At 37.4% G+C, this 121,896-nt stretch overlaps 9 protein-coding genes, 1 long non-coding RNA gene and 4 pseudogenes across 21 annotated transcripts in view; 8 read left to right on the forward strand and 6 right to left on the reverse strand.

Annotated features, from left to right (window-relative positions):
* Positions 1 to 3,661, forward strand: part of LOC146469619 (galanin receptor 2a-like) — a 7,962-nt gene extending 4,301 nt beyond the window's left edge. The window contains exons 2-3 of the mRNA XM_085123042.1: positions 778 to 1,018; positions 2,038 to 3,661. Of these exons, the coding sequence (XP_084979168.1) occupies positions 778 to 1,018; positions 2,038 to 2,897 (1,101 nt within the window). The 3' untranslated portion in view covers positions 2,898 to 3,661. The remainder of the gene's footprint in view (positions 1 to 777; positions 1,019 to 2,037) is intronic.
* Positions 3,662 to 13,776: 10,115 nt separating this feature from the next.
* LOC146469620 (allatostatin-A receptor-like) lies at positions 13,777 to 15,902 on the forward strand. The gene is made up of 2 exons (XM_085123041.1): positions 13,777 to 14,122; positions 14,693 to 15,902. Exons 1-2 carry the CDS (start codon positions 13,885 to 13,887, stop codon positions 15,559 to 15,561), a joined length of 1,107 nt encoding a protein of 368 aa, XP_084979167.1. The 5' UTR covers positions 13,777 to 13,884; the 3' UTR covers positions 15,562 to 15,902.
* Positions 15,903 to 16,824: 922 nt separating this feature from the next.
* LOC146469621 (galanin receptor 2a-like) lies at positions 16,825 to 20,023 on the forward strand. Its single transcript, XM_085123079.1, has 2 exons — positions 16,825 to 17,270; positions 18,909 to 20,023. The coding sequence occupies exons 1-2, from the start codon at positions 17,018 to 17,020 to the stop codon at positions 19,787 to 19,789; spliced, it is 1,134 nt and encodes a 377-aa protein (XP_084979205.1). The 5' UTR covers positions 16,825 to 17,017; the 3' UTR covers positions 19,790 to 20,023.
* Positions 20,024 to 30,977: 10,954 nt separating this feature from the next.
* On the forward strand, positions 30,978 to 34,970 carry LOC146469622 (gastrin-releasing peptide receptor-like). 2 transcript variants are annotated; one of them, XM_085123039.1, is made up of 3 exons: positions 30,978 to 31,014; positions 31,680 to 31,944; positions 33,432 to 34,970. In XM_085123039.1, the coding sequence occupies exons 2-3, from the start codon at positions 31,716 to 31,718 to the stop codon at positions 34,280 to 34,282; spliced, it is 1,080 nt and encodes a 359-aa protein (XP_084979165.1). In that variant the 5' UTR covers positions 30,978 to 31,014; positions 31,680 to 31,715; the 3' UTR covers positions 34,283 to 34,970. The 2 variants fall into 2 exon arrangements, with proteins under 2 accessions (XP_084979165.1, XP_084979164.1); XM_085123038.1 differs by lacking the exon at positions 30,978 to 31,014 and having other exon boundaries at positions 31,566 to 31,944.
* Positions 34,971 to 39,024: 4,054 nt separating this feature from the next.
* LOC146469623 (somatostatin receptor type 2-like) lies at positions 39,025 to 46,935 on the forward strand (annotated as a pseudogene). The gene is made up of 3 exons (XR_014867172.1): positions 39,025 to 39,443; positions 40,131 to 40,348; positions 44,290 to 46,935. The product of XR_014867172.1 is annotated as a somatostatin receptor type 2-like (transcript).
* Positions 46,936 to 48,744: 1,809 nt separating this feature from the next.
* LOC146469624 (uncharacterized) lies at positions 48,745 to 56,108 on the reverse strand. Of its 7 annotated transcripts, none has more exons than XM_085123048.1 (8): positions 55,945 to 56,108; positions 55,161 to 55,220; positions 54,404 to 54,523; positions 53,429 to 53,480; positions 52,341 to 52,375; positions 51,275 to 51,355; positions 50,482 to 50,538; positions 48,745 to 49,333 (listed from the first exon to the last, which is right to left on the reverse strand). In XM_085123048.1, the coding sequence occupies exons 1-8, from the start codon at positions 56,018 to 56,020 to the stop codon at positions 49,221 to 49,223; spliced, it is 594 nt and encodes a 197-aa protein (XP_084979174.1). In that variant the 5' UTR covers positions 56,021 to 56,108; the 3' UTR covers positions 48,745 to 49,220. The 7 variants fall into 7 exon arrangements, with proteins under 7 accessions (XP_084979174.1, XP_084979172.1, XP_084979175.1 ...); XM_085123046.1 differs by having other exon boundaries at positions 52,341 to 52,421; positions 53,400 to 53,480; positions 55,945 to 56,107; XM_085123047.1 differs by having other exon boundaries at positions 49,195 to 49,333; positions 52,341 to 52,418; positions 53,400 to 53,480; positions 55,945 to 56,107.
* Positions 56,109 to 63,103: 6,995 nt separating this feature from the next.
* LOC146469625 (allatostatin-A receptor-like) lies at positions 63,104 to 66,327 on the forward strand. The gene is made up of 2 exons (XM_085123084.1): positions 63,104 to 63,353; positions 65,433 to 66,327. Exons 1-2 carry the CDS (start codon positions 63,104 to 63,106, stop codon positions 66,278 to 66,280), a joined length of 1,098 nt encoding a protein of 365 aa, XP_084979210.1. The 3' UTR covers positions 66,281 to 66,327.
* Positions 66,328 to 67,628: 1,301 nt separating this feature from the next.
* Positions 67,629 to 72,185, reverse strand: LOC146469626 (uncharacterized). Its single transcript, XR_014867171.1, has 3 exons — positions 72,045 to 72,185; positions 71,137 to 71,211; positions 67,629 to 67,891 (listed from the first exon to the last, which is right to left on the reverse strand). It is a non-coding gene; the product is annotated as an uncharacterized LOC146469626 (long non-coding RNA).
* Positions 72,186 to 73,671: 1,486 nt separating this feature from the next.
* Positions 73,672 to 98,792, forward strand: LOC146469627 (uncharacterized). 3 transcript variants are annotated; one of them, XM_085123052.1, is made up of 6 exons: positions 73,676 to 73,816; positions 85,765 to 85,824; positions 86,262 to 86,381; positions 95,296 to 95,424; positions 97,460 to 97,591; positions 98,618 to 98,792. In XM_085123052.1, exons 1-5 carry the CDS (start codon positions 73,741 to 73,743, stop codon positions 97,588 to 97,590), a joined length of 516 nt encoding a protein of 171 aa, XP_084979178.1. In that variant the 5' UTR covers positions 73,676 to 73,740; the 3' UTR covers position 97,591; positions 98,618 to 98,792. The 3 variants fall into 3 exon arrangements, with proteins under 3 accessions (XP_084979180.1, XP_084979178.1, XP_084979179.1); XM_085123053.1 differs by lacking the exon at positions 73,676 to 73,816 and adding an exon at positions 84,060 to 84,181; XM_085123054.1 differs by lacking the exon at positions 97,460 to 97,591 and having other exon boundaries at positions 73,672 to 73,816.
* Positions 82,122 to 82,969, reverse strand: LOC146469628 (uncharacterized; annotated as a pseudogene).
* Positions 90,455 to 92,042, reverse strand: LOC146469629 (adenosine receptor A3-like; annotated as a pseudogene).
* A 3,950-nt stretch (positions 98,793 to 102,742) lies between the features above and the next one.
* Positions 102,743 to 108,640, reverse strand: LOC146469630 (allatostatin-A receptor-like). The gene is made up of 2 exons (XM_085123065.1): positions 108,364 to 108,640; positions 102,743 to 104,915 (listed from the first exon to the last, which is right to left on the reverse strand). Exons 1-2 carry the CDS (start codon positions 108,518 to 108,520, stop codon positions 104,071 to 104,073), a joined length of 1,002 nt encoding a protein of 333 aa, XP_084979191.1. The 5' UTR covers positions 108,521 to 108,640; the 3' UTR covers positions 102,743 to 104,070.
* A 3,655-nt stretch (positions 108,641 to 112,295) lies between these two features.
* Positions 112,296 to 116,303, forward strand: LOC146469631 (allatostatin-A receptor-like; annotated as a pseudogene). Its single transcript, XR_014867177.1, has 3 exons — positions 112,296 to 112,524; positions 113,719 to 114,029; positions 115,754 to 116,303. The product of XR_014867177.1 is annotated as an allatostatin-A receptor-like (transcript).
* Positions 116,304 to 117,651: 1,348 nt separating this feature from the next.
* LOC146469632 (allatostatin-A receptor-like) lies at positions 117,652 to 121,686 on the reverse strand. Its single transcript, XM_085123033.1, has 2 exons — positions 121,363 to 121,686; positions 117,652 to 118,715 (listed from the first exon to the last, which is right to left on the reverse strand). Exons 1-2 carry the CDS (start codon positions 121,517 to 121,519, stop codon positions 117,871 to 117,873), a joined length of 1,002 nt encoding a protein of 333 aa, XP_084979159.1. The 5' UTR covers positions 121,520 to 121,686; the 3' UTR covers positions 117,652 to 117,870.
* Positions 121,687 to 121,896: the final 210 nt, after the last annotated feature.

Below are 121,896 nucleotides of genomic sequence, written 5' to 3' on the forward strand. Positions count from 1 at the left end.
CTCATAATACTTAATGGACAGTATTTCCTTTACGTTAATGCGCTAAATATCATCTCTTATTGACTTTAAAATATTAGTGCAGGATAAGATACAATTAGAAAAATACATAGCGGTCACCTCGGGCCAGCAGAAACTTTTCTTTGCTAAATGGCAGAATTTTGTAGATTTTTGTTGATTGTATATATAAGATCGTTTTCTGTAAATTTCCTGTATCTTAATTTTTGTAGAACCTGTAAACTTTGTTGTTTTGTGTGTTGTAAACTTAGCATTGTAATACTTTGTAATATTTTGTTAACAATGCAACATTACTATCAATAGTTTTATGTTAGTATTGTAATATGTATTATTGCAAATATCCTTTGAAAAGAAAAAAAAAAATAAAGATGATTAAAAAAAAAAAAAAAAAAAAGAGCGACCATACAAAAGAACCTCCAAAAAATCGTGATAACTCTTCCATCAACTTCCGTCACCAAGTTAAGATAACAAATGAAATACGAACGGACAAAGTTTAATTTTCTCTTCTTCTTTGCGGTGGTAATAAATTTACCTGTTGATAAACCAAGCATCTGCTTCTTAACAATAGTCTAGTATTATTTTAACAAAAGACTATTGTTCAGAAACAATACTTACGATAGATCTTAACTTAGGATAAAGATAGATCTTGGCTTCGGAGGGCTTGGTAAATCTGCTCTCCGGACAGTACAATTAGAGATCACGACATTTGCTCAAAATTTTGAATGGCATCACACTTATATGCTTGCTATCAATTCCCTATAGATGGCAACCAGCAATACATCTGCAGCTAATTCGACCAATACTTCGGAGATGGGCTCTCACAGCACACCCTCGCCGACTCTAGCCTACTCCTATTTTCTGCGAGTAGCGTTTGGCCTCATTGCGTTCATGGCTTTTACCGAAAATGGTCTCTTATGTCTAGTCATACTTAGGAACCGTCGGATGCTTACTTCCGCGTACAACATGCTGATCTTCAGCCTGGCTGTTACAGACATGCTTACAGGTATTGTATGTCACCCGAGGTTACCTTGAACAACGTGTGCGCTTTAGTACGATTGCATTATTGAATAAGGGGCTACAATGGCACATTGCAACCCTCCTGAACGAAGTTTAGGATTGCTAGTCCTTCGCAGAATTATGTACACATGAAAGTTTGCTTTCAGTGATATGTAATACGGTGATAAGTCTCTTCTATATTTTACATGCACCGGCTGACTGAATGACTGAATGTCGGATAGCCTACAAGTGTTTGGTTTTATCAACAGAGCTGATAAGGTTTAGAGCGTTTAATGGCCCTTCGTCAGACTGAACCAACTCAATGACTGACTGACTGACTGACTGACTGACCGACTGACAGGTGACTGCATGATTGGCCGCTTGACTGCTTGACTGACACACTAAGTGATCATGTATGACTGGCGGGCTGACTAGTTGCCCGACGGACTGATTGATTGATTTACTGACTGGCTGGCTGGCTGACTGACTGACTGACTGACTGACTGACTGATTGACTGACTGACTGACTGACTGCTGACTGACTGACTGACTGACTGACTGACTGACTGACTGACTGAATGAATGAATGAATGAATGAATGAATGAATGAATGAATGAATGAATGGATGGATGGATGGATGGATGGATGGATGGATGGATGGGTGGATGGATGGATGGATGGATGGATGGATGAATGGATGACTGAATGAATGAATGAATGAATGAATGAATGAATGAATGAATGAATGAATGAATGAATGAATGAATGAATGAATGATTGACCGACTAAGTGTCTGACCTACTGACATTCCAAAACACACCCATTACCTGACTCACTCAATGAACTGATTGGTAAATTGAATGACTTATTGATTAATTAATTGATTGATTGATTGATTGATTGATTGATTGATTGATTGTAGGATCGATCGATGGTTGCAAAGAGGCAAAGCTCTCTTTCTCTGTAACTTGCCCAATATTCTCATGACACACTTTATAATTAATTTTCTCTGTCTTTACTTAAAGGAATATTTCTTGTGGTGACTCCTAATTACCTCATCGCCCTGAACTCGTACCAGGCTCCCAGTGGCATTTTTGGCGTGTTTTTCTGCAAGGTCATTGGTTCCCAGTACTTTGTGTTTCTTCTGGGTAAAGTGTCTTGCTTCAAAGTGATGTGTCTTGCGTTGGAGCGTTGGTACGCTGTGGTTAATCCTGTTAAATACCAGGCAAAGTTTAAAGGACGGCGCGTTTACATATACCTTGCAATAACCTGGATCTTCTGTCTGGTGTTCCATTCCTCCATCTTGTTCCAGATGACCCTTGACGAAGACAACCTTCGTTGCATTTGGATATCAGTAGATTATCCTAATGAACTGATAATTACAACTTTCACAATTGTTACATTTTTCATCCCAACGGCAGTGACTTGGATAACCTATTTACATATTTCTATGACATTAAGGAATTCCCCTGGAAATTACAATAAGCGTTTCAGTCGCGTACGACCTAAGCTTCTACGCATGTGCGTCATAGTAGCGTTACTGTTATCAGTGTGTTGGTTTCCAAATCAGTTGTATTACGCTTTGTCAGCTTATGGTGTTGTTAAACTGGAGTCACCATTTCATCACTTTACAATTGTTCTCGCTATGTTTAATTCGTGTACCAATCCAGTGATTTATTGCTGTAACAACAGGGAGTACAGAAAGGGATTCTTAGCTATACTCTGTCCTTTATTCAGTTGTTTTAGCTGGATAAAACGGAAGAAAGTTACCATAACTCGGGAACCCAGAAGAAGTGAGGATTTACCTTCTGAGAAATTTGACGGTGTTGTGGAGTTGAATTTCCGCTCCATTAACTATGGTTATGAAATGGAAAAGATCACATGATTGTGACGTTCTCTATATCGTTAAAACTTTGTGGACGTTCCTGCAGCCACAGAAAAGAGGGCTGGAGAAATCGGGAATTGGACCGAAACTGAAAAAGAACCAACGAGCAATCATAATTTTACCAAAGACCACGAAATTTTCGGACGAGCGAGAACTTGCTGATCCTAACTCAAATCTGTGAAAAAAGCGTAGAAAATTGCAAATAAGCCGCCCAGATGGAGCATTCCTGTCATTGTATATAGTCTGTCATAACTTGAATGGATGTGACCACGGAGTGTGCGACTTCGATACTTAGTTAAAAATAATTTTACAAAATAGGTCACGTGGTCTACTAACTTTTAATCACTTTTTAACAAAATAAACACAACATTCTATTCTATTATTGGAGTAAGACAGAGCATGCAAACGGAGATGTTCAGTTCCTGCTAACACCTGATCCATTTGATTACTTTTTGCCATTTTGCCAGAGGAGCTGAAGAGTGTAAGAGGCTTTCCAACCGAGAAAACAATAAAAACTATTGGTCAACGACTTGGTTTTTTAGCTTACTTGCAAGAACTGAAAATTAGAGGTCTTTTGTGTGGAGCTGACCTATTACGATGGTAACCGCTATGACGTCAGAACTAGTCTTACAATAAAAAAAAAAAGAAATTAAAACGTTCTCCGTTTAAAAATTGAAAAGATATGCGCTTTCGACAACAGTCCTGTTGTCTTCAACGGGTAAATTTGATCTTTTAATTTTTTTAATTTTTTCAGTCTTACAGTATTGCCAAACAACGTTATTGCAAATATGTTCATCGTTTTCTCAAATGATCAAATACGTTTTTTTTTGGTTACCTTTTTCTATTTCCACAAAATATACAACCGTAAAAACCCTACCAGCCTTCTTAAAGAAGAAAAATCTACCCTTTGTTGTCGATTTATTAAACGTACATTATTAAACGTACATTATTAAAATGCAGTCTTACACAACAATTTAGACTGGCGCAAATTAACTATAATTGTGGACTGGTAACAGGGATATTTTACAGACTGGTGTGTTCTGTCGTGAATTGTAATACCGTCGTGAATTGTAATACCTGTCGTGAATTGTAATAACACTTGTCGTGAATTGTAATACCTGTCGTGAATTGTAATAACAGTTGTCGTGAATTGTAATAACGTACCTATCGTGAATTGTAATAACCTGTTGTCGTAATTTGTAATAATCCGAGCTGTCGTGAATTGTAATACCACGTTGTCGTGGTATTACATAATTATATACAATGATGGTAAAATGACAGGCCAAACACGGCTCCTATTGGTCGAGATAGGAAGAATATGACCTTCAAAGCTAATTTGCTCTTACGAATACGCCGTCTTTCAAAGATCTCCCTTTTTTGTACGAAAGTAGGAAGGGTCTTTGTAGATCTCTCTTAGCAGAGGCTGATTTTCTATCAAGTGCCATTTACTCATCTGAATGGTTTTTAAGGTAAAGCACAGAAGGGCGCCAATATTCTGCAACAAACGGCAAAATGTTTTTGCGCGTTTTTTGTTTGTTAAGTAGGGCCGGCATTCTTTCGCTGATATTGACCGTCCGAGAGAATCTTATCTTTAAGGTTATCGGGGTAACCTCTGTAGCGTAATCTCTGTGTGAATAGAGTAACGTTTTCTTCAAATGTTGTTTTTGAAGATTTTGTTCTGAGAAGTCTTCAAGGAACTGTTATTTACAACCGAGTGTCAAGTATGTACGTGACTCTCATACGTTGAGACAAGTTGAACACGCTTGCAGAGCATTTTAAAAAGAATGAGACTTCCTTGTCCAAATGTATTCATTCACCACTCATATTTTTAAAATTACTTTGTTTATATGAAAAAGCGTACTTTTGTCGTATTTTAGAAAAGTCACGCAGCTGAAATACGGCCAGAGGAATAATTTTGCCCAACCAAGGATGCCTGACAAATTATACTGTTCGGGTCAATTAAAACGTTGTCTTGCTTCAATTTCAAAGCGTAAACAAATGTTACCGACGAAAGTAAGCTGGATTTTGTGTTTCAAATTTTTAAAAAATACAAAAGGATCAAAATAAAGGTTGTTTTTCTTGCGTCATTTTTTATATTTTCTTTTGTAATTGTTTGTTCTTAAGACTTATTACAAATCACGACAACGTGGTATAACAATTCACGACAGCTCGGATTATTACAAATTACGACAACAGGTTATTACAATTCACGATAGGTACGTTATTACAATTCACGACAAGTGTTATTACAATTCACGACAGGTATTACAATTCACGACAGAACACTGGTGTCCTTCTTCCTTATCAGTAAAGAAGAGGGATCGTTTTCAATCGGCATCTTTACCATAAGCGGGAGTGAACGACGGGTAAAGAATATACCTTACTTTGGTTATGGTTCAAAGCTACACAAACGCAAACCATTCAACTAAAGGTACGTTTAAAAGTTTATCGACTGTCAAGTTTAAACTACGAATTGGGGGTTTCTCGTAACAGCAAAATCGGTTCAAACATACTAAGTTAAAATGTAAAACCAACATGGCTACTTTCAAGAAATCATTGAAATAATTCCATTGCAAACAAAACTTGGCGTGTTAGAAAATATTCTCGCACGGAACTCAAAAGAAAGGAGCTCGAGGTCAGGCAGAAATTTGCTTTGCGTTGTCCCATTAACACATTGGGAATGTTCTTGACCAAACTTAAAAGTGGCTGAGCTGAACAGTTATAACAGAGCTACACGAACGTCGCCAAAAATAAACATTTACGGCGGTCTCCTTAACTGTATGTACGCCTTTAGCAGACTTCATCGTTTCGTAACTAAACAGTCTGGGAAAATTTCTATGTTTAATTCCCTCTCGTCATAAACCGAACAGCAGTGCACGAAAAACTCTAACGTGCTCTGCCTCAATTCTCAGTATTTAGAGTGGGACTTTTTAACTATAAAAACATGGAGAAATAATACAACATAGCGGCTTATTGGACTTAAATGATACAACTGTTGCCAAAGAGAAGACACTATGGGCTGACAAACAATATTTACGAAATATACCGGTTGAAGCAAATGAAAGAAAACAGGCAAGATACAGGTGTATATTTCATTTGACAGAAATGGAAGAGTGAATATATTAAGTGCCTTTAATATCACCGAGGGGCGACCTGCGGTACAGAGTAACACTATGCTCTACTTTCGCTGATTGAAAGCCACTGAAATATTATTCATTCTACTAAGGACCGGGTGCACTTTAAAACTAATCGGCGGGCAGAATTAAAGTGCAAATTTTGGGTTCTAACACGATCCAAAATGTTTGAATTATATGCTAAGTTATTATTCATGGCAACTATATAAAAAACAACAACAATATTTATTCGTGTAAGATGGTATTTAATGTAATACTTATATGAGACACTGGTTGTACGCAGGTGAAAAGAAGTTTAAAGGAGAATAATTTGCCTAGTGTTCATTGATGCATTGTAAATATTATTTGACATTCTAAACCCAAATTTGAAACTAATGTTGGGAAAGGGCAAACCTTTTATATTAATAACAGAAAACATCATGGATACGGCTCACATATGCTTTTTAGCAAAAAGTTATTGATACTCGACTATTTTGATGAACAGTTTTTTGAGAGTATCTACAACCACAGCAAAAAAAAAAAAAAAAAAGACGTTTAATTTTTATTAAACAACTTGAGTAAATTGACTGCAATTTCAGCTGTAGTTGGCTTTTCTTTTTTAATTAAAAAAGCGCACAGAGTTTAAAAATACAACGCAGACTTGTTTCACCTTTTGAATGTTTTTTTTTTTTATTTAGGGCAATTCCTGACCTAAATTTGGCTTAAATATTGAAATTTAGAAATTTTGCTAAGAAAAACACGCACAAATGCAGATGTGCCTTATTTTTGCCTTAGTTTTTGCCAGTATAAGGAGCAGAAGTTTTCCGATCATCGTCTTTACCATAAACAACCAGCGAGAGAAGGGTAAGGAAATTTAAATTTACTTTGATTCGAGGCTATATAAAAAGGCTAGCCGTTCAACTACCAGGTGTGTTTAAGATATGGTCGACCGTCGTCTTTAACCCTACTTGAACCGGGAGGAACGTTATTGTTTTTCTTTTTGAGTGGGATGGGGGAAAATGGGGGGAGGGGGGGGGGGGGAAAATTCGCGAAACTAGCGATCATGTCACAACCCTACTATCCCCAGTCTCCCGTTTTGCGTGGTATTGTACCCAACCGGAAGTGGAATTTGACACTTTCATACGCCTCAAACACGGCGAAGAAAAATGATAAGGAAGTATTGTTATTATTATCATTTTTTCGATTTTCAAATTTATTCCCGTTTTGATTTGAGGATCTTTTGTCTCTTCTGGAACATTAAATAAGTATATTTAACCACTATGTTGGAAGTATTTTCATTGTCTGCGTAAGTAAAAATCTAGTTTTGTTTCGTTTAAGAGCGACTCTAAGAACCTCAAATTCAATTTTCATTATGGTAAGCGAGTAACACTTTTTTGTATGAAATAAGATCGGAGAAATTTAACTTTCTTAAAATTTTCTGATTCGAAAGTTTCACACCCCGGTGCTGTATTTGAAACCATGTGGCGAGATCGTGAATTTTGAAAGAACTGCAACGGTTTAAGTTCTAGAGAAAACTGATCATTCACAACCTCTTAATTGGCTAGTTACAAGCGACGACCCTTCACCTTTCTCCCATTAAATTCCTCCAATAAATCGGAGGGCACAAAGTTTATCAACTTTGAGAACTTAACATGCGATTTAGCCCAAGTTCAGAGGAATAACTTGCAAAAGTTGCTCGTACCCACAGATTCTTCTATGTATCAGTGGAAAGTTCCATCCATAGTCTGTGGACATCTGTAAAAACATTTGGTGGCAAATCAGTTGAAAGTTGTGACATTCGACTAAGAGGGCCATATTTCCACGGAACTTGCCCTCGACGAATGCTAGCAACAAACCAAGAAATGAAACAATAATCGCTTTCACGTGTCTCCACGAAGCAAGACTATATATTTCTTACCAATTTGATGGTAATTAAAACGCCGAAAGAGTTTCATTAAAGCCGTCATGTAACGAAATAAGTACATCACATCGAACTTGGTAATTCACTGTCCACCATGTTTTTTTGACCGCTGACCACTTCGTTTATTGACTCAAGTGGTTTAAATTAATGAGGGAGCGGGAACACTGAATCTGTGATCAAAGCTGGCAGTTTTTCAACCAACAAGTGTTTTCTGGCCCTCAATTAAAATGATATTTAAAATGGAGGCAAACTGATTTAAACATTTCATCATTAATTCAAGGACGCGAGTTTCTGATCCTGATACATATCACAAAGATTATAGGCATCCTAGTATGATACTGAACGCTGGATTGACAGTCACCTACTTGTTGAAACCAATCCTCTTCTTCAACAACGTTGCTTATGGTTAGCGCAATGCCTTGCTTTCTTTTTAAAACGGATAGCTTTGAAAAGTCCCCCTGTATCTGGTTTCTTTACTGCCACTCTTCTCTTGAAGAGGATAGTGTGCTTCCCTCTGTTTGAGCATTTCTCGTATCGACGGCTGACTTGTTGAAGATCAGCTGCAACACATATTGCTTTAAATAATCATTAAGTCATTCGCGGGAAGCGGGCGTGGCTTGGGAGGCTTAAAAGGCTCTGTTCTCACACAACCATGTGCCTGGCTGTAGAGCGTTGGTTTGCCTTAATGAACCTTGGCAATATCAAGCGAATCGTTCCTCTCGTCATAACTGTAAAAGTACTTAGCTCTTATCTGGCCCACTCTCACAAGCGTTTATGTTGTTTGCGACTACCACACAAAAATCTAACAAAATTCTGCTTCTTACTGCTTCTCTTTTAAATTTTATCACCCAATCTGTGACAAATTTGTCCCTTGGTCTCCAATGGAGCGTGCAGCCTATTGTTTGTACTCGAGGGCGTTGTTTCATGATAAGCTAAATTACAATATATATATTTATTTTACTTTTCATACTCACTTTTGAAATTTTACTATAAAAACTATGCACCTCAGCTTTTGACGGTATTGGTCAATATATCCTTCGCCTTCGGATAAATGGGTAACCATTCACCAATATTTACCTCGCCTTCGGTGAATAAGTATTCCTTATTTGTCTTAATATGCACCTACTTCGTACGCCTCCATTAGCAGTTATTTTCCTTAATTTCGACCGCTCTAGAAATAAAACTGTTTAATTTAACTTGCGAGATTGTTCGGCGTAGCTGTATTCAAGTAAACAGGTCAGTCAAACCGGTAACTGTTTCTTGACACAACTACAATAACTTACGATGAGTCGATGACATTTAAGAAATAATCTCAGACATTCCACGTTCACCAGCTTGATTTGAACGCCGATGGACAAGATTATACCGTGGTAACTCGGAGTTTTAATTGTGGCAATCAACCTCCTCTCTTCTCTCTTCTCACACTGTCGCTTTTCAGTGACCGACAGCGGAATCTACGAAGGTAGTTATGCGACAAAGATGAGCAGGTTAGGTGAGTATGCTTAAATGCAATTGGGCAGTTGTCCAATGAATGTACTTTTGTCTGATCGGAGACCTTTAGCTAATTTACAAATATCGGGAATTGAGCTTCCTCGAATTTATGAGCTGTTGTTGGCGTTCCGAAAATCCTCGCAGGACTCGTGTCATTCTCTTTTGGCGACATTTTTCGCACCTTGAAAACAAAGGGAATTAATTCCTGTCTCTAAATTCCTGCGGTAATTTAGGCCTTAAAACGACGACGTTTCGACTTCAGCTTAATGTCATTATCAAGTCAAAATATGTTTGTAAGATAGACGGACTCCATACGCACCAAACTTTTTGTTTAATATTTTTATTTATTTTTTCTCACGTAACAGCTTTTTTAATCAGCCATTGTTTTTTGTAGTATTTATAGGCTGCAACTTACAAGCATAATTTAAGCGGCCTTCCAGCAGATATTAACCGAAACGAAACGTTGGCTGCCCCATTAATACTGAGGAGATTCTCCCGTATTCCCAAATACATATTTTCTTTAAGTCTTAAATATTATTATGCTATCGATGTTTGATTGTGATGTGCCTTTGTAATCAAGCTTGATTCAGCATCGCAAAACATCAGTTCATTGGGTTGATTCACACTAAAGTTTTGGGGTCGTAATTTATGACAGTTGCAATTAACTCAGTTTTTGGTGCGTCTTTCGCCTGTCAGTCTATGTTTGTTGCCACCCTGTAATTGTCTCTTATTCCTCCCTCCCCCCTTCCCACATAGGCAACACAGGGATTTGATCCCAGCTTTCGTGTGCTATTTTATAATCGTTTTAGCAGAATGTTTACTATGGACTCCTGAGGTGTCCATTCTGGCAACGAAAAGACGTGAAATGGCTGTGACAACGTGTGGATTTAAATAACTTGATTTCGCGTGTTGTCCATGGCTTGTTCTTGGAAATACGGTGCTTGAGTAAGTAAAAATCTTTTCCTCGATCAAAGGAAAATGAGAATTTAAATCGTCAACATGTATTCGAGTAGCATTCAAGGAAATTAACCGGCCGCCCGACCCTCACCAGAAAAAAAAAATAAAGGGGAAAAAAAAGGAAGAAACATCTGCAATTTTATCATAAATAATCAAATACACCGCTTGATATGTAATGAGCCATTTACTTATCTAGTTTGTAACAAACTAAAATGCTTCTTTTGTTAAAGTTCCGTCACTGATTCGTGTATTTTCATTAAATAAACCAAATCAGTTCCGGTAATGGATACCTTTTAAGAAAATCACAACGATGTTGGAATTAAATTTCCAATTTCGGTAGTCACAAAACTGTGTACTTTGGTTTCTTTCGATAAATTAACATAACAAGGTGAGGAATGAGATCCAGCTTCCTATTATTTTAAATCTGTGCAAACAGAAAAGCACAATGTTCTGGGGAAGCGCAATTTGCCCAGCGAAACTGATTGGCACTGTATTGCTTCAATGTTAAAACGATTTTATTGGAAGGGCGGATATTAACAACAAGCACTTGAGAAGATGATGCTACCGGCATTGTTTTTCATTCTTTGTTGTACACAAGAAGTAAGGTTACTTCGGATGAAACAATAGCGAAATCGATTCCCAAAGATCAATTATGGTAAGTTTGACTTCCTTAAATCGGAAGCATAATTTTCTTATAATATTATTGTTTTTCTCCTTGATCACCCGGTTTGTGAAGGACTGAAGTATTTCAAGCTAACAGAGATTGCATCAAATCTGGAAAATGTCTAAAGAAATACATGCAGCGTATTTAAATTACCATTTCGACTTTGTAAACACGCTCTCTTTGGCTTTAAATTTATGAATACTAAATGCACTGTAGCAATTTTCGTGTTTTTTTTTCTTGCGGAAATATGGTCAATGCAGAGCAGCGCTGGCAAAACCCTTGAACTCATGAAAAGTTAATACCGTGGCAACATTCGCCACACTTAACTAATTGCTCGAATACGTTTCCTAAGTTATTGAAGACAGCGAGATTATTTTGATTTCAAAACTGACGAAATAAATAATAGTTGCGCTTCTAAAAGCTGTTTTTGTTTTACTGAAATAATCATATTCGACCTGAATTCTATTTTATAAAAAGAGGTGTCAGCTTAAAAGAAATTATTTTTCTGTTGCAATTTCGGGCTATTTTCCGTGATATATTCGAAATACACGTATTTCTCCCTGTTTCAGTGCCATGCGTTAGTTAGCCAAAATGTACTAAATGGGAAAAAATATAATAACAAAATATTCCGTAGCGATTTGATTTAATGGCAGGCGGCTTTTTTTATTTTATTTTACTCATATGCACCTCCTGCATGTGGAGAACTTTTAACCACATTAAAGGAGCACTGTCAAGGCGATTTTGCTGTATTTTGGTCAAAACTGCTCATATTTAAGTAAGCCAAGCGAACTTCTAGCCAGAGTTCTTAAGGACGGTGCCTACTATTGTTACTGCGCATACGTTCTGCGCATTTCGAGATACTCGGGTTTCCTATGGGTGGTGCCTACTACTACAGGAATATTTTTGCACGGTTTAAAACTATACGGAGAAAGCAGAACTTTGCAAATGCTTTTGGTATCTCATAAGAAAATTGGGGGTAGCCATGCATTTTTCAGAGATAATTAAGCTTCAATTTAGGAAAAAATCCCCTACATTGCTTTATATTTTGGCGGTTTTTAGAGGATATTATTGCTTAGCTTTCTCTGAAAAATGCATGGTTACCCCCAATTTTCTTTTTGGATTCCAATAGCCCTTGCTAAGATCTGCTTTTCCCGCATAGTCATAAACCGGACAAAAATACTTCTGTATTAGTAGGCACCGTCCTTAAAAAAACCTCAAATAGATCCAAAATTTCTCTTTGCAAGATATTTGAAAAGGAGCAGAACAACAAGAAAGAACTTTCGTTCCTTGAAATGGCCACTGTTACGAATTTTATCTAGATTCTCAAAGCTACAACCCAAGTTACACTTACTTTTAGCACCACTCACCCCTTCCCTTCAATTCAATTTGAGCCAACAGTTCAGTCAACGCTTGGGGAAGGGGCAGGGGAATTGCTACATCAAACTTAGCTTAGATTTTCTCTGGCCATGAAGGCTTTAACTGTAGGTTAGTTAATTAATGAAACATGCATAGAAGTGAAAATGTGGAGAAAAAGATCGTACAGTGTAACTTTAAAGTCGTTAAGTAATTAATCCGAAACTTATCATTCAAAGAAAGTGGTTAGATGGAGTTAAAAATGTAGATCCTAGACGGCCAAGGTTTTACTGTAGCAGCTAAAAACGAAGACGCCTTTCCTCAGACTAAAGGATGTCCCATTGACCAGTGCAACAGTCGAAAATACAATGTCAGAGCCACAGTTACTTCCAAAACTCCACGAAAGAAGTAAATTGAGGGCCTAGCGTTTAAATTTCGAAATACTTGTATAATGCACAATTTAATTAACACGGTAATGTTACACGGATTCAGACACCATGCAATATTTGACTAACAGCTACCGTGATACAAGTGCTCCATCGAATTGTTATGCTAAAAATCTTAATTAGATTTATACAAAAGGGCTTCTATAATTTCAATTATTTCTCAGATCTATAGTGAAACGTACTAAAACAAAAACAAAACAACAACAACAACAACAACAAAACAAAACAAAACAAACAGACAAAACAAACAAACAAAAAAAAAAAAAAAAAACGAAAAAGCCTCCAAACGGTAATCCAATCTTCCGGGATATAACTGTAAGTCCACAAAGCCATAATCTCAAGGGTGCAAGGTGAAGAACCGCCTTTCTCCATTTATTGATCAAATTCATGCAATGATGCTCGGTGAGCCGTATGGTGAATCGTAACCGCCAGGGGCCAAATTCACGAAGCACTCCTAAGGTGAAACGTATCCTAAGCATTATCTCGTTTCTTAACAATAGCCTTTTTGCTATTTTAACAATAAACCATTGTTCAGAACCAATACTAACTATATATATTAACTTGGGAGAGCTTCTTGAATCTGGTCCCTGAATTATAGAGTGATTAGAGATCACGATGATTTCCTCAGTGACCAATCCGGTTTGAAATTTTGATTGGCAGAACACTTATGCTTTCTATCACAAAACTATCCTAGAAATCTTTTTCTCTAAAATTGAGATCAAAGCCACCTTAAGGGTAGCTCAACGGATCGTGATTAGTATTGAGAAGGAACGATTCTTCAATGTTCATGATTGGATATGAAAAACAACATCCTGTAATCGTGAAAGTGAATAAAGTTAAATCAGACTGATTTGGCAGTATTGCTTACAATCTTTTTGTCCATTGGCATAAGATGGCATTGAAGATAATGTGTACCACATACCACTTGGTGATCACGTTTAGATACATGCCCCTAAGATGACCAGCATGTTATAGTGCATTAAATGTGATATTGTCTAGACACACTGTCATTCTTACAAACTTTGTTTGGATTTCCCTATAGATGGCAACCAACAATACATCTCCTAATTCGACCAATACTTCGGTGATTGGCTCTAACAACTCACCCCCGCCGACTCTAGCCTACTCCTATCTTCTGCGAGTAGCGTTTGGCCTCATTGCATTCATGGCATTTACCGGAAATGGTCTTCTGTGTATTGTCATACTTAGAAACCCTCGGATGCTTAAGTCTGCGTATAACTGTCTGATCTTCAGCCTGGCTTTTACAGACATGCTTACAGGTATTGTATCTTCACCATAATTAGAGCTCAGCCACGGTTAATTCGGGTCGTGCTTTATTACAGTTACATTAGAGTAAGCAGCTACACTTACCGCGTATTAAAACCCTCCTGAACGATGTTTCAGATTACTAGTAATTTGCATCTCTTCGCAGAATTACGCAAACACCACGGTTTGGTTTTTAGCGAGTTGTTTCTTTGAGTGAGAAAAAACGGGTATACGTCTCTGTTCTATTTTACATGCACTGACTGACTGTTGGATGACAAGTGTTTAGTTTTATCAAAGAGCTGATAAGGTAATAAAATTTGGCAACGGGAAAGAATTCGAGCGCTGACGTCTCGAGAGTTTCATAGCCCTTCGTCAGAGCGAACCAACTGACGGATTGACTGGCTGACTAATGGACTGACTGACTGATTGCCTGCTTCACAGAGAGACTGAGGGATCACGAATAACTCTTTCCCTGTAACTTACCGAATAGGCTCATAACACAATTTTTTTTAACACTATTATTTCACTTTGTAAACCGCATGTAAACCTACTTTATAATTTATTTTCTCTGTCTTTACTTAAAGGAATATTTCTTGGGGTGACACCTAATTACCTCATCGCCCTGAACTCGTACCAGGCTCCCAGTGGCACGTTTGGCGTATTTTTCTGCAAAATTGTTGGTTCCCAGTACTTTGTGTTTCTTCTGGGTAAAGTGTCCTGCCTCAAAGTGATGTACCTTGCGCTGGAGCGTTGGTGCTCTGTGGTTAAACCTGTTAAATACCTGTTAAAGTTTAAAAGACGGCGAGTTTACATGTACATTGTAATAGCGTGGATCTCGTGTCTGGTGTTACATTCCTCAATGTTGTTTGATATGACCCTTGACGAAGACAACCTTCGTTGCATTTGGATATCAGTAGATTCCCCCAAGAAACTGATAATCATATCATACACAATTGTAACATTTTTCATCCCAACGGCAGTGACTTGGATAACGTATTTACATATTTCCATAACACTAAGAACTTCCCCTGCAAATTACAATAAGCGTTTCAGCCGCACACGACTTAGGCTCCTACGCATGTGCGTTATGGTAGCGTTCCTATTATCAGCCTGTTGGTTTCCAAATCAGTTGTATTACGCTTTGTCAACTTATGGTATCGTCAAACTGGAGTCACCATTTCATCACTTTACAATTGTTCTCGCCATGTTTAACTCTTGTACCAATCCAGCGATTTATTGCTACAGCAACAAGGAGTATAGAAAAGGATTTTTAGCTATACTCTGTCCTATATTCAATTGCTGTAGCTGCAGAAAACGGAAGGAGGTCACCATAACTCGTGAGTCCAGATCGGAAGCAAGAAGTGGGGAATTCCATTCTGAGAAATTTGACGGTGGTGTGGTGTTGGATTTTCGTTATATTAACTATGGTTATGAAATGGGAAACATCACATGATTGTTTGATATGTTTTTTTTACAAGGTTATCTAATACAGTGAAGAGGAAAATCTGATTTGCAAAAATCACTAAGATGTTTCCATTTTCTTTTGTTTGAAAGAGACCAAATGCAACGTTTCAATTGACAGTCTTAAGCTCCAGTCTAAAATTGGGTAATAAGAGCACACTAGATAACATACGTAGATGGTTTCATTTTAAACCTCCAAACATATTTTTATAAACTCAGACGAATTAAGTAATGTTCAAAACTGAAATTAAAACTAAAAGCTTAAAGAATCTGATGCACTTCCATCACAGAGAAACATTCTTCGTCCAATAATTTTGCGCTATTTTTCTTTTCATGCACTGCCGACAAGTCATTTACTAGAATTAAGAAACGCAACCATCTGTTACAAACGTATTTTAGTTATTGGATCCGAATTGTAGCTAACAATAATCCTGATATGTTTGTGCTTCCTAATTTTGGGTCTATCTAATTAAAGTTGGTTTAAAAGATGCTATAGCGCTTATGTAAATATGACCGACAGTTCAATGATATTCTTTTGCTGCGTTGAATTTAGCCCTACTAGCCTCGTTCAAGATAGAATTTTCTTTTGATTTTTTTAATTCAACAACAAGGTTAGTAATTTTTAGTAATTTGAATGCAAAGGAAATGAAAGCCATTTTTGCATAGGGTGTATATGTCATTTGGTTCCTTAGACAATATCCCTGAAGTACCAAATATAATCAAAAGATGCTACTCACTGAGTTGTTGGAGTTTCATTAGGCGCTGAAATTTACGGAGGAAGCACGGCAAGTTAATATATCCACCGATAGTAAGAGAATTTAAACTTTCAAAACCATTGTACAGTTTAACTTTGTTGAATAACGCTTTGAATACTGAAAATAAATCGTAATGAAAGCTTCCTAACTTTTGATTTCTGTTGCGTCCAACATACTTGTAAACGTCACATTTTTGTTTTAACCTTGTTTATAACGAAAAACAATCGACTACGCTTTAACTTGTTTTTTGCCGCTGTCATTGAATAAGGCATCTTCATGATACTGCATCCGTCATATTTCATGTTTTGTTGAAACAGGAGGCAGGCAGGAACAACACGAATTGGCTGAAATATTACATTGTTAGCAACTGCTCATCACAAAAATGACCTGGAAAGACTAGCTCACTGAAAGGGCGAGAAAATATTCTCGCAATTCATCCACTAATAACAAGTTATAACCAGAAAATGATGTGTGGACGGGGTAATACCATTGATATCGAATATTTACAATGCAAAATGGAATTTCAAACAAAAAAAGAATAGCTTGTCTTTCAGAACAGGTGGATTGAACCAATCACGATCGAGAAACGGTTCTCCGTTTGCAATAAAACTCAAAGCCACTTTGCGGAGAAAAACAAATTAATCGGAAAGTTTCGTATGATTAAGAGGAGAGCTTTTGCGAAAGACTGCACAAATGATGAACCGTAGCTTTAATTTCTCGTTCTTCCTCAAAGAAGCAAATTCAGACGAATTAAATAACAAGCAAATGAAAGGAATGTCACCCGATGAACACAGCTCACTGATGGCAGCAGTGTGTGCATTCATCGCGTTATTGTCTTTCGTTGGTAACCTTCTGATGTGTGTTGTGATCTTGAGAAGAAGATCAATGCTAGCCAAGCCGTACAATGTTCTGATATTCAACTTAGCTGTGACAGACATGCTAACAGGTAGGTTTGTTGTTTTCCCTTTTCACTGTCAATACGAGGATCAGAGGTAGCCAACACGTTGCTTTGACCGGCCAGCCTCAGATTTAACGGGGACTACACTTTTGTATGATGGAAAAGCGATGCTTTTTGTTCTTTTCTTGGGGGATTTACAATGTGGTTTTGTGACTGAAAAAAAAAATATATCAATAACTTTAAGGGTAGTTTTTGGAAAGTTAGCACATCACTGGCACCTTCCAGTGATGCAGGTAATAAGGTTTCATTAAAAAAAGAAGATCAGACAAATTTGTGTTCAGGAACATCATCTACATAGAAACAGGAAACGTTGAAGTCTTTTCCCTCACATTGATGGATGGCTGCCCCAGTATATCAGTTTCCCTGCGGTATCACTATCAAAATATTGAAACTGTCAAATCTATAATTGTCATCTATGAATGTCCATCGTAAACCACTGCCGGTCTTTTGCCACTTCCTGCGCAAACAAAGAACCCACGATTTGCCCATCTGTATACATAAAAGCGTTCTAAGCTCAAAAGGCTTAACATATATATTTTTTGTGTGTGTTATGTTATATTATGTTATGTTTTGAAAAGGCAGCCAGAATATCGTGGGAATGAAATAAAGAAGAGACTTTCTCGTTTTGATTTACAAAGGGCACCTAACGAAAAAACTTTTTTTTCTTTTTGAGAGGGGGAGGGGAGGGGGGCATTAAGGCCTTTAATCGTCTTGGTGCTGGAGAGCTGGAGGTTCATTTAATTAGTGACCTTTTGTTACTCCAGGGAAATAAGCGCCTTTATGTTCACAACACCAAGACATCCGTTCGCCTAGAGGTGCTAAAATGGGTTACCCACGATCTCAGTTTAAACTTACTTTTCGCGGTGATGATTAAATTGGTTGAAATGTCATAGAACCAAAACAATGAATTAGAACGGATATACGAAATATCATATATTTGAACTGCACCCGATGTTATGTACTGCTCAACCTTCCGTACATAACCGCGATGGTTCTCTTCATATTTAGAACTGAAGCTGTATTGTGATATGAAGAAATTAATGAGAATCATTTATTTTTGAAAGTGACACAGGCATTCTTGGAAAAAGGAAATCCGAGACCTAAGACCTTCCGACTACCAATTCAGATGCACCAATCTGACCAATGGCCACTGAGCTATACAAGACTCGTGGGAGCTAAGGCCATTAAACTAAGTTCATGGGACAAACGTTCTGCATACTGCTAGGATATGAAGGTCAATGTGCGGTATATGGGCAATGGAAAAATGTGATGATATGTACAGCTGTTTCGGCAAAGGTTGTCAAAAAAAAAAGAGTAAAGGCGTACGCGACAATGCCGAAAGGTAGTCTGGGAAATACCCAATAAATATCAATAAAAGCTCAGAATCTATAATGCCCGAGATGGCAGACAATATGGATTCTGAGCTTTTATTGAAATTTATTGTGTATTTTTCAGACTACCCTTTGGCATTGTCGCGTAAGCTTTTACGTTTTTTTTTTTCTGGACAACCTTTGTCGAAACAGCTGTATATATTTTTATAATAACTGAATATGGCTTTCTTTACTCTTGCACTTTACTCTTGTACTTTAACAACTTTTAATTAAAAAAAAAAAAATGTTTTGCCAGGGGTTTTTATAGCAGCTACACCCAACTACGTATTTGGAGGAACGTACTTTGTGGTACCTGACGAATTTGCTGGCGAGTTGTTCTGTCGTCTGATTGGTTCAACATATTTCTTGTTTCTATTTGGAAAAGGTTCCACCTTGACGGTCATGTGCCTCGCTATTGAACGATGGTTTTCAGTTGTCAAACCATTAAAATACAAATATGCATTCAAGAGAAGGAGATTGCTGTTCTATGTAGCAGTTATATGGGCCTTCAGCTGTTTTACACAGATCAATGAACTGTTTATGATGAAACCATCGCATGGAACCTGCGAAAGGAACCCTCTTCCTTACAGCGAAAAAACTGAACAATTACTTACTCTCCTGCACATATTGGCTACTTTCTTTTTCCCCAGCATTGTCACGTGGATAACTTTTGCGCATGTGTTGCTCCATGTACGCAGAGCCATTCATCATCGCAGGCGCTTGAGTAAATACGAACGCTCCAAGCGGAAGTTAATACACATGTGTGCGTTGACTGCGTTCTTGTTGACAGTTTGTTGGTTTCCGGCGGAAGTGTTTTTCATTTTGAAAGAATTCGATGTCGTGTCGCTGCCTTTCGGCTTTTATCAGTTTACAGATGTTTTAGCCATGTCTAATTCCTGCCTTAATCCTTGGGTGTACTATCTATATAACAAAGAATATAGAAGGGCTTTCCTAAGCCTTGTGACGGTGAAGCTGAAAGGACAACACAATCGAACTGCTGCCTTTAACATTGGAATGTCTGCGATAAAATCACCTTCAGTGGTCTTAACACGAACAGTTAACCCTCGGCCTGAATGCAGAATAAGAGAGTTAGAAAAATGTTCTATGGGCGAGTTGAACAGAATTCAGGAGCATTAAAAACTAAGGCCAAAAATCTCAACTTCACCACAACATGATAAACAACTACTCGATAGATAATGTTGGAGGTTTGAACTTCATGATAATGAAATGTAAACTGAAATTGTTACCGCGAAACTTTGATTTTCTTGTTTATGGAATGAAGTTGACTCAGCCAATATACAATGCAATACGAAATGGAAAGGAATCCTTCCCTTTATTAAATACTAGATTAATTTATATTTAAAATGTAGAGTAAATTAGTACAAACCTTGATCAATATAGCATACACTTGGTTTGAGTTATTTTGTGTATGTGTTTCCTGTGTGTTATTTTAAAATAAATAGAAATATATCTTAAAACACCAGGAAGTACCTGCAACATGTATTTTTGTTGAATATCGGATTCTCTCGCCCATATGGTAGGCCCCCCCTTTGCGAAAACGTAGGACTGAGTACAGGAATCTTCTGGCAAACTTCTCTATTAGCTCTGACAGACTGCTTAGGATCTTTTATGCACTCACACTGAAACTACAGAGCTCGTAGCCTTTCTTTACACTGTGTTGTAAGCATGTTTGAAACTCCATCTGAACAAGACCAGATGATTCCCACAAAAGAAGATAAACATTGTGGTTTATCAAAACACCTCAACGGAGAGTGACAGCATAACTGAGGCTACTTGGATCAGATTAAAGGTTAGCCAATAAGAATGACAAAATGGTCAAAAAGTTCTTCCTAACCTTAACCTTCAAGGAGGTCTTGTTAATTATATCTTAGGCTGACATTGAACTTGAATTATAGAAATACCGCCAAAGTTGTTGTAAATGGGCCATTTCCGAGTTGCTGTGAACCTCATTATGAAAGCGAGGCTAAGTGCAAAGTTTTTGTTATGAAAATTAGTTTTCATTCCTATTCAAACAAAACTAATTTTCATATGAAAAGCTTTTGCACTTAGCCTTGCTTTAATAATGAGGTTCACAGCAACTCAGAAATAGCCTATTAAATTAAACTAAAGTTAGCTGAAGATTCACCGCAGTGTTGAATTTCTTTAAATATTTGCCACTGTGTTAAATATAAACTAAGAGTATCAGTAAAAAAAGGTGTGAGTAGACCAGCAAATGAGCAAAAAAAAATAAATAAATAAAATAAATAAAAAAAATCAAAACCAGCAACAAAAGAGTGTAAAATGAAAGTTTTGTTTAAGTGCCTTTCAGCCACTGCACTTTGTAGGCGTCTTGTGAAATAAATATGCTTCGAAGTCTCATAAAACGGAAAAAAAAGAGAGATTAAGAGTTCGTGAGCAATTCTTTGAACAAGCGTCAGGAAATTACGCAAATTTCTCCCGTAATGGTCTAGGGAAAGACGGTTGTTCAGTTTGAGAAGTGTTTATGACCTCAGGAAGATAAAGTGTAGTGTAAAATGTTATTCTTAATTACATAAATACTAGAGCGTGTCTGCAGTATATCGAAAAGGGAGAAGGCGCACCAGTAAGCAAGGAATATCTTTCATGCACAAGATATTTTCAGTGTCATTACAGAAAAAATGCATCCAAATCTTAAAAACTGAAACATCACCATTATGCCCAGATAAAAAGACAAGATTTTGTGAGCAATTTTTTCGGCTTGTGTCTTGTCTGGAAATAAGAATTATTTCTCATGCACATGATATTTTCAGTGTATTTACAAAAATATGCTTCGAAAACTTCTAAAACGGAAACAACCTACCCCTTGGAAAGTCTTTACGACCTGAAAAAGATAATGTACAGTTTTAAAATGTGCTGTCCAATTCCATAAATGCTAGAGCGTTGCCGTAATAGATATTGTGTCTACAGTCGGTGTATCGAAAAAATAAGACACCAGCCGTAAGTATCATGAGTGAGAGAGCGCGCATGTCTTGTCATATATCATACATATAATATTTTTTAGCATAATAAGAAAGCTATACATGCACCGATATAAAGCTAATGAAATGTAAAACCCGTAAAATGACCAGCAATTTTACACAGCCGCTTTTGAAACTGTCTATGTGAAAGATTCGGTAAATTGACCAACTTGTCTAATCGTGTCAGTTTTACACCCTTTACATTAGTCATTTTGATAGCCTTTTCGAAGCTTTACCGACAAATACCCATGTCCGGGAGAATCTAATAAATTCTTGTGGTGACGCTTTTGGAAACTGTACCATAACATTTTCTTTTTTTTAATTTAAAAGGTAATATTAATAACATTTTTTCACCTTTTATGATTCGTTCCATATGTTAAACTTAATGACTTTTTTTAACCCTTTGTCTGCGTCTTTCATACAGAAGCAATGCAAACTTACAAACAACAAAAAATAACTGGAAAGAACACTGCCGGTCATTTTTCGTTTGAAATATTTTTAATCAAAGTAAAATACTAAAAAACCCGGGTTAATGACAATATTTGCTATAAATAGAGTATTCTTCCAATTGGCTCAAGACCTGAAGGCTCATTTGCTAAAAGAACTGAGTAATTCTTGGTTTCATCAATTTAATGATAACATGCACTAGCTTGCATGAACAGGATTCAGAAACAAAGCTGTTAAAGGTAGGTAATAAGAAACAACTAGAGAGATTTCTGTCTCTATTTTACTCTTCAGAGCAGAGTTACTATCACTAAATGCAAGACTTAGGGGGCCAGTTATTTAAACAAAGTTTAACTTAGACCGTGGCTTAAGACAATCAGTAGGTCTCCAGATCTGTTTATAAGTGTTTTATTTTAAGTAGATAAATAATTTTCTAGTCTGGGATGCAAGCATCCTTGCTACCATCAGCCGCAGCCAATGTTTCGATACAGGCTTTTGATTGTTGGCAAAATTGAAAATGGCTCAGAACGTGGATTTGTTAAACACCGTCTAAACCATCTTTTAATAACTGACTCAGGGTGTTTCCATTGATTTTTTCAGAACTTGTCGGCCACACCGGTCAGATTGTAAACAGAATTCGAAGTACCAATCTGAAGGATAAGTTTTATCCTTGTGCTTCGATTTCCTTCGAAATTCTTCAAAATAGCGCGTACCATTTTCGGAGTGAATATTTTTCAAGATTTTGCAGCACGATTCCTTCAAAATGATGGATTTGTTTTACAAACTGGCCGATTTGGCCGTCAAGCTCAGGCCAATGGCTATGGGAAGCACGCCCTTAATAAATCTCATAATTTCAAAAAATTCAATTATTGTCACGCCATACTTTATAGCCGCAGGACAGAAGATTCACCAGCAAAGTTGGAGATGTTTTTATGTGTCTTCAAACATAAAAGTGTTTAAATTATTTCCTTAGCACCGACTAGCTTAAACCCAGATTTTCGTTGCTTATTAGTGGTTAGCATAATGCTTTATGATTATTATCTCTGCATCGCTACAAATTCTTGAGATTTCCAAAAAATGAATAGTTATACGATGTTCTGCGTTCCGATAAAAGTGAACCCTGGTAAAAATCCATTTCCTCCCACTAGCCTTTAAATAATCCCTAAGTTATAGGTCTTACTTGACTCCACAATGTTATCATTTTTTTTTTTCACCACTAAAACACAACTGCCATAATTATGAATTGGATGTTTTATTTTGAAGCAACGCTATGGGTGTTATGAAAATACTGCAGTTGATTAACCATAGACAGATAGATTGTTTGTTGTTGGTCTCATGAAATTTATTTGTAAAGCGAGCCACTTTGTCTACACTGACCTTCGCTGGCCTTTTAGCATATGTTCTTAATATTGTCAATGGTAAAATGAAAAACTGTTAATGCTCCAGACGGCTATGTAGAGATCTTGGCTTAGCATGTTTAGACCACAAACTGGTAAATCGTCTTCCATTCTAAGCAAACGTTTTAACGCAAAATGAGAGTAAACAACGATAATATTTGAGAATTTTTTTATATCGCATTTTTAAACCTATTTGCGAAGTTTTTATTTTGGCCACCATGGTGTATAAATGGCAGATGTATCGGCGGCCATGCGTGTGTAACGTGCGTGTATGTGTGTAATATATTCAGTCTTCCCACGGGGCGCCAATGAGCTCTAGGAGCTCGTTCGCAGGTGTCCGTGCGTTCGAGGTCGAATTCGAATTTGAAAGTGTTTGTTTCTGTGGAGGGAGGAAAACAGAAGAACCCGGAAAAAACCCTTGGAGTAGGAACTAGATCAGAACCAACAACAAAATCAATCCACTTATGGTGTCAACTCCCCTGAGGCCGAAACCGGGAGCTGTTTTCATTGAGCCAAAATCGTCGGTTTAACCAGGTTGAAATGTAAATGGTACGCGCAGATCAGACGGAAATTTTTCGCAACAAACGGACGACTTCTGGTGGTACTTTCGCCATCACGTAAGTGTTTTGAGTAACCAATGAGATTGCAAGATTTGGGCGGAATAGAATAAAGCATTTTTATTTGACGAAGAAAGTTTTCATAAATGGGAAATTTTGGCTAAATGGTAAATTGGCCTGACATTGGTGGGAAGTGAGTGCTGTCATCACTGCCCCCAAAATATTACGAAATACGAGAGTATAATTCTTTCGCATAGTGAGTTATTATCTGTTGTAAAAAGGATTTGTTGACGGATTCTATAGAGCGTTTTCATGGCGGTCTTAATGTATTTGCCTTTTAAAGTAAGCAGAAAAAGAAAAGCAAGGATCGTTTAACTGAAAAGTTTCATTACTTTACTGAAATAATTTTATGTAAAAAATTACGAAATTAACAGTAAAATTTTAAAGTTGAAGTTTGAAGTTGAAAGCAACCTCATAATAGTCATAACTCGAGAAACACGGAAAATATGAAAACGTTAATTTTTGACGAGGAATTATAGCAAAACTCTCAATGACTTAATGGGTGTGAACACTTGGCTATTAACGGGGAAAATAGTTATCTTAAGTAGTCTGTGCGCACTGTTTAGGCTTCAGAGCAATTGTATTTCAGCCTCTGAGTAACGTCTAAATTTTTCGATTGATGAATGTTTGTGGGTAAAAACTCCCGCACAAAAGGCAAGCGTTTTTCACAGCTCTGAAAGCTGCTAATTCAAGAGAGGAAGGAAAAATATTCACTTTATCAATCACTTCACCTGACAGAGATATTTTTGAGCAATTTGAATGGCAATGGATGTTTGTGTGAAAGCTTTTAAAAAGAAAAACAAAGGAAACATGTAGCAACAAAACATTGGGCATGCTAAGAATGATTTTTTAGCGATCGATTTATAAAGATGATATTTTATGATTTTCTTATGATCTTTTTAATTTCCATTCAAATACTGTCAACGCATTGAGCCTTGGTAAATGTTTTCTTAGTACCGTCATAGTTATCATTATTCTGACTATTATTATAATTATTATTATTATAAAGAGCGCACGTAAATCACTCTACTGCATAAATTACTTGAGTGACTATACCTTTCTGTGTTTTTCTTCAAACGCAGTTATCACTAATAAAAATTTTCATTAATACATCGTGTGAAAGCTGTTCAAATAAAACAAGGGGAAACATCGAGTAACAAAACAGTAAACGTGCATTGTAGGAAAAGCTCTTATCCCAAATGACAGCACAAACACAAGCTTAATGTTTTATGAATAACGCTTGAGATCTCACTAATCTATTAAATATCCACACCACTAAAAATTAACATAAAAGGAAATACAAACCTCTTGAAATTTTCAGCTGGGTTTAATGAACATGTAGTTAAAAAATTGTGTGCATGTAGGCCGTATAGCACATTTCACGAGAAACCAAGTAACATGCTGTTTAATACACTGGAAAGGGCAGGCCTCGTTTTTAACACGTTGCCAGAAATCCAAGCTACACACTGATTGCAGTGTTTGACATTTTATTTACAAAAGGTATGCTAGCTGTTAGATATCGCAGATTATATTTTCAGCTTAGTTACCGTAACGAATCATTCCTTTGAAGCATTCAATGGGAACGAGCACCAGTGTTTTAAATGTTCTTTGGACTGTTTGATTTACTTAAAAGACACATCTATAGGTCAAATTTCATGTCGCGTTGAAAACTCCTAAGAATCAGATCTACGCTATGTTAGACTTTTAAACCGGCCATTCAGACTTAAGTGTATGGTTTGTTGTTTGTATGGGTAACAAGAAGCTTTACTGTGATCATTGCCAGTTTTCCTGAGTTTGGATTAAGGTCGACACGAACACAAAGCGACACAACTTTATTCAAGGGAATAACTTCTCTGAGAAAGTCTTTTATTCAAACATATACACTACTCGGAAAGTTAACATGAACACCTAAATGATTTTCTGTGTTCAGTTTCTTCTGCTTGGGCAGCCGCTCACGCATCCATTTCAGAGTTAAAAATAGTCGGATTTAGAATTGTCTTGATAGATGGACACAGTCGACGGATACATTTGGACGACATGCGGTACGTTCACAATCGTGTTTGTCCCGTTGATATACTATATGATGAATTACTCGTCCAAAGTTTTTTCCGTCCGTTGTTCTCAATCTAGCCAGTCAAAAAAAAAAAAAAAACAAAAAAAAAAAAAAAAACAACGGTCTTAAACTGATTTACTAAACAGTAGAAATTTTTTAAAGTTACATAAAAGCCACATAAAAATTAAGCTGCGTTGGGAAAATCCCACCTCAAAGTCATTAAAATGATCTCTATCCAATGGCTTAAACACGTTTTGCACAAGTTCACTTAAGACGGATTTTCCGACTGTCTGGTCTTCTGTTTTAACTCCACCGCTTTTAATGATCGCTATCTATACTGAATTTTAAGAAGCCGCTAAGAATTCGGCATCAAATTCATAATTTAACAACATATGTTTTAAAACATGTCTATGTGTGTATTTGACTTAAAGAATGAAATCAGCATTAAAAAAAGCATAGCTAAATTGTCTTTAGTATACTGGAACAAAACAATCATATAGCCATGCGAAGCATCAGTTAATTTTTTTCCCTTACGTTCCTCGCAAAATGACCGTAGCTTGTTTTGTTTTGTTCTGTTTTTTTTGTTTGTTTGTTTTTCTTCGTTTATTTCTTGTTTCCCAGTATGATTTGTGTTAATTATTTGACTAAGTAATTGGACTCTATAAAATATTTATATTTTTGGTGGATGTGCATGTTTCCATGTAAATAAGCACCAAGAAAATTAAAAAAAATCAACTAAGACGAACTAATCCGTTGTTAAAATACCGTGCGTGGTGTGATCGGCCACTGATAACTTGACCAGAAAACGTATTAAAAGAGCATCGCTTTCCTGAATAAGCACAGCTTTATTTTCCAGTTGTTGTGTTCATGGCCACAGCTTGCTGACAATACGACATCAAAAACTCACTCACTCGTTAAATTAACTCTGCATGTGTCGTAATTTTCCGTTTAATTTTTTCTTCAATTTGCTTTTGGCCCAAACAAGTTAAGATAGCTGGTGGTGTTCTGCTTCCACGGATTTCACTTTTAATTAAAATTATAATTATGTAGCTTATCGTGGTATAAGCGTCTAAGTGGCTGCGATCTTGCATTGGCCTTGCAGTTGTTGCCTCAGGACAAGAAGTTCACCTTATCAACCCAATCCACCCCATTAATTATATATAATTTGCCAGGGGCATGCCAATTTTAACTTTCACTCACGAATGAAAAATGAATGTGTTCTTAATCCCTCCAATACTGATTCAGTCTTAGTGAAGTTCTTAACTTCCCGTCTGTATGTTGCGTCTCTGAATGAAATTCGAAAGTTTTGCTGTTCCAGTGGAAACTGGGCTTTAGAAGTTTCATTCTGTTCCTGCTTGTTTTTACCGTTTGGTAGGTAAATGCGACTTCTGTTTTATTATCATCGTTATTTTGAGCTAACGCAGACTATCATTAAAGGTAGCAAATACATAAATAACCTACTGACTTAATAGGTCTTATCACGATTTTTAACGCCATTTTGACAAGTAGGCAAACACGTCTTGAAAAAACAGTGTTTGTATGGAAATCTGATGTTAAATAATTTTCATAAAACATCGCTTCTGAAAAATTCATGAATTGGAAACGTTTCGCACTAGGAAAAGGATTTTAAGAAAAAAAAATTGGAGGGATGTAGCTGTGCCAGAAAGCGTCCAGTCGTGTTTTAAACTTTCCATACATTTGTCTGTATAGCGAACCAGTCGTGAACTGCTACTAAAAATAGTTCGAAAAATGTATGGAATGTTCAAAACATAACTGGACGCTTTCTGGCACAGCTACATCCCTCCAATTTTTTTTTCTTAAAATCCTTTTCCTAGTGCCAAACGTTTCCAATTCATGAATTTTTTCCGAAGCGATGTTTTATCAGTGAAAATTATTTGACATCGGACTTCCATACAAACACTGTTATTTCAAGACGTGTTTGCCTACTCGTCAAAATGGCGTCGAAAACCGTGATAATTAACAATTAGATTATGAGCGCAAGATTTCTCTCGCGCGATAGCTGACGAGGGCGCAGCCCAAATCAGCTATTACGTAAAGAAATCGAGAGCGAATAATCTAATTGTTTTAGTATAAATCTACCAGTCGTTCAAAACTAAACAAGTAAATTCTCTATATCCTCATCGCAGACACTTCGAAAACGCGACGAAGCGGCCGCCATTCTGTTGAAAACCGCTACTCACTATCTATCACAAAATAGATAGCGAGTGGTGAGCCAATCAGAGAACGGCATTCGTGATAGAACACTAGTAGATTTATACTAAGACCTATTATATATGCCTACAGAGCACGAACGGACATACGGACTAGGGGCATCCAATAATAACATTTAAGCAAAATAATAAAAAGGTTGTCTCCTGTGTTCCCAAATCGTTTTGTGCCCTTTTAAAGACAGATTTGTGTAAGGTAATACAGATTGACCTGTTCAGATGCTTTAATAAGCTGAAAAATTAAGTTGCAGAAATTTTTAGGAAGGGATGGTTTTTTTCCGAATTGACTAGCCGTTGTCATTGTTTTGACGAAAATACCAGCTGAGCTTTTTTTTCGCATTTTAACGACATATTTACCCCTTCGGAGACGAAGGGAATTAGTTTTCCAGTGTTACGAAATTATGAGCTGACATTTTGTCGAAGAAAATGAAACTGCAGATTTTTTTTCGACTAAATTCGAATTTCTAAACTGGTTAAGGCCATCCGAACAGATATCTACCAAAATAAACCCTTGGGTACCCCTAACAGCCAAGACTAGACGTTCAGGTGGCATAAACACCAATACGGAGAAATCAATTAACTCAAAAAAGGCGGTAAACCCATTTTTTCTTGTGCTTGTACCAAGTTCAGTACTCATAATATGAACACAACCTTCCTTAACACTATTGTTAAACGAATCAAGGCGTCCACCTGAAAAGCATGGATGGGGAATTGCTAGCTATTAAACTATTTGGTATACTCTTTCGATAATCCTTCTTGTTGCATGCATCTATCGAACATCGCTGATTTAAAAGTGGCCATGGTTTGCTGTTGGATGGAAATTAGTGAACAAATTAATGGCTTATTTTAAAGTGGCTGTTTCTCTAAGATCCTCATAACTGATATTGCTGAGCTCAAGTGTTGTATGCGAAAATATCGCTTTTCGTTCGGGACCAATTTTTACAAGAAGACATCAGGTGAACCAAAATTGAATAAACATCTTTCCATGGCTGCAAGGAAATTGCTGTATGAAGTGTCTCTTTAGTCTTAGTGTGAACAAAAAATGCAACCAATTTCTTTCCATGACAGCAAGGAAATTGTTTTATGAAGGCTCTCTTTTGATCTTATAGTGTGAACAAATATTGAATGAACATCTTTCCATGATTACAAGGAAATTTTCTGTATGAAGTGTCTCTTCAGCCTTAGTGTGAACAAAAATGGAATCAATTTCATTCCATGACTACAATAAAATTGCTGTATGAAGGCCTACTCAGTTGCCTTAATTGTAATCCGAGTGTACTCTTTTTTGTTATTTTTTCTTTCCTGCTGTGGGAGTGAGTCGTTAAGCCCTGGTCAAACGCATAAACCATAAAAGATGAGACCCAACGGCTTTATGGGCAGTGTTCGTACAATAACTTTATTTGCATAACAAGTGATTTACTTTTCTCATTCTTTATGATAAAAAAATGCAGTGCTGAACTGAAGTTACCATCTGTTGCAAAAGGACAGAATATTATGCAAATGAAATTTGTAAGCTTATACCCATATAGCCGTTGGGTCTCATGGTTTATGTATGGTTAGTGCTTTTTAGATGTCAACATTTTTGCAATCGAGTGTACCATGTGCGCGGTCCAGAGGTAGTCAAAGTGAATGATAGTTGACGATAGTCGATGATAGTGCATTTTAATTGGTGGTCAAAGGAGTGAGCGACTTGCAACTATCAACTATCATGCGCCGTTTGATCAGGGCTTTAAAGTTAATGTTTTCCTTTGTGTAGAAGCTTTAATAATATTTCAACAAAAAAGAACATGCACTTTGCACTTGTCAACCCATTTTACAATATTGCCCATGGAAGTGTCGTCAGAAGTTACCAACGTTTTTTCATTAAAATATTACATTTTTATCCCTAAAACATCGATTTTTGGCCAATCGAGAAGCCTCTCTCAAAACTGACGATGAAAGCACATCGAGCTCAAACGAAAAATATTTTAACTTAATAAGACAAAGTGTACGTCACATAAATGATTTATAGCAAATCGATTCCCTAGAAAATTTGTTATGAGGATCTCAGTGAGGCAAAGGTATAAATTTTCTTTATTTACTTTCGGTAAGTGCCAGTCCTGTAAACACTCAAAATTTACAAATGAAAAATTTCAAATAGCAAGGTTGTTTTCAGCTGGCAGAAGGCACACGAGCCAGCTATATTTCAATTGTAATTAAATAACATTTTCTTGGCACAGAATATCAATACAGGAATATCAATACAGGAATTTTCTAGCCTGATAAAGTTTGTCAAATGTGGAATATTTAATTATCCTTGCATGCATCAAAACAAATATCTGACAATTACACCTGACATGCAAACAAGACTGAACTGAAACATGTGCAAGACAAAGTGTACGTTCACATGCCTTTGAGACCAATCTGACAAATCCATCAGTTTTCTGACAAAATTTGTTTATGAGGATCTCAGGGAGAGAACTACTTAACTTCCACTTTGTTTTCATATTCTAATGGAAGTCGGGCTTCAAAATCATAATCAAGTCATTCAAAAAGGCAAAATATAAGCAGTGTTACTCTCATCGATCTGCTGGCAGAAGGCACGTACCATAGCATTATTTCGAGTGTGGCTTAGAAGTTGAACTTGTGTAGGTATATAGTTTGGCACAAAAATATTGATGCTGTGCCATTCATTTTCTGGCAAGAAAAAGTTTGTCTAATGTCTAGTAATTAATGTACCGCACTCATCAAAGGCGCTTTTATCTGAGCAGGCCACCAGTTGTCACTGTTATTATCTTGAGAGTTAAGACACAAGGCTATAAGGCTAATATATACAAAATTGACATAGTGCCTTTAAAATTGAATGAAAGATCAGAAACTGAAATTTCAAAGTCTGTGAGTCGTGAGATTCAGATGGGGTAATTTAGAAAATTGTAGCATTTACAACAGCCTTTGTCTAAATTGACCTGATTTTAAGTCTAACAAGATGACATCTCGAAATCAGGCCAAAATATTGATGTTTGTAAATGGGCGGCCCAACGAGTAATACGGCAAACAACATACCTATAAGATGAAATAATTGTTTTCCCCATGATCTCGGTTCTCACGCTCGAATTTAAAAAAAAAAAAAAACTCTTTTTAAAATGAAAAGGGTTTAACAACCTTTCGCTTTAATTGGTCTCTTCTCTCTTGAATCGTGACGCCGAAAACGAAGGAGATAAAAGCAAAAGATTTATTGAAATGCAAATGAGTAACAGTAATAAAATTAAGCATAACATCAGATGAATTTTATTGAACTCTATTCCGTTGACAGGTGAAGAGAGTTGTTTTGTTGCTGAAGATCGCCAAGATGAACAACTCCAGCTACAACACAAATTCAACGCTAGACGGGCTACCGAATACTGAAGACTTCAGCTCGGGAAAACCAGTCATCCTGCAAGTACTGTTCTGTGTGATTTCTCTGCTAGCATTTGGTGGAAATGGTGTCTTTGGTGTAGTAATAATTCGTCACCGCCGTCTATTAAGATCGCCGTATCACATTCTCATCTTTAGTTTGGCTGTCACTGATATGTTAACAGGTACGCGGTATATCGATCATAATGCCATAAAATAATGTAACCAGTAAAGAAATGAGAAGTACCGAGCCGAGGTGGCTTCATGATCAAGCTAAGGTGAGCGACAAAATCGTCCTTGCCGATGAGAAACAGCACACGACAAAGAGACGAAACAAAAATATAATAAAATACAAAAATTGTAAATAAGATAAAACATATTCTATGTTTCCAGGAAAGAAAATCAGCAGAACGAGAACTCAGTATGAGGGGCCAATACTGTACAGTAATATGGAGACAAGCTTTTACAAGTTATGCAAACTACCGGCGCGGTTATACAGAAAATTTAAGGAATGTTTAGAAACGAAAACAGATCACGTTATTTTGCTTTCTCTTTTTTTTTCACCCGTAATATATAAGGATTAGTATAGCCTAGCTAGGTACAAAGACCTGCCAGTTTGCCAACAATTATCCGTTGAACCAGATGTCATGAGGAGTGATAGCTATTTGTCGTAGATATAGATTTTCCCCTTACAGGAAAAATACTAAAACTTGGGCAAAGGTGAATTAAAATAGCTTATTCTCTTCTCTTTAGAAACTAACCGAAAGTAACTGGGAGAGACTTGGGCACACGGAAGCGAAAAAAAAAAAATGGCTTTTATACATATTTGCTTCGGAGGAAAACGGCGCTCGGTGTCCGATCAAATGATTTTTATGATTACGTCGCATAAAACTTAAACGTACTGTTTTAATTTTTTGTTTTTGTTGTGTTTGAGTCTCAATGTCTGTCTAATTTCAAGCTCGTACTCACGAATCTTTATCAATACAAACCAAACCATAACGATCCAGTTTGAAATTATAACTCAAGTACATTAAATTAAGTCTGGTTAGGATGATGGCCGGGATGCGCCTTGCACCTTGGCGTAAATCGCAAAAAACTGAACGCGGTTTGTATAATTCAAATTATGTCTAGCCGCTTCTCTTTGTGTTCTAGTCATATTTTTTGTTGAAGCAATACTAACTCAAGTATTTTCAAAAGGAGGGGAAGATTCGCCGATTAAATTCTCTGGGAAAAATTTCCAGCTCTCGTTTGTCATCAAATACATCGGGCGACGTATTTAAAAATCTTTTTCACAGAAAATATTTTCGCGGAATTTTGCGGTCTGTTTAACAATGCGCGCACTGAATAGCAAAATATATAGCCATGCAGAAATAAAAGGCATTAGGATGATTTATACAATAAAGAAATTGAAAAATTGTCAAATACTTGTGAAATTTTCGTGGCTAGTCTGAATGTCTCTGAAGAGTCTCTTAGTCGAGACGAAGAAACGCCGCGCCAGACTAGCCACGCACGTTTCACAAGTATTAGGATGATTGCCTTCTTTATTATTCAAATAGCTAACCCTTAAGGACGAACGATGCTGATCAATTTAATTAATGGATTTATTTATTTATATATTTATTTATTATTATTATTATTATTATTATTTTTTTGTTTTTCGTTTTGTTCTCAGGTATTTTCATCTTTGCAACGCCTGGCTACATCATTGAACTGAGCTCCTTCCCAGCACCACACGGTCTTGGCGGGGAACTGTTCTGTCGATTGATTAGCACTCAGTACTTCGTGTTTGTCTTCGGTAAAGTGTCCGTATTGAAAATCGTAGCCTTGGCGCTCGAAAGATGGTTCTCGATAGTTAGACCCATCACATACAAACTGAATTTCACAAAAAAGCGTATATACCTTTATATCGCTATAATATGGCTTCTTAGCGCCATTACCAACGGGTCAAAGCCACTGAAAGCCCAGCTGAACGAATCGTCCTTGAGGTGTACTTGGAGTAACATTGCATACCCAAAGCAAATCTTCATACCGAGTTACACAACGCTGACATTCTTCCTACCTACAACAATAACCTGGCTTTCGTTTTTTCACGTTGCTAACGTCCTCAAAAACTCACCGGCGGAGCAGAACGCCGGATTTCGCAACACCCGAAAAAAGCTCACGCGAATGTGTGCTGTAGTGGCATTCTTGTTAACAATGTGTTGGCTTCCAAATCAAGTCTTCTACACTCTTTCAGCATTTGATATCACCAAAGCAGAAACGCCATTACATCACTTCACCATAGTTCTCGCCATGTCTAATTCCTGTGTGAATCCCTGGGTTTGCTGCTTAACCAATCGAGATTACAAGATGGCGATGGAGCGACTGCTATGCTCCCTTTGCATAAAAAGACAGTGTCGACAGAAGAACATCTCCTGCAGTACTATCATGAGCGAAATTGAACAAAGTAACGCCGTACCAAATGTAATAAGTTTTCGCTATTTAAATTCTGGTCTGACAGGAGAAAATGAAGATCAACTGTAGTCAGTGTCAACTATCTCGCTCGCAAACTACAACTATCGGAGCAGCTATCTTGCTATATGGACAAATTTCGATAAATTTTGATAAAAAGACAGCGCAATAGTCCACGCAATAAGAATAGAAATGGATTGTCTTGTCATACCCAAGATTAGCAGCAGTATCGTTAACGATCTGCATATAATTATGTAATTTTTGTAAAATGCTTTGGCGTACTTTTAGGAGTATCTTCCGTGGTAAATATAGACCCTGATACTTCAGGAACATCGTAAACGATATGTAAATATGTAAAAAAAAAAAAAATAAATAAAAAACTTGAAAGATGCAAGGTTAATCGAACAGCTAATATTTTCAGTAATAATATTGCCCAATTTTTTGGTTAGACAAAACTTTCCTTCATCAGTGCCTAGAAAAGCTAAGGGAAAATGGAACGAAACGGTTTCATCATATACAACAAGATGAGATAAATGGTGGTACACGTTAAGTTGAAACGACTGGAAACAAACAAACAACATTTTTTGAAGTGATAACGGTCAAACACAGGAAAAAAAGGAAAAACAATTATTGAAAGACCTTTTTTAAGTCTCCCATCCTAAGTCCTAAATCCCGTTTAGTTTTCCTTGATTCCTAAAATATACAGAAACATTTTCACAAAACACTGTACATCTTTAATTAGAATATTAGTTGTGTGCGCAACAATGAGTATATTACTAATCTCGTCAAAATATATAATTTAAGTAATTGTTAAGAGGCTGTCCGCGTAAGAAACGACCACTCGATGTTTGACTCGATTTCTGTTTCTTTTTTCTCTCTCTATTTTCAATGTGTGCGTTTAGGGTGTGCGGTGGGGGAAGGGGAGAGGCTCTGATTTGTAAACATTTTTGGGGGGTTAAGACGAACATTTTCAAGAAAATCCTTGATGTAATCGACATCAACCTAAAAGATGTTAAGAAATCCGAAACACTTATAAACTACGAAGCATTATTGAAGGATAAGCTATACCTTGAATCATGAAACCAAATGACACCAAATGGAATAATGTATGCTCCTCCACCACCTCCGACCCCTCCCCATTTTCTCACACTTTCTCGCTCCCCACCCCCTGGGGCCCCACCCCATTTTCATCAATCACCTGAGAGACGCCGCTGATGGAATGCTCAACATCAATTTGAATTGTTACGAGACAAAACAGGAAAACCAATGACCTTGTCTTGAACAGAGTCGTCAGTGTTTGCCGAGGCTGCCTAAGGCGTCACGAAACGCTTTTTCGAGTAAAGCCTTGCGTGATCATGTCAACATTGAAATCATAAAACCTGTGCGTGCTTCGCCAAATTGTTTCCCAGTCGCCTCTCGCATATCGCGCGAAACATCTTAATCACAACAGCGGAACTGACCGAAACGATTTGACTGGTATAAGAGGTACGAATGCAGTATTTTATTATTTGTAGTCCGAAGTAATTTAACCATGAAAGTTATGTTTTTTGTAACATATATTCAGGAAAAGTGTATTTGAGTAACACGCTTGTGCAAATCACGGGGTTTTGTTTGTCTAACAGCAATGCAATTTTTGGTTATTGCGCGGTCTTAACAAGCTAAATATTTAAAGTGGTTATTTTGATTGACAATTAGCTTCTTCGTTGCTTTCGAGGAGAAAACTTTTCCTTTGGTGCGTTAAATCGTAACCGGGTACTCTATTTCCTTATGCAGGGAGGGGAGAGAGGAGGATACCGTTTAGATCACATTTGTGCTGTAGTACTGGGCTTTGATTATCTTGCCTCTGTTGGACTATATTGTCACAGTGACTACAAAAGGGTGAATATTTGGACCCTTAACGGGCTATAATTTTCAAGCCATGGGCCACACACCTCCACCGAATTATTCCCTGCCCCTCCAACCTCCCCCCCCCCCCCATCCCCTCTTCTTCTCCCCCTTTCCTACAACAGGAGATTTCATCATCGCTGGATACGTCTTCTCACAGACCACCTTGAAGTTGCTCTCTTTATACTTTTTTATACTGTAGCCGGCATCATTTGTAAAATTAACGTGATAAGAGAAGCAGAGACGGATACGACGTAGAATTACGTTTTAGACTGTACCATATTTCGGCTGGCCAAACCGGTCTTCTTCAGGTACAATGAGAATTTGCATTGAGGCGCTAGGCATGTGCTTATATAACATAAATTTGCGCAATGACGCCGAACTACGTAAAACTAACAATGTAAAATTAACGATGCAAACATTAAAATAATGGTCCGATAAGGACTAGGAGATAATGCTTTCGATTTCTTCGCCATTTCACAAAATTTTTGATTGTGCTTTGGTCTTTTCCGTTAAAAAATCACTTGATATGTTCTTATCAATTCTCTGACATCAATTTCGTGTTTGATAAAAGGTCATGAAATGACTTTGCTTATAGATTGCGAAACAGTTTTGAATAATCACCTCGACAATGCTCCTTTATACTAGTATTAGTAATAAAACCTGTGCATTTGAGGGATCTATCTGCCATATAAGCAAACGCACGACGATGATTGAATGCAGTAATTCATTATTTTACGATGTCAACCGTTTGTACAGTTTTTTTTAAATTCCCTGACCGAATATCATACATTTGATGCTGGTTTAAGCAGGTCGCTTTTAAGATATCCATATTTAATTCAGATTAATCTTTCGTCTCCTTTGAAAACGTTTAGGGGTCTTCACGCAATCCCTTCTCTCCCAGACTGTGTGATGATCGCGTGGGTCTGACCGGAAGCAGGAGGTTAAATGTTTTTATTTTTTTTTTATTATTATTATTACATCTTAAGTGTTTTTCGTCATCAACTGTCGCAGAAATCAAGGGGACAATACTGCCTAGGATTTTAGGTTGGGGTTGTACTGTAGAGCTCATTAAATCAGAACAAAATCAGTTATGACTCTAATGCCACACATAAATCGCTTCCCTTTAATTCATCCATTCCTTCTTATTGATTTTTGTATTGGGGGGGGGGGGGGGAGGGGGGGCTTTTGTTTAGTCAAGGGAGGTGGAAAGAGGGAGGGGGGGAGTGTGGGGGAGCATGACATGCGAGTTGATTAACCTGGCATCAGCAGCCGGCACGTGATTAGGATTATTCTTTCCCTTTCGCCTTTCTTCGAAAAGTATTATTTGGGCAATTTTTTTTATGAAAGGAATGCACGCAATCAAATCGCAGTGCGCTTTTTTGTACCATGAACTACTATAATAATTTATAATGCGCAACTGAAACCTGTAAAATATGATTATTATAAATAGTAACCTATACACAAAAATAATAGATGAGTTTTAAACTTAATGTATATAATAGTAAAGTAACGAAAAGTTAAAATTGAAATTGAAATCAGCGCTAAACCTAAACTTGTTAAAATTTACTATATACAATAAGACTTTAAAAGTATCGTGAATTATCCAAGAACAAAAGGCTAGACTTCAAATGGCGCTCAAACTCATGAAGGTTGTCTGACTAGTGGAGGCTAAGCAGAGGAGAGTTCGGGCGTTTGGGGGCAGCGACTGCAAATGCGCGATCACCAAGAGTTTCTTGGTAACCTTTTTTGGCACGTCTAACAAGGACTTTAAAAAAAGAAAAAATGAAAAAAGTTCATTCCCCAGAAACCATAGGACACTAAAGAAAGATTGCGTGCTGGTCACCATTTAGGAACAATATGATAAATTTAAATATGGTTTAAAATTGTAGGAGGTACTAAAAAAAGGAGTTTTTTTTTATTGTATGACAATTATGTTTAAATACATACATGGGTGTTTTTAAGACAAACTATAATTCACCGTACCGAAAAAAAAAAAAACGGCGACACCAGGCAGGAAATCATCTTAATTAACTGATAAGCCTTATGGCACTCACCACCTGATATACGTTACGTAACTATAGTCTCCTGCTCTGTACACAGATTCTAGCAGTACTATGAAAAACACCCACCGGAGTAGCTGCCTGGGCGCTAAATTGGCCATATTACCAATGTTACCATTTTTTTAGCGCGGTTTTGCAAGGTGTCCCAGAAATTTAGATTGTAAATTAGACTAATTTCAGAAAAGATTGTGTAAATCTGGAAGATGGCAAGAAAGTAGTAAAACACAATTTTGATCAAGTCCTTCCATTTTGAAAACTAACCCAAATGTCATTCAGGTCTAAAAGCTATCTTCTCGAGTAACGCGAATGCTAAGCGTATTTACGCTTTAAAGAAAACAAAAAAAAAAACTATATAATAAACAATTGGACACGCACGCATTCTAGGTGCAATTTCCTTTCGTTTTGCAAATATGGACAGGTAATTCAAATTCTCACTATCCTTCCCAGATATCTTCGTCGAGCTGCCGACTCAGAGCAAGACAAACTGATTGCAAGTGTTTCACTTAAATTTCGTGATAGGTTGTTGAGTTTTGGTTGCAATCTATTTTTTCTTTTAAGTTCAGTTTTCTAAGCAGTCAAGTAAGTTAGAGTGATACGAACAAAGAAGCATCATAACTCAAAATCCACATTTGTGCGTGTCGAAACGAGTAGCCGATATAAATTTATTATTTAGAATATCGATTAGACTTCAATTGTTGATATAAATATATTCTTTTAGATTATCGATGATTAAGCGATCATTTATCGGCTATTTGATGATTCTCAACATCATCAGTCTTCAACTCTCAACATCAGGATCTCACTCGCGACCGTCGTCTTCAATTTTCGCCAGGTTGAGTCAATAAACTATACTATACAGCCCTTCACGCCAGACTCCTCAGCCGATCAACAATCAGTAGTTAAAAAAATTGTTGCTTGTGAGTTCAACTCATGTGATACACAGCAGTTTTACCTTGGCCCTTGCACCCTCCGGACTCTGGATCATGCATTCTCCGACAATTACTCAATTTTATGAAAGCTTGATCGTTTGCAGAAACTGAAACAGTTTGTGGTTGGAATCAGGGGGATTTGTGGTTGGAATCAGGCAAGATGATAAGTTGCAAATATGAAATAGAAAGGCCTTATTGGTAGATTATGCAAAGCATTGAATATTAGGCTCCGACCAGCATTTCCGTTTAAGCAAAGAGAGCAAGAAAACGAAAGAAATACGCATTTGTCAAGGTAAAGAAACGCTGTTAAAATTTTGGAATCGAATCTTGGTTAACACATCTCTACTTATTGTTGAGGTTAGTAACAAATTGTTTAAAATTAGAAAAGCTCTAACTGTTTTCATCAATACTGGTTGAAACCCGCAGGATGTGACGGTGGTTCGGATCATTATATATCAAATTAATTTCCATATTTTAAAAGCTTTAATAAGTTCATTATTGATATTGTAAACAATATTCCTTTCCAACATCAATCTAAACGTTAACAGTGTTATATTATCCCTGCACGCTGCGTATCTGTACTTCATTAATTGTTTTTTAAAGCGGTGACATGGCGTAAGAACACCGAACAAGCACGCATTTTTAGTAATTAGGTTTAAAGTGATCGAAGTCCGGCATCAATGATAAGTGAAAGAAAATTATGTTCCCCTGACATGACATGAAAAAAGGATGCATGTATGTAAAAGTAAACTGGGGAATCATTTTATTTACAAGCTTTGAGCTGAGGTTATAATTACAAAGGTACAAAAGGTACGTATTGTGTAACAACGCAAATGTTTCCCCTCTCATCTGAGTTATTGAGTTATTTCAGTGAGACATTAAATTTAGATATTTAATTAGATTCTACGTTCAGGGTATTTAAACGAGATCGTGAAGCATTTCCTGTTGTGGCATTCACTAAAACTTTGTCACTGTTTGAGTGAAAGAGCCGACCAAATTCAGTCATTCAAAATAACGTTTGATTTCCTTTCGTTCTTTATCCAGCTGAAGCAGCAAGATGAACAACACGAATATCACTTCAGAATTTTCTCAGGAAACTGGTGAGCCGCACATGGCCTTTCGAGTAACCATGGGGTTCATAGCGGTGGTGGCGTTCTGCAGCAATGGCCTTCTAGTGGCGGTCTTTCTTCGCAACAGAGCACTTTTACGGACATCATATAATGTCCTCATCTTAAGTCTGGCGATCACCGACATGACAACAGGTTGGTGAATAACACGAGTGTCGTGTTTCGTAATTTCATTTAGACTGTGATCATGGTTCTGTCTTGTGACTTTACGAATTAGTCATTCGATCAGTAATTTCCCGTTGTAATGCTCCATAAGCATCTCTAATTTTTGAGACCACACGCAAGCAATCCAAATAAAACTAATGAAGCAGTACTTCGTTGTGGATTTTTTTTTTCTTTCTTTCTTTCTTTTTTTTTTGTTTTTTTTTTTGTTTTTAATATCAAACTGCGCAGGGTTGTTCAATTTTTTGTAATCCGTAGATGAAATTATCATATAGTTTTTCCAAAGTCTTTCTCAATAATAATTTTCCTTGTTTCGCTTCCTTTTTTTTTTAAATTTTCTTCTGTTATAAATTTGTGCCTTAGGTCTTATCAAACATTCGCTAGATCTTTGAAAATAATTTAAGATTTTTTTAGAACTTAATTTCAGTGTGACTCTTGGGTCACTCTTGGGTCAGCTTAAGGGTTATGAAAGCCATGGAAAAGAATTCAACTTGCCACCTTCTTATTTAAAGAAAAATAAATTATCGCGGATAGTTAAAAATAGTAAAAAAGAAAAAAAAAAACAAAAACAAAAACAAAAAAAATTTGAAGATTTGAGATATTGTGTTTTTAAACCAAGGTCGCATTCTGTTATTCGGACAATCCGAGCTATGTTTCTAATTGCTTTGACTTTATCGTATCTGTATTCGTTCCTTCAATAAACAATTTTTAGGTGAATTAAATAATTTGTGGATCGACCGTTTCAATCAACACCATTTGAGTTCTTCAGAACGCGTTGCTGAGCACAAGAACTCGGCAATTGGCAAACATTTTCTTGAAGCTCACGGGAGCAAACACCTATTGAATCAGGGCCATTTTAACATCTTGAGAAAGTGTCAGAGCAAATTCGATTGTTTGGTATTTGAAATGCTGTACATCAAGAAACTTAAGCCTTGCTTGAACACTCAAACGGACTCTATACGTGCGAAACTTTTTGTTTAACCGGTATCATTCTTCAATGCTACTATTTTAATTAATATCTATTGTCCATTTTTGTATTTATAGCCGCAATCTTGCATTTTTAATTTCACTTGATAATGATGTAATGTACATCGAAACGTCGTGTTTTTTAACCTTTTTATAATGTTTTTACGAAACGTTTTATCGCAATTTTTTATAGTCAAATGTTTTTCTAAGTCTTTGCTTCTTCAGAAATTAAAGGATTTATTTAACCCAAGTTTTCATTACATAAAACCAAAAAAGTCCAGTAGTTTTACCGGTTTTCACGATGCTCCTCAACTAAAATTTTTAGCAAAAACTACTTCTGAATTGATATTACCCGAGTGGTTCTCAGAATAGTTGAGAACGGCAAGCTTATTTGTAAACAACCGTAGCTGTATAGATGTAATCTGTTTTCCGTATGGACAATTAAGTTTTTTGGTCCTTTAATCTTTTTTACGTCGTTTTGAATCGTCTCTACAAACCACCTTAGTTGGTCTTACTTTGGCTCGCAATTTATGTTTTTCGCAACATTGTAAACTTTATTTTGAAATTCAAAACAGTTAATATTAGCTTTTTAATTTATCAAGGTTATATTCTTGATTTTTTCTGAATGTATTGGATTGTTCAATCAACTTAATTTGCTCCTCAATCGATTCTCAATTAAGCTATAATTTTGTTAAGTAACTGGTCCTCCAAGAAATTTTCAAGCTAATTAACTGGATATTCAGTCAATGCAGTGGGAGTTTCAGAATGGTTACAGAATTATGACAAACTAACTTATTTACCGTGAGTGAATCATGCCATGTTTTGAAAAAAGTTTCTGAACTGATATCAGCTCCGGATGTCCTAAAAATGTCATCGACTGAAACAGTTTAAAACAGCAAGTCAATTTGTAAATATTGGTATGAAAGTGGCACATATGAGCTGGGGTTAGTTTTTTGGAGGCTAACTGTGGCGTTTTAATCCTTCAATCTATTTTAATGTTGTTTTAAATTGTTTCTACAGATGACCTTCATCAGTCTTGATGAGTGACTGATATTGGCTTGCCAAAATTATATTATTTTGTTTTGACTGTATTGGGTCATCCAATCAACTCTGTATGTTTCTAATTTATTCTCAGCTTCACTGCAATTTTGAAAAAAGGCTCCTTTCCAAGAAGCTGTTATTCTGGCTCGCTTTATATTTAACTTAGCAAAAACTTCACTATACTCTTTGGGCAAACTAGGTTCTTTGCTATGTGTGAGTCCCATTTCAAATGCCGTGCTCGTGTCGTAATAATCTAGTTCAACTTTAGTACGACAGTAGCGTGACTTTGTTTAATTCATATTCAGTCGAACTTCAGAAAAAAAAAAAAAACTGGCAAGCCGTTGAAGGAATAATTCCGAGATGGCAAAATAAACAAGTTCTGTAATGTTGTTACATCGAATTCGTAATTGAAGAATTGAGTTCAACACGACAATTAAACGGCGTTTGCCGAAGCCAAGTCGTGCTACTGCCGTATAGCACGACTGCTGTCGTTCTATAAGTCGTTGGGCAAGACTTGGTTTTGGTTTCAAACATCGTGCTGAGTACTGCTATATGCTCCATGCGACCAGTACGAAGTAGCACGACGTTTGAATCGGGACCGAATCGTTTTATGTTTTGAAGAAAAAGTTTCAAAATTGATATTAGCCCCGGTTGTTCAAAATTAATACAAACCAGTTTAAAACAGCAAGTGAGCTGGTAAATATTAGTTTAGTAGCACTCTGTGCTGATCACTTTTCCTTGTAATCAGTTAACCTCTTCGGTCCTTATTTTGCGTCGTTTGAAATGTTTCTACCATTTGCCTAGCTTAGTCTTGGATGAATGTTTTACGTAGTAATATTCTTGAGTTTATTTTTGTGTTCAAAACAAATGATATAGGCGCTTCTCAAAGTTATATTATTCTGTTCTTACTGTATTGGACCATTCAATCAGTACTGTTTCCAATGTATTCTCAGTTTAATTGCCATTTTGAAAAGCGACTACTTTTCCATGGAACGTCGGAGCGCAGCGCAAACTTAAGTATATTGACATAATTCCAGCAGAATAGGGTACTATACTAATGACTAAATGAGTGAATCAACGTCACTTTCAAGAGAGTTTTCGTATTTACGTGGGAAGGCAAAATTTACCCACGGCAATATAGAGTGCATTTTTGAACGTACTGATCAGTATTGATTTGAAATGATACCTCTTAATATTGTTAAACTTGCCATTGAATTTGCAATTCACAAGCTGTAAACTTTTAACCTCAGAATAAATAAGAGAACGTTTTTTGACAATGATGCATTTAACATTTTGAAACCTCCCCGGGCGGTTTTAACTTTATTTTATAACTTTTTTATACAGCATTTAATTGAAATCTTAGAGATATATTTTTTTCTAGCGCACGTTATTTATTCGTCACAGCTATTTTGGACCTGTTTATAGCTTGTTTAAGCCATTGTATCGGCTTAATCCCTGACTCGTTGGCTTGCTACATTTTTTAAATTTTTGTCCAATGCATGAATATCTTAAAAATATATATAAAGGGAAAGAACGTAATACCACTTTGAGAGTTGCCGCATGTGCTTAAGAAAATCGTTAATCCGACTGCACTGCGTACAGAAAAAAAAAATACTATGGTTTTCTTGATATAATCCTAGCTTAAACTCTCGTAAGTTTTTTATTCAAAAGTTGAGTGCAAAATGAGGCTTTTTGTTAAGTCGACAGCAATCCTAGAATATTGTTCGACTAAGAACTTATTCTCAGTAGGAAATTGTGTTGACTTACACGAATATCTTAAAAGAACCCTTAGACGATGTGGCAGCTAAAACAGAATGCTATATTTTGGATACTTTACTTCTGTCTTGAATAAATAAATAAATTTTATCGGTGAATATTTTACTTTTGTATTGTATTGCCATCTACAGGTATTAGCCTGATGCTAACACCCGCGTGGATAATTGGCATCAAGAACTTCCCAATCCCGAGTGGCATTGCAGGGGATCTGTTTTGCCGGATAGTGGTGTCATACTATCTCGTGTTCACACTGGGTATTGTTTCCGTTTACACGATAACCTGTCTAGCTCTTGAGAGATGGTTTGCGGTGGCAAAGCCCGCTCAGTACAGAGCTGGATTCAAAAGTTACAGAATCTATCTTCTGGTGACCACGATATGGCTGGTTTCATTTCTATTCAACGCTCCCCACCTATTTGAAATGGAACTGGCATCCAACGGCAACTTCCTTTTTGGTTGTCCTCACAGAGGGAAATACCAGAAAAGCGGTCGCACTGATTGAATTTCTTGGTAAATTCTTCATTCCGCTGATGATTACGTGTCTGTCATTCTTGAGCTTGTGGTTCAAAGTTCGAGATTCCCCAGCCCTTTTTAAAAGCAACAAAGGGAAGAAGGGTGTGCGCCTGTTGCGCATGTGCGCACTGATTGCTACAGTTCTGGCGATTTGCTGGTTCCCAAATCAGATTTACTACCTGCTTTTCAAGTTTGATCTCACGAAGATGGATACACCAGTGCATCAATTCACGGTGGTGTTTTGCATGGGGAATTCCACCTTGAACCCATTCATTTACTGCGCAACAAACTCGACATACAGAAAGCATTTCCTTGCATTATTTTGCAGAGAGAAAAAGGAGTATAGCACCGATGAAATCTCATCGGATGCTAAAAGGGGCAAAAAAACCACATGCAGTTCCTCGGTACCTTTATCTTCACCGAAAATCCCCAAAGTGAAGACTTTGACTCGGAATGAATATGATGAGTGCTATGCACGAAGCGCTGACGAGCTTCAAGTATAAAAGATCATGTTACGCCGTGTATATCATACAAGAGATTCATAAGTAGATATAGGATTGTTCCTGGCACATATTCACGTATGCACATTTATCACTAAATGTTTGAGTCTTCATTACATTCACGCAAGCTAGCCCAAAGAGCGTCTGCTCAGGAGGCTATAACAATCAATTATTAGATAGCTTATGAAGAGTGTACGCGTGCATATTGATGGTTTGCGTGTGACTTCATGGCGGCCATGTTGGTGGACAGGAACAATAGGATTTTTCCCCTCGGGGAGTTAACTGCCATTTTTATACAAACTATGTGAGCAAATGTTCTTTTGTTTTGTCCACCAACATAGCCGGGCGATGCAAACCACCTTAACAGTAGTATTTCCACTGAATAGATGCATGGATAAATACTTAAAACTCCAATTTTTAGTTACATTTCCTTTCAATTTTAACACCTAGCTAAATATTTTGGTAATAATTAGTGAGAATGAGCAAGAACTGAAAAAAAAAAAATGCGTGGCTTAGTTAACTAAACGTGGAAAGCAATTTTAGAACGATAAACATTGCACATATGATATTGTTTCCAAAAAAAAAATCTTGTTGTTTTTAAATGAAAATTTTAAATCAAGTCAACAATTGGAAGACAGATAATAGTTGATAGTTCTTGCAGTGAAAAAACCAGGACTTAAAAACAAAATTCCCTCATCAGCTTTTATCGTTGGGTAGAGATAGTAATCGAGACAGATTAGTAGATAAAGGATGTGATGTACATTGACTTTAACTTTTAAGGGTGCTGATGTCGAAATTTAGAGGGTAAAAGGACAAAGCAGTGTTGTTGGTATGGGCCTATGGACTGGTATTTCCTTCAGTGAGGAGACGTTCCGCGGGCAGCATTTCCTATACCCTTAAAAAACATATACTCTACAGCGAAAACATCACTGAGATGACCCACTGATATTAATGAGCCAAACACAGGCCTATCGGCTGCCAAAGCAAATGGTTCCTTTGTTGTAATCTGTATGATCGACACATCTATATACTAATAATGTTTGTAAGATAGCTGCAAGAGAGTAATTCTATTCAGTATTCAATTCTAAAAGCTACAAGGCTTTTGCAGACACACATCACCAAAAAGAAGTTCTTTGTTACGGCGCCGGGTTACAAGAAACACGGGGCCTTCCACCTTCAAAAGGTTCGGATAAAGCTGCATTTAAATAGAGCTTAATCAAAGAAAAGCCGTTAAAATTAATTTGAATTCAGACAAGATTTTGAGGCAAGGAATTGGCAATTTTAGTTGATAAGCTAGCCTCCAACGCAGTCGTTCCGAGGGGACTCGTATTACCTCTTCCTCCTTTGTGGGGAGGAGGTGACACAATTCCCTTAAAAACGACTGCGCGGGAGGCTACCGCTAAGCCAGATAAAGTGTTTTTAAAATTGATTTTCGAACCAGTTCAGGCTAAAGAAAACGTGTAGAGGATAACGCATTTTTGAATTAAAACTTCTAAATTCCACCGTATGTCATATTTACAGGGGCGCCCAATGAGAAGAACGCTAAAACAAATTGCCTAAAATGCTGTTTCCTGATTCGCGCATAATGTTATAGCCTTTTAGAAAGCCAATTCGTGTGAGCTAACACAGTTTGATCTGTTCGGATTCTTTAGCTGAAAATTTAAACTGGCGAACATTCTAGAAGACGGGTCGCTTGCTGTTTGTAACCGCTGTACGAAATGATTATGAGTTGACTCCAGCAATTAAATGTAAACTTTGTAAATTTGAGTGCGTGTGTTGACCCTGAATTCTTTGCATTTCACGGTATAACTACTAACAGATCAAAATTAACTAAGACTCGTTGAGCATTCTATTTATAGCTTTATTGTCACTTTCGTCATCTACCGCTCACGTGATTTAACAAAACTAAGCTGTTTGATCTATATATAAATCAGACAGTAAGATTATATAATCTGGAATAATCGTGACATCCTAGTAGATGGAAAACCAATTTTCTACAACTCCTGGGTCAATAAAGGAATTATTTGTATCAAAGATTTACTAGCTGAAGACTTAAATTTTCTATCACTAACTGAGCTCAAAGCAAAACTTAACCTTGAAGTTCCCTTCACTACATTTTACGGTATACTGCAAGCCATCCCAAAGATATGGAAAGTAAAACTCCGCAACACAGTCTCTTCAAAGGTACAATCTCTCTCACTTCCGTCTACTAAAATTGCATATTCGATTTTACTTAGCAAATCCTATTTGATTCCAACCGGTGAGAGTAAAATTTTAAATTACGGCTTCACCAAAGAAAACATCCAAAACGTCTATATGCTCCCCTTCCGAATCTTGCATGAACCAAAGCTTATAATCTTTCAATTCAAAATTATTCATAACATCCTACCTACGCAGTCCAGTTTGTTTCGTGCTGGTATAAAGGACAGTGACAGTTGCCCGCTATGCAGCTGCGAAAGTCAATCATTGTTGCACATGCTGTTTACCTGTAACATTTCCTACACGTTTTGGAACCTCTTTACGCGATGGTGGCACAAAACATACCAAGAACACATAAAACTCTCTGAAAGTGTGATTCTGTATGGTTGGCACCAAAAATCAAACAACTGGTCAGCGCTCAATTACGCCCTCGTTATTGCCAAGTACCACATTTTTAGCACTAGTGTTTGCAATGGCATTTTAAACTTTGAAAGCTTTCTTTTACGCCTGAAAAACAAAATCTCTGTTATGCGAACATTAGCAGTAGCAAATAATAAATTAGAACAATTTGTTAAATCCTGGGCCCCTATGTAATTTGTATGCACGTGTTCCTCTGTTCGTGAAGAATGCTGTGTAAAGACTTGTAAATAATTTTGGTTTCAAACTTCACGTGCAGTGTGTATTTATATGTAAATGTGTGTATGTGTTAGTATCTGAAAGTCTGCATGTAACCAGGGTAAGCATTAAACGTTATCTTGTAAAAAAAAAAAAAAAAAAAAAAATCTATTGACAATCCAATCAAGTTATGAATGCTTGAAACAGAAAAAAAAATTCCCTCGCAAATATCAAAACTCCCGCAAAAATGCTAATAAACAAAAAAAAGTTGACTATGAAAAAAAAAAAAAAAAAAGATTATTTCGGGTGGAACGCCACATCCTTTTTCTGCTTCGCCAAAAGCTTCCTCTGGTTCCAAAGGAGATGTCTCTTCGACTCGCGTGAATTAAGGGATGGGACTCGATAGATTTGGGGGGAGTGGTCTATTTTAGAATCAATTCAATTGAAGGTACTGGTTTTGAAGTAATATATCAAACACGAGACACAGTGTTTCATCACATATCAAACGCCAAGAAGAGAGTAGAAAATACGACGCGTAGCCGAGTATTTTTGACGAACTTCGAGGTTTTTGATATTTTGGTGAAACACTGTGGTGAGTGTTTGATATAACTTCTCAAACAAACTGACTTTGAAGGGGAAATTAAGGATGCAAAAACGAAGAGATTTTCATCAGATATCCAAACACGTCACGATGCATGGTTTTCTTTGTCTTTGTATTTTGAATTATTAATGAGTTTAAGAAGTTTGAAAGAGACAATCATCTGCTCAAAATATTTAATTTTTATTGTCAATGAAGTTGCTGTTGTCTCACGTGACATACCACGCCCAATTGTAAAATGTTATTTTGATTTAAATTCAACACAATTTAGGAAAATGATTTGCTAGTCAGGCTACCTTCTATGAGTGACTTTGGTCCAAGGGTCTAAGAAACTAATCGGAGTTTTTAAGATTTATTTACTTTTGTTGAACTATGACGTTTTTAGTTTGGAGAGGGACTCGGGAAAGAGAAAAACACTAAATAGTTACGCAAAATTTAAAGTTTCAAAAAAAAAAAAAAGAATTAAATCAGGGTAATTATCTGCAATGTTAATACTTCAAAACAAAGAATAGCATTTTTGACGTTGATTAACAATTGGAATACAAATATATAAAAGTATAAATTAGGGCGTGGTCAATCACGTGACAACAGCCAATATGTCAAATCATCATCAAAAAAAAAAAGATTGCTTTATTTGTAATCACAAAATTACAAGCAAGGCTAACTGGAACAAAAGCGCCAGACAAAAGGTGTCCAAAAATGGTGATGTTTTGTGAGAACCATTCATTCTGGATTCAAGTGAGTCATCGTCTTCTGAAAATGTTAAGAAATGCATCAGAAGAAGGAACGTATTCTTCATAACTTGTTAATGCTTATGGGCATAGTCATCCTGAGAATCCATTTGGAGGAAGGCAATACCCGTGGAACAATCGTTTCCTCGTTTTTCAATATAAAAATTAAGCGCCCGCCATTTTGTTAAATGAATTGCAGGGAGGCATAAGGAAAACGCGCGGGAACTGTTCAGACAAGCGCCCGCGACAAGGACCGGTGCCCGGTACAATACCTTTTAGAGCCCGTGCCCGGGCACGATGCCGGGTTTTTAGCTCGGCTTCAGAAAAAAAAAAAAAAAAGAAAGCTATATGTTTAGGCTAGCGCCCGGACCCGAAGGCAGGATCCGGGTACAAAGTCTGAACGGGGCCTTAGAACTATTTCTGATACGTTTATATATTTTGTTCCGTGGCCAATCAGAGGGAAAGTCCAATCACAAGGAAAACACTGAAAAACCACGAAAAATTTTTTTTTTACATTTATATAGTTTGTGGTTGTTCCCTCTCTTGTACCAGATTTTTTTTTTCCGAAGACAATAACATTTCAAAAATATTTATAATGTTCATGGTTTTCCGGGTAAAACAGCCATACTTCCATGCAAAGACCTCACAGAAACTAGGCACTGTGGTTAAAGACGTGAGACTCTCAAGCATGCAATTTAGGCCAGTTTATTAATTGGCGTTGACGCTTTGATTTTGTCCCTGTTGTGGTTCACGCTTTTGTTATTGTTATTGTTCTTGTTATTGTTGCTCCCAGTCGTTTTTGTCGCTGCTCTTGTTCTTGTTCAGTCTCCTTTTGTCGTAGATTTGTATAGATAGATGTCAGGAGAATATACACATTGATACTGGGGCTGTGATTAACTTCTGGCATGACACCTTTTGACGCCATGTTTTGCAGACGAGCTAGCTTATTAGTCGCTTTGCTTGCGAAAGTAACATTCCTCTTGACTAACGTTGTTCTCCGACCATTACGATCATAAAATTCTGACGACTACAAAAATTGAACACAGCGCGCACAATGTCGCTTCTTGGAGACTAATGGAGACTAATGTTCAAGTACAGCACTGAAGTATTATAATTAAATTGTGTTATGTAACGTTGTAGTGATTGTGTGATCTCTAGTTTTTGTTTTACCTTCATCTTCCTCATCACCATCATCCCCCACATCCCGAGCAAAGCGTGGTTCTTCCCCTTTTTGAAACACAAAAAGAAAGATGATTTTTATATGTATATGATTCTTGCTGGACGTTTTTTATTTGAGGTCGAAAGCTAGTTTTGAGCGTTGGCTTTAAATTATTTCACTTTGCTGTGAGATTGGTAAAACAATTTCTCCACTTTTCCAAATACTAGAAGTAAAAACCACAGCAAATCGCTACTCGATCGCTTGAGTTTAACCACCATGAAAACCATCGAGTTCTGGTTGGTTCATGATAATTGTTTTGTTTGGGTCGGTCATAAATGTTGTTTCCTGATTTGCACAAAAGCTATCATAGTGGTATTTTTTAAGGAAAATTTGTAGAACATCTATATCTTGATATAATAAAGGCAATAAGACCAAAGATAAAGCATCTTGATATTTAAACAAATTCTTTCCACTAGTAACAAACGATTTGTATAGAGAGAAGTTAGGAGAATATACACATTGATACTGGGGGGTGCTTTACTTCTGACATAACACCTTTTGATGCCTTTTATTGCAAATGAATGAGCTAATTGGCTGCTTTGACTTTGAAAAGGAAAAGTCTCCTCGTGTAACGTTGTTTTTCAGTTACTATGATCATTAAATTTTGACTCCAAAAATTGAACTCAGCGCACACAATGTCGCTTCTTAGAGACTAAATGTCAAGTACAGCACTGAAGTGTAATAATCAAATTGTGTTATATAATTATCGTTGTAGTGATTGTGTGATCTCTAGCTTTTTTGTACCTTCATCTTCCTCTTCTTCGTCATCATCATCATCGTCATCATCCCCTACATCCCGAGCAAAGCGTACACGTGGTTCTTCCCCTTTTTGAAACACACAAAAAGAAAAAGATTAATTTTTTTGTGAGTGTTGCTGTTGCGTTGTTCATACGAGTGTCGGAAGCTAGTTTTGAGCTTTGGCTTTACATTGCTTCACTTTCCAGTGCGATTGGTTAAAAAATCTCGCCACTTTTTCAAATACTAGAAGTCTTTGAACTTTGTTGTTGTTGTTGTTGTTGTTATTGTTGTCGTTTGTTTGTTTTGTTTGTTCCGTTGGCAGCATTTCTTTCGCCGTTCATACTAACACACTACAGCAAAAATATCAGTGAGATCACTCACCGATACAAATGTATAAAAAAGAGGCCCATTGGCTGCAAAAACAAAGAGTTCCTTTGCTGTAACATGCGTGTTTGACACATCTATATATAAAGAAGGTTTATAAACATCTATTTTTTCCCTACTGTCATATTAAAATATAGGCATGTTACAAAAAAGTAATTCTTTCAAGGCGGCCCAATTCTACAAGGCTCTTGCAGACACAGATCCCCCAAAGTGTTTCTCGGTTACAGCGGTTACCAATAACACGCAACCTTCCACCTTCAAAAGATTCGGATGAATTTGCGTTTTAATTAAGAAATGAGACCAAGAATAAAGCATGTTTATATTGAAATAAATTCGCTCCACTAGTAAAAAAAATGATTTGTATAGATAGAAGTCAGGAGTCAGGAGAATACACCCATTGATACCACCACTCCTGTGCTCCACTTCTGACATGACACCTTTTGACGCAATCTTTTGCAAACGAGCGAACTTTTTGGCCCCTTTGCTTGTGAAAAGTAAATTCTTCTTGACTAACGTTGTTCTCCAACCATTATGATCATTAAATTCTGACTACAAAAATTGAACACAGCGCACACAATCTCGCTTCTTAGAGACAAAATGTCAAATACAGCACTGAAATGTAATAATTAAATTGAGTTTGACACAATCATTAACGTAATGATTGTGTGATTTCCAGTTTTTGTTTTACCTTCACTCTCTTCATCTTCCTCTTCTTCGTCATCATCATCATCATCCCCTGCATCCCGAGCAAAGCGTGCAAGTGGTTCTTCTCCTTTTTGAAACACACACACACAAAAAGAAAATAAAGATCTATTTTTTTTGTGTCTTGCTGTTGCGTTTTTCATACGAGTGTCGGAAGCTAGTTTTGAGCGTTGGCTTTACATTGTTTTACTTTCCAGTGCGATTGGTCAAGAAATCTCGCCACTTTTTCAAGTACTAGAAGTCTTTGAACTTTGTTGTTGTCATTTGTTTGTTTGTTTGTTTGTTTTTTTCACTAAAAATTCCGCGGGCAGGATTTCTTTCTCCGTTAATACTAATACTCTACAGCGAAATATCACTGAGACCACCAACTGAACAGATATTAATGTGCAAAACAGGGGCCTATTGGCTGTCAAAACAGAGAGTTCGTTTGCTGTAATATGCGTGTTTGACACATCTATATACTGAGAATGTTTATAAACATCAGTATATTTTCCCCTACTGTCATTTTAAAAGATAGCCATGTTACAAGAAAGTAATTCTAGCAAGTCCCCAATTCTACAAGGCTTTTGCAGACACACATCCCCAAATAGTGGTTCTATGTTATAGTGGCTACTAATAACACGCAACCTCCACCTTTAAAAGATTCGGATAAAGTTGCGTTTTAGTAAAGGAAATAAGACCATAGATGAAGCATCTTGATATCGAAACAAATTCTCTCCACTCGTAACAAAAGATTTGTATAGATAGAAGTCAGGAGAATACACGCATTGATACCACCACTCCTGTGCTCCACTTCTGACATGACACCTTTTGCAAATGAGCAAACTTATTGGCCGCTTTGCTTGTGAAAAGTAAATTCTTGTCGACTAACGTTGTTCTCCAACCATTATGATCATTAGATTCTGGCTAAAAAAATTGAACACAGCGCACAAAATTTCGCTTCTTGGAGACTAAGTGTCACATACAGCACTGTAATGTAATAATTAAATTGAGTTAGACACAATCATTAACGTAATGATTGTGTGATTTCCAGTTTTTGTTTTACCTTCACTCTCTTCATCTTCATCTTCTTCGTCATCATCATCATCCCCTACATCCCGAGCAAAGCGTGTACGCGGTTCTTCTCCTTTTTGAAACACACAAAAAAAGAAAAAGGATTATTTTTTTGTGAGTCTTGCTGGAACGTTTTTCATTTTCATGTGTCGGAAGCTAGTTTTGAACGATGGCTTTACATTGTTTTACTTTCCAGTGTGATTGATTAAAAAATCTCGCCACGTTTTCAAATACTAGAAATCCTTGAAAATGTTGTTGTTGTTGTCGTTCGTTTGTTTGTGTTCTTCACTAAAAGTTCCGCGAGCAGCATTTCGTTCGCTGTTAATACCAATACTCTACAGCGAAAGTATCACTCTTGTCACCCACTGAACAGAGGCCTATTGGCTGTCAAAACAAAGAGTTCGTTTGCTGCGACACGCGTTTTTGACACATCTATATACTAAGAATGTTTATAAACATCAGTATATGTTTCCCTACTGTCATTTTAAGAGATAGCCATGTTACAAGAAAATAATTCTGTCTAGGCGTCCCAATTCTACAAGGCTTTTGCAGACAAAGATCCCCCAAATTAAAGGTAGCTTTTTGTTACAGCGATTACCAATAACACGCAACCTTCTACCTTCAAAAGATTCGGATGAAATTGGGTTTCGGTAAAGGAAATGGGACCATAGATAAGGCATCTTGATATTGAAACAAATTCTCTTCACTAGTCACAAACAAATTTGTATAGAGAGAAACTAGGACATTAAACACATTGATACTGGGGCTTTAGATTACTTCTGACATGACACATTTTGACACCATCTCAGTTCTGCAAATGTGCGATCTTATTGGTCGCTTTGCTTACGAAAATTAAAATTCTTCTTGACTAGGATCGTTCTCCGATTATTATGATCATTAAATTCTGACTCCAAAAACTGAACTGTCGTTTCTTGTAGACTTTAGTTGTGTTACATATCTTTGAAGTAATTGTGTGATTTCTAGTTTTTGTTTTACCTTCACTTTCAGGTTCGTCGTTTTCAATCGAGTCACTCAATGGCTCTTCATTTTCCTCTTCTTCTTCGTCATCATCATCATCATTATCATCATTCCCTACATCCCGAGCAAAGCGTGGTTCTTCCCCATTTTGAAACACAAAAAGAAAGATGATTTTGGTACATATGAGCCTTTCTGGAACGTTTTCGTTTAAGTGTCGAAAGCTAGTTTTCAGCTTTGGCTTCACGTTGTTTTACTTTGCAGCGCGATTGGTTAGAAACCCTCGCCGCTTTTTGAAACATTACAAGTAAAAACCACAACAAATCCTTACTCGACTGCATGCGTTTAACCACCATGAAAACCATCGAGTTCAAGTTAGTTCATGATTATTGTTTTCAGTTTGGGTCGGTCATTCATGGGCTTAGCTAGTACTATACGTTGGTGTAATGATTGTTCCCTACTGTCATTTTAAAAGATAGCCATGTCACGAGAAAGTATTCTGTCAATGCTGCCCAATTCGACAAGGCTTTTTGTTGAAAAAGGGAGAAACTGCTGTTTATAGACGTTTTTAATTAGGTATAACTAGCACTTTTTTAATAATTATCGAGCTATCAAGCCCCTTTATTATTTTGGTTTCCTCCATCTTCGAAGTCCTTCTATTCTTATGCCCATGCCGACTCACAAACTCCCCCCCCCCCCTCTATGCGTTTAAATTCCACCTGCCCTCCCTACCTCATACAAAAAGAACTCCCCTTAAAGCGTTAAACAAATGACCGACCTTCCTCAGGGACGGGTTCATCTTTGATCATTTCCTCCTCTAACATTTCTGACGCCTGTCCTACAGAAATAAATAACATCTTAAAATTAGGAGTTTTAATACCATTTACGACACCTGCCCCAAAATGTGCTGCCTATTACATAGGAAGTAAAGGAATTAAAGACTCCAGCGTTTTATCCCACAGGCGTCGTTGTCAAAGTCAGTAATTGAAACAACCAGCTTTCCTCTTTGTAAAAACACAATTGAGACAAGCCAAGTTCATCATCGGTCGGTTTAGGGATCATAGATGGAATCTCAGGGATCATCCACGAGAAAGAATTAGTACTAAAGGAACAGCGCTTCCTCAGTGCCAACGGCTTCTACGTATATACGTCGTTTTAAAATTTGTTTATATCGTCACTTAGACCTAAAAGTTATCTTTGATTTGTCGGGGAGTTTAGAGGCCTTGTCGTCATCATATTGCGCAATTTTTTAACTCCCTCTGGAGTGTTTTTCAACAACACCTACTACCCGGAACTAGCACAGGAAAAAAATATGTATTTGCTCATCAACGTTGACAAAAATATCCTAAACTCTGATGTATGAAGGGGATCTTGTGTACTAGATCGCATATTTATTTGGCAGTGATATCAAACTGAGATTTCCTTTAAATCGCTTGTGGCAAAGCAGGGGAGCAATTTAACGGCTTTGGTGCGGAAAGGGAGGTATCTTATTGGGTATATGTAAAACGCGGAAATCATTTACTTAGTGGCAAAGTTAAAACGTTCAGTAAATATAAGTTTACCTTCCTTCTCATCGTCGGCTACAACAAAAAGGTTGACGGCCAGAAGAGTAAACGCAAGGAAAGTAAGCAGCTTCATCTTCAAACGAACCAACTCGGGGGAGATATGCAACTCAAAATGAAAAACATCCAGGAAGGGTATTCTGTTAAACCCGGTAAACAACCAATCACAAGACAAATCGTTATTAGCTGAATTGATATCTGAGTGGGGAACGCTGTATACATCGATGCGTGAACCTCCTGGGTTTTGATTGGTCAAAATTTGATGAACTCGATTATACTTGAATTGGTTTGTTTTTACAGGCCCATGACAACACTTTGTTTATAACGAGAAACAAATACAGATGTTTAAGGATGTCCTTATTGCACACAGATAAAGTCAACGTTTTCAAGTACCTTATCCAGTTTTAGACTCCGCATTGAGACAGTGCACCTGCACCTTTCAAAAGCTCTATTTTCACAGGACCCTTATAACAGACAGCTGCATTGATTTTCATAGGGCTGGAGACACTGTTCTGTCGTTCGTTCTTTTGTTCTCTATAATAACCATGTAAGAGGTTGATGCAATTTCATTATATCCCAATATACATTAACGCGTATGTGCAAACAACGCTATTAACTTTTCATTTTTTTATGCAAAAAGGAAAATTAATATTATTTAAATTGTGATTGTTCCACCATATAAAACTGCTAAGAGAGTAAATACAGCTTTTACAGTTGAGGTGTCAATGCTGCCTCGTTTCAACAAGTAATTTTGTCCTTTTATTTCTGTCAAACAGCGTGGTCGGAAGGGTAAATGTTGGTTTAACTTTGGTTGCATTTATTTGTTTCTTTTGCGTGTTTACAACTACCGCAAAAGATCTCAAAGGTATAGTGTGTTATCTACCATAGTGAATGATATTAACGAACAAAAACGTAACGTATCAAGTATGCATTCAATGCTGAAAGGCTTAAGGGAATGAAATGGTTCTGAGTTTAAATGCCAAATGAATGTTTAACCATTCACCTCGTGTTTAATCGAAACTTAGATCATTTTTTTAAAATATAGTCAAGGAAATGAGACAGTGTCTTCTATTATTCAAAATTTTGCAATGAAAGCGCCCACGACAACTAGTTGTCTCTTGAGTGGTTTGGTTTATTTAAAGTGCCAGATTTTCCCATTGTTATGACGAATTGATATCAATGATTCGCTTCTTTGGTTAACAAAAGGTCTTGCTCTACAGCTATCTCAATTAACGTTGTCGGATCAAAGCTTAAGCTATATCTTCAAAGAGGCTGCTACCTCATCCATGCGTCACCCGTGAAAGCAGGATATTATGCTCAAAATTATGCTCGGCTGGAGGTATAATGCTCAAATTATGCGGGACGTAGATGACACTTCCACCCCACCCCCCATAAGACCGTACCTATTATTAAATGAGTCAAGTCCAAGCAACAACCGTGGACGATAATCCTGCTGGTATACGTTGGATCAATTGTTGATCTGATCGGCTTAACAAATAAAAATGATACAAGAAGCAGAGACAGATACAACGTAGAAATGCGGTTTAAAGGTTACTATATTTCGGCTGGCCAAACCAGCCTTCTTCAGGTACAATGGAAATTTACATTGGGACATACGCTTATAAATATAGCTGACAAATATTTGCGCAATAGCGGAACTAAATTGATTGACAGTATAAGATATGAAGCAAAGTGCAAATGAAATAAAAACTAAAAAATAATAAAAGGAAAAAAAAAGCTAGTACATGTCTTCGCGAATATTGAGGCCATGTGGAGAAAGTGTTCTGCCTTTTGAGATTAAAAAGGCTTCCCTGGCCTTACGGAGGGAGTCTCGGTTAGAGTAGACTTTTTCTATGGGGATTAATAGGCCTTATCACGGTTTTCGACGCCATTTTGACGAGTAGGCAAACACGTCTGAAATAACAGTGTTTGTATGGAAATCCGATGTCAAATAATTTTCATAAAACATCGCTTTTGAAAAACTCATGAATTGGAAACTTTTAGCATTAGTAAAAGGATTTTAAGAAAAAAAATTTGGAGCGATGTAGCTGTGCCAGAAAGCGTCCAGTCGTGTCTTGAACTTTCCATACATTTGTCTATATTTTTTCCCGCGAACTATTTTTAGTAGCAGTTCACGGCTGGTTCGCTATACAGACAAATGTATGGAAAATTCAAAACACGACTGGACGCTTTCTAGCACAGCTACATCCTTCCAATGTTTTTCTTAAAATCCTTTTACTAGTGCTAAAAGTTTCCAATTCATGAATTTTTCAGAAGCGATGTTTTATGACTGAGTTATTTGACATCGGATTTCCATACAAACACTGTTATTTCAGACGTGTTTGCCTACTCGTCAAAATGGCGTCGAAAACCGTGATAAGGCCTATTGCATGTCGTTAGCGGTGTGGTTAGGAGCGGTAAGGAAGTGTTCTGGGGCTGTGGTGGGTTTAGATTTATTACTAGGGTTATCTATGGTGCGGCGGTGTTCATTAAAGCGGTCTTTTAAGCGTCGTTTAGTCTCTCCTATGTATTGTAAATTACAGCGGTTACATTGGATCATGTAGACCATGTAGACCATTAAACCTGCCATGATGCAAATCAACGAACACTGTACAAGCTTGAAAGCCTGGCATAAAGAGGTAACCAGGCCTTCGATTAAACCAAAATGCACTGGGTACGAGTCTAAGATGTCAAGTTCCTAAAATATTCAGTCCTGCTTTTATCAACTTTGTACATTCTACCTGGAGTTGCTGGCAAAATATGCATACACTTTTCACAGTTTTCAGAAACAACAGCATTATGCTGCAAAATACATTAGTATTATGCCAACATTATGCCTGATGCTCCAGATATAGTATTATGCTCAAAATTCTGCTGGCATAATCCGACAGACCCTAGTTCCCTGACACATTTGGCGCTCGGATAAAAATGTTTGAAAAATAATAACTCAGTCAATATTGTTTGACCACTAAAATAATTTTGGCCTTTACAGATACTTTAAGATTTTAGCGCTCGGTTGTGGCCCAAAATATTTGAGCGTTTAAAAGTTGTGCGTGTTTATACAGTCCAACAGTCGAAGCGCATGGGAGCAAAGCGGCCCAAATGGCTCCAAAACAAAATGTTCGAAAAATAATTTATTTACGAATATTGGTATCGAAACGATTAAAGAATCTGTGTAAAGCTTGAAACACGTTATATAAAGAACAATTATTGATTGTCACCTGGAACAAAGCATTCTCGTTTACAAATGATTTGTAAACGGCCGCAGTCGAATAATTAATATAAACATGACAATATTTTTTTGCGAGAGCAAATTTGGGAGCTTAAGCAACGACGACGGCGACGACAACGACAACGCCACAAAACAATAAGTTTAATGAGCAAAAACAATGGCTCTGCACGAGCGTTTCACATTTTGGTACATTTCTTCGTTGTCCTCTGCAAAACAACAACGTGAAATGACCAAATTGTAGGATTTTCGGAGAACGTGAGCACACGACGGTGAATATTTCATTTATTTTCTTAACTTGAACGCTACTCCTACCAATTTGGTTCCTGGAGAGTTCGCCGTTTCTGTAGAATTTGAGCGAGTTGAAATAATCACGAAGTAGCACAAATGAAATAAAGTAATATTTTCAGGTGACGTTTCCGTTGCCTTTGCCGTCGTCACCGCTTAAGCTCCCTATTAGCGCGGGCTCGGAGGAAAATGTTTCGAAATTAAAAACTGTGTCAATTCTGTCCTTGTAGTAATAATTCTAGTCTCCAAATAGACGTTAAGAAAAGGAGAACACAGAAAAATATTATTTGGTATTTGGTAAAATTATTTTAGAGCTTTGAAACTTGTGTGTGTTTACAAACACATGAGAGCCGCTGCAGTGCGGTGATAAAACACAGGCACAAAAACGAATTTTCCAAAATAAACTTCTTCTGGAATTTTGGTGGTATCAAAATCGATTAAAGTGTGTATGTAAAGCTATTTTAGAGTTCTGAAAGTTACCGTACTGATCACGAATGGGTGATACAGGGAAATGTGAGGCTTCTTTAATCTACCGGTCACCAAAGCGTAATATAAAAGTTTGCATGGCGTTAAAATTCCCTCGAAAACCCACAAAAAAATACGATAAAGTTTGAAACAGCTTACCCGGTGAATTTTGCTGTATTTTCATGGCTTCTCAGAGTTTCCAAACGTCGCTTTGAGCGGTTTATTTTTCAGCGGCTGGTGCACGTGCAGGGGTCAGTACTGTATTATGTTGACAAGGTTGGAAAACTTGGAACAATAGACCATTTTACAGTTGTTGCTGTGTTACCTGGCTTATGGCTGGAAGGGAGGCTGCCGGTGACCTTGTTTTGATACAAATCTCTTTACTTTTCTTATGCAAATGCAGGCTAGTTTGCATCACAACAACACAATTTACATGATAAAAACAGTGAGGTCTGTATCAATACAAGGTCACCGGCAGCCTCGCTACCATTAAAAGGCCCGGTCACTGAGTAAGCAACTGTAAAATGGCCTATTTGAATGTAATTTGACCCGTCATTTGAGGAGAGCACTTCGAAAACCTCGCTAAAAATTCGACTCTATAGCACATGCTTACCTACCTCACCATATGCTAAGAAGGATGATGTGCGGTCCTTCCTGAGCAACACATTTTCGCAGAAATTCATTTATTGAGAAACCAGCCTTCTTTGCTTGCAAAGTTGAATTCAAATCGGACGCCATTTTTGCAGCGGAATAGCCGTGTCCCTGGAATGACACGACTAACTCACGGCCAAACCTAGGCACTAGTACTAAAATATGCCCGAGTGGGAGAATCCTCGTTTAACCTTTGGCTCGGTACCATCTATACACACTCCCTCCCGGCTAAGTGTAGTTTTGTTCCAGCCAGCCGTGCATAAACGTCTCTTGCAATTGAGACTCTGAAATGACTTTACTTGAACTAATTGGCGATTTTCCAACTCGTAAATTTTGTGCAAGGTGTTCAAACTATCCAGGGTGACTGAATAGCAGGAGCGCCGTTCATGTGAAGGAAGAAAATAAAACTTTTAGCAAAAACGTGACAAAAAAAGTTTTAATGATCAAAACAATGGCACTCAGCACGTGCGCTAGATCGACGATACAACAAAGTAAATTCAGGTTTTGTGGAAAATTCAGTCACCTAGTTTATAGCCCGGACACGCCAAAGAAGATTTGTCAAGAGATGTTTCATGCTGTCACGCCAGGCACTTGCTGGCTGGTACAAAACTGCACTTATCCTGGAAGGGGTGTGTGTAGTTTGTTGAGAGCCGAAGGTTTTTATGAAAAAAAAGTCAATGGGGATGCGGATGACCTGTGGTCATTCCTTGGGTACTTTATAACAGAACGAAGCTTTGTATTTGTCATTAATAAATGTTATTTCCTCATGAAAAAGATGTGCTTCTTTGTAGAATTTACGATCCAGTTATCCACTGTTCTTCTCACTCGGTATCACGTCCCATAATCTAAGAGCAGTTTACTTTACTCAGTGGGAAGCCGTTATCCGGCAGATGAAATGTGTGGGGAAATCTCCATATAGCCTTATGAAACACAAAAAGAAAACAAGAGTATACGCCAAATATTCGGTAGTTGGAGTAAAATTGCTCTGCGTTTAATTAATAAAAGGAAATGGTTGCTGGATCTAAATGCCTTGTTATAATACAGGTCTAATTAGTATTCCCCTAGGCCTTTTTGCGCGGCAATTTAGTTGAATGATTTGCATTTTGCAAGTCACGTTTTCTGAGATGACATTTCTCTCCAGTATGCGTTGACATTTCAACCAGACTCCCTTGGCGTAGTTACAGTCGACCAGTTCAGTTCTACTGCACTCTGCAAGAAGTATTTATTAAGAAGTTTCCTCTAAATGCGTAAGAGCAATGTAAGTGTTCTGTATTTCCGTTCGGTTTTACCGCTTTGTTCACTTTAGTTTGTACATTTTGTAAGTTAAGTTTGTTTGTATGTTTCAGTTTAAAGTTTCTTCGCCTCGTCATCTCAACATTGTTAAGCAACGTTCAGCCGTCCCGGGTAGCATCTAGTGTGACAAATGAAACGAGTCTGAAATAAATTGCGTGTATTACAAGTGTTCGCCTCCGGCGGTTACAGTGGTTATGAAACCAGAAAAATAACTTTGTCAGGTGTTTTTGTTAGCATTTTTGGCCCTGGCACAAACCGCACTAGATCTTGAAATGTGCTATAGCAAGTGAACAATAGAAACGTTCCTGTTAAGATATTGAGCTGTAGTGTGAACGTAAAAACAGAGTATTATGCACAGTCACGGCCCTTTCAACATAAATTGCAGCACGATTGTTATCAACTTTGAAGATGAAAAGCCGGCTTTATAAGCAGTCCCTCAATTAACTATGCTCTACCTGATATATAAAGTTATCCAGTCCAAAAATATAATATCTATTGTTCTCCTGTGGCTCCATCCTGCCTTTACTGAACCTTTGCAGAACAGCTAATTTCGATATATTTTTGACTTACAAATGTGTCGACGCCTTGGCGTGGCATCGTTACCTATTTAGAAGGTGAAATTAGGCGGCAAACCGATGGTTTTATACCTTTGTCGTTCTTTGGTAGCCTGCGAGCAAGCTCCGTAGTTGGGGCTGGCTCAAGCGAGATTTATTGGGAGGACGAGCAGCAAGCAAGGCAGAAGCCTCGAGAGGATGGGGACCAAATTAGAGAGCTTGCTTGCAGGCTATTTCTTTGGTGGTGGTGTGACATCATATGCATGTCAAGACATTTGTCGCTATTTGACTATCGAACATGTATACAATAGTTTCCAGTTCTACGAGACCAAAAAAACAAAGAAACAGCTTGAAAAACTTGCATTATAATTTAAGAACTATAATTTAAGAACAGTTTAAGCATTATTAGCGATTATCAATTTTAATATCCGTAAGTGCAACTAGTAGCATCGATTTTCTGAAGGGAATTTCAAATAGAAGAAGATAGAAAACTATAGAGATACTGAACAGTGGTGCTTCTAGTAGCTTCTAGTCTAAATTGACGTTCAATAATTAACATAAGAGTTAAGGGGCGATGCATGCCCTAGAGCCAGTGCCCGATGGGCGATGAGTCGCAAACAAATAGAAATAAGAAAGCATGTTTCATGTGACATGTTTACCATTAAGAAGAACGCTGCCAATGGTGACAGACCACAGTAACACTCTGAAAACTCAAACAGAACTATATAGATCTTGTTTGAAGCGAATTGAGTCAAAGCAGCTTATTCAAATGTCGACAATCAGCCTGAGTGTCATATTTGGTACAATAGGATCACTTTCCATCGTCAATAATTTCTTGCTGCTGGTGGTCATTTCATGGAACACATCTATGTTGAAAACGCCTTACAACATATTGGTCTTAAGTTTGGCCCTCACTGACTTCATTACAGGTTGGTGCAAGTTTTATTTGTCTTTTTGAAGGTTTTACTTCCATTTCAAAGTAAAAAGTAACATAACAGATTTCGGAAGCAAAAGATACGTTTGAAGACGATTTTGTGCAGATTTAGGCCTAACTGGCTAAGTATTCACTGTAGCAATTGAAGCAGATGTCCTGTAATTTGCTGAAAATTTGTACTCATATCCTGAGAAAATAGTTAGATTTCGCAAAGAACGAAAACCAAGAAAGACTCAATTTTGGCACCAATAATACGAATAAAGTAAACTGCCTAAATTTGGCTTCCTTTCGCGGAAGCTTTCATTCTTTACCAAGCCACGTCCAAGCCAGTCAAAGTCACCAACGGATCGTTATGACGAAAATTCTGTTTGGTTAGCCTTAAACTCCATTCATTAGTAATGGCATTAAACTGTGATAAAAGGTCACATTATGTTCGTGAAACGTTACCTTGTAGCTACTTGAACCATTGCAACCGATAGAACAACCAATGCCCTGGTTTTACAGAACCAAAAATATATTTGGGTACTTCCTCTTTTCTTCATTTTTTTTTTTTTTTTTTACGGTAAACCTCTACCTCGTTTTCGCTCTGTACGAAATGAAAAAAAAAGTAGCAGAGGGTATTACCAAAGATAAACTCCACGGTATCCAAACAACACGAAAAAAGATGCACGCAGTTATCTCTTACAAAACAACAGGTAACAGGTCACAGCAATGCTTCTAGCCCTACAAAGCAATTGAGTAATAGAGGTCTGGTATGTATAATGACGATGAAAATCCAGGTTCTGGAGAGGGAGCAGCTTACTGAAAATTTGTCATTTTGTAACAATGACGCGAAGAAGAGATGTAGAGCTAACCATAACTCAACAACTGTCAATCTACATTTACCTCTGTTACCTTTCCTTTTTTATTATTAATGACTGTTTTGTCAGGTGTTTGTTTTCAGAGCTGTTGAATTTTTATCTGAAACAGATTGGAAATTTAAGATGCTTTTTTCCTTAAGCTTGAAAGGAAGCGTTTGTTAGCAAGTGTCTATTACTTAATTTTTATTTATTTTTTTTGTTACTGTTGAAACGTTGGTTAGCATTTAGGCTAAATATTTTTGTGTTATGGTAGTTCTCAGCAAGTATGACCTAAGTAATTAGGTTTGTTGTTGGTTGTTGTCCTTGCTCCGAGAGCTTTTTGTCCAGGCACTCCTGTTTTCGCCCCCCTCAAAACCCAACATTTCCAAATTCCAATTCCGGATCTGGATTACTGTCAAGCATTTTATCACGAGCCCCAGCTCGGGAGATTACGCAAGCACTCTCCGTGTAATTACTTGTCACAGAACTGTTCTACCTGAAAGCCCCTTCAGGGCTCGCGAATATGTACGCGTACGAGAAAAGGGAAGACACGCAATGAAAATCTAGTATCCAATGCAGCTTATGATCCGCGCAGCTACATTCGTTAACTGAATAAGTCTCATAACGCTTAGTTCGTAAACATTTCAGTTGTATCCAGAACATAACCATTAGAGATTTGAATTTCAATTCAACGCTCGCTTCCACTATTTAGCCCATGGGATCTTTATTTCAGTAAAATGCCCTGAAAATATTTCAACATCAACACTGGACGTTTATTTGCAAATATCTTTTTCGAGTCTCAGTTAAATGACCGTAAATTTAAATCGAGAAAACTTAAAACTTTAAATTACTTATCACACTTCTTCATGTTTTCGTTTTCCTACCAATTATCAAGCTTTAGCAAACAGTATTGCTTTTGATGAGCTCTTTTACCTGGATAGGAAAATACGAATATTTAAAAAATTAAAAAAAATGTTTACAACTTAACACGTCTTGATACAAGGGCTTCTGATCTGCGGAACAAAAGTATAACAGGCGACATGTACCTAGTTTGAAAACTATTGCCAAATATGGTTTACACCCAAATTAATTGGGAGGCAAAATGCACTTGACAAAGCACGAAATCTTGGACTCAACAAACCCTACCGGGGGGGGTGTATCCCCTCCAGCTCGGTAAGGTGAATCCTGCAAACATGGCCTTTAAACCATTGTTAATTTTTCCCTTTTATTCAAAGGAATTATTATTCTTGTTACTCCCGTGTACGTGGTTGGATCTGAGTCAATTCCAGTTCCGCCAGGAGGGTTTGGCCAGCTCTTCTGCCGGGTGATATTCTCTCAGTATCTGGTATTTACTCTCGGCATTGTATCCGTGTACACTGTCGCATGTATGGCAATCGACAGGTGGCTGGCCGTGGCTCGTCCAACCAAGTACAAGACAATACTGACAAAGTCTCGTGTTAACATCTGTGTATTGTGCATCTGGGTAATCTCCGTGCTTTTGAACACACCGCATCTGTTCGAAATGAAAGCAGCGACCGGCCCAGATAACAAACCCCAGTGTATGTGGATTGTCCTCACCGAGGGAACAACCAGGATGGTTGTGGCGATATTTGAATTCTTAGGCAAGTTTTTTCTACCACTTCTTACGGCTTCGCTGACTATGGTAAGCCTCCATAGGCGTGTTAGGACCTCGCCAGCTCTCTTTCAGTCAAACAGAGGTAAGGCCGGACTGCGTTTACTGCGCATGTGCATGCTAACAACTCTGATTCTGGGAGTGTGTTGGTTTCCAAACCAGTTGTATTATTTGTTGTTTAAATACGACATAACTCAACTGGGCACTCCTATGCATCATTTCACTGTCGTGTTGTGTATGTTCAACTCTTGCATCAACCCTATCATATACTGCATCAGCAACAAAACTTACCGAAGGCGCTTTATGCTTCTGCTGTGTCGGTGGTATAGAGTAAGGTACAACGTTAGAGTCTCGGCAATGGAACTGACTGGGAGGTATTCTGTTAGCATGACAAACAACCGAATCAAGAGCGCTCCTGCAGAAACTGTTACGAATACTACAAACTGCTGAAGTTATAAACTGAACCGCTGAACAATTACTGTAATGATTATTGTATCATGATGCCATAAGCTGTACGTATCGCTAGCCTGAGGGGAGAGAGGTGGGGTGGGAAAGTATCCAAGTTTATAAGATTTTTCTTTTTTGGAAATAATACAACCAAAAACAACGCCAAGACTTGTGACTTTTCCTAAAATTTAGGTGTAAAAAGTCGAGTATGACATATGATTGTCACGTGCCTTGATGTTCCCATGGCTACAAGATATGGCGGCCATGTCTTTTGAAATCTGGATTAATTGAGCCGTTAGTTAACGTTAACCGTCCTGCTAAAAGTTGGGCCTGAATATAGTTATGAATACTACAGACTTTGTGTAGATAACTTCAGCTTATTTGATAGAAAATATTTTAAAATTAGCAAGCACAATTTAAAAGGATTGGAATAATTTGGATCTTGTACTTGCCTGTCTAAGAAGTAGAGACTGTAGCTTATAAAAAAATTAATGCGCCCATCATTGACACCTCCCCTCCCCTCCCCTCCCTAACATACCACGGGCATTTGACTGTGTACTGTACCCTGAGAGTGGGGAATTTGAGCGCGGTAGGGGGGGGGGGGGAGGGGGGGGTGAGAAATTTGAACCCGATTTATATTTTGGTCTAGCGGAATTAACGCGTAGGTTTTTCCTGTTTTTTTGGAATTGAGAGTTTTTCAACACGTTTAAGGAAAGGGTTTTGCCTTTGCGAGCGAATGACTCACTCCAAACAGCTTCAAAATAGTTCAGGGGCACCCAAAGACAGTTTTCTCTAAGATCCTTTGAAACGCTATTAAAGGCTATCTGGAGTACCTTTAAAGCTCTGCTGGTTCATTTCAGGCCGCGCTATAATATTTTTATCTGTTCGGTCATTCTAGGGGAACTTAAGTCTTTACGAAATTACTAGGGCATTTTTGTCCATTTCCGAAAACCTTAGGTCTTATTTCCTTTCCGAAAATCTTAGCTGACCTTTTTTCGGTATCCAAAACGACATTTTTATCAATCCGAAAACACTAGGCCTTAGATTTCCCATATCACCAAAGTTCGAGGTGAAAATTCTTTTAAGAATATTGTAGAGGATTAAGGGCCTTTCGAACAGATAATTTACCGAAACGATCCGTTGGGTTCCCCTGATAGTTTTTGAAGGTGTCGTTAATTAATCACCATTTGCAAAGCACGATTATCCATTTTATCAAATAATGTAAAATAAATTAAACATGGAAGTTAAAAGACCTTGGTAAACGAATGGCATGCTAGTAATGCTAAGTGTCAAGAAAGTGATTTGCTGTTGTTTGTAACTTCTTTAGTTAATGAAAACAAACAAAATACAATTTAAGCCAAGGCAACTTCCAAATGTATTTAAAACTATATTAATTACAGTTTTCAAAAATAAATCAGATTATGCAACATTTAGAAAGAACGGAAGACATCTTGAAACTTATTTTATGGATATGCTGCATGTTGGAAAAACCGCTTTAAATCCTGATTTACTGGTTTGGTAGTGATTGTTCCGTTCTTTCAAAGTCTCTCTTGAGTTCTTCCCACTGCTCGGGGGTCATCATGATGTCACCTTCAAATGCATCGACACCATTTCCTTTGGAGGAACGAACATATTGATCATTATCTAAGACGTAATATATCAGACACGAGAAGGTGTGTTTTATCAATAATATCATGGGTGACAAATTACTCCTTAATTTTGGCGCGAAATTTAGCGTTAATTTATAATTTCACATTTGAAATTACAAAATTGCTATGGCAACGTTTCGTATATCTCAGTGCCAAGATGGCGTCCTGGTTTAAAGATGTTATGGATGAAAAAAGTTACAAGACCCTGCAGAAAACCTAAACACGCGAAAGAGCACAATCAACTAGATGAGGGTTTTTGAGAACTGGCGTGATGATAATGGCCTTGAGTAAAACCCTTAGACGGTTCGTCCTGAGCAGTTGGATGAAGTACTCGAGCGGTTTTTTGCCTACGTGTGTAAACAAGACGGAACCGAACACGATTGTGAGCCCAATTTGTCACCCATGATATTAAAAGGTAATCGCCCGTTTTGTCAAAATTCTAATAATTTCCCGAGCCTTTTTTTTTTTTTAACTTGTCACCATTTGATTACATATACATATCCACTGAGCACTGAGAAGTAAGTTGAAAAAACGAGGCCCAGCCTTGTTTTATAAACGGACTTCGAGGTGTCTGGATATCTGATGAAACACACTTTCGAATGTTGGATATGATCAATAATTCTTGGAGAAATTCAAAGCTGAATTTGGCAAATTTTTTGTGGTTATTAGGAACACATATCCAAATCACGGTCACAGTAGTGATTTTCTTTGTTTTCTCTTGATGAATTACTAATGAGTTTGAGAATAGCCATTTCTAATTGGGCTATAACCACCTACACTGCATGTTCCACAATGACACAAAGAAGACTTTTATTTGCAGATGATTGTGCTAATATATGTATCGATCTCTAAGCCTTTGTTGAGCATCCCGTCTGTTGAAACAATTTGTTTCAATGAATTTTTCAGTCAATGACACAGGCATACTCGGAAAAAAAAATCCAAGTTCTCCCTACAAGGTTCGGACCTACGATCTTCCGTCTGCTATTTCGGATGCTCTAAAACTGACTTACAGGAGACTCACGGGAGCTAGGGCCATTAAACTAGGGTCATGTGACAATGCCCTATCTACTGCTACGATCTGAAAATCGGTATGTAGTATACGTGAGCGAAATGTGATGTTTATACTTTAGGCCAAGAGAACAAATGGTAGATGCATGTATTCCAGTTAGTGAAACAGGCATACTCGATTCGTAAACTAAAAGAAAATTCAAGCTCTCCTAACAGGAGTCGAACCTAATATAACATCACATTTCTTTCATACTTTTTCAAGTTGAATCAAATAAACTCTGTCGGCTATTTCGGGTAACACTTTTGAAAGTCCAACACTTCCATTTTCACTTGCGTAGACCAAAGAGCAATAGTCCAAGTTTGTTAAAAGTCACTATTAAAAACTGGATCATTGTTTAGCGTAATGAGGGATTTGATTGACTTAGTGACCATGGTGTATCAGCCGTTATACCATACACTAGAATAGCGACGATTGAATTCTCTTCCGGTTGTTTTTGCAAAGAGAAATCAGCAATAGATCTAGCCAGCAATATTTCTTGATTGCTTTTAAAAAAACAATTATTCCACACACGGTTGTTGGATATGAGATGATAGATAATACCTAACGAGGCACCTAGTGCCTATTTAGCTATCCAACGCGCGCTCGTGGAATGGTTTTTAACTATACTTGTTCACTGAAACTATAAGATAGCGTCTTTGGCAACAGATGGCGAGGATGAAAGTTGTTGCAACTTGAAAAAGTGATAATCAGTCTATATAATTTCCCCAACGCACAAGGAAAGGACTTGAGAAAACTAACCATTTCTTCAAGTCATCCGTTTGTCTCTTAGAAAAATCGATACAAAATGATTATTGTCATTATTTGAACAACTCATCCTTTGTTAAAATCACTTGATATCTTTTTGGTTTGGTATTCCGGCTGGGAGCATTTTGTGAACGACAAAAGGTTGTTCGCATCAGTTTCCCAGTAGTTTTGACGAAGAACAGAAAAAAAAAAACCCTTCACGAAATCGCTTATGGGAGTTGATTCGCTCTGACGATGGGCCACTCGAAACGTCTAAGCACTCGAATCCTCTCTGCAGTGGCCAAATTAACTTAAGTTATCAACCCTTTTTATAAACCAAACATCCCTTTTTAAGTTAAGCTGAATTGTGGTAATGAAAGTGAACATGAACAACCATACATGTGTGCGGAGGAAAACCGTTTTATATAATGAACGACCTTTTTCTCTCGAAATAAACCCGCTTGATTTTGAATAAATTCAAGCATGAACATAGCAATTCGATGTTATGACCCAGCGATACTGACACTCTACGAACTTAGCTATATATCAAGACAACTAAGAGCTGGTCATCTTGCAATTTCATAATATACCAACTGTGGAAGATAAACCTATTAAAGTTTTCAGAAAACATCATATTTGTCAAATGCGAATGCACTGCACCGCTATCGCAAGTTACAGGTTCGAATCCCGTTCAAGCTTCAATATTTTCAGACAGAATTGGCTTTCTATCACGATCAGCAACTTCTTACTTAAGTTGGGTTTATATGTACTGAAGACGGTTCAAATGAAGCTAAAACAATCACCTGCGAAACTGATTTAGGGTTCAACGTTGTTGATCATCGTAAAGGACAAACAAGGATTTATATAGACTCTAATTCCATTATCTCGAGCTTCGTATCTTCGCCTTGGTGCTCCAGTAGGGTAAAGTTCGCGGTCGAGCCCAACTGGCCCGCATAACCTGAGATTATCCCGATTTCTGTAGCATGAAACAGGTATAGGAGTATAAGATACTCCCCTCTGGATGGAATGCTGGTCCATCACTCAGTTGCCCAGCAGTGTGTCGCCGGTTCGTGGAGCAACGTTTCTTGTCTAAGAGGACATCACAGTAATGCCATAGCTTCGAAACACCGACCCTCCGATCTTCGGACCGTTCGATCGAAAATCCGATGCGCTAACCGCTACACTAACGGTGTACTGAAAACCCAAGTCGTTTTTTTTTCCGACGGAGGTTTTTTTTAGTAATTTAATTGCATAAGACAGAAATAAATTCCTTTGTAAAGTGTTCTTTGGCCGTGCTCCTGTTGTTCCTTAACCAGAGTAGTTACAAGGAGCTAAAAAAAGCCCTAAAAATGCATCCTAGCTAGGTAACAGTCACAAGAAACTATTTTTTAATTTTGGAGACTGAAAATCGTGCTTACTCTGGTTGACTTCAATCTCATCAAGCTGCTCATCATCTTCCAGCTTTCCTTCGGTCAGAGGAATTCCTTCATCATCTTTTAAGGAAATAAACAATTTTATCATACACATAGGACCTGAAGGATCAGCTCATATGCTAGTAGAAAAATAACTCAAGTCCATGTAAACGAACGGTATTTCCAGATACGGCACAAAATGTACGGAATTATAGTTAGGAGAAAAAAGTGACTTTTACCAATGCTGTTAAAAATAATTGTCGTTAAAAATATTCCTACAATGAACTTTAAACGGGGCAACATTTTAATAGTACCAAAGAGTACATTATTTCAAACCAAGAAATTGTATGACCCTTATTTTCTGATATCATTGTATAGATGATTTGCCCATTCAAGATAACGGAAACGTAATTTAGAATCAGTATTTTACGGCCTGAATCGCCTTTTGTATTCAACCTTAAGTAAGCTGATTTTTATTCTCCGGCATATTCCTTAGCTTAATGTTAGTTTAAACCATAGAAGAAAAAACACGATCCCCATAGCTAAAATTGCGGTATGTATGGACCTGTTTTAACCAAAGAAGGGAGTTGTCGATATTGATTCGTCATAACAATGGGCAAATCTAACATTTTAAATAAATCAAACCACTCAAGAGACAATTAGTTGTCGTCGACGCTTTCATCGCCAAAATTTGAATAATAGAAGAAACTAATGTTTCATTTCCTTGTCTATATTTTAAGAAATGATCTAGGTTTCGATTAAATACGAATTTAATGGTTAAACATTCATTTGGCATTTAAACTCAGAACTATTTCATTTCCTTGAACAAACAGAAAGCTTTTCAGGCCCGCATGCATAATTGATACGGTTTTTGTTCGTTAATATCATTCACTGTGGTATACAACATACTATACCTTTGAGATCTTCTCCCGTAATCACTACGCAAAAGAAACAAATAAATGGAACCAGAATTATACCAGCATTCATGCTTCTACAACGCCGTTTTACAGATATAAAGGAACAAAATTATTTGTTGAAACGAGGGAGCATTGACACCTCAACTGTAAAAGCTGTATTTACTCTCTTATCAGGTTTATATCGTGGACCAATCAGATTTCTCTTTGTAAAAAACAAGTCAAATAATAATAATGTTCCATTTTTTCATGAAAATGAAAAGTAAATAGCGTTGTTTTCGCACATGCCTTAATGTATATTGAAATTTAATGAAATTGGCTCAAGCTAGACGTTTACTGGCATCATCGAGTTTAAAATTGCACAGATTAAGAAAGAAAAATTATCAAAAAAATCACGCCTATTTTTGAGCATGTGGGTAGAAGACAAGTTAAGACAATTGAATTACAAGAAAATCATATTCTGCAATTTCTCTCAGTGCTTCTTATTATCATGTTAAGGCTCACTTAATTATTTTACGATTTATTCTCTCTCTATCTTGGATTAAGAGTATCTATCGGACCCCCTTTGAAAGACTACATGTGTTTATAGAAAGGAATGGGGAGGGTAAGTGGTCTTACACTCAACTTAAGATTTAACGGCAAGTTGTTCCAATAGCGAATAAAATTTTGAAAGGACCTTTTTCAGTAGGGTAGCTTCAAAGCGATTAACCGATAACCTTCCGTTTAAAAGGTCTGTGTAATGTCAAAATTCTCTTCAAGAGAGAATTGGTCGACTTGGAAAAATTTTGTGCGCTACACCATAATTGATCGGCAGTAATATATTACGCGACTGATGCCCCACCGTAGAATGAAGCCATAAAATCATGCGCCCACTCCATAGTTAGCGCAGCCCTCCCTCTTATATTTTTACTAGCTCCATTAATACAATCGCATTTTGATAACCATTAGTGGGTTTATGGGAGGGGGGGGGGGGGGGTGAGGAGGTATCAAAGTGGTACCGGTTTGCTAGAGAAAGGTTTCTCAATGGGGGCGACATGCACAGTTTTCAACGTCTAACAGGGTTGGTTGAGAGAGCAAAAGAACAAAACAACGGAAAAATGTTCCCAGCCCTCATAAACAATGCAGTTGCTGGTTATAAGGCTCCAGTGAAAACAGAGCTTTTGAAAGGTGCAGGTCTACTGTCTCAATGTAGACTGAGTCTCAAACTGGATGAAGTACTAGAAGATGTTAACTCTTTGTGATCAGCATCAAATTTCTCCTTGTGATATCAATGCTTATTCAACCTCAAAGGTCATGAGAATTAAGGATATGATCACTCAAGGTGAATTTTCTTGATATTTTAATAACTTTTCCCCAGTACTTTATAAGAAAAGTATTGGGGAAAGATAGGAGAATTTGCTTTTTGGTATAAGGGGCCAAAGGGTTAAACATCTGTATTTGTTTCTCGTTATTAACAAAGTCCTGTCGTGGGCTTGGAAAAACAAACCAATTCAAGTATAATCGAGTTCATTAAATAAAAACCAATCAAAACTCAGTACGTTCACGCATCGATGTGTACAGTGTTCCCCACTCAGATGTCAATTCAGCTAATGACGATTTGTCTTGTGATTGGTTGTTTACCGGGTTTAACAGAGTACCCTAGCTGGATGTTTTTCATTTTGAGTTGTATATCTCCCCCAAGTTGGTTCGTTTGAAGATGAAACTTCTTACTTTTCTTGCGTTTACTCTTCTGGCCGTCAACGTTTTTGTTGTAGCTGACAATGAGAAGGAAGGTAAGCATAAACGTTTTAACTTTGCCACGAACACGAAAAAGTAAATTTACGCGTTTCTCAAATACGCAATAACATACCTCCCATTACTAACCAAAGCCGTTAAATTGCTTTGCCGTTTTACTGCAAGTATTTTAAAGGAAATCTCAGTTTGATATCACTGCCAGATAAATATCCGATCTAGCACGCAAGACACCCTTCATACATCAGAGTTTAGGACATTTTTGTCAAAGTTGATGATCAAATACGTAATGGTTTTTTTCTATATTGGCTCCGGGTAGTAGGTGTTGTTGAAAACCAACCCAGAGAGAAAAAAAAGCGCAATGGGATTATGGCAAGGCCTCTAAAAAAATCAAAAATAACATAAAATCTAACTGGCGACTTAAAAAAGATGTAAAACGGCGTAGACACTGTAAACAAGGAGGTGCTGTTCTTTCAGTACTCATCCTTTCTCGTTGTTGATACCGGAGCTTACATTCATGATCCGTAACCTTAACCGACCGATAATGAACCTGGCTTATTTCAATTTTTTTTTCTATTTTTGTTCTTAATTTTGAAATTATTCACTGCAAGTAAAAATATTAAAATAATGTATGTGTATCCATTTGAGGGATACACTGTTTGCGCAATTAACGAAATGTATGAACAGGCTTCATCCAACAGAAGACCTTTTGGGAAAAACCAGCTACAAAAACAGTTGAAGATAATTGCACAGTAATTGAAATTTCAGAGACGGTAGTTATTTGTCCAAGATGGGTTATTCAAATATGTTAGTTTAACTTGTTAGTCTAGAGCTTTTACCTTAAGCAAACGCACTGGCTAGTTTCTAAATTAGACTTCTTTTGGATTCGCTCTGGCGAAGGGCCAGCGCTCGAAACCGCAGCTATTGATTCTCCTTATGGTGGCCGCACTACCTTTTAGTTATCAACTTACCTAATACAACCAAATATTCGTTTCTACTCCCAACCGACGCAGCGCCATATTTTCTTAAGAAACAAACCCCTTTAACTAAAACATCCTTTTTCTCAATTTAAAAGATGTTAATTTTAATTAAGGCTTCAACTTCCCTGCGTTTTCGTTTTCTGAACAATCTTTGTGAATACTTTGTTTTTCTCGTACTGTCTTAAATTTTTCTTACTTTTTGACTGTACCGAATACAAGGTAATAAAGTCATTCGGTGTGCTACCCAATTGTTAAGAGAGGTCTTGATATTGCCCATTTTAGGCCAGGTGAAGTTAAAGTTGCTTGGGGATTTTTTCCGTTAAATTCTCTTGTATCTAAAAGTGACGTAGGTCAGTTAAATGAAGAAAGAAAAATCTCCACATGAATTTATTTCACATAATTTGAAATTAGCCAACAAATCATACAAATACGAAAGGTGCTTGTTTTAATTGCTCACTCAACAATCAACCCTATGGAATAAAACGCTGGAGTCTTTAATTCCTCTATTTCCTATTTGAGTGGTAGCGCGTTTTGGTGCAGGATTCGCAAATGGTATTAAAAATCCTAATTTTGATATGTTGTTTATTTCTGTAGAACAGATGTCAGAAATGTTGGAGGACGAAATGGTCAAAGATGAACCCGTCCCTGAGGAAGGTCGGTGATTTGTTTGACACTTGAAGGAAGTTCGTTTTATTTAAAGTGGGGTTGGCCGGTGGAATTTTTGAAGGGAGGAGAGGGTGAGAATTGCATGGAGATAAGAATAAAGGGACTTCAAAGGTGGCAATCTAAATAACAGTAGGCATTTGGTAGCAAAATTGTTATTAAAAAAAATATATAGAGCCACGCGCAGCCCTTCCCTAAAAAACAATAATCATGAACCAATCAGAACTCGATGGTTTTCATGGTGGTTAAACACAAGCGTCGGAGTAATGATTTGCTGTGGTTTTTACTTCTAGTATTTGAAAAAGTAACGATATTTTTTAAACCAATCGCACTGCAAAGTAAAAAAATGTAAAGCCAACGCTCAAAACTAGCTTTGGAAACTAAAATGGAAAACGGTTCAGAAATATTTCTTATAAAAAATTATCCTTTTTTTGTGTTTCAAAAAGGGGAAGAACCCTTTGCACGGTTTGTTCGGGATGCAGGAGATGATGGCGATGATGGCGAAGATGAGGACAATGAAGAGCCATTGAGAGACTCAATTGAAAATGACGAACCTGAACCTGAAGGTAAAACAAAAACCAGAAATCTGAAAATCATTACAACGTTACAAAACACAATTTAATTATTACACTTCAGTGCTGTTCTTGACCATTAGTCTCCATGAAGCGACATTGTGTACACGGTGTTCAATATTTGTAGTCAGAATTTAATGATCATAATAAATGGGTCTAATTGGAGAACAACGTTAGTCAAGAAAAGTTTTACTTTTTAAAAACAAAGCCGCAAATAATTTCGCTCATTTGCAAAAGATGGCGTCAAAAGGTTTATTGTTAGAAGTGTTGGTATCAATGTGTAAATTATCCTTCTAATTCTCTTACTAGTAGAAAGAATTTGTTTGAACATCAACATACTTTATCTTTGGTTATTATTTCCTTTATTACCAAGGCATAGCTGCTTGATCAAATGTTGATGCCGCACAGCTAAATTATGTTTTTTCCTATTGAGGCTTGAAGGTCCTTTGACGTCTCAAATTAAATATGGTGTATCAGACAACTGTAAACCGAATCCCATGATTCCAGTTTTCACAGAACGTGCCTCGCATTGACCCCAAGTTATCATTTTGAAACACCGATATCAAAGCTAGTGCTTCCTTAAATTTACGACAAAAGGAGACTGAACATGAACGAGAACGACACCGAGAACATTATCATCAACAACAACAACAATAACAACAGCAAATAAAAAAACTGAGCGTAAAACACAACAGAGACAAAATTGATCCAAGCGTCAACACCATTTCTCAAACCTCAACTTCACACTTTAGAGTCTCCCGTCTCTAACCACGGTGTTCCGTTTCTGTGAGGTCTTTGTATGGAAGCATGGCTGATTTACTAATGAACGCTAGAAATATTTTTGTTCGGAAGAAAAAACAATCTGATACAAGAGGGAACAACTGCAAACTGTATAAAAGTATTTTTTTTTTTGTTCTTTTTTTTGGCGGTTTGACTTTCCTTCTGATTGGTCACGGAACAATAAGAAATAGTTCTTAAGCCCCGCTCAGACTAGGTGCCCTGGTCTAGTTCTCTGGCACGGGCACTAGTCTAACCATAACGCTTTTTTGGTGCCCGAGCAAAAGCGTTAAATCAATGGAGAGAAATCGGACACCGGTCCACGGCACTGCTCTGAACGGGATTTTGTCAGTTCCCGCGCGTTTTCCCTGTGCCTTCCTTAAATAAATAAAAATGGCAAAAGCTAAATTTCCTGTTCATTTTGAAGAACGCTAAAAAAAATTGCTCCTTGGACATTGTAGTCCTGTAAATGGATTTTCAGGATGACTTCGACCAAATCACCAACAATAATTAGTTCCTTTCCCTCATATATATTTTAACATTTTCAGAGAACGATGAAGATGCAGCTCCTTTGGAACCAGAGGAAGCTTTTGACGAAGCAGAAAAGGATGAGGCTTTCCACCCGGAATAATCTTATTGTCTGATTTATTAATCAAACAGCTTATTTTTGTTAAATCAAGTGAACGGACGATGACGAAAGCGATAATAAAGCTTTAATGCTCAGCGGGTTGAAGTTAATTTTGATTTGTAGATATACTGTGAAATGCAAAGATTTCAGGGTCAAAACACGCACTCAAATCCAGGGGATTATTACAGCGGTTACCAACAACACGCGACCATCCTTCTTGAAAAGAGGCGGATGAAGTTGAGTTTCACTGCGCTTGGTAATTTGCAAAATCGGTAATACTTGGATAATTTGATGTCATGTTAGTAACCGCTGTAACAAGACTCTTGTTACAGCAGTCACCAAAAACACCAGACCTTCCACCTTCAAAAGATTCGGATCAAGTTGCGTTTTGATGTAGCTCAATCAAAGAAAAGATGTTGAAATTAATTTGAATTCTACAAGATTTTAAGGCAAGAAATTGGCAATTTTAGAACCAGTTTAGAATTGGGTACTTGATACAGCTACTTTCTTGTAAAATGGATATCTTCTAAAATGGTTGTGGGGAAAAACATATGTTTGCAAAAAGTTAGTATATGTAGATGTGTCAAACACGCATATAACAACAAAGCGAACCCCTTTTTTTTACAGCCAATGGGCCTCTGTTTGGTATCTTAATAACAATGGGTAGCCTTTCCAAGGGAAAATATCGGTTCATAGGCCTAGATCCATAACACTGCTTTGTTCTTTTACCCCTAAATCTTTCGACATCGGCACCCTTAAAAGTTAAAGTCAATGCACATCACATCCTTTATCTACTAATCTGTCCCGATTACTATCTCTACCCAACGATAAAAGCTGATCACGGAATTTTCCTTTAAGTCTTATTTCTGACTCAACTATTTTCTTTCTCCAAAGTGTTGGATTGATTTGAGATTTTTAATTAAAAGCAACAAGCTTTTTTTTAGAAACAGCTTCATATGTACATTATTTATCGTTCAAAATTTGCCCTCCACGTTTGGTTAACTAAAATAGAAAATATTAACGGCAGACTGATCCCAACGGCGGAGGTGACAAGCTTGAGAGAGCAAACAACAAAAGCTAGAATAACTGAAATATATTTGTTTTTTAAAAAAACAAATTTTTTTGCCCGATATTTCGGTTTGCAATACAAACCTTCCTCGGGGGCTGAACGAAAAAGAAAAGTGAGAAACATAAAAGGATCGTTACAAAGAAGATTTAAAATATAAAATGCGTGACAATGATTGGTTGTTTAGGACTAAGTGTGAGACATGTCATTGGCGTGTTTCGTCACGTCTATTTATACCAAGAGGGTGCAATGTTTTAGCTTTGTTGATTAAATGAGCTTCACGAGCCTTTGTAACTGAGTCACGTTTGCTGCGTATAAGTTCAAGCGGGATAAGTTGGACGTCGTTGATTGAGTGGCCAGGTTGGTTGAAATGTAGCGAGACAGGAGTGGGGTTGAGTAGTTGATGGTGATTCAGGATAGATCTGCGATGCTCCCCGAAACGTTCATTAAGTTTGCGCTTTGTCTCCCCAATGTATTGGGAGTGGCACTTCTTACATTGAATTAAATAGATTAGGTTTTTGGAATTACAAGATATGTAGTCAGAAATTTTGCGTGATTCGTTAGTGTTGAAAAAAGCGTAGTTCGTTTGACCTTCTTGGAGAAATGAGCAAGTTAGGCATCGTGGGTGGTTGCATTTATGAATTCCAGCGGGTTGTTGGTTGGAGGGCTTGTTTTGAGGTAGCTCGGAATGGACCAGGAGATCACGTAGACTTGCGTTACGTTTGTAGGCGATAACTGGTGGATGAGGGAAAACTTGTTTGCAGTTGGCGGAGGACTGGAGGATGTTGATATGTTTTTTCACAATAGATGAGATTTTGGGAAGTGCAGGATTGAAGGATATGGCGAAGGGTGTTCTGTCTGTTTTTGTGGCTTTCTGTTCTTGTGGCTGTAGTGTTGCGTGACGTGGGATGGCTCGTACGCGATTTGCATCTTTTTGTAGGGAATAGCGGCTATAACCACGTTGGACCAGGTGCTTGATGAGTTCTTCGCTTCGTTTATCAAAGAAAGCGTCAGTAGAGCATATGCGACGGATTCGCAGGAAAAGGCTGAATGGAATAGTTTGTTTAGTGTGGTTCGGGTGGCATGAAGTTTTGAGGAGGTATTGATGCTTGTCTGTGGGTTTTGTGTGGAGATCTGTTTGGATGTGGTTGTTGCTGAGGTGGACTTGGACATCTAGGAAAGGGAGTGTCTGATGAGAGGAATTTGAGTATTCATGGGTAAATTTGATACTCGCGTGAATAGAGTTTAAGTATCTGATGAAATCTTTAAGGTGTTCCTCTCCTTCTGTCCATATCATAAAGACATCATCGATGAACCTCCACTAACCCCGCTTGAACTTATACGCAGCAAACGTGACTCAGTTAGAAAGGCTCGTGAAGCTCATTTAATCAACAAAGCTAAAACATTGCACCCTCTTGGTATAAATAGACGTGACGAAACACGCCAATGACATGTCTCACACTTAGTCCTAAACAACCAATCATTGTCACGCATTTTATATTTTAAATCTTCTTTGTAACGATCCTTTTATGTTTCTCACTTTTCTTTTTCGTTCAGCCCCCGAGGAAGGTTTGTATTGCAAACCGAAATATCGGGCAAAAAAATTTGTTTTTTTAAAAAACAAATATATTTCAGTTATTCTAGCTTTTGTTGTTTGCTCTCTCAAGCTTGTCACCTCCGCCGTTGGGATCAGTCTGCCGTTAATATTTTCTATTTGAGATAATTTGCTGATCCAGGTCTACAAGTGATCCGGCACCACTCATTGGTTTGTCGCTGTGGAATTGCAGATTTTATTGTATTCATTGGTTAACTAAAGCACGACTGAAATAACTTTTTTTTTAGTTCTTATTGATTCTCGCTAACTATAACAAAAATAATCGGCTTAGTGTTCCAATCAAAGACGAATTGTAAAAAAATCGGAGTTTTTAATTAACTTTTTCTCCATGCATCGATTCTATGGAAGTGCCACTTTATATATACGCGCGTACGCTCTTCATAAGCTAAGTAATAATTGATGGAAAGAAGAAAAAAAGAAGAAGAAATTTTACTTTATTACATCATCTCGTCAAAAGAAGTTATTTGGAAATCACTTCTACCCAACATAACTGAAATCACTGTTAAAAAAGACGTAGAAAATAGTTTCAAGAAGTTCAATTAAATTTAATACATTAAAGTTTCAATAGCTACACTCTTTTATGCACATTTTTATTATAATCGACACTCTGTCATTTTCACAAGGTCCATTACCGCCCGCAAATAGCAGGTGCTAGTCGAGGCGGGCGGAGATCAGGGGGACAGTAGTCAGTGATAAATTACGTAAATAAATAACATTTTAAATTTGGCTGCGAAACTAAAACTAAAAAAAATAGGATTTTCAGTATACTTTATAAATTAAACTGTGTCCCTCCGAGAGTTCGCTATTTTTTTAAGTTGTATGGGCGATTCATCATAATCGTCTTCGGCCTCTAATAACGAAAATGACATGACATTGATATGTTTTTTGAAAACTCTCTTGGGGAGTTGACGAAGTACATCGCAAAGGGAATTCCCAAGCTTAGCACCGAACCTAGTAAAACAACCTTGGTTTTGATTCAGTCTCGATGGGTTAATATAAAAATTATCGGAAGAAGAGAACCTGGTCTTATGATTATGCTTTTCATTAGCTCTAATGAAAAGATTACTAATGTTACGTGGGAACAGTTAAACATGGAACGTCGAACATTATTGAGGAAACTGTTTCAACGTATAACATATTTAAAGGGAGGATTTTTGAGGAGGTAAATAAAGGCACCGCTTGCGCTCTGGGTTCAGAGAAATACATCAACCGAAGGACACGTTTTAGTAGCACGAGGATTTTTGGTAGATGGGATTTGGAAGCTTTGTCCCAAGCAGCCAAACCATAGGACAGATAGGGTAGTATCAAAGAGCGGTAGATACTTAATAGAGTGGTAAAAGGGACGAGGTGCCTACGACGGAAAATAACTTCAATAATTCTACTTATTTGTAGTGCTACATTGTCAAATGTGGTATTTTCAGCTCAAATGACTGTCCAGTAAGACACCTAGATATTTTACATGATTCTTACACTCAAGGAAAGTAAGAAAGTGACTACTATTATCAAACATGTGAATATTGACCGAATGGTCCATCTTACGTTGGTAAAGACGAAAGGTAACAAAGTTTGATTTTGTAGCATTTAATGTTTGCATTGAGCCAATCCGAGACTTTAACTAGTTCGTTATTGACCGTTTGTTCAAGAGATTTAAGATTTTTGTCGGCATACAACAAATTTATGTCATCTGCAAAGAGGTAAAACGAAAATTTCGCTGAAGAGTTGCGAAAGTCATTAATATAAATTAGGAATGGTCCTCTTGGGCCTTTGAACACTATTAAAATAGTGTTCATATTTTTTAGGCGTTTCTGTGGTACCCTTTGTTGTTATATCACTTGTCATTCTTTTACTGTTTACATAATTTCTTCATAGCCGCATATATGATAGGCTACTAAGCAGAGGCCGCGCTCTTTGGGCTTGCTTGAATATGATGAAGACTGAAACATTTTTGATAAATATACATCGTGAATGTGTGCCAGGAAAAATCCTATATCTACTTTATATGAATCTCTTGTATGATATACGCTGCTTAAGACGATCCCTTACCTTTACTCTTGAAGCACGTCGACGCTTCGTGCGTAGCTCTCATCATATTCATTCCGAGTCAAAGTCTTCACCTTGGGGATTTTCGGTGAAGGCAAAGGTACCGAGGTACTGCATGTGATCTAGTTAGCCCTTTTAGCCTCTGATGAGATTTCGTTCGTGCTATAATCCTTTTTCTCTCGGCACAATAATGCGAAGAAATGCTTCATGTATGTCGAGTTAGTTGCGCAGTAAATGAATGGGTTCAAGGTGGAATTCCCCATGCAAAACACCACCATTAATTGATGCACTGGCGTTCCCATCTTCGTGAGATCAAACTTGAAAAGTAGATAGTAAATCTGGTTTGGGAACCAGCAAATCGCCAGAACTATAGCAATCAGTGCGCACATGCGTAACAGGCGGACACCTCCCTTCCCTTTGTTGGTTTAAAAACAGAGCTGGGGAATCTCGGACTTTGAACCACAAGCTCAAGAATGACAGACACGTGATCATCAGCGAAATTAAGAATTTACCAAGAAATTCAATCGGTGCGACTACTTTTCTAGTATTTCCTTCTATGAGGACAACACAAACACAGTTGTTGTTGGATGCCAGTTCCATTTCAAATAGGTGGGGAGCGTTGAATAAAAATGAAACCAGCCTTATCGCGATCACCAGAAGATAGATTCCATAACTCTTGAATCCAGCTCTGTACCGAGCGGGCTTTGCCACTGCAAATCGAAACAATACCCAGTGTGAACACGAGATAGTATGACACCTTTATCCGGCAGAACAGATCCCCTGCAATGCCACTCGAGATTGGAATTTTTACGCTGGTGTCAGCATCAGGCCTGTACGTAGACAAAAGTAACATATTCACCGATAAAATTTATTCCAGTTATCACACAACATGGCAGGAGAAAAGTATTGAAAATATAGTTTTCTGTTTTCGTTGCCACATCGTTTAACGGCCCTGTAAAAGATACTGGTGTATGTCAACCCAGATTCTCTACACGAGCGGAAGTTCTTAGTCGAAGAACATTTACGGTTGCTGTTGAATTAACAAAAAGCCTTATTTTGCCCTCCTTTAGGCATGGCGGTTAACCAATAATCTTCCGTTAGAAAGGTATGTGTGATGTCAAAATACTCTTCAAAAGAGAATTGGTCGACTTGGTAAAATTTTGTGCGCTACATTTGATCAGCAGTTATATATTACACGACTGATGCCCCAGTGTAGAATGAAGCCATAAAATCATGCATGTACTCTATCGTTAGCGCACCCTTCTTTTTTATAATTTTACTAGCTCCATTAATTCAAACCCATTTTAATAACATTAGTGGGGTATGAGGGGGGGGGGGGGGGGCTTCGTGAGGAGGTATCTGAATGAGGGCGACATGTGTCGTTTGCAACGTCTTACATGTTTGGTTGAGAGAGCAAAAGCAAAAAACAACAGAATAATGTTCTCAGCCCTACAAACAATGCAGTTGCTGGTTATAAGAGTTCAGTGAAAATAGTGCTTTTTAAAGGTTTAGGTCTACTGTCTCAATATGGAGTCTCAAACTTAGTAAGGTACTAGGAAACGTTAACTCTGTGTGATGAGCATCGAATTTCCCCTTGTGATATCAATGTTTAATCAACCCCTGAGGTCTGAGAATTAAGGATATGATCATCCAAGGTGAATTTCCTTGATATTTTAGTAACGTTTCCTCAGTACTTTTAGATATAGGGGCCAAAGGGTTAAACACCTGTATTTGTTTCTCGTTATTAACAATTGCTGTCGTGGGATTGAAAAAACAAACCAATTCAAGGACAATTGAGTTCATCAAATGTTGACCAATCAATACTCATTACGTTCAAGCATCGATGTGTACAGCGTTCCCCACTCAGATGTTAATTCAGCTAATGACGATTTTTCTTGTGATTGGTTGTTTACCGGGTCTAACAGAATACCCTAGCTGGATATATTTCATTTTGAGCTGTATATCTCCCCCAAGTTGGTTCGTTTGAAGATGAAACTTCTTACTTTTTTTGCGTTTACTCTTTTGGCCGTCAACGTTCTTGTTGTAGCCGATGATGAGAAGGAAGGTAAGCATAAACGTTTTACATTTGCCACTAACATGAAAAAGAAACTGATTTCTGCGTTTTTCAAACACGCAATAAGATACCTTTCATTACGCACCAAAGCCGTTAAATTGCTCACTCGTTTTGCTGCAAGTATTTTAAAGGAAATCTCAGTTTGATATCACTGCCAGATAAATATGCGATCTAGCACGCAAGACACCCTTCATACATCAAAGTTTAGGAGATTTTTGTAAAAGTTGATGATCAAATTCGTAACGGTTTTTCCTATACTGACTCCGTAGTAGTAGGTGTTGTTGAAAACCAACCCAGAGGGATAAAATAGAAAAGATAGCGCAATGTGATGACGGCAAGGCCTCTAAAAAAATCAAACATAACGTAAGATCGAACTGGCGATTTAAAAAAAGTTGTAAAACGTCGTAGAAGCTGTAAACAAGGAGGTGCTGTTCCTTTAGTACTCATCCTTTCTCGTGGCTGAGACAGGAGATTGTATTCACGATCCGTAAATCGACCGATAATGAACTTGGCTTGTCTCGATTATTATTTTTGTTGTTGTTATATTTTTGTTCTTAACTTTGAAATAATTCACTGCTAGTAAAAATATTCAAATAATGTATGTAAGACCAGTATCCAAACATAGCTAATGCTTTCCATTTGAGGGATACACTGTTTGCGCGATTAACGAAATGTATGAACAGGCTTCATCCAACAGAAGACCTTTTGGGAGAAACCAGCTACAAAAACATAGTCTCAGTTGAAGATAATTGCACAGTAATTGAAATTTCAGAGACGGTAATTATTTGTCCAAGCTGGTTTATTCAAATATGTTAGTTTAACTTGTTAGTCTAGAGCTTTTACCTTAAGCAAACGCACTGGATAGTTTCTAAATTAGACTTCTTTTGGATTCGCTCTGACGAAGGGCCAACGTTGGAAACCGCAGCTATCGATTCTCTTTATAGTAACCATACTGCCTTTAGTTATCAACTCACGTAATAAAACTAAATATTTGTTTCTACTCCCTACCGACGCAGCATCATATTTTCTTTAGAAACAAACCCCTTTAACTAAAATATCCTTTTTTTTTCAATTAAGATGTTGAATTAAGGCTTCAACTTCCTTGCGTTTTCGTTTTCTGAACAATCTTTGTGAATATTTTGTTGTTCTCGTATACTGTCTTAAATTTTTCTTACTTTTTGACTGTACCGAATACAAGGTAATGAAGTCATTCGGTGTGCTATCCAATTGTCAAGAGAGGTCTTGATATTGCCCATTTTAGACCAGGTGAAGTTGATAGTTGCTTGGAGACGTTTTCCGTTAAATTCTCTAGTATCTAAAAGTGATGTATGTCAGTTAAATGAATGGAGAAAAATCTCCATATGAATTTATTTCACATAATTTGAAATTAGCCAACAAATCATACAAATAGGAAAGCTAGTTGTTTTAATTGCTCACTCAACAACGACCCCTATGAAATAAAACGCTGGAGTCTTTAATTCCTTTACTTCCTATTTGAGTGGCAGCGCGTTTTGGGGCATGTGTCGCAAATGGTATTAAAAATGCTTGTTTTAATATGTTGTTTATTTCTGTAGAACAGATGTCAGAAATGTTAGAGGACGAAATGGTCAAAGATGAACCCGTCCCTGAGGAAGGTCGGTCATTTGTTTGAAACTTAAGGGAAGTTCGGTTGGTCGGTGGAATTTTTGTAGGGGGGAGAGTGTGAGGATTGCATGGACATAATAATAAGGGGACTTCAAAGGTGGCAATCTAAATCAAAAGTAGGCATTTGATAGCAAAATTGTTATTAAAAACGTGTCTGGAGCCACAAGCAGCCCTTCCCTAAAAGACAATAATCATGAACCAATCAGAACTCGATGGTTTTCATGGTGGTTAAAAACAAGCGACGGAGTAATGATTTGCTGTGGTTTTTACTTCTAGTATTTGAAAAAGTAACGATATTTTTAAACCAATCGCACTGCAAAGTAAAACAATGTAAAGCCAACGCTCAAAACTAGCTTTGGGCACTAAAATGGAAAACGGTTCAGAAATATTCATATAAAAAATCATCCTTTTTTTGTGTTTCAAAAAGGTGAAGAACCCTTTGCACGGTTTGCTCGGGATGCAGGGAATGATGGCGATGATGGCGAAGATGAGGACAATGAAGAGCCATTGAGTGACTCGATTGAAAACGACGAACCTGAACCTGAAGGTAAAACAACAACCAGAAATCCGAAAATCATTACAACATTACAAAACACAATTTAATTATTACACTTCAGTGCTGTTCTTGACCATTAGTATCCATGAAGCGACATTAATTGTGTACACTGTGTTCAATTTTTGTAGTCAGAATTTAATAATCACATTAATTGGGTCTAATTGGAGAACAACGTTAGTCAAGAAGAATTTTACTTTTCAAAAACAAAGCCGCAAATAATGTCGCTCATTTCCAAAATATGGCGTCAAAAGGTTTATTGTGAGAAGTGGAGCACAGGAGAGGTGGTATCAATGTGTAAATTCTCCTTCTAATTCTCTTACTTGTAGAGAGAATTTGGTTATTATTTTTTTTATTACCAAGGCATAGCTGCTTGATCAAATGTTGATGCCGCACAGCTAAATTATGTTTTTTCCTATTGAGGCTTGAAGATCCTTTGACGTCTCAAATTAAATATGGTGTATCAGACAACTGTAAACCGAATCCCATGATTCCAGTTTTCACAGAACGTGCCTCGCATTGACCCCAAGTTATCATTTTGAAACACCGATATCAAAGCTAGTGCTTCCTTAAATTTACGACAAAAGGAGACTGAACAAGAACGAGAACGACACTGAGAACATCATCATCAACAACAACAACAACAAAAAAAAACTGAGCGTAAAACACAACAGGGACAAAATTGATCCAAGCGTCAACACCATTTCTCAAACCTCAACTTCACACTTTAGAGTCTCCCGTCTTTAACCACAGTGTTCCGTTTCTGTGAGGTCTTTGCATGGAAGCATGGCTGATTTACTAATGAACGCTAGAAATATTTTTGTTCGGAAGAAAAAACAATCTGATACGAGAGGGAACAACTGCAAACTGTATAAAAGTATTTTTTTTTTTTTTTTTTGGCGGTTTGACTTTCCTTCTGATTGGTCACGGAACAATAAGAAATAGTTCTTAAGCCCCTCTCAGACTAGGTGCCCTGGTCTAGTTCTTTGGCACGGGCACTAGTCTAACCATAACGCTTTTTTGGTGCCCGAGCAAAAGCGTTAAATCAATGGAGAGAAATCGGACACCGGTCCATGGCACTGGTCTGTACGGGATTTTGTCAGTTCCCGCGCTTTTTCCCTGTGCCTTCCTTAAATAAATAAAAATGGCAAAAGCTAAATTTCCTGTTCATTTTGACGAACGCGAAAAAAAATTGCTCCTTGGACATTGTAGTCCTGTAAATGGATTTTCAGGATGACTTCGACCATTAATCACCAACAATAATTAGTTCCTTCCTCTCATATATATTTTAACATTTTCAGAGAACGATGAAGATGCAGCTCCTTTGGAACCAGAGGAAGCTTTTGACGAAGCAGAAAAGGATGAGGCTTTCCACCCGGAATAATCTTATTGTCTGATTTATTAATCAAACAGCTTATTTTTGTTAAATCAAGTGAACGGACGATGACGAAAGCGACAATAAAGCTTTAATGCTCAGCGGGTTGAAGTTCATTTTGATTTGTAAATATACTGTGAAATGCAAAGATTTCAGGGACTCAGGGTCAAAACACGCACTCAAGTTCAGAGTATTATTTTCTTACAGCGGTTACCAACAACACGAGACCATCCTTCTTGAAAAGAGGCGGATGAAGTTGAGTTTCACTGCGCGTGGTAATTTGCAAAATCAGTAATGCTTTGATAATTTGATGTCATGTTGGTAACCGCTGTAACAAGACTCTTGTTACAGCAGTCACCAAAAACACCAGACCTTCCACCTTCAAAAGATTCAGATCAAGTTGCGTTTTGATGTAGCTCAATCAAAGAAAAGATGTTGAAATTAATTTTTTATTCAGACAAGATTTTAAGGCAAGAAATTGGCAATTTTAGAACCAGTTTAGAATTGGGTACTTGATACAGCTACTTTCTTGTAAAATGGATATCTTCTAAAATGGTTGTGGGGAAAAACATATATTTGCAAAAAGTTAGTATATGTAGATGTGTCAAACACGCATATTACAACAAAACAAACCCTGTTCTTTGTTTTGTTTTGGTTTTTTTTTGTTTTTTTACGGCCAAGAGGCCTCTGTTTGGTATCTTAATAACAATGGGTGACCTTTCCAAGGGAAAATATCGGTTCATAGGCCTAGATCAATAACTCTGCTCTGTTCTTTTACCCCTAAATCTTTCGACATCGGCAACCTTAAAAGTTAAAGTCAATGCACATCACATCCTTTATCTACTAATCTGTCCCGATTACTATCTCTACCCAACGATAAAAGCTGATGAGGGAATTTTCTTTTAAGTCTTATTTCTGACTCAACTATTTTCTTTCTCCAAAGTGTTGGATTGATTTCAGATTTTTAATTAAAAGCAACAAGCTTTTTCTAGAAACAGCTTCATATGTACATTATTTATCGTTCAAAATTTGCCCTCCACGTTTGGTTAACTAAAGCACGACTGAAATAACTTTTTTTTTTAGTTCTTATTGATTCTCGCTAACTATAACAAAAATAATCGGCTTAGTGTTCCAATCAAAGACGAATTGTAAAAAAATCGGAGTTTTTAATTAACTTTTTCTCCATGCATCGATTCTATGGAAGTGCCACTTTATATATACGCGCGTACGCTCTTCATAAGCTAAGTAATAATTGATGGAAAGAAGAAAAAAAGAAGAAGAAATTTTACTTTATTACATCATCTCGTCAAAAGAAGTTATTTGGAAATCACTTCTACCCAACATAACTGAAATCACAGTTAAAAAAAGACGTAGAAAATAGTTTCAAGAATTTCAATTAAATTTAATACATTAAAGTTTTAATAGCTACACTCTTTTATGCACATTTTTATTATAATCGACACTCTGTCATTTACACAAGGTCCATTACCGCCCGCAAATAGCAGGTGCTAGTCGAGGCGGGCGGAGATAAGGGGGACAGCAGTCAGTGATAAATTACGTAAATAAATAACATAAATTTGGCTGCGAAACTAAAACTAAAAAAAATAGGATTTTCAGTATACTTTATAAATTAAACTGTGTCCCTCCGAGAGTTCGCTATTTTTTTCAGTTGTATGGGCGATTCATCATAATCGTCTTCGGCCTCTAATAACGAAAATGACATGACATTGATATGTTCTCTTGGGGAGTTGACGAAGTACATCGCAAAGGGAATTCCCAAGCTTAGCACCGAACCTAGTAAAACAACCTTGGTTTTGATTCAGTCTCGATGGGTTAATATAAAAATTATCGGAAGAAGAGAACCTGGTCTTATGATTATGCTTTTCATTAGCTCTAATCAAAAAGATTACTAATGTTACGTGGGAACAGTTAAACATGGAACGTCGAACATTATTGAGGAAACTGTTTCAACGTATAACATATTTAAAGGGAGGATTTTTGAGGAGGTAAATAAAGGCACCGCTTGCGCTCTGGGTTCAGAGAAATACATCAACCGAAGGACACGTTTTAGTAGCACGGATATTTTGGGTAGATGGAATTTGGCAGCTTGGCCCCAAGCAGCCAAACCATAGGACAGATAGGGTAGTATCAAAGAGCGGTAAATACTTAATAGAGTGGTAAAAGGGACGAGGTGCCTACGACGGAAAATAACTCCAATAATTCTACTTATTTGTAGTGCTACATTGTCAAATGTGGTATTTTCAGCTCAAATGACTGTCCAGTAAGACACCTAGATATTTTACATGATTCTTACACTCAAGGAAAGTAAGAAAGTGACTACTATTATCAAACATGTGAATATTGACCGAATGGTCCATCTTACGTTGGTAAAGACGAAAGGTAACAAAGTTTGATTTTGTTGCATTTAATGTTTGCATTGAGCCAATCCGAGACTTTAACTAATTCGTTATTGACCGTTTGTTCAAGAGATTTAAGATTTTTGTCGGCATACAGCAAATTTATGTCATCTGCAAAAAGGTAAAACGAAAATTTCGCTGAAGAGTTGTGAAAGTCATTAATAAAGATTAGGAATAAAAAAGGACCAAGATTAACAAAGGACCAACATTATTTTAATAATCTTGGCTCTTTTGGTCCTGTTGGGCCTTTGAACACTATTAAAATAGTGTTCGTATTTTTAGGCGTTTTTGTGATACCCTTTGTTGTTATATCACTTGTCATTCTTTTACTGAGGGGGTGACCTTTGTTTACATAATTTCTTCATAGCTGCATATATGATAGGCTACTAAGCAGACGCCGCGCTCTTTGGGCTTGCTTGAATGTGATGAAGACTCAAACATTTTTGATAAATATACATCGTGAATGTGTGCCGGGAACAATCCTATATCTACTTTATATGAATCTCTTGTATGATATACGCGCCTTAAGATGATCCCTTACCTTTACCCTTGAAGCACTTCGACGCTTCGTGCATAGTACTCATCATATTCATTCCGAGTCAAAGTCTTCACTTTGGGGATTTTCGGTGAAGACAAAGGTACCGAGGTACTGCATGTGATCTTGTTGGCCCTTTTAGCCTCTGATGAGATTTCATTCGTGCTATAATCCTTTTTCTCTCGGCACAATAATGTGAGGAAATGCTTCATGTATGTCGACTTAGTTGCGTAGTAAATGAATGGGGTCAAGGTGGAATTCCCCATGCAAGACACCACCGTGAATTGATGCACTGGCGTTTCCATCTTTGTGAGATCAAACTTGAAACGTAGGCAGTAAATCTGATTACGGAACCAGCAAATCGCCAGAACTAAAACAATCAGTGCGCACATGCGTAACAGGCGGACACCTCCATTCCCTCTGTTGGTTTTAAACAGAGCTGGGGAATCTCGGACTTTGAACCTCAAGCTCAAGAATGACAGACACGTGATCATCAGCGAAATTAAGAATTTACCAAGAAATTCAATCATTGCAACTGCTTTTCTGGTATTTCCTTCTGTGAGGACAACCCAAACACAGTTGTTGTTGGATGAGCCAGTTCCATTTCAAATAGGTGGGGAGCGTTGAAAAGAAATGAAACCAGCCATATCGTGGTCACCAGAAAATAGATTCTATAACTCTTGAATACAGCCCTGTACTGAGCGGACTTTTTCACTTCGAACCACCTCTCAAGAGCTAGACAGGTTATCGTGTAAATGGAAACAACACCCAGTGTGAACACAATATAGTATGACACCACTATCCGGCAGAACAGATCCCCTGATATGCCACTCGGGATTGGAATTTTTACGCTGGTGTCAGCATCAGGCCTTTACGTAGACAAAAGTAACATATTCACCGATAAAATTTATTCCAGTTATCAAACAACATGGCAGGAGCAAAGTATTGAAAATATAGTTTTCTGTTTTAGTTGCCACATCGTTTAACAGCCCTGTAAAAGATACTGGTGTATGTCAACCCAGATTCTCTACATGAGCGGAAGTTCTTAGTCGAAGAACATTTACGGTTGCTGTTGAATTAACAAAAAGCTTTATTTTGCCCTCCTTTAGGCATAGCAGTTAACCAATAATCTTCCGTTTGAAAGGTATGTGTAATGTCAAAATTCTCTTCAAAACAGAATTGGTCGACTTGGAAAAATTCTGTGCGCTACATTTGATCAGCAGTTATATATTACACGACTGATGCCCCACTGTAGAATGAAGCCATAAAATCATGCATGTACTCTATAGTTAGCGCAGCCTTCTTTCTTACAATTTTACTAACTCCATTAATACAAACGCATTTTAATAACATTAGTGGGGTATGGGGGGGGGGGGGGGGGAGCGCTTTTGAGGAGGTATCTGAATGGGGGCGACATGCGCCGTTTGCAACGTCTTACATGTTTGGTTGAGAGAGCAAAAGAAAAAAACAACAGAACAATGTTCCCAGTCCTAAAAACAATGCAGTTGCTGGTTATAAGAGTTAGTGAAAATAGAGCTTTTTAAAGGTTTAGGTCTACTGTCTCAATATGGAGTCTCAAACTTGGTAAGGTACTAGAAAACGTTAACTCTGTGTGATCAGCATCGAAGATCCCCTTGTGATATTAATGTTTATTCAACCCCTGAGGTCATGAGAATTAAGGATGTGATCGCCCAAGGTAAATTTCCTTGATATTTTAGTAACTTTTCCTCAGCACTTTATAAGAAAAGTATTGAGACAAGATAGGAAAATTTGCTTTTTGATATAAGGGGCCAAACGGTTAAACATCTGTATTTGTTTCTCGTTATTAACAAATTGCTGTCGTGGGATTGAAAAAACAAACCAATTCAAGTATAATTGAGTTCATCAAATGACCAACCAAAACCCATTACGTTCACGCATCGATGTGTACAGTGTTTCCCATTCAGATGTCAATTCAGTTAATGACGATTTGTCTTGTGATTGGTTGTTTACCGGGTTTAACAGAGTACCCTAGCTAGATGTTTTTCATTTTGAGTTGTATATCTCCCCCAAGTTGGTTCGTTGGAATATGAAACTTCTTACTTTTCTTGCGTTTACTCTTCTGGCCGTCAACGTTTTTGTTGTAGCCGATGATGAGAAGGGAGGTAAGCATAAACGTTTAAAACCTGCTACTAACTTGAAAAAGTAAACGATTTCCGCGTTTTTCAAATACGCAATAAGATACCTCCCATTACGCACCAAAGCCTTTAAATTGCTCTCCCGTTTTACTGCAAGTATTTTAAAGGAGATCTCAGTTTGATAACACTGCCAGATAAATATGCGATCTAGCACGCAAGACACATTTCATACGAGTTTAGGATATTTTTGTCAAAGTTGATGATCAAATACTTAATGGTTTTTCATATATTGGCTCCGGGTAGTAGGTGTTGTTGAAAACCAACCCAGAGAGAATTAAAAACAAAAAAAAAATAGCGCAATGTGATGACGGCGAGGCCTCTAAACAAATCAAAAACAACATGAAACCTAACTGGCGATTAAAAAAATTATAAAACGTCGTAGAAGCTGTAAACAAGGAGGTGCTGTTCCTTTAGTACTCATCTTTTTTGGTTGAGCCCGGAGATTGTATTCGCCATCCGTAAATCGACCGATAATGCACGTGGCTTGTCTCAATCGTTTTTGTTATATTTTTGTTCTTCATTTTAAAATAACTCACTGTTAGTAAGAATATTAAAATAATGTATGTAAGACCAGTATCCAAACATAGCTAATGCTTTCCATTTGAGGGATACACTGTTTGCGCAATTAACGAAATGTGTGAACAGGCTTAATCCAACAGAAGACATTTTGGGAGAAACCAGCTACAGTAATTGAAATTTCGGAGACGGTAGTTATTTGTCCAAGGTGATTTATTCAAATAAGTTAGTTTAACTTGTTAGTCTAGAGCTTTTACCTTAAGCAAACGAACTGGCTAGCTTAAAATTAGACTTCTTTTGGATTCGCTCTGTCGAAGGACCAACGCTCGAAACGTCAGCTATCGATTCTCTTTACGGTGGCCAAACTACCTTTAGTTATCAGCCCACTTAATAAAACCAAATATTCGTTTCTACTCCCCACCGACGCAGCACCATATTTTCTTGAGAAACAAACCCCTTTAACTAAAATATCTTTTTTCTCGGTTAAGATGTTTATTTAAGGCTACACCTACCTTCTTTTTTGTTTTCGGAACAACCTTTGTGAATATTTTGTTTTTCTCGTAGCATCTTAAATTTTTCTTATTATTTGACTTTATTGAATACAAGGTAATGAAGTTATTCTTTCTGCTATCCATATTGTCAAGACTTGATATTGTCCATTTTAGACCAAATGAAGTTAAAGTTTCTTGGGACTTTTTCTGTTAAATTCTCTAGTATCTAAAGTGATGTATGTCAGTTAAAGTGAAGGAAGAAAAATCTCCAAATGAATTTATTTCACATAATTTGAAATTAGCCAACAAATCATACAAATAAGAAGACTGGCTGTTTCAATTACCTACTCAAAAACGACCCATATGTTATAAAACGCTGGATTCTTTAGTGTATTTATTTTCTATTTGAGTGGCAGCACATTTTGGGACAGGTGTCGCAAATGGTATTGCATATCCTAATTTTAAGACGTTGTTTATCTCAATAGGACAGATGTCAGAAATGTTAGAGGACGAAATGATCAAAGAGGAACCCGTCCCTGAGGAAGGTCGGTCATTTGTTTGACGCATTAAGGGCAGATCTTTTTATTTGAAGTGGGCCGGTGGAATTTTTGCAGGGGAGAGGGTGTGAGGATTGCGTGGACATAAGAATAAAGGGACTTGAAAGGTGGCAACGTTAATAACAGTGGGCACTTGATAGCACAATTGTTCTGAAAAGAAGAATATACAGCAGAAGTTGGGCGTGGGGAGGGGGAGCAGCGATGACACAGTGGTGAGAGCACTCGCCTTCCACCAATATGGCCCGGATTCGAAAATATAGAGCCGTAGTAGAAGTGGGGAGGGGGGTGGGAGTGGAAACAGGGATTTCACAGTGGTGAGAGCACTTGCCTCCCACCAATATGGCCCGGGTTCGATTCCCGGACTCGACGTCAAATGTGGGTTGAGTTGTTGTTGGTTCTCGTCCTTGCTCCGAGGATTTTTCTTCGGGATCTCCGGTTTTCCTCCCTCTACAAAAACCAACATTTCCAAATTCCAATTCGATCTGGAATCCGAGGGACACGGGTTTGTCAGTCGTCAAACTGTTAAGTGTCACCCTCGTTAAACAAAGTTGATTTTATTTAAGTAATTACTCTAAATATTTGTGACCGACACAAACAAAACAATAATCATGAACCAACCAGAACTCGATGGTTTTCATGGTGGTTAAACACAAGCAATCGAGTAACGATTTGTTTGGTTTTTACTTCTAGTATTTGAAAAAGTGGCAATATTTTTTAACCAATCGCACTGCGAAGTGAAACAATGTAAAGCCAACGCTCAAACTAGCTTTCGACACTAAAATGAAAAACGTGTCAACAATACTCATATAAAAAAATCATCCTTTTTTGTGTTTCAAGAAGGCGAAGAACCCTTTGCACGCTTTGTTCGGGATGCAGGGGATGATGGTGACGGCGAGGGTGACGGTGGTGGTAACGGAGAAGAGCCCCCATTGAGTGACTCGATTGAAAACGACGAACCTGAACCTGAAGGTAAAAGAAAAACTAGAAATCCGAAAATCACTACAACGTTACAAAACACAATTATATTGTTACACTTCGGTGCTGTACTTGACCGTTAGTCTCCAAGAAGCGACATTGTGCGCGCTGTGTTCAGTTTTGTAGTCAGATATTAATGATTATAATAATTGGAGAACAACGTTAGTCAAGAAGAATTTTACTTTTTAAACGGCAAAGCGGCAACTTATTTCGCTCATTTGCAAAAGATGGCATCAAAAGGTGTCATGTTAGAGATGGAGCACAGGAGTGCATGGTGTTATCAACGTGTAAATTCTCCTACTAATTCTCTTACTAGTGGAGAGAATTTGTTTGAACATCAGCATACTTTCATCTTTGGTTATTATTTCCTTTATTATTAAGGCATAGCTGCTTGATCAAATGGCGATGCCGCAGGGATAAATTATGTTTTTTTCCTATTGAGGCTTGAAGGTGGAATTTTTTCAGGGGGGAGGGGGTGAGGGTTGCATGGACTTAAGAATATAGGGACTTCAAAGGAGACAACATAATTAACAGTAGGCGTTTCAGTTAGCGCAATTAGTATTAAAAAAGTGTAGAGCCACATTTCCTTCTTTTCTCTCCTCGTAGAGAGGGGGCAAATCCACATCTCCAACACCCCCACCCCCCCCCCCCATAAAAAGAGGGGTACCTCAAAACGAATTTTCAGATACTCAACCCTCCTTTGTAATATGATGTTTATTATTTTTTATGTATTGCATTGAATCTCGTTGTACGTGTGAAAAAATAAAATTGAATTGAATTGAATCAATCATTGTCGAAAATGTATTCTCAAATTCATTAATAATTCATCAAGAGAAAACAAAGAAAATCACTACCGTGACCGTGGTTTGGATATGTGATCCTAATTACCATAACATTTTGCCAACTATAGCCTTGCATTTCTCCAAGAATTATTGATTATATGAGAGGCCATATCAAACACGCGAAAGTGTGTTTCATCAGATATCCAAACACCTCGAAGTAGTTAAAAAAAAAAAAAAAAACCTCGGCTGCGCCTCGTTTTTTCAACCTACTTCTCAGTGTTTGGATATCTGATGAAACACTCTTCCTCGTGTTTGATATATTACTTCAAATTGTATATTTTACCAACTTGTAGCAGTAGCTCAGCCTATGAACGGGGTTTCTTATATTCGGTTTTTGAGCAACCAGTTTAGTTCTGAACGTCAACTAGCACTCTCAGAACTGACCCCTTTCCTGCCCTAAACAAGGTAAAGACAATTACGTCTGTGGATGGAATCCTGAAGTGTGACCATGCAAATGAAAGCTCCTCTGTAATATTGTCCTGTGATACTTTTTATTATGCTACATCGGGTAGCTCTAACTTGCGTCTGTAAATGAAATCCTCCTAAAGTATGATCATTCAAATGAAAGCTTTAAAATCATGCAATCTAATTGTCTCCGGCGTCGGGCCGAATTTTTCGATCTTGCCTGCGAACCCGGACGGATTCGTTCCGTGATTTGCTGCAAGACCTAGGACTTGTTTTCTTGGGAAAAATTGAAAAAAATGTTTTTCACCGCCCTTGATAGGTCAGTATTGGAAAACTTTGCCCACTGCCTTGAGTAAGGCCCAAGGCCGCGACTAGTCAAGACCAAGGGCACAGTTTTTCCCTAAACGGAGTTCACGATAGGCGAATAGCATTTATAAAGTGATGGCTCGTTCCTTATTGTAATAGAGCGCTTTTCCGTTGATTGTCGTAGTACCAATCAGAAGTAATTACGCTAAACATTTGTGACCGACGCAGACAAAGTAATAATCATGAATCAACCAGAAGTCTTTTTTTTTTCATGGTGGTTAAACACAAGCAATCGATTAACGATTTGTTGTGGTTTTTAGTTCAAGTGTTGAAAAAGCGGCGATATTTTTTAAACCAATCACACTGCGAAGTAAAACAATGTGAAGCCAACGCTCAAACTAGCTTTCGACACTAAAATGAAAAACGTTTCAACAATACTGATATAAAAAAATCATCCTTTTTTGTGTTTCAAGAAGGCGAAGAACCCTTTGTACGCTTTGCTCGGGATGCAGGGGATGATGGTGACGGTGAAGGTGAGAAAACTAGTGGTGGCGGAAAAGAGCCCCCATTGAGTGACTCGATTGAAAACGACGAACCTGAACCTTAAGGTAAAACAAAAACTAGAAATCCGAAAATCACTACAACGTTACAAAACACAATTTTATTATTACATTTCAGTGCTGTACTTGACCATTAGTCTCCAAGAAGCGACATTGTGTACACTGTGTTCAGTTTTGTAGTCAGAATTTAAGGATTACAATAATTGGAGAGCAACGTTAGTCAAGAAGAATTTTACTTTTTAGAAGCAAAGCGGCATATAGTTTCGCTTTTTTGCAAAAGATGGCATCAAAAGGTGTCTTGGCTCCTGGTGGAACACAGGAGTGGTGGTATCAATGTGTAAATTCTCCCACTAATTCTCTAACTAGTGGAAAGAATTTGTTTGAACATCCACATACTTTATCTTTGTTTACGAGAACAAGAACATCAAAAACAACCACAAAAAGCGTAAACCACAACAGGGACAAAATTTATCCAAGCATCAACATTTTTTCTCAAACCTCAACTTCATGCTTTAGAGTCTCAAGTCTTTAACCACGGTGTTCCGTTTCTGTGAGGTCTTTGCATGGAAGCATGGCTGATTTATTATTAAACCATGAACGCTAGGATATAATTTTGGAATGTGTATTGTGTTCGGAAGAAAAAAAAACAAACAAGAGCTAAAAACGCAAACTGTATAAACGCATTTTGTGTTGTTGTTTGCTTCTTTTTTGTCACAAAACAATAATAAATAGTTCTTAAGCCCCTTTCAGACTAGGTGCCCTCGTCACGGGCACTAGTCTAACCATAACGATTTTTTGGTGCCCAACTGAAAGGCATTAAATCAACGGGTAGAAATCGGACATCGGTCCATGACACTAGTCTGAACGAGATTTCGTCAGTTCCCGCGCTTTTTTCCTATGCCTTCCTTAAATAAATAAAATGGCAAGTGCTAAATTTCTTGTTTATATTGACGAACGAGGAAAAAAATTGCTCCTTGGACATTGCCGTCCTGTAAATGGATATTTAGGATGACCTTGACGAAATTACCAATAATAATTAGTTCCTTCCTCTCATGTATATTTTAACATTTTCAGAAAACGATGAAGATGCAGCTCCTTTGTAACCAGAGGAAGCTTTTGTCGAAACAGAAAAGGATGAGGCTTCCCACCCGGAATAATCTTATTGTCTGATTTATAGATCAAACAGCTTAGTTTTGTTAAATCAAGTGAACGGAAGATGATGAAAGCGACAATAAAGCTTTAATGCTCAGCGAGTTGAAGTTAATTTTGATTTGTAGTTATACTGAGAAATGCAAAGATTTGAGGGTCAAAACACTCACTCAAATTCACAAGGTTTACAGTTAATGGATGAAGTCAACTCCGAGTATCAATTTTCTTACAACGGTTACCAACAACACCCTTCTTGAAAGAAATGTGATGGTATATTTCCAGCCTGGTGAATAAATGAGAATGATGATTATTCTAGAAAGTGACGCAGGCATACTCGGAAAAAAGAAATCCGAGTGCTCTTATCAGGAGTCGAACCTAAGACCTTCCGATTACTAGTTCGGATGCTCTACCACTGAGCTACAGGAGACTCGAGTCTCCTGTAGCTCAGTGGTAGAGCATCCGAACTAGTAATCGGAAGGTCTTAGGTTCGACTCCTGATAAGAGCACTCGGATTTCTTTTTTCCGAGTATGCCTGCGTCACTTTCTAGAATAATCATCATTCTCAACACCCTTCTTCTTGAAAAGAGGCGGATGAAGTAGAGTTTCACTGCGCGTGGTAATTTGAAAAACCAGTGATTAGTGCGAGTTAGCAAATTGTCAGAAGCACCCAAAAGTTCTTTTCGGTGGAATTGCTGTTCGTTAAGACATTGCGCGCCTCAGAAATTCGGATTTTAATTCTGGAGAAAAAGAAGCGTTTAGTTTAGCGACAGGCCAGGCCAAGCTTTAACAACATGGAAAAACTAATCTAGTTTTGTTTACATTTACATTTATTAGCTTTGTCTAATAGACATGAACAGGGATACCGCAACAGCGAAGGCCAATTACTGCGGACCCGGAATATACGCACAAAGACCAGACCACAACACCGGGAACTACGTCCCCTTCTCTTTGCGAGCAGTGAGTGGGTGGGGGAAGGGGGGGGGGGGGGGGGGGGCAAGGGGTAAATATGTGGTTAAAAGTGGCGGAAGAAGGTCAGCTACGATTTTTTTTTTTTTTACTGAAAACCTCTTTCGCGTATTTCCCTCTGTACGAAATAGTAAAAAGCCGTTTGGTTTTTCCGAGAAAGAAAAAAAAACAATAATAACAAAAAAAAATAAACAAAGAGCGAAAAACCGAACTTCAAATGACACTTTGACCAGGACTAGAAAATATTTTCCGAGAGGTAGTTTCCATGTTGGTGTTGGATATTCGTTGAAATTCAATTATGGACTTTTTGTTCATAAGTTTGTGCTTTATCGGCCACATCCACCAGCGAAAAAAAATAGATCAGTATGAGCCTCATCATATATGGCAAAAAAATAAATAAATAAATAAATAATAGATTATTCAATAAAAATGACAGGGAACTGGCATTTAAAATTTAGGAGGTGATTTTAGCTTGAAGAAATTTCAGAAATTGCGGGCAAAGTTTGAGGTTCCGTGAGAATTTAAACAACAACACGCGTTTGCGAAATGCGTGAGTGATCAGAGAAAATACTCCGAGAACTAAATATCCGGATAGTTAAGAGGGGATTGTTTCCTTTTTTTATGCAATGACAAACCCTTTGGAAAAATACGGTTAGAGTGACGCGAAAATAAAAAATGGCCAATACAGTAAGGAAATTGGAATTCATTCCCTTGCTTACCAATATTATATCTTTTCGGAAATTTCTCGAGAGTGATAAATTAAATTAGCATTGCCACGCCTTGATTGATTGCAGGAAAACTTGCTTGGGTATCAGATATAACCCGAATCAGTTTCCTAACGACAACCGATTCTAGTAATTTACCTACGCCGATGTTTCTATTAAGTCATTTCTTTACTTTCTCACTGACACAATCTTTTGATTGTCAACTTTATTTCAATAGATATTCCTCACAAACCATCATTAGATGCGTCAACATTTTCGGAAGAATATTCAAGTTATGTAACATTTATCACCGTACGGACTACGGAGCCCATTTCTCTGATAAGTGACAATTATTACTTTGTATATTAAGAATGGTTTTTTTTTGTCATTAATAGTGGCCGATAAATTATTATTTATGTTAATTAGTTAATGACAAATGACAACAGCGGATAGCTTTCCTTTATCAAGTTTGCTTGCAAATCCAAACATGCTATGAACCGCTAGTCTGAGTTGAAACTGAATGTTATTTGGGAGCATAGTCAAAACTAGTATTGACCCTTACTCGGGAACAACCAGGAGGCTTCGTCGATATGGAAAAATTCCGCAGTAACTAATCTGGGAAAATAGCCACACGGCTTAAAAAAAAATCGCGAAATCTTTGTCACGATTCCCTAAATCGAAAAACAGATGTTCGGCACTTCTACGGACAGATGTGCCTTATTGCTAGGTTTGGAAGAGTTCTCTTGTAAAGGCTAAATTTGGATTGAAAATTGACTTAAAGCGTAAACACTTTTGAACAATGTTTGATGCGTCACGAGCCGCTTTGTTTTTCCGAAAAACAAAAATGGACAACAACAACAAAACAACAAAACAAAACAAAACAAAGAGCAAAAAAAGAACTTCAAAAGAAACTTTTGCAGGGACCAGAAAGATATTTTCCGAGAGTTAGTTTTCATGTTATTTGGAAATTCGTCGAAATACAATGATGATATTTTGGTCCCAAGTTCGTGCTTTATCGACCAAATACTCCGAGAACCAAACATAAATCTGTAAGAGGAGATTTTTTTCTTTTTTTCTTTTTTTTCTTTCTCGTTTATACAATGACAAACCTTTTGAAAAAATACAGAATAGCAGAAAAATAGCAATGATGAACACCGCAAAGGAAATTGGAATTCATTTGCTTTTTTCGAGAGTGATAAATGAAATTAGCATTCCGAAGCCTTGATTGCACGAAAATAGGCTTGGCTATCAGATATAACCTGTGTCAGTTTCGTAACGGCAGCCGATTCTAGTGATTTATCTACGCCGATGTTTCGATAAAATCATTTCTCCACTTTTTCAGCACAGTCTTTTGACTATTAACTTTATTTGAATAGGTATTCCACATAAAAGAAAATTCAAGTTATGTGACATTTATCACCATACGGACCTCGGCATTTCTCCGGTAAGTTTACTTTTATTAGTTTCTTTATTAAGAACGGTCAGTGGAAGAATACTTTCGTGAGCGGTAAATTTGCCATGGTTTGAAGAGAAAAATAAAGCTTTGGAACAATAATTGCCTACTTAGCGAACCAGCCAATGCTAAGAAAAAAATGATATGTACACGATGAATATTCTGGGAAAAACTTTCCGAGCCCCCAGCAGGAATTGGCAGTCAAAAAATATAGAAAATATATATATTGCTAGTGAAAAGGTTATTTCCAGACAGGATTTATGATTGCCTTACCCTCATAAAGTGAGCAAATTAAGGCAATGATTCAAATGATTATAGAGGACAATTCGTTCAAAAATAAGAGGGACTCTCTCTTAGGTTGTCATATTCAATTTTCATCTGAAAAGGACCCTGTGAGTACGAGCCAGTTTTGCAATTTCTTCCACTGAACTAGGGCTAAATGGCATGTTGCGATAAGTGCTAAGAACGTAAACTTTGTGCCCTCAGATTTATTACAGTAATTAAAGCTGATGATTGCAATTCATCAAACTATTAACATGAAGGGTCATGGTTTATAACTAGTGAATTTACGGAGGGTTTAAGTGATCTGTATTCTCCAGGACTAACAGCGGTAAAATTCACGATCTCGTCACTGGTTTCGCGCACAGTTCGAATCAGAAAAGTTTGAGAAAGTTTAATTTCTCCGTTCTTATTTCGCATTTGTTAACTTTCCTGGCTAACGGGAACGTTAAGCTAATTGCAAGAAGGTATCTCACGGTACAGTTCTTCACTCCAAGTCTAACTTTAAATTATTGGATAGAATAATGGTGACCAGGAAAGAACTTTTCAGATATGAAATAAAGGCTGACGATGAGTGTTTATACTGCATGTAGCAAACTAGACTCGATAAGCCACACATTGTCAGTTCACGCAACAGTTCATCAATAACATCGTTCAATGGTTTAACTTTAATTCAGGACTGAGAGAAATACTGACCCTGGTTATGATACAACCGAGATCGTTCGGCTAGTTTAATTTTAACTATGTTTTTTTTTATTTCTGAGGAGCTATATTTATAAATGTAAATCAAAGGTACACGTCCAAGGTCATGAGACAATACAAGGTTGAAACTAAATGAGTGTCGGAAAAGATGCCTCCGTCACTTTTCTCGTTACGTTTCAATGTAGGAATACAACACTAGGACAATGGCAATAACTGAATAATTACAACATGTGACCACTATGTCACCTCGTGGTACGTAGTAGTTGTGCCATATATATGTATTTACATGTTAACTTTACGTTTAATTGGTTTAATATATGTAGCTATAAATTTATTTAATAAATGAAAATAAAGCCAGGATGTCTTCGGAACGTTGTCTCTTTTCGCTAATTTTTATTTTAAATAAAGGAATATTAAAAATAGAAAAATAAAAACTTTCCTCTGCATCGGGGATAAGCAAAGTACAGATATAATGCAAAATATAAACGACAATTCGTAGGACTGGAAGTCCAAAGAGAAGAAAGTACGGTATAATTATACCAATGATTAACATTAACAATACAGTAATCGCGTGAAGGAGTTTAGAAATAAGGTTTTTTACTTATACTTGAACAGAATCTGTAAACAGCCTGGAAGAATCGTGCTAAGAAAACAAGGGGGTAGGTGGGTGATAATTTTGTGACCAACGCTTTGAAAGATCAAAAAAATGTGACCACAAACAGGACACGTAGATGAACACGCGTGGTCTTGATTGACACAGTAGAAAAGCTGCAATTTTTTTGGTCCAGAACATAACATGCCTGGCACATGGGGGTGAGTTTGACCTTTGGACGTAGCAAAGGAGAGCGTTTGCCTTGCAATCAGAGAGTGTGACAGATCTGTTTAAGCTCACATAACTTCTCTAATCTCCTTTCCATGGTTACTACATTAACCTGAATTTATATTAAATTAAAATTGGCTATTGCATGAATCTGGAAATGTTCTCGATAGGGCTAACCCCAGATGTTAACTTTGATGTTCTTACATAATAAATAATACCTCATTTTCGAAACACTTTCACCATTATTTTGAAAACGAAGGCAAAACCCAAATCTTTTCATAACAAGTTTAGTTTTATTTACGTTCATATGCCTGCCAACAGAAACCCACTGACATATAACAAGTTTAATACTAAGCCTTATAAAGCAACTCAGAAATGGCCTATTCCTTTGTACGATTTGTTTAGTAAGAGACAATTATCAATATAACAATGTTTTATCTTTCCAGTTGACAACTTATATATGTGACGCTTTCGAAATACTAACAACAGGCTCTGGGTAAACTCTGCTGACTCTGCCATTGGCCGTGCTGACTGGATCGCTGCCAGTAAGTTCCATCGCCGTGAGGCTTACTCTGTACCGCGGACAAAGCAGAAGCACAAAGTGCCTTCGGTAAGTTTTGTTGCTGATGCAGTATATGATAGGGTTGATGCAAGAGTTGAACATACACAGCACGACAGTGAAATGATGCATAGGAGTGCCCAGTTGAGTTATGTCGTATTTAAACAACAAATAATACAACTGGTTTGGAAACCAACACACTCCCAGAATCAGAGTTGTTAGCATGCACATGCGCAGTAAACGTAGTCCAGCCTTACCTCTGTTTGATTGAAAGAGAGCTGGCGAGGTCTTAACACGCCTATGGAGGCTTACCATAGTCAGTGAAGCCGTGAGAAGCGGTAGAAAAAACTTGCCCAAGAATTCAAATATCGCCACAACCATCCTGGTTGTTCCTTCGGTGAGGACAATCCACATACACTGGGGTTTGTTATCTGGGCCGGTCGCTGCTTTCATTTCGAACAGATGCGGTGTGTTCAAAAGAATGGAGATTACCCAGATGCACAATACACAGATGTTAACACGAGACTTTGTCATTATTGTCTTGTACTTTGTTGCACGAGCCACGGCCAGCCACCTGTCGATTGCCATACATGCGACAGTGTACACGGATACAATGCCTAGAGTAAATACCAGATACTGAGAGAATATCACCCGACAGAAGAGCTGGCCAAACCCACCTGGTGGAACTGGAATTGACTCAGATCCAACAACGTACACGGGAGTAAGAATGATACCAATTCCTTTGAATTGAAAGGAAGAATAAAATGTCAGACCAAACATATACTGAGATTTCGAATAAAAGCAAAATTATGTAGATTGTATTGAGGATCCAACATATGGCCTTTGGTCGGGCTAGGGCATAAAATGGAGGTGGATTCGATGTTCCGACAGCCTGTTTCCCAGGGGCCTGGTGGTTTTGTCCCTGTAATGTTGCTTGCAACACTGATCACATACAAGTCGTGTATCCTTGTACCCTTAACCTTGTTGGCCTTATCTTTGGGGTGCACTGAGAGAGATTTCAGTGTGGTAGGATTTGTGTTAACATGGAACTCCTTACTGTTTTAAGGCCGCGTGCCAGTTGTTCTTACAAATAGCTGGTGTATGGTAGTCTTATTCAATCGAACAATACCACCGTCTTATTCTAGAGCAGTAGTGAAAGACGCTATTTTCGTCACACACGGGCAACCAGAGATCAAAACTTTTGTAATGAGGTGTGAGAAAACTGCAACAAAGGCCTTTCTGATGAGCTTCAAAAGCTTCAAAATCGCGCAGCCTACTTTTCAATGTGTGCTGGTTATGATAGTAATTAACCTGAGTATCAGGCCTTCCTAAGGGGATGGGGGAGGGGGAAGAACCCCTCCGAAAGTCTAATACCGAGGCTAGATAGTAAATTGAATGTTTTGTTCCAGCACTAGGGTGGCGAAAATTCTGTCATCAAAGATTAGACAAGAAATCTATTATGATGTACAAAACCTTAAATGGGATGACACCAGAGTATGTAATGTCATGTTTTGTTTTTAGCGATAATGTGTATTCCTTTAATTAAAGGAATACTGAAAAAAGGCTAACTCTTCCACAATCCCACACTGCTTATTTAAACAGAAGTTTCTCATACAGTGGAGCTCAGTTGTGGAACCGTTCACCCTTAGAATTACGCCAAGCGACTTCCTTGAATGATTTTAAGACTAAATTGAGTCGCCACAGTCTGTTGTTGTTTCAATTTTAGTATCTTTAAGCACTGCAGTTTTCGACACTTCTTCATAATAGAATATTAGAACAAAGCAACATAATTTTTCAGAAGACTCGATGCTAAGTAAAAATTCCGTGTATCCATGCAAAGTTCGAACTTTTCAGAACAAAATATTAACTAACTTGCGAAATTAAGATTCTGAGCGCTGACCTAAGGGGAATAGGTTTACTAATTTATATTCAAATTTGAAATGGTTTCCATTTGAACTGCCCATAGTTGGCGAAACAGCTTAAACAGTTTGATCAATTAAACTTCGTGGGATAAAAGCCTATTTCGCCACTTCTTTGCTTAAAATATTGTTTGTACGTGTTGTATTAGCGCAGGCGTGTGGTCGCTTCTCAAAGACAGCGTTAGCACCTTTCCAATTTTCTTCTACCAAACTAATTGAAAAAGCCCGAGAGCAAACACCTGTCACAGTCAGTCTAAGTCACGCACGGCCAGTAGTTTAGAAAATGAAATGAAAATTCGAATTTCTCTTTTCGATGTCCTGTATTTTAACGGAGTCTTAAAGACTGCTCTGAAAATTTTTCCGAAAAAGATGCTTAGCTGGAAAAGTTTGAAAACAATTGCTATTTTTTAAATACTTAAAGTTGAAACGCAAATAAAAATTCATAGCTTTTTGCTGTCAATAAACTGGGGAAATTTAATTTATTTTACGGGATTAGCTTTTGCTACCCGCGGTCCAGTGTATTTAGTAAAAGAAGTTGCATTTCTCTGTATTTATATATTCAATGTATTTATAAATTTAATGTACACTTAATGATGAAATAAATAAAGAGAAATTGAACTCTGAAATCTCACTGACGATATTCAAAACTTCGTTCAAATTTCAAAAATACTGTTTACGCGTGATGTAGTTTCATAGTTTACCCAGAAATAGAATACACAAGCGAGAAAGCAAGCGCATAAATAAATTTTAAAGTAACCCAACTAAAGTCCGGGCTAAAGTTCATCAGATACGACAGTACTTTTTTCGTTCTCAGAATGTATCCCAGTTATTATCTACCAATTATACTCCATGTTGACGCTCAAAGTTATTCGTTAAACATTGTAAGACTGATAGCTTTTCCTCAAGCGATCCCTCCGAGTCAATCGTTGAACGGTTTAAGCTGTCCGTTTTTAGACTTCGATCAACCGTTTAACGGTGTGAGCTATCCGTTTTTGGACTTTGGTCAACCGTTTAACGGTTTGAGCTATCCGTTTTTGGACTTTGGTCAACCGTTTAACGCTTCAAGCTAACCGTTTATTTTTTTGCTTGACCGTTTAACGCTTTAAGCTATCCGTTTTTGGACTTTGGTCAACCGTTTAAATTTTTTGCTATCCGTTTAAACGGTTTTGGAAACCGTTTAAACGCTTGAGTTAACCGTTTAGTATCAGTTTACAGCCGTTTTTATTGACCGTTTAACGGAAAAGCGTTAGTGTCCGTTTTCCCAAAGAGGGTCACAAATTAAGGATAGAACTGGTAAATCGATGGGAGCAATTGATTGGAACTCGTCGATGTGTAGTAAACCGACATAAAGGGCGAAATTTATCATTCACTTGTTGCTTTGCCCGACGAGGTTTTCATTTTGTTTCACACGCTTTTCTATTTCTGTTTCGTAACAACCGTTTACAATGCAAGAACATTGACTTGTCCCAGTTATAATAATAATAACAATAGTCAATGACAAGATGGTCGCTGGCATTTTACTCAAATAGCGGTTCTGGGCTGCAAAAAAAATATTACTTTGAGACAACCTATTTTAGGAGACGCATCAATATTATAGGAAGCACTCATCGTTTGTCTGTGTCCGCATGTCTTGTTCTGTAGCCTTGTCGCGCCTTAGATTCTGGGTTAGCTATACATTATTTCAGGTGGTGAGAGAAAAAATTATGGAACGGAATCATATCTCCCAAAATATCAATTGAAAACACTTTGCTATTGTACGTGGAGAAAGTGACTTTTTTGTCAGACTGAAAACAAGACACTTAATTTGAATATTCCGTACACCAACAGTACAGGTGATTAATAGGTAAATCGATTCCCGCAAAGACGCTTTGACAGCGATATAAGATTAATGCTTACTGTATAAATGACACTGGATCAATGTTTTCGAAACCCTTGAAATTAGCAAAAATTACAAAGGAGTTCGTGGAAATAAGCACGCGTTTTGTTTAGGACTATATTTGTTTTCCTTTTTTCTAATCATCCTCGTTACAAGACGCTTTCCTACACTTGAAACTATTTTTACAATGAGATAAGATAAAACAAAAGATATATAAAATCTAACGAACTGTATGTAAATCAGGATTCTATTTTCGCTTAGTAGTGGAAACAGGAATCAATATTATTTAACAGAGAAACGGCATTTCCATTCGACGGCAAAACTATGAAAGCTGTCCGAGATCTCCGCATTAGCTTTTATTGAGAGTTGGATAAAGAGAAATACTGCACCTACCTGTAGTTAAGTCAGTGATAGCCAAACTCAAAACCAGTGTGTTGTATGGCATCCTTAACAGCGACCTGTTCTTGAAAATAACAGCCAGCAAAAGCCCATTGTTGATGATGGCAAATGAAGCTATCGCACCAAATACGACCCTCAGGCTGGTTAACATTGCTAAGTGGTTCGACTTATTTCACTTTCAAAAACATCTATTTTAAGAAGCTACTGGGAATTTCTCGAACTCAGCTTCGAAAGCGATTGAGGTGTTAATCTGTAGGCATTGACAAATTGATGAAGGGGTTAGTAACCGAAGAAACTGCGGGGCGGTGTCGGAGGGACGTAGAAACGAATGTTTGGATTATCAACAGATTTGATTTGGATTATCAACAGATTTGATTGGCCACCGTAGCCCTTCGTCAGAGCGAAGGGCTGTGACGTCAAGAGTATTCGCTCTTTCGAAGGGAACACATACATACAAACATACATGAACTTTATTTCAACACGAATTATAAGGTAACCAGAAAAAGGCTAATATCTCCGTGTAAGATAAAAGAAACAAAAAAAAAAAAAGAAACTTATTTACGGTGGCCAATTTACCTGCAGTTATCAACTTGATATACCAAACATTTGTAAGCATTGACAGCCTGCTGAAAATGTAATGCCCAATAACTACTTTAGTTTAAAGACGCTGTCTTATTTCCAGTTATTTTCCAATATATGCCATCACCGTATTGGCTAAAAAGCATAAAGCGTTCAATATTTACCCAACGAAAACCTCAATTGTACAAGAAATTAAATTAAATTAAACTTTGACTTTCTCTGTCAATTAATAAAAGACAAAGATGGACACAGCAAATATACGCATATGTCATGCATGGCATTAAAGTTGTTCTTAAATTACTTACAATTGATAACTAAATGACGTGTTTTTCATTTCCTGCAGTAATTACCAGTTGTCAACTTAATCTAAAGACATTGCTTTTCAGTTTCCGTCATTTATCATCAAAATGTTGATTTTTTCGATTTTTTTTTTTTCAAATCCTTAGTTATCTGAGTTGACATTGAAACAAAAATCCAACTTTTCTACTTTGTTTTGTGTCTTCAATGATGGATGTTAACGCAAAATCTTTTAAAGCACTGTTACTTATATAACTTCTAGACGTTCGTAGCTGTCCATCAGTTTTTTACAAAACCAGTTCTGTATTCACGCCTAGACGTCCGGCTAACGATTAAGTGCGACTATCTCTAAGATCCTCACATTTAATTTTCATCTAAAAAAAAAAACTTTGATTTCGCTGATAACGCCCAATCAATTTCTCTTAGCAAGTAGGGAAAAATTTTCAAAAACAAGCGGAGAATTTAACTTTCTTAAAATTTTATGATTCAAACTTTTGGCACTCAGGGGTGTGCTCGAAACCCAGAGGCGTGATCGTAAATTTTGCAGGAGTTGCAGCTGTATAAGTGGAAAGTTTCATCCATAGTTTGCGAAAATAACAACAACAATAACAACAATCATTATTTGTTCTCTTGCCTTATGTGAAGTTCATTGCAAAAATAAGTTTCTGTTCCACAAGTGAAAGGTACAAGTTATTACATTTGACTAACATGGCCATATTCCATCGAACATGTTATCAACGAATGTTGGCAACAAATCAATAATGACTGAGGTAACTATCGCTTTGAAGTTACTCCACGAAGCAAGATAAAACATTTCTTTCTAATTTTATGGTAATAAAGACGCTGGAAGAATTTCATTAAAGCAGTCATGTAACGAGATAGGTCCATCACATTGCAACGAGTTCACTGTTCACCCAATCTCGTACCCAGAGTCCTCAGGTTCTTTGGCCAGCGGTTGGTCGCCAGGAGAGACTCTGGAGAATTCGAAAAAAAGCTAAATTTTTTGATCGGCTTCCCCGCAACGGCTTCCATTGTTTTACCACAGAAATGCTACGGTAATAAAATTCCAGTACTCCAGAGTCTCTCCTGGCGACAAACCGCTGGCCAAAGAGCCTGAGGACCCTGGGTACGAGAACGCTGTCCACCATGCTTTTTTCTTAGCCGCTGACCAGTTTTTTTTATGCAGAGGTTGCAGATTCAAAGCTCTACAAGCACTGGTTCAGTCCTTATCAACTGAATTAATCTGGTCAATTACAGTTGTTCAATTTACTAGCATAAAATTAAAATGTCTTACTTTCTTACTTACTCGCTTATTTCTTCTTCTTATTATTTTTTTTATTTCTGGTTTGTTTGGTTATTTATTTTGGTTATTTGTTTCTTCGTGGAACCAATTTTGATACCACAACTTATTTACTGTCGAAAAAGTAGGAAGAGGCTTTCCAGTGTCAGACTTTGGTTTTATGATATTGCCCTTTCTGATCATGAATTCGTTTCTTTTTCTGTTAAGGTCAAAATCTAACTTTTGATTCCCACGATGAAATCGTTGTCACAAAATTCTCATTGTTCATGTTTCCATTGTCTTTTTATATGTGTGTGTTCCTTTTGCATGCAGATATTTAATCGTTTCTTTTCGTTATCTGTAATTCGTTAGGAATATTGTTAATTATTTTTACAGTCTTAATTCACGTTATCGTAGTTTCTTATCAGTAACGAAAATGACACTAGTATGCATTAGTACTTATTGTCTTAGGAATTTGTGTAGTATTGTAAATTTCAATGTAGCCTAATTAACCATTATTATATCCATTACCGTGTACTTCATATCTTGTAGTGTAATCAGCATTTATTGTACATTTTGCAGTAAGCGTTATTCTAGAATCTTCTTTGTAAATTATTCAATGTCGTAATTGTATAAGAGTATATAAATTGAGGTTAGGTTGTTGGTTGTTGTTGTTGGTACAGTTGTAAGAAAGAGAAGAGGAAGAAAATTAAATTCACCGCTTAAAGTCTTTCTGGTGGGCGGGACAGCCGCATTTGTTCTTCGACAAAACCCATTTGTCGATGGCGACCGTGCAAAAGAGTGGACGCGATTGGTAAAGGAAACGTTCAGTGAAACAGAAGAAGAGAAGTCGAGGGCGAGGAACATAAGAGAAGTTTAACAAAGACTGAAAAGCACGTGGCAAGAAAGAAAAAAGTCGTTTGGTGAAACGCAGAAAGTTGGTTAGTAGACTGCTTTGGTTTGAAGAAACTGAACGTTGTGCAGCAGCGAACATTTTGTATCATGATAGCTTACAATAGCTTACGTAAGATTGCAAAAGTAATTTAGTTTTGAAGCAATTAATCAGGTTTAGAAGAAATAGTTTGTTTTTAAGTTCCCGTTTATTGTGTAACTTCCCGTTTATGTATTCTAAACTTATTAATTTGTAGTGTTACTTAGTTTTTTAGTATGTTGTGGGTTTGCGGGAAGGGTTCTGTACAGTTGTTTGTTTAGTCTCGCCGCTCAAGGGAAAGATCCACGTCCCATTTTTGGAGTCAGGCGTGGGATTTGAACATACGCCTACAAAAGTAGGCTGTAGTTTGATGATTCAAATGAAAGTTATCAGTTAAGCTGCTGAGCATGCAATACCAGTTTCTGTGATGTGGGTGTTTACACTTTCAAGGATTGTTCCCATTTTTACATGAAATTTGAACATGAAATCCTGAAGTGCGACCATGGAAATTAAGGTTACTAGGTAATAAACCAAGCTACAGTCCTTTCGTTGTTTTCCGCTGTTTAAGATCGCACTCTCTTGGCGAAATGAAAGCTGCAATTAAAACCGACAGATCAATTTGACTTTTTTTTTCGGTCAGGTTATGAGAAATCCTCTCAGCTAATTTAATTTGCCATCTAAATCAGAATTCAGAAACTAGATCACTTGGATTTGCATTTGGGTTGACAAAAAAAGGAACATATAATATTGAGTACCTTAATGCTGAATTACCTACGAGGTCACTTCTTAGAAACTCACTCTGTGTTCTTTTACAGTTGAGGCATTAAATTGGCGGACATAATGTCCCACCCTTCAAAAGCAATAAACAGCACTGCCGTTACCCCTACACAAAACAACATCGGCGTCAGCGATTCACATCTGACACTGAGGGTCATATTTGGAATAATCGCTTTCCTTTCTCTGCTTGGCAATAGCGTGGTATGTACAGTCATCTTAAAGAGCAGAAACAACTTGAGAAACTCGTACAATTTGATGATCTTCGCTCTTGCCATCGTGGATACCCTTACCGGTATGCTAAATTTTATTATTATCATTATTATTAACATTATCATCATCACTATCCCTGTCACTATTCTCACTGTCTAAATAACCACGAAACTAGCCTGCGCGCAACGCTAGCATGTTTGTAATGCTTCGGTGTTTTAGAGTCAATGCCAACCGTGTCTCGTGGGACTTCATCTGCCTATTTAAGCATTCTGTTCCTGCTCTTTGGTCCTTCTCGCCAAGTTACGCCGTTCTGGGATTTTAGAATGTTTTTTACCCACCCACCCCTCCTTCGGCAACGCGTTGTACCTTTCCTTTCTCCGTCTTACGACCTTCTTTCTTTGCAAAGTCTCGCCTCCCATATCTTAATTCAGCAAAGGCAGTGAGTGTTTGTAATGACAGTGAAAATGGTCTACTACCACTATCGTTATTATTATTATTATTATTATTATTATTATTATTAGTAGTAGTAGTAGTAGTAGTAGTAGTAGTAGTAGTAGTAGTATTTTTATTTTTTTAATTTTAATGGAATGATAACTTTATTATTTACAAGAATAAAATCTACTAGATACAGTTTGATTGTATTAAAACCTGAGTGATTTTACAGTTTGCTGTCATAAAATTGTAAAATATCAACATCTCATATATAAAAGCTAATTCATATGGGTTTGGTTCAGAAGATAAAAGAACAATTTCTACTGATGTAATAAAAATATATATACCCTCATGAAAAATATATACCCTCAAAAATATATATATACCCTCATGCAATTTATTATTTATTATTTTATTATTATTATTATTATTATTATTATTATTATTATTATTATTATTATTTCCTTGTGCTGATAATCATTTCTCAATACGTTACTGACTAATTGTTGCATACATGAGTTGTAAATTGATTGTCAAGAATCATTTTTAAAGACAAAAAGGATCAGTTATTAAAAGACAGTTTAGACGGTGTTTAACAATGAACCATGTTCTAAGCCATTTTCAATTTTGCCAACAGTTATATCTAAATATTGTCTGCTGCCGCTGACGGTAACAAGAAGACTTGCATCCCAGACTAGAAAACTATTTATCTACTTAAAATAAACCACTTAGCAACAGATTTCGAGGCCCACTGGCTGTCTTAAGCCGCGGCCTAAGTTAGACTCTTTTAAAAAAACTGGCCCCGCAAAGAATTTTCCAGAAACACGATGTACTTTGTTTACAGGTATTTTTTTAATAATCACGCCGTCCTTTATCATTGGTGACAACAACTTTCCAGTCCCTAGCGGACTCCAAGGGGAGTTTTTCTGTCGTCTTGTGAGTTCGCACTACTTTCTGTTTACCTTGGGCAAGATATCCGTCGCCTTGGTGATGTGCTTAGCGGTCGATCGATGGTTTGCTATTTATCGTCCTTTAAAGTACCAAACATCCTTCAAGAGGAAAAAAGTAATTCTCTGCCTCGTGTTAATCGTGGTACTCTGCTGCGCAATGAATTCAAGGGCGCTGTTCGAGAAACGTCCAGTAGTAAAAAACAACGTAAGTATTAGTGTCCCAAATTAGTTCATGTAGCTAACTAACACACACACACACAACACACACTTAATAATCAGTTATTAATTCACCTTACCGCATTTCAGCTCTGTCAGTAGAACAGTAACTTGATTTTGGTGAAACAAGTAGACTGAGGACGCATCGATTTTGATAGCTGGCTCGGGGCTTCACCTCTGGCCTACTATCTGCCAGCTTTCGTTCTAGTTGTTAAATAGATAGTCCCTGAATATAAGCAAGTAAGCTTTGGCTGGCTTCTTGATTACTGGCTCTTATAGTTACAGTTTCTTTCGTTGGTTTAAATTAATCACGTGGCATACAAGCTGTAAACCTATCTTTATTATATGGTTACCAATTTTTAAGCTAATTACACTGGTACGCAAGTAGCGATAGTATCAAAAATTATGTTTCTCCTTAAGGAAAAATTGCCTAATTTGTTTGTAAACATGTTGTCTATAAGCAAGGCTGAATTATTGTATACACTCGATTGCAAAAACGTTGACCCCTGAAAAGCATAAACCATGAACGATGAGACCCAACGGATTGGTGGGTAGTGTTTAAAAATTGGCCCTTGTTGGCCAACTTGGACACTTTAAGAGAAGCTTGGACAATTTCCATCATTCACCACGTGCAACTAATTTTGGTTATCAACCGTCTCACGAGAATAGAATATTATGCAAATAAATTTAGTACACTTATACCCATAAAGCCATCGGGTCTCATCGTTCACGGTTTATGCTTTTTAGTTGTCAACGTTTTTGCAATCGAGTGTACTCTAGTTGGCTTATCGATTGATGGTAAAAGATTATTACTCTGAAGAAATCTTTGGGCATATCTACAGGCTTCTGCCTTGAGGATGTAATTCACATCGCCTAAGACAAGAATTGCTTTAGAAACAAAAGAGAATGAACAACGTACAGGCTAAAAATGCCATGAAAGCAACCTGTTTGTTAATGAATTGGAAGAATAAATAGCATATTTTATGGCAGACGAGTAATATCCATCCTATTTTTGCTCGATGGTCATTATGCGCTGATAGGCTCTCTCCGCGGATCTTGACATGATAATCACGATACGTGATCAATTTAAACCAATCCGACTCAGAGAAAACTTAGTGGTGTACCATAACAACATACAGTATCCATGCCCACAAAATTCCTGGATAGTACTTTTCCGCAAGAAACCTCATTTATTTCTCCAATTCATCAACAAACAGGTTACTTTCAATGTATTTTTATCCTGTACGTTTTTTATTCGTCTTCTTTATTTCGATCTTTCCCCTTAAAGTTCCAATTCGTGAGCTATAAACATCGAAAAACCAATCTCAGACTGGCTTTTGTGCGGAAGAAAGATTTGGTGGTGAACAATAAAAACAACTCAGTGTTTCTATCTCGGGACTATCGGTCTGATAGTTGTCGCTTTCCCCCTCCTCCCCCTCCCCCCCTCCCTGCCCCATGCAATGTTGCCGTCTTGCTGTGTTTATGTGCAGTGCGTTTGATTCCAGTGGCTATCAACATTGTTTGGGGGAGAAGTCGGTGATGGTGGGTTTCCAAAAATTGGCAATGACAGCACCATCAAAGTTACAGTGACTGGTTACAGATATCCAAAACACGAATATACGCTGTCAACGCTATTTTAGTACACGGTATGTCCCAGAAAATACTGGCCAGGATTGTAGCATACAAGACCTAACTGTTAGCTTTCGTTTTCAGGTCACTTCTTGCAAGTGGATCTCTCTAACCAAAGGCAAACTGGCTGCTCAAGGTTACGTCATCATACACGTGACTGTCACGTTCCTTATACCTCTTACGATTGCATGGGGAACGTTCCTGCATCTCTGGTTAATTTTATCATTTAACCCCGCGACGAGGCATCGGGCTAGACCACTAATGCACCTATTGCGCATGTGTGCCTTGACCGCATTTTTCCTGGGGATTTGCTGGTTGCCAAATCAGTTCTTCTTCCTTTTGTCCAAGTTTGACGTCACTCAGCTAGACACGCCCGAGCATCACGTGACAGTCGTTTTGAGCATGTTCAATTCGTGTTTGAACCCGTGGATTTATGGTGCCACCAACAAGAAGTATCGAAACGAGTTTAAGAAGATTTTGTGCTTTTGGAAAAGGAATAGGGTAGAGCATTCTAAAACGGATGTGAACAGTAGAATAACACTTGAAAACGCAAACGGCAATTTTTTAAGGATAAATGGGGAAAGAAACTATATGGTAACGCCAGTCTAAAGAACATTGAACATGTATTATACGATAATGCATGTAAGGACTAGTACTCAGAATGAAGAAACCATGTTGTTATCCTAATGCAATTTCCACTGCAGTAATCATTTCGTGACGGTATATGGCCGTAGGGTGTTTCTTCTCTTAAAAGCATGCCTTCTCAATCATAGAGAGAAAAGGTTACTTTTTTATTCGTGTTCAGGCAATATTTACAGTCTCGGACCTTGGATAGATAGCCTAGGGCTTTGTTAGCTGCTATAACAGTTAATTAAGGAAATAGTACTTCTAAGCGATCACTCAAACAACTTGTCGTTCAACGAGCTGAATATTGTCGCCTGTTGTAACCTTGCTTCAACTTCTAACACACAGCGAATGACGAGAAAGCCTAAATTTATAAGCACCTATAGTTTCAATTTGTTAGGCTTCCTCGTCAATTATTCTTTCCTTAAGACGTATATAGAGTGTTTTCATTCACGTGACTACTGGCCATATTGGTTTACTGATACAAAAGAAAGTATTTGCATAAAGGTAGAGTTCAATTCTCAGAGGTTTAGTTTTGGACATCAACATGGCCGCCATTTCTTTGTTTTGGGACACCAACATGGACGTCATGTGAAAACACCCTATACTTTTTTTCTTATTTCCGTGAATTGCGTTGAGCTGTAGTTTTTTTCCGATATCATTTCCTTTTTGTAACATTTATTGTTGTAAATGTTAGCAATGGCAAATAAATAATTAAAGCAATGCATGATGTACCAAAGCTTTTTGAAGTGGCTCCAAAATGAAGTAAAATGTAAAAAAAAAAATACTATGCCGCTAAAATTACCAAAGAAAATAGAAAGGAGTACTTTGAGTCGTTATAATAAGGGTAGCTTGCCCGAAAGACGAACTGTTTGTCTATTTAAGTTGGAAGTAAAATTATGAAATAAAAGATAATCTAAACAAACGAGCAGGCAAAACCCCTTGATTTGCTTCAAACGCCCCAACTTTTCCCTTCGATGAGAGCGACTGTGTTTTTTGTTTGTTTTTTTTTTTTTTTTCTTTTTTTTTTTGTTGTTGTTGTTGTTGTTGTTGTTGTTGTTGCTGTTGCTGTTGTTTGATTTCATTTTTTCCCCTCCCCTCTTTTACGTTGCAAAGTACATTTCGTGTTTGTTTTGTGGCTGGTGCTCGGAAGGGATATATTATCAACAAGATCTCCTTATTTCATTTATTTATTTATCTACAGTACCCATAGTGTGTTTCCACGCAGTCCCCAGAGATTCAAATGACAAAAGACATGGTGCACCTAACAAAAGAAACTAAATAAAAACCTATTGTTCTGATACACCAACATCAACATGACGGATGAAACGTTAAGAGAAAAGCTCCATATATTGCGTTTTATTTGTTTATTTATTTATTTATTTATTTATTTCTTGAGCACTTCCCGACAAAAAAATACGCCATTTTCGAAAACACTTTAACCGTTGTTTTGCAAGAGAGGGCTAAACCAAAATTTTTGCGCTGCAAGTATAGTTCTATTTACTTGCGCTTGCGGCCTGCTCACAGAAACCCACTTACATATAACAGGTTAAACACTACGAAATGTCCTTGTTTGCTTATACATGTGAGGTATTCGTGAGAGTAAGAAGAGGCTCTGGATGAACTTTGCTGACTCTGCCATTGGCCGTGCTGACTGGATCGCCACCAGTAAGTTCCGTCTCAGTGACCCTTTCTCTGTACCGCGGACACAGCAGAAGCATAAAGTGCCTTCGGTAAGTTTTGTTGCTGATGCAGTATATGATAGGGTTGATGCAAGAGTTGAACATACACAGCACGACAGTGAAATGATGCATAGGAGTGCCCAGTTGAGTTATGTCGTATTTAAACAACAAATAATACAACTGGTTTGGAAACCAACACAATCCCAGAATCAGAGTTGTTAGCATGCACATGCGCAGTAAACGCAGTCCAGCCTTACCTCTGTTTGACTGAAAGAGAGCTGGCGAGGTCTTAACACGCCTATGGAGGCTTACCATAGTCAGCGAAGCCGTGAGAAGCGGTAGAAAAAACTTGCCTAAGAATTCAAATATCGCCACAACCATCCTGGTTGTTCCCTCGGTGAGGACAAGCCACATACACTGGGGTTTGTTATCTGGGCCGGTCTCTGCTTTCATTTCGAACAGATGCGGTGAGTTCAAAAGAACGGAGATTACCCAGATGCACAATACACAGATGTTAACGCGAGACTTTGTCATTATTGTCTTGTACTTGGTTGGACGAGCCACAGCCAGCCACCTGTCGATTGCCATACATGCGACAGTGTACACGGATACAATGCCGAAGGTGAACACGAGATACATAGAGAAGATCACTCGGCAGAAGAGCTGGCCAAACCATCCTGGCGGAACTGGGATAAACTCAGGCTCGAACACGTACACCGGAGTAAGAAAAATGCCAATTCCTTTAAATTGAAAGAAAGAATCAAATGTCAAACCGATTATATATTAAGATTCTAAATAAAAGCAAAATTACGAAGATTCTATTGATAATCTGACATTTGACCTTAGGAATGCTGTCGAGGGCATAAAATAGACTTTGAATTCAGTTGACTGAACGATACCACCATGATTACATTTTAAAGGCTAAATGACGTTTTTCTTGTGAGTTATAATTGTCATAGTCTTAACTCTTGAGCGGTTCTCAGTTGTGTATCGTCAAACCAAATTCAAAGTAAATACTGTGACAAATTACAAGAGACGAAAGCAGTGCAAAATTCGTTCGAAGCAAACACGTGCTGGTTTTGGTTTTACTTCTTATGGGTTAAGAAAGTGGTGCAAGCAAACACGTCTTATATTTGCGTAATGGGGAGGATTATGTTTTCCTTTTTTTTAAAAATAAAGAATTACTATTACGATGATTTTAATCACAGCGTGCACTTAAAAACAGATTGATAAGAAGCTAAAGATTTTTTTCCTATTGTCTTAAGAGCATCACCAACGCAATGATGACGTGGCGGCCTTTTTTAGATCAGCTGAACATCGACAGCCTGTTTCCCTTTGGTCTGGTGGTTTTGGCACTGTAATTCTGCTTGCAAGAATCACGCGCAACTCGTGCGCGCTTAACCTTGTTGGCCTCATCTTTGGGTTGGACTGAGAGAGTTTTTATTATGTTGTAAGATTTGTGTTAAGTTGGAACTCCGTACTTGTTTACAGTCACATGTCAGGTGTTCTTTACAAATTTCTAGTGTATGGTAGTGTTATACAATCGAACGCTACCACCGTACTATTTAAGGGCAGGGGGACTTCGGACGAAGATTGAAAGAGGCTAGTTTCATCATGCAGAGGCAACAAGAGATCTTACGTGACGGACGCTAAGAGCTTCCAGCAGTGTATATTTAAAGCATCTTGTCAGGTGACCAAGGGGTCACATGACAAACGAGCTGCCGCTTCTTTATAGCCCCACTGAATTCTCGAGATTCATGAACTTTGTTTGTATTGTAATTTAAACGAGCATTTTAATACTTTACGCACCGCAAATGTGCGTAACATAAGTAGCAAATTATTATTAAATTATTAATGATCTCAATAAACATGATGGTTCCTTAGCTACGCTAAGAGAATTCCGGATAGTAAGCCCCTTCGATTGCTAACCCTTGCAAGTCAATTTGTCAATTTTTATCTCCATTCATTTTATTTATTTATTTATTTATTTATTTTTGTCAATTTTAGTATTTTTAAGCACTGCAGTTTTTTAATACTTGATCATTATAGAATATCGGAAGCAAGCGACATATTTTTAAAGGTAATTAATTTAAAAGTTTTCTAAATGCCAAGTAAAAGTCCATGTACCGATGCAAAGTTTGAAACGTTTCATAACAAAATATTAATTAACTTGCGAAAGTAAGATCCTGCGCGCTAAACTTAAAAGGAATAGGTTTTAATTAAAAATCAAATTTGGTATGGTTTTCATTTGAACTGCCCATAATTAACGTGTTTACTAACAGCTAAAGCAGTTTGATAAACTGTGTGGAATAAAAGCCTGTTTTCCTGCCTCTGTGCTAAAAATATTGTTTTTACGTGTTAGTATAAATGCTCGCTTTTCATAAATAGCGGTAGCAGCTTTCCAATTTGTTTAACAAACTAATTGAAAAAGCGCGAGAACAAACACCTGTTAAAACAAAAATTAAACAATTGCTTGGCACTCGTCGATTTGTGGTAAATAGACGCAAATGGCAAAGTTGGCGTTTACTTGTTGTTTCGCCCGATAAGGTTTTCGCTTTCTTTCATGCTTATTTTTTTCTGTTTCGTAACGACGTTTGTTAATGCAAGAACATTCACTTTTCCCACTTATAAATAATCAATGATTAGTTGCTGGGATTTTGCTTAAAAAGTGGCTCTGGGATGCAAAAAAAAATTGAGAGAACCTATTTTAGGAGACGCATCAATATTACAGGAAGAACTCAACGTTTGCCTGTGTCCGCAAGTCTTGTTCTGTAGCTTTTCGCGTCTCAGATTCTGGTGTAGCTTTACATTATTTCAGGTGGCAAAAGATATTGGGAAATGGCAAGTATCAATTCGAAAATCTCTGCTATTTTTCACGGAAAAAGTGACATTCTTATCAGCCTGAAAATAAGGCATTTAATTTGAATATTCCATGCACCAACAGTTTGGTTATTAACAGTTAAACGATTGAATTGCGGTAGAGACGCCTTGACGTGCAGCGATATAAGATTAATGCCTACTGTATAAATACCACTTGATCAATCTTTTGGAAAACCATTGACATAAGTAAAAATTAACAAGCCTTTCGTTGAAATTATCGCACTTTTTCAGTTAATTTGGACTGTAGTTTTCAAATATTGTTTCTAAACATTCTCGTTACAGGGCGCTTTCTTGTGCAATTGAGACTACTTTTACACTGAAAGATATATAAAATCTAACGAATCGAGTATCAGAGTTTAATTTTTAATATTGATTAGTAGAAACACGAATCAATATCATTTAACACAGAAACAAGACTTTCGTTGGCCGACAAAACCATAAAGTCTGTTCGAGATCTCGTCATTAGCTTTTCAATGAGAGTTGGATAAAGAGAAATGGTTCACCTACCTGTAGTTAAGTCAGTGATGGCCAAACTCAAAACCAGTGTGTGGTATGGCATCCTCAACAGAGACCTGTTCTTGAAAATAACAGCCAGCAAAAGCCCATTGTTGATGATGGCAAATGAAGCTATCGCACCAAATACGACCCTCAGGCTAGTCGACATTGTTATGTGGTTCGACTAATTTCACTTTCAAAAACATCTATTTTATAAAGCAGTTTCGAAAGTTTCGACCTGCTGAACATGTTATTCTCACAATAACTACTTTGCGTTTAAAGACGCTGTCTTATTTTCAGTTGTTTGCCAATAAATGCCATCGCCGCATTGGCTAAAAGGCATATACGGTTCCATATTTACCATATTTATCCAAGGAAAACCTCAATTTTACAAGTAATAAAATTTTGACTGGTGGCTGCTTTTCGCTTTGTAAACTTCCCCTTGCCAATTAAAATACCACATATAGACAAAGCAAATAAACGTAGACGCCTTGCATAGCATTAAAGTCCTTTTCATTTACTTATAACTGATAACTTTCAATCTAG

Source organism: Pavona decussata, unplaced genomic scaffold (assembly GCF_977016875.1).
Source record: "Pavona decussata unplaced genomic scaffold, jaPavDecu1.1 SCAFFOLD_121, whole genome shotgun sequence".
NCBI classification, from domain to species: domain Eukaryota; kingdom Metazoa; phylum Cnidaria; class Anthozoa; order Scleractinia; family Agariciidae; genus Pavona; species Pavona decussata.

Bases quoted from the DNA above. Each gene is read 5' to 3' on its own strand.
- LOC146469620 (XM_085123041.1), top strand. From the start codon at position 13,885: ATGGCAACCAACAATACATCTCCTAATTCGACCAATACTTCGGTGATT. The intron at 14,123-14,692 runs GTATTGTATCTT...CTTTACTTAAAG, and splicing joins TTTTACAGACATGCTTACAG to GAATATTTCTTGGGGTGACA.
- LOC146469621 (XM_085123079.1), top strand. From the start codon at position 17,018: ATGATGAACCGTAGCTTTAATTTCTCGTTCTTCCTCAAAGAAGCAAAT. The intron at 17,271-18,908 runs GTAGGTTTGTTG...ATGTTTTGCCAG, and splicing joins TGTGACAGACATGCTAACAG to GGGTTTTTATAGCAGCTACA.
- LOC146469622 (XM_085123039.1), top strand. From the start codon at position 31,716: ATGAACAACTCCAGCTACAACACAAATTCAACGCTAGACGGGCTACCG. The intron at 31,945-33,431 runs GTACGCGGTATA...TTTTGTTCTCAG, and splicing joins TGTCACTGATATGTTAACAG to GTATTTTCATCTTTGCAACG.
- LOC146469624 (XM_085123043.1), bottom strand. From the start codon at position 56,020: ATGAAGCTGCTTACTTTCCTTGCGTTTACTCTTCTGGCCGTCAACCTT. The intron at 54,524-55,160 runs GTCGGTCATTTG...AAAATGGGGAAG, and splicing joins TGAACCCGTCCCTGAGGAAG to AACCACGCTTTGCTCGGGAT. The intron at 53,481-54,403 runs GTAAAACAAAAA...TGTTTCAAAAAG, and splicing joins CGACGAACCTGAAAGTGAAG to GAGAAGAACCGCGTACACGC.
- LOC146469625 (XM_085123084.1), top strand. From the start codon at position 63,104: ATGGTGACAGACCACAGTAACACTCTGAAAACTCAAACAGAACTATAT. The intron at 63,354-65,432 runs GTTGGTGCAAGT...TTTTATTCAAAG, and splicing joins CCTCACTGACTTCATTACAG to GAATTATTATTCTTGTTACT.
- LOC146469627 (XM_085123052.1), top strand. From the start codon at position 73,741: ATGAAACTTCTTACTTTTCTTGCGTTTACTCTTCTGGCCGTCAACGTT. The intron at 73,817-85,764 runs GTAAGCATAAAC...TTATTTCTGTAG, and splicing joins AGCTGACAATGAGAAGGAAG to AACAGATGTCAGAAATGTTA. The intron at 85,825-86,261 runs GTCGGTCATTTG...TGTTTCAAAAAG, and splicing joins TGAACCCGTCCCTGAGGAAG to GTGAAGAACCCTTTGCACGG.
- LOC146469630 (XM_085123065.1), bottom strand. From the start codon at position 108,520: ATGTTAACCAGCCTGAGGGTCGTATTTGGTGCGATAGCTTCATTTGCC. The intron at 104,916-108,363 runs GTAGGTGCAGTA...TTCAATTCAAAG, and splicing joins TATCACTGACTTAACTACAG to GAATTGGTATCATTCTTACT.
- LOC146469632 (XM_085123033.1), bottom strand. From the start codon at position 121,519: ATGTCGACTAGCCTGAGGGTCGTATTTGGTGCGATAGCTTCATTTGCC. The intron at 118,716-121,362 runs GTAGGTGAACCA...TTCAATTTAAAG, and splicing joins CATCACTGACTTAACTACAG to GAATTGGCATTTTTCTTACT.